This window comes from Biomphalaria glabrata, chromosome 10, assembly GCF_947242115.1.
Source record: "Biomphalaria glabrata chromosome 10, xgBioGlab47.1, whole genome shotgun sequence".
Taxonomy (NCBI): Eukaryota; Metazoa; Mollusca; class Gastropoda; family Planorbidae; genus Biomphalaria; species Biomphalaria glabrata.
The window spans coordinates 21,864,456-21,979,008 of NC_074720.1; the positions used below are offsets into that span (position 1 = coordinate 21,864,456).

The following is a 114,553-nucleotide window of genomic DNA, read 5'->3' on the forward strand; positions in this document are numbered from 1 at the left end:
ATAACTAAATTTAGAAAGTCTTCAGGACAGAAGACGCAAAAGAAAAGTAGCAATTATACATAAAACACTGAACCATAATCTTCAAATACAAAAATAAAATTTAATTAAATACTCAGAAAAACACAAAGATAAAGGCACATTCCTCATCCAATATGTTAGGACAAATTTGTACAAATACTCCTTCTTCCCTAGTGCTATTAGAGCATGGAATGAGTTGCCTGAGCTAGCCAGGAAAACCAGTGACTTGGCAGAATTTAAGTCATTGGTTAATATGCATGACTGAATGCATGACGCGTAGGACGTAATCATCTTCTTTTTTGAAGTAACGTTTGTATTATATAAGATAAGATAAGACTTTCTATTCTAATCGTCATGTATATTTACATTGAGAACTGACAGAACGAAAAAGCAACTATTCAGATTTCAGATTGATAGTCTTTGCCTGATCGTTCATTTTCGTAATTACAAAAATATTCCCAAAATGACTTCGGGAAGTTCGGGTATATAGCCTATCGGAAATATATCCTTCTTGAACAAATTATTCATCATGTTTTAATAGATCATAGTGAATAATTAACGTTCACTTATTTCGAGTGCGTATTTTAAAAACCAGAACATAATCTATTAAAGTAATGTATTTTTATGAAAAAACTGCTTGCATAAGTGATTTAAAAAATTTGACTTTTCGCTTTTAGAAAAGAAAAAAGTAACCGTTGCATCAACTTTGAATGGACTAAAATATTATGATGTCAGATTTTCACTATCCTTTCAAGTTTACGAGATCTAAATGGGACGGACAGACATTTCACACAAAACTAATAGCGTCTTTTCTCCTTTCGAGGGCTATAAAATAATAATGAAATAAAAATGAAAAGTAAACGTCAGTGTACTTTTGAATTAGAAATCAATAAAAAAATTTCGACCCCGACGAGATTCGAACTCGCAATCTTCTGATCCGAAGTCAGACGCCTTATCCATTAGGCCACGAGGCCGATATCTAAAGGGTTGATTAATTGCTTAAATACATATTTTCTTAAGCTAAAGTGTTCAATACATTAATGTAAATGTTTGTGTTCGTATAATTTACCATTTGTTTTTCACCCCTTTTAATTTTTTTTTATTTATTAAAAAATTATAAGCTTTTGTTATTTTTTTTTTACTTCCTACATACCAACTACGTTTTTTTAACTATTTGTTTCATCTCTTACGGTGGGTCTAGATCATGCTCATGATCATGCTCTAAAACTAGATCTATGTTTTTAAATTATAAAACCATTTTGCATCCAGGAGTTGTTGTAGTTGAAACCAAAGGAATGGGATGATTTCATAAAACGAAACAAAACTATTTTAGACTAGATCTGAAGTTAATCTGAAGCGATCTAGCTGTAAACAATGAACGAACGCGACCCTTCCTGTAATCCTCTGGATCCACTTAGATCAAGAGAATCTTTAGATGATTTAAAAGTCAGTAGTCTAGAACTAACACAAGAATTAGAATATCAATATCAATATGATATATAGTAGATTCTTATATTAGGCACACCGTATTCGGGAACTAGGTCAAATTTTTATTTTATTTTTTTATTTGGTGACGGTTTAACTTACAAAAAAACTGAAAGCAGATTCTTATTCTGCAACTAAAGGACTATAAAAATAGCTGTGTTTCTTTGAATTACCACTCATAGTCAAGATTTTATTTTAAAATAAATCAGGTCACTTCATGCTCCTATAATAAACGCAGTTTTTGTGCTTTCTCCTTCAGCACACATCGAGCACCGTTAAGAAACACCACTATGTTATTGCTAATAAATTATATCTGTGTTAATTAAAAATTATTTAGATTGTATTAAAAGAAGTAGATTCACTTCTGCAATATGTATTTATAGTATATTGCCTCTCTCTCTCTCTCTCTATCTCTCTCTCTATATATATATATATATATATATGCCTACCTATATAATCTATGTGTAGAAACAGAAATAAATCTATATAATTATAGATCTATAAATTAATTATTATAATCAAACAAACATGATATTTTCAACTAGGCTACATGCATTCTCTGTCTCTTTCTTTTAATTCCCATCCAAGGACCCTCTTCTTTTCATAATTTGGATGTTCGTTTTGTTACATCCCCTCCCTCCCATAGATGCTTATAATTCTTTTCATGACTCTCTCCCCCTTCCTTCCACTGCCTGTATGATAGGTTGTGACACTACACGCTTAGTGTATACCTCTCCTCACCACCAGCGCTCGCCTGGTGTGATCACCTGCAGTGGGCATGGTCTCTGGCTTCAAATTAGCAGCCCGCACTTTTTCTTTCATTCATAAATTATATATTCTAGATATCTCGATCTAGGTCACATTTATTTATTGAAAAAAATCATAGATTTATTAATTCCCAATAATATTTCTTATTACGATTTTGCCTTGTGCACTATAGGAGAATGTGTTTAATTCATTATTATTCATTGAAACACCTCCTTTTTAAATTTTATTTAACAGCTAACAGTATGAATGTGATTGGAATGTCTTTCTAAAGATGTTTAAAAGCTTATTTTGATAGATCCACCAGCCTACGATCAAACAGGCTCATAATATAGCCTTCATCCCTTATATGGGTATGAATTGCCGGGGGAGGTTTAAACAATAGCTTTACATACTTGGTTACCGAGAATCTAAAAAACTGCCATCTGCTTTGGAAAAGCGGAACAAAAATACAGGAACTTATCTTAAATTGGACATGCACTGTCCCGAAACATCGTTTTTAGCTCCAAACATAAAAACAAATTAATTATAAACAAAAAAAGCGACGTGTTTCTAAAAGGAGAATTTGATGAGCTGTGCCTAATATAAGAAGCTACTATATTTATAAGTATTATAATATTAAATAATAAAATTATCATATATCATAGATCTATATAATATATAGTATTATATAGATCTAGAATCTAGGTCCTAGGATCTATCAATTTCTATCTATATTCTAAGAATCTAGAGGATAGAGATCATTAAATTATTCATTATCATAGCCTACTACTAGTACTAGTCAGACTCATAGTACTTTAAAGGGAAACTCCGATGGTTTTGACAATTTTTGATATAATAATTAATTTAATATGTGTTTTGATTTACAGATAATGAATATATTCTTTTTTTTTATTTGCAATAATAACTTAGTAATTGATGTTTTTCCGACGTAATTTTCCTGCGCATCCAAAACAGTCAGACTTTCACCAGGTTTCTATGTGAAGTCACAAAGGTGTTTTAATCTACTGACTTATTGTATAACAGGAGACCATACAGCAAAGTTTACATTCTCGTAAAAGAAATATATCTTTGTCTATGCAGTTAGATCTAGGATCTTGTAAGCAAAGAAAAAATGCGTATTAAAAGTAGATTTACATGCTTGACTAATCACGGCAGTCTGTATTTTCACGCCAGACCACTCAACACACAACAAACACTATCGCTTGGTTGTCTTGTCATGACCGACTACACGTAGTCTCGACTAGCCTTACACTGACCAGCTTGTTCGAATCATTCAGACACACGATCTATTTACTTCTTGGGATAGGGAGAAGCTTAGATGAAAATGTTCCTTTTTTTTCTCGAGTTGGTTATCCTAATGCTTTTGGATCTATCTATCTATACATGTTTATATATATAACTGTATCATAGCTCTGGACTACTGTAAGAATGAAGCGATACGATTGATTAAATCAAGTTTCTCTTTCAGTATTGTTTAGGGAAGTGACGCATGAAATAACTTTTAAAAACAAAATCTCGCAGAACCCCGTTTTTTTTGGGGGCGTGAAGAATTTTCTGTCTAATTTATTAAATATAAAATTTTCTGAGTATTTAAATAAAAAAATGATATTTTACTATTACAACTTTTTACGCAGAATTTAAATAAGTCAATAACTAAAATTTGAAAAACTATCGGAGTTTCCCTTTAAGTTAACTTTTACTTAACAAAGTTAGTAGTCGTAAAGTGTAGACCTCACTCAGTCACTGTCCTCAGTAGGAATCTAGATCTAGAATAATCTAGATTCATAGAATAAAAGATGCTAGATCTAATTCTACTAGTTTCTAGATATCTAGCTAGAGTGCTAGAGCTTAAGTGAGTTAAGTCTGTAATAAAATAAAGATATAAGACTAGATTATTACAGGGATATATATATACCATTATATTATAATTATTTGCATTTATGATTTATAAGAAGTAGATCTAGAATCTAGACTAGATCTAGAGTAACTTACGTTTATCGAACAAGTAAAGCTCAGTTGCCGACATTTTTTATGTTTGAATTTGTGTATCTCTGTAAAAATTAGACCTAGACAAAAACTGATTGTATCTATGAACTTCTCATCCATTTTTCTTAAAAAGTAGACATGTTTTATTCTATTACTACTCATAGTTAAACTTATATTCAATGTTAAAGTGGGTCAGGCCGATGCTTTCAAAAGCTTAAATTATCGAACATCGTTTTACCGTTTTCTTATCTTATCGAACATATTGTAATAACTTAAGTGAGGCAACTCAATGAGGCACATATATCTTAATTTACACGACATCACAAGTTCATAAAACATCATCTTTCTTAGGCACAGTCTTTTCACTTCGGCTCTCAACTTGGGCGGAAATCGTTCTCCTCTTTAATGTTGACATCCTTTTAGGTCTAGTCTTTCACAGTGCGCACCTTCTAGCACTAGCCTGGATGGCGGTGCGCATGGCAGAGTTATAACATTGCCCCCTTCTTAGAGCTTTTCATCCCGAAAAGAAACAGTGCAGTGGAGGGTTGACAGTTTAGGTGGAGGTCGATTGGTGGGAACCACAGACGGTAGGGTGCCTGTTGCCCACAAAGCCATCTGCACAGTTTCCCATGGTCGTCGCTTCCTCTTCTTCCAGTTGGCCAGTCTACGCTTGAGGCGATATCATGGTCGCTGCTTCGACCTCATGACGATAGTCGCTGATGCCAGCCAGCTGACACATGGAGAGTTAGTGGAGGTCAGGGTTGCCAGCCACGTAACACAAATGGATGTTGTGGCGATCACCGTAGATTGCAGGGTTGTTGTTCTTAGACGCTGAGTCAGCGGACCTTTTCCATGGACGTGTCGTGACACAGTTGTAGGCCCACAGCTAGCCATGGTTTCAAGCACATAGTCTTTCTCAGTTTCATCTGTAAGGTATGCCCATGAAGCATCCTTGTAATGTTCATCCACCACTACATCAGGTTTCACTGGGATTAATTCACCACCGTTCAAGTCACTTTCACTGATGTGGGCAGAAGTACTCATTTCTGTCAAGTTCAGATCTTGTAGCTGGGTTTCTTGGCATGGGCACTGTCCCCACAGGACGCCGCATATACAGTTCATGTCAATCGCCTGGATGCAGTTGCCAAGCATCGAGTTCTCTCTTATGTCGCTGCCAAAGTCAAATTCGTTGTTTCTGTCACGGCCATTGTTGGGGCCCGTATTCACAGTTTCACTCAACGACATCAAAGGCAAGAAATCAGAAACGGTCTTGAGGCTTTCATGGCTTGAGTTCTCATCAAAGGTACTGACATATAAACAGAGGTCTTTAAGGTCCACAGCAGCAAGCTTGGACGCAGACCCAACGTTGTCTTGATCTGTCCGGCCGGTTGCAGGTATACCAGGAACAAAAGTTTCAGGCACATAACAGACTTCTCTTGTTTTTTCATTTGTCTCTTTCCTTTCAAATCGGCACATCCCATTGAGATCGTCGCAGCAATCGTTGTCACGTTTCTCGCCCTGAAAATCATCCCTGTCAGACTTGCCCACAACACAGTCACAGACAGCGCTCCAATCCCCAGCGCCTCCATCACCACTGTTTGTGCAGTCACAGTCCTGACCAGGTAACTGCTCCTTCCCTAACGAGTTTATTCCTCCTTTTGCTTGTGACACAATTTTATCACTTTGGTCTATTTGGCCTTCTACTTGCAATACACTTTCATCTACTTTACTCCCCATCCTATTAATTTGTTCACGCATTGCATCGATTTCTTCCTGTATCCTGCCAAAGAACTCAACAATCCCAAGTTCAATTTCAAATTTGTAGGTCTCCGGATCTTCTTCTTCATCGACCAAGGCTTGCCGCAGACGATCCGTGAGCGTTTCCCTGCTATCGAGGGATTTTAAATCTCGATCCCGAAGCTCTTGTTGTAGCTCTTTAATTGTCATTGTAATCAAAGCCTACCTCCTCTCGTTGAGTTGCCTATAATCCCACTTCTGACACCAATTGTAATAACTTAAGTGAGGCAACACACGAGAAGTATGGTGTTTTAAAAGTGTTATAATCTTAAAATTTTGTGAAAAGTATGGTGTTTCAAAAGTGTTATAATCTATATTTTTAAAAATTTATATCATTTTCTTTTTACGCCATGTCAAGACAGACAGATTTTAGTCATTTTCACATGCTCCACATCGAAGGAATCTATCACTGGTGAGCTCTGCTTAGAAACTGATGATGCTAAGCCCAGTAATGCATTACCGACACATTAACGTACCAGTACTTATTTAGGTCTAAGCTATTTTGAGATATAAGGCCATTAATAAATCCAGATATTATTTATTTGGGGGAGAGCCTAATAAGCTTTGGTAGCCAATAGATAATCCTGCCCTCCCCAAGTCATTGCAGGACACAACAGTTTACTTGGTTGACCTAAAAACAAAACATACGTGGCCCTACGTAACTAGCTGCCGATCTAGCACGCTCAGTGAATATAACAGCCCAAAAGTCAGTGCTAGATATTTTTCGATCGGGGCGGGGAAGGGGGGGGGGCTGAAAAGCTATTGTAGCTTGCAAGCTGTGTTACCTATAGATGTAGATAGATCTGCCCTCCCTAAACCACCTAGTTGACCAAAAAAACACAGTATTTTAGAGCACGCTTAGTATTTGTCACACACACACAAACAACATATATATATCTATCTATCTATCACGCCTAGTGTTTGTGACCTAATTAGCGGCTTGACCGTAGGTACTCGACTGATGGCTCCTCCCCCTTTCCCCTCAACATTGTTCTTACTACAACTTACTCTTACTGCAACTACTTACACCTGTGTGTTGGATTATCACTGACCATTTTTTTTTGTTGTGTGTTTGTCTGGTGGCTGTGTTTGGATCGATCCTTGAAATTTACGTTGTTACTTTGCACTGAAAAAGTGTGAATGTTGAGTAAGAAGAAAGTGCGGGTAAGGGGGTGTAGGCAGAATAAGAGAGTGGTTAAATGTGGTATTTTGTTATTATTTTGTGTATTTGTGATGTTTCAAAGGAGTGTCTTTGTAGCGCATTATGAGCTTTATCATACTTTATGGCAAAATATATATATATATATATATAATTTTATAGACCCTGCGCCACACGTCTAGATCGAGAAGCACAACTGACTATGTACAGTGTCTTGACTGTTTCTCTCCCCCCTCCCTTTTTTTTTACCTACCAAAGACATTTTTATTTCAAAATACCATATCTACATTCTATACCTCCCCCTTAGCCCTTTCGTTTTATTAATATCTCTTCACATCAAGCACATGCGCTAGGTATTTGTTTATAACACAAAATTCAGAAGTTAATAGAATGTGGCATCTGAGAAACTATGGAGATTGTGGCACCATCTACACAGACAGATCCAAAATGGATGGAAAGGTCGTGTTTGCCTGCTCCTTTCGTAACAAAACAATCTCCCGTAGACTCCCCGATGGCTGCTCCATTTTTACGTCCGAAATGCATGCAATATCGCTTGCATTTATGGCCATTAAAGCATCAGAAAGGAGGAAATTTATAATCTGCTCCGACTCCTAATCTGCATTGCAAGCTTTGGGGCGGATGAAGACTGACATCCCATTGGTACATAAGAGCCTGAAGCTGTTGGACCAAATAACAGCCGACCGTAGGGATGTCACCTTCATCTGGGTTCCCTCCCATGTTGGCATTGAGGGAAACGAAGCCGCAGACAGAGAAGCAAAGAGAGCCCTAAATCATGCGGTGTCAGGAACCCAGGTTCCCTGCTCAGACCTGAGACAAAGTATTGCCTCTGCCAACTATCGAGAGTGGCAGAACCGATGGGAGGCTGAGACTCACAGTAAACTCAGTCAGGTGGCGGCCCACATCTAAGGGTCTGACAAGGCGTGGTAGCACGACCATGTCCAGACTTAGGATTGGCCAGACCTACATCACGCACTCTTTTGTGCTGAAGAGAGACGAGCCCCCACTTTGTGAGTACTGTGACTCTCGCCTCACCATGGAACATATCCTTGTTGATTGCCCCACATACCAGGATGTCAGGGAGAGGTATTTTGGAGCCACTAGCTTAAAGACACTTTGATAGTGTCGACCCTGGGAAGGTACTGGGCTTTATCCGGGAAGTGGGGTTGTCTACGAAGATCTGATTTATGAATTTGTGAACATGTACTATTTACACTAGATTTTTACCAAATAATTAAATTTTTACTACCTTTACTATTTTAACTGTGAATAGACCTTGATTTTAATGATAGGACTGTATAGAATTTGGCCCTTGTTGTTTAGAGAGAGAGTGGTCCTTGAGGGACTGCGGGCACGACATGGCTTAAATTGTGCCGATGTGCCTAAAATCTAAATCAAATAAAATCAAAGCATCTGAGAAAAAAAAAACACAACTGGATATATTCTACATTTATTGTTCCTGTGCCATCACAACGATGATAATAGCATCAAACTATATGTATCATAAAATCTAGCTTTTAAAATGGGTACAATTAGTGCATATCGATGTAAATCTATTTACTTAGAAAAATTTAGCACATTTACGGTAAACCACAAATAGCTGATACAAATTGTAACACATGTGTAATTTATATATGTACTTTGCATTACATTATTTTAAAAAATAACAATAAAAAAATATATAATCTAAATATTTTGTCTTCTTTGGGTTATATGCCTTTGATGTTTATTTTTAACATTAAAATGGTGTTCGATATTTTATGAAGCTGAGATTGCTTATATAAAAACAGCTACTATCAAACACCCCCTATTTAAACCTCAATTTTCATGTTTGGGTAGCAAAGGACATTTAAACAAATAGTTGCAAATATTTCTCAGCCTAATTAGATGCATATTATATAGGTTTTGCTGAGCTGAAGCATCATTGGCATTAAAAAAATACCCTTAACCCGAGACTCACTTCACTCTTCCCAAGAGGTCAAAAAAAGTGAAATTTTTATACCAATATTACCAATGCACTTTGAATATAAGTAAAAAAATTATCCTCGGGTGAAAATGAAACTAAATATAACTTAACTATACAGAAATGAAGGATGCACAATATGAATGGACTAGTTTCTTCATAATCATCGAAATAAAGGAGAATTTTAAAAAATACAATGGGGTGTTTGATAAGTACCTTAAAATGAAGGTGTTCGATAGATGTAAGTTACTCTATATCATAGTATATTGTTATAACTAGATAATGTCTATTTAAAATTTTTAGATGATTGGCAAAAACAGGTCTATGACTGATAGTGATAGATCTAGATTCTAGATCTATATTGTATTGAATCAGTTCCCTCAGTCACAAGCAGAAAAGGGGAAAAAATCTGTTCTTTGAGAGATTGATTTGAACACTGCCAACCCTACACCTCTTTGATAACAGATTCACTATTAGGGAAAAATTGCAACATTTCTATTTTATTGTCATATGAATGAGGTTTCTATGATATTCTTTAATTTTTTTCCATTATTGAGTTGTGTAATGTGGTGCCTTACTCTAGATTTGTATTATATTTCCCCTTTTCCTTTTGTGGATGTTTTTAAACAAATAATGCACTATGCATACAAAATTTATGTTACGTTTTTACATTGTTTCACACTTTAACACATGAAAAGTTACGTAAACTAATACCCTAATACCATTTTTTTAAAATAAAAATTTACAGATAAATTGTTTTTGATTTTGATTTTCATTAGCGATTTTTTTTAATGTTCAGCTTTCAAAATATTAATTACACAGTTAAATGTGATGCTTTATTATAGGGTGTGAAAGAAATGGAGATAAAGGAAGAAAATGTTTTACAGCCAGCACCACATTATGGGACACAGGATGAATTTGATATTGTGCGAGCCACACAATATGGTGTCATACAGAAAGTACATGAACTTATTGAAACAGGTTATGACGTCAACCAAATGGATCATGAGAATGTCAGTTTGCTTCATTGGGCTGCAATAAACAATCGCACTGAAATTGTTAAGTAAGGTGCACTTTTTGTTGAGCTTCTTCTGGAATTACCCTTAGATGTTTTTAGTATCAATTATTAAAAGATCTGGAAACATAACACATTTTTTCTTTGCAGAGTGATCATTTGTTTTTCTCGTTTCCTATCCATTTCATTTTTCTTCTTTTCCTATCATTTTTTTTGGGGGGTGGAGGATCAGTCACAGACAATAATATTATATTAGACATAAAAAATATGACTTTTTTAATATTCTAATTTGTATAAAGTTCTTCTTTTGGAAGTTAAAATTTTTGAAATTGTTATTTGAGGACAGGGGGCGCGGTGGCTGAGTGGTTAAGCGCTTTGCTTCCAAATAAACAGGTGATCTTAACATCATCTGCCCTATAGATCACAAGATCTGAAAGGGGTACTTTTCTTAACTTACTTATCTGAGGATAGATGTTGCAGACAAATAAATCAGTATGCCTTCAAACATTTTAATTTGCATGTAAATTATGTCATTGCGGAATCATAGATATTATTAAAGCATAAATAAATTTTGTTTGATGAAAAAATACAAATCTCAGTCCTTGTAATAATAGAATGCTACTACCTTAAGACCAGGTCACTGGGGTGTAAATTTTTGAGTAGTTGGCCGACTTGTACTTAAATTAGGTGTTTTTTGCTTTAAATTTTAAATTAAAAGGTCAAATTGTAATGCTCTTAGGCTTTGGTTTAGTAATGTGTGTGTGTGTATTAATTTGGTTTATTGTTCAGCTTGATATATAACAATTACCTTGAAAACTAGTATACAATTTTTTAAAAATATATTTTCTTTATATTTTTTAGCTATTTTATATCAAAAGGTGCTATAGTGGACAGATTTGGTGGACACCTTGATTCTACACCACTACATTGGGCTACTAGGTATTTAATACGTAACTTGAATTTAGATGTTCATTTTATAACAATTTGTGTTGATAATAGATTACCAGCATAATGACATGTCATTTCTTATGCCAGGCAAGGTCATCTTTCTATGGTTGTACAGTTGATGTCTTATGGTGCTGATCCCTCTTTATTAGATGGAGAAGGTAAAGAATGATATAGAAAAAAAATGTGCTTTTATTGGGGGGGGGGGGGGGGGTGTTGAAAAATAAAATTATATTGTAAACTACAACATTATCATAATGAATGTCACTCAAAATTTCAAATTGTTATTTAGCTTTTTGGCCATTTTTGAGCTTATATAAATATCTACTGTTGTATTTTTCTCTGTTTCATTATTATCATTCACTTAAATCTTGCGAGGAAATTCAAATAAATTTTGTGACACTAAGTGTGGAAATATGTTTCATGTTTTCAGGCTGTGCTTGCATTCATCTGGCCTCACAATTTGGACACACTGCTATTGTAGCTTACTTGATAGCCAAGGGTCAAGATGTGGACTTGCTAGATAAAACAGGAATGACTCCTCTGATGTGGTCTGCAAACAGAGTTTTTGGGTATGTAGATGATGCTGATGAAAACTGGAATATGTATATTGTCAAATCCTCTTATCTGCTCAATTAGGACTAAATCCTAAAGTACAGAAACATATCTTATTATATTGTCAAACCCGTTAATTTGACCAGCTGCTTATTAGGATTTTAACAATCACATGATATGATTAATAGGATTTGAGCATATGGACATATTTTTCTGAATTTTTCTTTTTTTTTTAAGTTTTTCTACTAAGATTAAGGTTTCCAAGTAATTTAATGGATTTTATGTTTCTTTTTATTTATTTACCAAATTAAGCATGAATCGCGCATAAACCTTAAGATGCTAAAAGTCACAGGTTTGAGTCCTGGTCTGAAAATAAAGCCTCATCTTGAAGTGGATAGCTGGGAAAATGAATTGGTAGACCAACTGAGCACACAATATTTCATACACTTCAGAAAACTAGTGAATTAACTTTTACTAACTCAGTAGACCAAGTCTCAATAGCGAATTGTAGTTTTTGTTTAAATACTTAAGCAAATCTATGTGTTACTTGATACTTTTATGATTAACCATGCAAATAGTGACAATGTATAATAAAGAGTCCTTTAAGAGTGCATTAATAACGATGAACCTAGAAATTATTTTTTTTTTGTTAATGGCAGTTATGACCCAACAAGGTTATTGCTTACATTTGGGGCCTCTCTGACCAAGAAAGACAAGGCATTTGGACAAACTGCTCTACACTGGGCATGTGCCAGCGGCAATCATCTGGTGATAAAAATGTTACTGAACAAAGGGGCCAACATTCATGAACAAAATTTAAAGGTTAGACTTATTTGATCCTTAGTTCTTCTTCTTTATAGAAGTTTGCACAACTACAAGAAGATTTATTGCAATATATAATATAATGTAGGTGGTGTGGCTGAGTGCTAAAGCATTTATTTTCTGAGCTAAAGGTCCTGGGTTCAAATCCTGGTGAAGACTAGGATTTTTAATTTCGGGATCTTTAGGGTGCCTCTGAGTTCATTCATCTCTAATGGGTACCTGACATTAGTTGGGGAAAAGTATATGCATTTGGTTGTTGTGCTGGCCACATGACACCCTCATTAATCACTGGCCACAGAAACAGATGACCTTTACACCATCTGATCGCAGGGTATGAAAGGGGAACTTTACTTTATATAACATTTAGTTCTATACAATTTTAAAAAATTATGTATAAATTAAATGTTCGCCCAATTTTTTTGATTTGGTGGTAATTATACTTTTATATCTGTAGTATAAATATTTTAAAATAGTTTTCAGTCCTCAAATTTGTTCTTTTAAATTTAGTTTTTTCTAATATATATGTATATCTGTGTATATATACATTATTAGCATGTCTTAAAATGGAAATATATAAATGTTCAAACTCAGAATTAAAAATTTGTTTAGGCTGACATAATGTAATATTTTTTCTTAAAAAATTTTTTGAAAGCTTCATCATAAACTGTAGGTTGCAAGAAACTGAGATATTATTTTTTAAACTGCTTATTAGTTTAACGTCTTAAACAAGTCTGCCACATCAAATAGATTATGTTGATTGAATGAAAAGCTTATTTTATAATGGTGTGAAGTTGTCAGCATCAATTAGTTTATTGTAAAAATATTTTCATCAAATTCTGGTAAAAAAATGTGTACTGTATTTAGTAAAGTTTTTAAACATTTACTATTCTCTAATGTTTGAAATAAATCAAGAATTGATGCTATCTTTAGTATAATGTTGTTCAGTTTCTGCTTGCTCTTTTTCAATAAATTTTTGTGGGCATAAGTAGAGCAAATGTTCATATTGATACCTAAAAATCTATGGGGCTGGTTATGTAAAGTCCATTCACCCAACTACCACCTCATAGGGGGTGTTATATTGCATGTATGTGAAACAGAAGTCAGGTACTCCTTTAGAGCTTTTTACGCCAAGTACTTCATTAGAGCTGGATAATATTTGGCAAAAATCCTGGTTTTTACTAAGCTTAAAACATTTGACCTGTTGACAGTTTCAGCCCCTTTGTTAAGTTTCAAAGAATGGAAACTCATTTCATTTGAAGTCAGGTATTTAACAATAAAAACACTTTTATTTCTGTATTAAAAGGGACAGACGCCACTTGATATAGCTATTGGACAAAGTGATGCAGAACTAGTGAAAAAACTGAGACAAATTCAAACACTAGCAGAAGCTTCAAAAAAAAATATTTTTGGAAAATATGCATCAAATAAGGTTTGTTTGCATTAACCATATCATTTTGTTTTGACCACTTTGTTCTTTACAGTCTAGTGTTTTGCTGTATCAAATATGTATTAATCTCAGTTTAACCATGGCTGTTGTATAAATCTAGAATTCTAATTTGTCAAATGAGTCAAAAGTACAAAAACCAACCTCAGTAAACAATCTAAATTTAATGATTTGATTGCTAATTAAATTGTTTAAATAGTTGTACACTAACTAATAGCTGCACCTATTTATGTCCAATTTTTAAAAATTGTTTTTTATCTTTACAGCAATTCAGAAAGAAAGTTGCTTATGTGTTTCCATTTTTTGCACTCTTTATAATTGGTTTCATTCCTGAGCTATCTATTCACTGGGGTCTTAAAGTTGCTGCATCTATTCCATGCTTACTTCTTGCTAATATTATTTTTCGGTAAGTTTTGATTGGACATCAATAGCAATTGTAATTTAAAATAAAGAAAATAGACATTTTATGACTCTTCAGGAATAAATAATTAAAATTTTATGAATCAAGGCCAAGCATGTAAAATTTGAGGGTCACTTAAGTCACCTTTTTTTATTTAGTTTTCATGTTCCACCTACTTGGTAAAATGGATGCACTAAACTTTTTGTATGAAGGGCCAACAGTTAAATTTTCCATTCTCTAATATGAAATCTGCAACTTTTCCTTCAATTAAATCATTTACATGGGGGCTTCTTCAATCTGATAGATTTAAGACCAAAAAAAAACAACAAAACTTTACTAATTAATTCAACAAATTTGCTTATTATCATAATCTAATAGTATTTGGACAAAAAAAAAAGAGTTTTTTTTTTAAATGTTTGGTGCACATTGTAACATAAAATTATTCTGATACATTGAGAAAGACTAATGTGAAATGTCCATTCTGATATGATTATGTTTTATTACTCTGACTGTCTTACATCATGACAATTAATTGTTTCAGGTCTTTCTTTGATGACACAACAGCTCATATGCTGCCTATTGCTTTGTATCTAGCTACCAAATTCTGGATGTATTTTACTTGGTTCTTTTATTTATTACCTTGTATCCTTTACCACAAGTCATATTTTACCCCAAGACATGTCAAGCATCACTACATGGCAATCTACATTGCATCATAAGATAATTTACTTTACAAACAGCAAGTCACTCTTTACTACTAGATAATTTACATTTTACCACAAATCAGACCAATTCATTTGAGCACATTTACTGATTGTTGAAAATTGTACATTGTCATAAGGGTCAACAGTTTTATAAACTACTTGTATAAATAGGAATGATACTAGTCCATTGACTAATATTTTCAGTTTTAAAAAATTGTGTTAATATAAATATAACTAAATTTACATAATACAAAGAAAAAAACTCTTTAATAATTGCATACTTTTAATATCTATGAACTGTAGTGTTGGCACTTTCATTTTTCTTTTAAATTAAGAAAAAAATAAAATAAAAATGTTCATGAAGAAACAAGATACAATGAGCTCTTCTTATAAGAAAGTTAAACCCGTTGCCAGTAACGTTCAGTCACAATGTAGATCAGTAACACTGAATAGGTTAACTGATCTCCTCATTTTGTAACATATTGTGTCAGCTATTTTTTGATAACTTCAAAATTCAGATGTACAAGGGAGTATTTGGTTTCATGCAGCTTTTGCCATTATTTCTCTGCTTCTCACATACAATTTTTACAAAGCCTGGCGCACTGATCCAGGATACCTAAAAAGCAACAGAGAAGATAAAATCAAGGTATAATCTATTGATTTGTAACATTATATTATGGGATCATTATTCTATTAATTTCATCACTTTGTGCTGTAGTTGATAAAGTTAAGTAGGTATTTATATATACTACTAGTCGACCGGCGGTGTAGCATACGCAGCTATTTTGCAGGACCGACCTTAGGCCACTGAAACCTATGCGACCGCAGTGGGCCCTGCACGTTTATAGGACCAGCGCTAATTTTAGGTGTAATAAATTATTAAATTAAACCATTTTATAACTTATAACGGATTTCCCACAGCCTCCTGTCGATTTAACAGGAGGTCCTGGAAATCTCCTGAAATTGCAAAATATACGAAAAAGTCCTGGAAATATCCGGAAATTATTAAAATCTTTGGAAAACTCATACAAATCTCATGAACTATATAGACGAAAATTGTCATTTTGGGGTGTCATTCAATATGGAAAACGCCACTCCTACACGCGTTAAAAAAAGAACAAAAAACGGCATTATGCAATACCTGCAATTGTGGAATCTAGTGAAAGAAGCTTCTTGCGCCTCAAACTAATGAAGAATTACTTGAGATCAACAATTCTCGTAGATAGATTGAAACATTTGGTAATTTTTGCTATTGAGCGTGATCTATGTAGGAAATAGATGTACTGTATGACTTTGCTACATGCAAGGCTCGTAAAGTAATTCTGTACGTAGTAAAGGATGAATAAAATGCAAAGACGAATTTATTTTCTAATACAAACTCTTAATTTTCACTTATTATCCGTATCCGTACCCAAACTTGGCCCCGCGAAGTCCGTTTCGCATAGGGCTCTACAATGGTTAAGTCCGGTTCTGCTATTTAGTGACAGATGAATACTACTTGCTCCTCGTCCCTCTTTTTTTTTTTTTGCCTCTTAAATTACCTAGGCTAACTCCCTCCATCCGAGTTGCAAAAATAAAAGAGTAATCATTCCGCCATATGCCGGTCCCAAGCCCGGGTGAGAAAGGAGGAGGGTTTGGCGTGGGGCTAGCGACCCCACCCTGTAAAACCACTATTGCTTCAGAAACGGCAAACTCGACACATAATGAAAACTATACATGCGGCGAGGGCAGCCAAACCCTGATGACGGTGTTGGATCAAAGCCAACTGGAAGTCCAATACCCGATACATGGCAAGCCTTTCAACGCAAAGAAACCGACTCTTATAGGCACGTGGAATGTAAGAACGCTGAATCAATGCGGTAAACTGGCCCAACTTTTAAGAGAGTTTGACTCTTACCGGCTGGACATCCTTGGGATCTGCGAGATGCGGTGGACATCAAGTGGACAAATAATCAATGATGGCAAGACAATAATATATTCAGGACATGACAAGGAGCACATTGGTGGTGTAGGAATCATCATGTCTAAAATAGCAGCTTCAGCGCTAATTGCTTGGAAGCCGGTCAGTGATCGCATCATTACAGCTCGACTCCAAACAAAGCAAATTAAAGTCACTACCATCCAAGCTTATGCCCCTACAGAGGATGCAGAAGATACCATCAAAGATCATTTCTATAATCAACTACAAACCACTCTTGATGAAACACCTACTCACGACCTAATTCTACTGATGGGAGACTTTAACGCCAAAATCAATCCCAACCGAACTGGCTTTGAATATGTAATGGGACCATATGGCTCTGCAGAAAACATCAGTGATAATGGCGAGCGCTTGATTTCTCTCTGTGCATCCAACAGCCTTTCAATTGGAAACACATATTTTAAGCACAAACAAATACACAAAAAAACATGGCGATCACCAAATGGAGAAACCTTCAACGAGATAGATTACATTTGCATCTCCAAACGATGGAGGTCATCTCTGTTAGACGTGCGGACCCGCAGAGGAGCTGATATCGGCTCAGACCACTACCTTGTCAGTGGCAAATGTAAGCTCCGATTGAAACGCCAACCAAAACGAGCCACACGACCCCGCCCATTTAATGTAGAGAAGCTTAAAGACGGCAATACTGCAGCACAGTTCCAATTGAAACTAACGAACCGCTTTGAGGCTCTTGCAGATATATTGACCCTTGAAGAAGAGTGGGCCAACTTCAAAGATACCACTATTGGGTGCGCGGAAGAAGTTATCGGAAGGAGGCGAGGTTCATACAAGGAACGGTGGATACAAGACAGAACATGGAAATTGATAGATGAGAGGAAAGAGGCCAAACGTAGACGAGATCAGAAAAATGAAACACAGGATCGCAGCCTAGCGGAAGAAGCCTATAGGGAAGCAGATCTGAAAGTAAAGAGAAGCTGTCGGCAAGATAAACGGGACTGGATTGAGCAGAAGGGACAAGAGGCACAAGCAGCTGCAAGCAGAAATGACACAAAAACCCTCCATCGTATTGTCCGAGATCTCACTGGAGCAAAGAGTGGACATGGGGCACCAATAAAAGACAAGCAAGGCAAAACTTTGCTAACCAAAGAAGAACAGGATGCAAGATGGGTAGAGCACTTTAAAGAGACCCTTAACCAACTGTCGCCAGACCTAACTTACATATTCAAGGACCCCTCTCCAGACAATGATCTCAAGGTCAAGACAGACCCAATAACTGCTGAGGAGGTTACCATGGCCATAGCAGTGCTAAAGAATAACAAAGCACCAGGACTAGACATGATATCAGCAGAAATGCTAAAATATGGGGGACAGTGCATTGTTAACAGAATGACTGATCTCTTAAATCTCTGTTGGCGAGCTTCAAAAGTCCCAGAGGACTGGCAAAAGGGAGTGATTGTAAAGCTTCCAAAAAAGGGCAACTTGGCAGACTGCAACAACTGTAGGGGCATTACTCTCCTCTCTGTCCCAGGCAAAGTTTTCAGCACTGTTTTGTTGAGACGGCTTCAACAGTCTGTAGATGAAAGGCTCAGAGAAGAACAAGCAGGGTTCCGAAGAGGCAGATCATGTACAGAGCAGATTTTCGTTTTACGAAATATCATAGAACAAAGTCTTGAGTACCAACAACGGCTAACGATCAGTTTTGTGGACTTCAAAAAAGCGTTTGATAGTGTCCACCGAGAATCACTATGGAAAATAGTTAGAGAATACGGTATCCCAGAAAAATTCGTCCAGATCCTACGACACCTTTACAGTCAGTCTAGTTGCTGCATTAAAACAGAAGAGGGAACAACAGAGTTTTTTACAATCGAGACAGGTGTGAGACAGGGGTGCATCTTATCTCCCTTCCTTTTCCTCCTAGCCATTGACTACATAATGAGGAGAGCAATGAACCAGACTGCCTTTGGTATTCCATGGCATGAACAACTCCGATTGACGGACTTGGACTTTGCTGATGATGTTGCACTACTCGGGGCTACAAATAAATGCATTCAAGAAATGACGGAGAGCCTAGACAGAGAGGCACCCAAAATTGGCCTCCGCATAAACTTGGATAAGACTAAAATTATGCGAGTGGGATATAAGGCAAAGGGTGTCCCCATCAGACTTGGCGAGTCAAAGCTTGAAGAGCTGGACAAGTTCACGTACCTTGGCAGCATCATAACAAATGATGGAGATGCTTACCATGATGTAGCATGTCGAATAGGAAAGGCAGGGAGCATTTTCCAAAGGCTGCAGCCTATTTGGACTAGCCAAGCCATTGGACTCGAGACAAAAATACACCTTCTCAACACAATCGTCATTCCAACTGCTACATATGCATGTGAGACGTGGAAGTCATCTGTCAAAATTGAGAAAACACTAAATGTGGCCCAACAGAGATGGCTGAGACGGATTTTGGGAGTCAGTTACACAGACCGGATCTCAAACAAGGAAATCCTATGCCGAACTGGGAGTCGAACACTTAGTGAGGTTGTGACTGAGCGTCGCATGAGGTTTGCGGGACATGTTCTACGTCAAAATGAATTACGCACACCAAGAGTTGCGATAACATGGAAGCCAAAACGAGGAAAGCGCAAACAGGGACGTCCTCATATTACCTGGCGACACACCTTCATGGAGGACCTCAGAACAGTGGACACCAGATGGGAGGAGGCTTCAGACATTGCCAGTGACAGATCATTATGGAGACAGCTTGCCGCCCAATGCGCCGAACGGCGCGGGAGGACCTAAGTCTAAGTCTAATCATTCCATGGTGTCCAAACTCTTGAGCTTGCTCTGTCGCTTCGATAGTTACTACAGAGTAGATTCTCCCCCCCCCCCTCCCTTTCTTAACGTGAGGTAGAAATAAAAAAAAAAAGAGTGATGATAATTCTTGGTTACAACGGTCCGGCTCTGCTATTTTGTGACTATGTGTTCTCCCCCCCCCCCCCCCCCCCTCTTGGTTTTCTCATGGACTATCAGCAGAAATAATAGAGTGATCTTTCCTTTACTTCTTCTCGTTTAAACTGTTGAGGGATACGCCGCTATTTTGCATGGCCGGTCCTTAGGCCACTGCAACCTATGCGACTTCAGTGGGCCCCCACTTTCATAGGACCCGCTCTAATTCAAGGTGTATACATTTTTAATTAAACCATTTTATAATTTAAAACAGATTTCCTGCGCCCTCCTGTCGATTTACCAGTAACTCCTGGAATTCTCCCGAAATTGCAAAATATACAAAAAAGTCATTAAAATATACAGAAATATATAAAAAAAATTGTCATTTTGGGGTGTCAGGGTTAGGGTTAGGGTAGGAAACAATTATTATGATATACTGTATGACTTTGCTACACGCAAGGCTCGTAAAGTAATTCTGTACGTAGTAAAGAATGAATAAACTGCAAAGACGAATTTATTTTCTAATACAAACTCTTAAATTTCACTTATTATCCACTTCCCTACCCAAACTTGGCCCTGCGAAATCCGTTTCGCATAGGGTCCCACAATGGTTAAGTCTGGCCCTGCTATTTACATATAGAAGATTATTTAGATTAGTTCCTAGTCGGAACGTCCCGCGAGACAAAGGGGGATGGGAGCGGGCAGGGTTTGATACATTTAAATGACAGTCAAGCGCGCAGCCAGTCATCCGTATTGTGAATACTACTCTTGTTTTCTCGTGGACAGAAATACTTCTTACTACTCGACAAACTCTTGAGGGAAGAAGAGAATTATAAATATAGATTATTGGGTGATTTGTGTTTAATAAAATTAGATGTTTTAATGTTCCCTAAAATCTTTTATCATGTTTTTGAGGGTTTAAAATATAATTCTTTATATCTGAAATTTAGAGTTTTCTTCAAATCACATCTTCTCTGTTCTAACATTTACAGCACTAAAATCTTAATGTTTGTATCTGCATCCATCATCAGACTATTCTTGAGCTTGCAGAATTCCAAGTACTGAGGCTAGATCAGTTTTGTAGTACATGTCTGATAAGGAAGCCTTTGAGATCAAAGCATTGCTCTGTGTGCAATAAATGTGTTGCCAAGTTTGACCATCACTGTCCTTGGGTGGACAACTGTGTGGGTAAGTGCTGTAAGAAATAGCCTCAGTCAAGTGTAAGGCTTCAAGGTTGCTAGTTTCTGTTCTGCCTGGCCGCATTTTTTAAACTAAAAATAGATAACTTCTATTTTCATAAGCACTTCCCTGGTACAGTGGTTAGTATGTTGGCTTTAGGTGGCTTAAATAGGCTTGAGCCCTGGAGTTCGAATTCAGGTCATTCCAACTTTAATATATTTTTTTTTATAAATGCATTTAAAAAGCAATCATGGTAATATTCACCTAGATAGCCCTTTCTTTTTCCCTTCACTTCTTTCCCATCCGGTACAGACAAGTGATAGGATCATAGGATCTTAATGTAAGCTTTGTTTTTTGTTTTTTTATTTTAATATTTTTCTTGTTTATCTCTATAAAAACATCAATGGAAAAAATTGTAAACTAGATACAAGGCCATACTTTTAAATGAATACATCTACTGCTGTTTGTAACTGTTAACTGTTTTTAACAGCACTAAAAAAGATCTTATTAATCATTAATACCAGATGCTACATAAATATTGATGACCAAAAAATGGTCAAAAGCTGACATTTAAATAATTAGATTCAAATATCAATGCTACAGAATTGCTAAGAATGTATAATTTACGTAATTTACCAAACAGACAACAATCAAGTTTGTCATGTCCTAAACTTTATAGGGCAAATTGATTCATTTGCTAAGATTACCATTAAGGGTACAGAGGAGCAAAGACAGTATGGCTAGAGAAAAATGAATTTAATACACATGGAGATTGCTTCTGACATGAAGAAGTAAATTGGTTGTGCACACCACCATAGCATCCCCACTATGTAAACAAGAAAATATTTTTAAAAAATACTTTTTAAAAAACAAAGCTTACATTAAGCGTACTAATTCTGTATCAATTAGTTTGGATCAGTCATGTAATTAAATTGTTTAATAGATTTAGACCAGGCATGTCAAACACGGCGTTCGGGGGCCACATGCGGCCCGCTTGGCCACCTCAAAAATTATCAAAATAATGTTAAACTATTACGCTGGAAAATAAAAGATGACAAGCTACTTGAATTGAAAAATAGTATTTGTTAAACTGAACAACTGAGTCTGCAGTGAGAGCAAGCTACATTTGTTTCAAACATAATTGCAAGCCATAGCAAATCATTTAGTGAAAGGGATTTTATGAAGGAGTGTATTGTTAAAGCTGCCGAAGTAATTTGTCCAGAAATGATTGTAGTATTATAAAAAATAGCGTTAAATAGGAACACTGTTGCAGATATAATAAATGACATGTCAATCAGCTCGGGTGAACAATTTAAGAACAAAATAGATTTTGAATTATTTTTATTGGCTCTCAATGAATCAACTGATATAAAGGGTGTAGCACAGTTGGCTATATTCATAAGGGCCTGTGACAGGAATTTTGAGATACATGAGGAGCTACTTGTTCTATGCATAACGCCACAAGCGATGATGTTTTTGAGAAATAACAGGAGGTGATATTGCAGTACAATTTACTTTTGGTAAAGCTAACTAGTCTAACAACGGATGGCGCACTAACCATTATGAAATGGTTTCCATGCAAAGCTACTTGCAAAAATAAAAGAGACTAATGCTAATTTTAAATTTGCTCATTTTCAGTACATCATTCACCAAGAAACATAACGCACAAAGTAATTACAATTCCAACATGCCATAAGACTGGTTTCAGTCACAAATAATTTTATTCGTGCCAGTGGCTTAAATCATCGCCAATGTTCAATGTTTCTGGATGACATTGGACACGAAGTTTGCTGGCTCTCCTGTCATAAAGAATTGAATAGATCTGTTGTACTGCGTGAAGAAATTGTATTGTTTCTGAACAAGAAAGGTGAACTTGTTAAACATTTCCATACTGACGAAATGGTTCAGGATTTGGCATTTGCAATAGATCTCACTGGTCTTCTGCAAAACTTGAATTTGAAACTTCAAAGTAAAGACTAAATTGAAATTGTCACAACTGCGTGTGATCATGTAAAGTACTTTCAAGCAAAATTACGACTGTGGATAAACCAAATATAAAGAGAAAAACCTGGTTCACTTCTCAACGTGTCAGGAACTAAAAAGATTACAAACGGCTACAACATTTGGTAAATATGTCTTACACCTGGAATCGTTAGTAAATGCTTTCACTGGCCGTTTTCATTACTTCGTTTCATATGAGCAAGAATTTTCGTTGTTTTTATCTCCATTTTCATTTGCTTCTGAAAATGCTGCTGTTAATATGCAACAAGAGCTGATAGAATAGCAGTTAGATTCTTTGTTGAAAGCGAAGTATAAAGCAGTGGCTGCGTCAGAATTTAGTTATTTACGTTGAATTGCGGAAATTTGCTGCCTGAATTCTAGCTATTTTGGCAAGCACTGATCTTTGTGGGCAGTTCTTTTCTATAATGAAAGCTACAAATCACCTCACCGTTCGAGATTATCTGATCAAAATTTGTCATCAGTGATGATAGTGTCAGTGGCAAACAAACTTGCATTTGAAATTAATAAACTTGTATCCCAGAAAGATGTCAAGCATCAGGACGAAAGAAATGCGCAATCATAGTAATTATTAATTACCAAATTGTACTGCAAATTTAGCTAGTAAGCCATTAATTAATGTTTTCTATCGTATTGTTTCTAATTTACATAAAACGAGTAAGCTGATTTGCAACTGATTTTTGGCTGCGGCCCCTCAGGCCATAGTAAGTTTTCTTGCGGCCCATACACCTTAATGAGTTTGACATGCCTGATCTAGACTAACAATGAAAAATCATTTATAAAAATAATTTTTTAAAAGGGGGAACAACCTGAATTTGAACTCTTGGCTCAAGCCTTCTTAGGCTTCTCAAGACAACACTAACCACTCTGCTAGTGGAGAGCTTATGAACATGGAAGATTGTAGAGTTATCTCTTGTTTCTATAGTCTTGATGTATTTTTCAGGTGTGTGTTCACTAAGACTGAGACAACAACCTATAAATGGAATAATTTAGCTTATACCACTACTTCAGTCGATTACAGTTTCTTTCCCTTATTCAAGATACCAAAAAAAAAAATTTATTATCAATAGTTAATTAACTAATTGGTTCATTTTTTGTTATTGATTCTTGTGTTGTGAGGTAAAAAAAAAAAAAATAACGTGTACAAACTTTTTACCAGACATAGAGAGTGAGTTGATATAAGATTTTTAAAGATGATGTGGTGAAATCATTGTTTTTTAAATTAACTTTTTCAGTGTGAATTATTTTGGTAGAAAAAAATGGAGTTTTCCAGGATGAACACACATTTGGGGGAGGGGGGGGGGTAGAGTTACTAAAACTAACATAACTTTTTTATTTTATTAAATAATCTAACAGGAAAATGAATGGGCTACAAAATTATAATAAAATTGATTATTCAAGAAATTTTTTTTTCATTAATTTTAAACTTAATACGTAAAAGGAAAAATATTTTAAAAGTCATTTAAAATTGATATTCTGAAAGATTTAACCTTTTAATTAAACATTTAATCTATAAATATTAAAAAATCACAAAATTAAACACATTTAATCACTTCAAATTTTATAAAAGATGAACAAACGCTCTAAGAAATGTATTACTTAACATTTTTTGTGTCCCGGGAAATAAACTAAAAAAGAGGAACCATTAACACAATGTTGTCTATTTTTAAAAGAAACGTGTTGGTGCTACATCAAATTCACTACCAAAACAAAGAACAATTACTCCCACATCCGGAAAATAAAAAAGATGTAAAAAGTTTAACATAAAAAAGACAGTGAAATAAATGTTATAAACCAAGTTACTCAATGAGAGTAACACGCACTGACCAGCACTAGCAAAGTTACTTGCTGAGAGTAACGCTGCACTGACCAGCACTAGCAAAGTTACTTGCTGAGAGTAACGCTGCACTAAAAGAGTTAAATCCTCATGAATGTGCAGTCTGAGGAAAAAACAAAGGAAATAATAATATGATCTAGATATCGCTCACATTTGAGCTAGTCTTAGTCTTAATGTTCATTTGTGCTAGAAATGTCTAAACCTTCCAGTCATCTAAATAAAATATTTTTCTTTCTTGATCATTTATTTACAGGAGCCAATAATCACCGCTATTTTATAGGCTACCTATTTTTTCTGATGATAATGCTTGTATTTGCTCTTTATGGTAGCCTGATATGTAAGTGGTTTTTAAATTTTTTTTTACTCAAATGAAATTTTTTTTGACAGTCCAACATTGTTCTATCTATCCTGTTATAACTAGTTTTATATCTCTAGGATAATATATTTTTATAACCTCATGTTGTGTAGTTTTGGCTACTTTAGAGGCTTAACCTAATAGCTCCTATTTCTGGTTAGGAAAAACCCTTCCCAGGCCGTAGGCAAAGAGGGATAATCCCGAATTTAAAAAATCATAGAAAATAAATATTTTGAAAAAATAATCAAATTTAAGATCTAATACCAATAAATAAACAAACAACTTAAAAAAATTGAATGATATGTCTAGTTTAAAAAAATATATACTGTTGTAACCCTGCCATCTGTTTCTGTTCAATTATGGCAACTTTATTATAACAAGATTATGTACAATTGTAATACTTATTAATATGAGATGCGCTGTCACGCATTTTAATAATATCAGAACTTGATAATGAGCTGTTACACATTTAACTAAGTCATAGGGTGATTGGCATTCCATATCCTATTGCCACCATAGTATTTAGGTGACACCGCTGTGATTGAAGTCCAAGCGTTCAGCCTCTTGCCACTATGAAAGTGTTGGGTTACTAATTGAATTCTGGGAAGTATTATTCTAATATAATCCATGATATTCAACTATGTCAAAAATCGTACACACATTTTATTTTAAAATCGGTTTGTTGATATATAAAAACCTCTACCAGGTTTATTCTCAGGGCCATTGGGCTTAAATTAAATGAAATAAGAAAATTGCAGTTGATTGTACTAATCTTCTTTAAGCATTTTTATTACCATAATATATGGATTTGACAGTTGACTTTATTTCATCTAGAAGCTTCAAATAAATTTTCAAACACATTATTTTTTTGTTCACTTTATTCACTTGAAATCTGTCCCCAGTTTGGCAGACTGAATGCACCATACAATTCTATGAAGATGGTATCACTGGAGCTGTGTATAAAATATTTAAAGCATCTCCTTGGGTTGCATGGATTGCTGCTAACGTTATTTTTCATCTTGTCTGGGTTTCTACATTGTTTGTGTGCCAGATTTATCAGGTACTAAATGTACCCAATATGTCTTCTATTCTTACAATAATATTATTGTTTAAATCATTTTCTTTGTCAAATCTGTAATTAGAATGAATGAAAATTTTGCAGATATTCATCATCATTTGACTTTAAATTGAAATTAGTTTTGAATTTTACACAAATTGTGGCTCAATCTAGATTTGTTTAAAGGTTATATATATATACTTACAAGGTAGCTCATAAGTAGGTTTACAGTTATTAAACTACATTTTCTATGGTTGAAGTTACTTGCTTAGTAATACCAATATAAAGCGTTCCCTAGATATAACCTAATATAAACAGCTTTTTCCTTGCTGACTGTAATTTATTTGATTATGTAATGAAAACTTTTTATATGATATAATTTCCCACTGTTCTAGTGTTTAATTTTCAAATAAAAAGTCCAGGTGTTAATTGTCAACCAACTTTTGGCCAATAGTAGAATGTTTAATTTTTATCTGCACCAAATATTCTGATCAGGAGGTAGACATTAAACTTTATCACACCCTTATTTTAACCATAAAACTAGTTGAATTGCTGACAAAATAAAATTTAAGTTGGTACACAATCAAAATATTTTTTTCAAAATGTCTATAATTTGAAAGAGATTATTTGTATGTGCTTCCATACATTGGTGTTTCTGTAGCACTGTTCTTTTATCCTTCAGCATTTGGAAAGTGAATTGATCAGTTATTATAGAGGTCAGTTGCTTGCACAATCAGAGCTAGCACCCATGAAAGCAGAGAGCATTAGAGTAGCATAAAGTGACAGAGTCAAATGTGATATATTGACAGAAGTGGAAGAGTTCTTAGAAATCTTAAATAAAAATTACTTCAAAGAAAACTTTCATCTAAAAAACAATAGTGTAAATAATAGAGAATGTATTCATGAAATAGTGTTTTGATAAGCAAATAATGCATGAACAAACTTATTCTCTATGAAGATAATGTGGCTGGCAATGACAACCAATGAAAGAATGAATCAAATGAGATATTGGGGGATGCATAAAGCTGCAGAAGCCACTGATGAGAGCAGTGGACAAGATCATGGTCACAGCCATGGTAACACACAGAAAATTGTTAGCCCTTTTCAGTAAGTCTTAACTCTTTCATGTTTCAAAACAAGTATGCCAAAGTGGCCTTTTTATTTTTTTTTAGTGATTTTAAGTTTTTAACAGTTTGTACAGTTCTTATCAGAATGTGATCAATATTAACTCATTTCTCACATTACAATCATTTTAAAATAAAATTAGCTTGAGCGTTTTTCACTATTACATTATATTCTATGTATGAGGGAAATGCATTTTGTGTGGCATTGAATGAGCTTTCTAATGATCCATTTTAGTAATCATTCTACAGAAACAGATATAGACCTATAGACAGTATGGTCTGAAAGGGGAACTTTTTAATGATTTAATAAAAAACAGCCTCCCACCCAAAAAAAAAACCATGACAATGAATAAATATGCATTATTATTTTCTTGTATAGACTATTCATAAATTATTTTTAGCTTCACTCAGAACATCTAGACCAGTATTCATTATCATGTTTCATTTAATTTCTTATATATTGATATTATAAAGAGAACTTATTTATTTCCTTGAATTCAATCATTGTTGACTATTTTCCTTCAACATTGTAATCTCCCAGACATAATGTTATTATTTGTTTTTACAATGAAATGAAAAAGTCCCAATTTTTTCTCCTGAAGTAGTACTAAATATGTATATTGACAAAAGATTTCTCCAATCCTTTTATCCACCACATGTCAGTAGTTCAATACTTCAACAAGGTCAATTAAGCACTCTTGTAAACCATTGAAAAGAATACAAATGTCTGTAGTAAAGAAATCAAATGTTTGTTGTAGAGGATTGGGTACTAAACCCTAGAATCATTATTGATGTCATTAAGCATTAAGAAGTAATGAAGTCTGTTTCAAACTAGCATTAGAAGTATAAATTACATGAGACCGTCATGATTTCATAATGTTCTATCTGTCTCTATGGCCTCATTTAGTCTCGAAGCGACTTTGGATCATCTCATGGAAAAAAGATGAATGCCTGGGCATTAGCTCTGGTTGAAACGATTTTGCTCACACATCAGTTCCTCCCTCTCCACACAGCTGATGTATCCAAAGGAACGGCAGTGCGGATATAGTTTGGGGTCAGCAGCGTCGCAGCTTCTGCCAGGGTGTAGCACTGGATGCTGCAAACTGCTTTAGGGCCGCCAGCTCCTGATTTTGCCTCAGGGTTGACTCTGGAAGCCTTTCCCATGATTAGGTATAGCTGCAAGGCAACAGAGGTTTGAAGTTTTCTTTCTAGGTGGGTAGCCAGCCAGGGCTATTGAGCCCCACCTGCCCGAAGCTTAATGGTTTAGACTTAAACAAAAAGTCTGAGATATTGCTTGTAATGATTATGCTCAGAACTGTACTGAAAATATCCTATCACAAGTTTAAATAAGCTTCATTCATTAGATATATACAGCTATTATTTGTGTTATACCAATGGAATTATTCTTTTATTTACTACTCTAACAATGTATATGCAACCTCCATTTTGTTCCCCAGTCGTGGTGTTTGTAAAAACCTTGTGGATTTGATGAACTGGAAGTGCTGTGGATTATTACGCCCCTTACAAGTAGACTGGACCACCAAGTTTACTATGGAATCTCTTCCTAAAGGACATGACAGCTACCATTTTATTTAGCAATTTACCAAAATTTAGCTTTAAATTATGTTAGTGATTTTTTAAAAATTACATTTAATTTAATGTAGTTCTTATTTTGGTATATTTATATATATATATATAAATATATATAAATTTTATACTTTTCATTTTTTAAAAATTATTTTCTATTAATTGTTGACTTGCTTTGACATTGAATAAAAGTGTCAGCTTTTGAAGGGCTGCATTCTTTGAATAATTTACTTTGATTGATAGTTGTTTGGAATGGTGGCATCATATCTCATTGTAATAGCTATACGAATCCACAAATGACATTATTTTAATTCTGTACATAATTTAGACTACCTGTATTTTATGATTGTAATATCATTTTATTATTTATTAATTTTTGTTGACTTTATGTACATAAATATATATATATTTTATTTTTTAATTGTATACTTTGATTGGTGATAAAGAGCATCAGACCTATGTAAATAATGTAATAGTTAATTAAGAACAACAAACGTATCAGACATAATTTCATAGATCTTGATTTGTTACCTAAAGATTAAATACACCAGAGCTTTATGCTGGTCTATCTTCATCCTGGATCTCTGCTGACTTGCTTTATAAAGATTCATTTGCCATATTTATATCACTTCAATATTTATCTCCCTAAACAATGTAGGCTGATGTAATTTTCCCATAAAGTACACCTTATACACAGTAACATCACACCAAGTTAATAGTACAAGTTTTTACAAGATTCACACATTTTTTGAAATACAGTATTAACACACCAAGTTAATAGTATTAGTCTTTACAAGATTTGCACATTACTTTATTACTACAGTAACATCACACTAATTGTAATGGTACATCTTCACATTGTTTTTCTCTTTGTGTTTACTTTAAAATCTGCATGGTTTATTTTGCTAGGCTTCACTGAAGTCAAATTGATACTTGGCATTGTATTTCTCTACTAGTTTGACCACTTGGTGTCTTGACATTATTACCTTATTGCATGGTGTCTTTCTCTTAGTTTATTAGTGCTTACCACATTAAATTTAGTCATGTAAATGAACACTCATTTTAAAATCCTATACTAAGTAGGATGTATGAAAAACTGCCAACTAAAAAATGAAAATATATCCGTGAAGATGATTGAGCTATGACTGGCCTTATTCTCTTTTATAATTGTCATACATTGTTTTGATTTGTCACTGCATTCATCTCTCACTAATTGTAATCATTCCATTTATTTTAGCTTAATTCTATTGTGTTTAACATCCATTGACTGAGGTGTATGTCTGTCTTACAATTATAACTTTGTTTTGTATTGAGTAGTATAGAAAGTATATTAGTTTAGAGTAGAATAAAAATGGTTCAGTACAGTTCACTACATTCGCTTATATACTTGTATTAAGTTTGCAAACTACTTTTGAGCAATTGATATTTGTGTTCTAATGTTTATTTTATTGAGACATGTTCTGGTTTATGTTTCCATGTATTCAATTGTTGTTGACTACTTACTTTCAACATTTAAGTCCCCCATAGCTTAGTTATTGGGTCTTATTATAGGCCTTCAAGTAAAGATATTAGTACAATTCTTTTATGTTTCACTATTCAATGTAGTCTGTAAACACAAAACATCTTGTAACCTTAACAGAAGGATAATATTTTACAGAAATGTGTTTACTGATTGAAATGAAGTATACTGTCTGGTACTTAGTGTTAGATCTGTCAAACATGTTGGATATTTTTTTTTTTTTGTGCATACCAGATATGTGTATGCAGAAATTGTGTACAGTTAAAAACAAATTCACTAAAATTTTTAGAGCTTTGAATCATTTGAAAATTAATACTCCTACTGGAATGAAGTCTACTATAGTGTTTAAACCTTTCTCATGTGACTCCTCTCCAATGTCAACTATGTCAAGCTACTAATGTAGGCCAATTAAAATAGAACAAAGATGCTGGTGTTTGTTAATTTTTTATTTTATTAATTTAATATGACTGACTTTAATTTACACAGTGTAATCTTCAAGATAATCACTACTTTGTAAATTATACATAAATATTTTGTTTTTATTTGTAACTTAATATAATCAGAGGACACCCTCAGAATTCATTCATGTTTTGGAAAGTCAACTTTTGCTTTTGTTTTCCATGTGCAAAAACTTTGATAAATGTTGCCTTTTTAGTGTTTGTGGTTGCCTGTGTTGTGACTTGTGAAAAGATTACAACAGTTTAGTTGATATGGTAGGTGTTCAGTATATCATACTAATACATTATCATAATAATACATTAGGGACATTTTAAAAATATTAAAGATGGCAACCTTTTCAAGGATAGTAAAAGAATATTATGATGATAACATGAGCTGCTGACAGCACAGTTTGAAAAAGAATTTATAACAAGTGGTACCCTATCATTATGACTAGTGCAATGAAGTATATTTAGTTCAAAGCAGCTTGTTCCACAGGTGTGTTAAGCATAATAAGTGTTTTGTTTTCTCGTGTATGTTGTTTGGGTATTTGTTAAGATGATGGTTAGTGAGACTACATTATATAACTGTTTGACTTTTTAGTGTTGTATGTAGCTTTCACTTTTCTACATTAACATTACAATGTAAATAGAATAAGCAGCTCATAATACAAGCTCAGTGAGTGGTACCTATAACTTTTTAAAAGTCATTTAAATAGTCTCAACAAGCAAACTGTTGATTTTTTTTTTCTGAAATAGTTAGAGGTATTATTTAAGTATAACTTTTGTATAGTAGTTTTAAGGATTTTTAAATAGTCGATGACTATAACTATGACTACACAACACTTAGTTCTCATGTACCTGTGACTGTCAATTAGTTTGACACTTTTGATCACTACATGCTCTCACTACAGTCAACAGAATTGCCGCACTGTTTATTTTCCCAACCTTGTACTGAATAGCAATCAAACTTATTCTTTTTTCTTCCTATGTTTTTATGTTTTAGGAATGCTTCTGGTTGTTAGAGAATAAAATATCACAGGATGAGATCAACAGATTTGGCCACATCACAGAGATTCTCTGTCCATATATATAGGACTTCTTGAAAATAAGAAAGTTAACTATGCTTGTGAGTATTCACTCATCATTAGTTAGAGAATACTTTCTGTTAAGCTAGTAGCTATCTGGACTCTTCCCCTATACTTCTATCAGTATCATCAGTAGAGTTCTTTGCTAGAATATATTTTGTACAGCTGGGCTCTCACTTGTAGTAGTTAGTGAAGCTGATGGGTTAGGGTTAGAGATAAGACTCTGGATTTCATTTTGGAGTCAGTATCATAAAAATTATTAAGTACAGCATTTCAAGTCAGATTAGAATGGACTACATAGAAAGTTGTTACCTGGTGACAAATTGTCATATATTTTTTAAAACTTGTATCATTCTGTATTTACAGTGCTCATTAACATGATTTAGTTATAATTAGTTACAATTATTTCAATTCCAATGCAAAAAAGTTGATTCATAAATAAAAAAGGATAATTCTCCTTCTGTTGTCTTTTTTTTTCTCTTCTGTAATTCTTATTGGTTTAATACAAAGTTTCTAGTAAATAACTTGTCTGCCTTTCTCTGTGCATAGGTGAGACCCCCTAAAGTCTGTGTTGTCCAATGTCTATACACTATATTACACAGTCATTAGTCTTGTCAGACATCCTCCCCCTATGTAGTACATTTTCATTTATTTAGATCCACCAGCCATTGTAAATCACCATGAAACAGGGACAAAGAATGATAATAGTAGGCCTATTGTTACACATGTCAATATAATAGTCTTTGCTAGATTAGAAGAAAAAAATTCCCATAGTAATCAGTAGAGCTACAGATTTACACAAATTATACTGTCAAAAAAAATAAAATACTCATATTTCCCAAAGTCTTATTTTGAATGCTACAAAATATTCCTTGAATATAAAGCATATAAAGTTCGGACTAAATTAAGCACTTGAATTATAGAAGGTGTACAGAAGAGTTCCATCTATCCAAAGATCCCAACCTGTCCAGGCAATGGCAGCGCTAGCGTTGACTTCATTGTGAATCAGTTGACATTCGTTATCATGTGGCTTGTGATTGAATGCAACACACTGACTGGATTGGGCACAACCCACTGCACAAAACACAACGGATCTGCCTAGAGTTGGGGCGGGGCTAGCAACAACTGGAAAACGGAAATTGTTCAAGACTTTGATCCAGTTGGAACTAGTGCTGATGCCAGTACTGTTTGTGTCACCTATATCTATAACTTTGGAAAAAAAAAAAAAAGAAAATATTTTATAGTATAAATAGTTCTAATACTTATCTAGTCTAGTTGAATTTCATTGGATGGCTATCTGGTCGTGCGGTATGCGCGTTGGACGAGGAATTACACGATCATGACCACTGAAGGAACATCCGAAACATTCAAACATCTTTGCCAAATCTTAACCTGTGATCTCCATGGGCCAGATCAAACCCTCCAACATATGTTCTTTTTATTTGTTTTTGTTTTTAAATTTCTCAAGACAAGTAAATATAGAGATCAAATTTGGCTTCAGTCATCAAGCCTATTAATGTGGGTGAATATAATGTACCCTCTATTAATGTGGATGAATATAATGTACCCTCTATTAATGTGGATGAATATAATGTACGTTCTATTAATGTGGGTGAATATAATGTACCCTCTATTAATGTGGGTGAATATAATGTACGTTCTATTAATGTGGATGAATATAATGTACCCTCTATTAATGTGGATGAATATAATGTACGTTCTATTAATGTGGATGAATATAATGTACGTTCTATTAATGTGGGTTAATATAATGTACCCTCTATTAATGTGGATGAATATAATGTACCCTTTATTAATGTGGATGAATATAATGTACCCTCTATTAATGTGGATGAATATAATGTATGTTCTATTAATGTGGATGAATATAATGTACGTTCTATTAATGTGGGTGAATATAATGTACCCTCTATTAATGTGGATGAATATAATGTACCCTCTATTAATGTGGATGAATATAATGTACCCTCTATTAATGTGGATGAATATAATGTACCCTCTATTAATGTGGATGAATATAATGTACCCTCTATTAATGTGGATGAATATAATGTACGTTCTATTAATGTGGGTGAATATAATGTACGTTCTATTAATGTGGATGAATATAATGTACCCTCTATTAATGTGGATTAATATATAATGTACGTTCTATTAATGTGGATGAATATAATGTACGTTCTATTAATGTGGGTTAATATAATGTACCCTCTATTAATGTGGATGAATATAATGTACCCTCTATTAATGTGGATGAATATAATGTACGTTCTATTAATGTGGATGAATATAATGTACGTTCTATTAATGTGGGTGAATATAATGTACCCTCTATTAATGTGGATGAATATAATGTACGTTCTATTAATGTGGATGAATATAATGTACCCTCTATTAATGTGGATGAATATAATGTACGTTCTATTAATGTGGATGAATATAATGTACGTTCTATTAATGTGGGTGAATATAATGTACCCTCTATTAATGTGGATGAATATAATGTACGTTCTATTAATGTGGATGAATATAATGTACGTTCTATTAATGTGGATGAATATAATGTACCCTCTATTAATGTGGATGAATATAATGTACCCTCTATTAATGTGGATGAATATAATGTACCCTCTATTAATGTGGATGAATATAATGTACCCTCTATTAATGTGGATGAATATAATGTACCCTCTATTAATGTGGATGAATATAATGTACGTTCTATTAATGTGGGTGAATATAATGTACGTTCTATTAATGTGGATGAATATAATGTACCCTCTATTAATGTGGATGAATATAATGTACGTTCTATTAATGTGGATGAATATAATGTACGTTCTATTAATGTGGGTTAATATAATGTACCCTCTATTAATGTGGATGAATATAATGTACCCTCTATTAATGTGGATGAATATAATGTACGTTCTATTAATGTGGATGAATATAATGTACGTTCTATTAATGTGGGTGAATATAATGTACCCTCTATTAATGTGGATGAATATAATGTACGTTCTATTAATGTGGATGAATATAATGTACCCTCTATTAATGTGGATGAATATAATGTACGTTCTATTAATGTGGATGAATATAATGTACGTTCTATTAATGTGGGTGAATATAATGTACCCTCTATTAATGTGGATGAATATAATGTACGTTCTATTAATGTGGATGAATATAATGTACGTTCTATTAATGTGGATGAATATAATGTACCCTCTATTAATGTGGATGAATATAATGTACCCTCTATTAATGTGGGTGAATATAATGTACGTTCTATTAATGTGGATGAATATAATGTACCCTCTATTAATGTGGGTTAATATAATGTACCCTCTATTAATGTGGATAAATATAATGTACCCTCTATTAATGTGGATGAATATAATGTACGTTCTATTAATGTGGGTGAATATAATGTACGTTCTATTAATGTGGATGAATATAATGTACCCTCTATTAATGTGGATGAATATAATGTACCCTCTATTAATGTGGATGAATATAATGTACCCTCTATTAATGTGGGTTAATATAATGTACCCTCTATTAATGTGGATGAATATAATGTACCCTCTATTAATGTGGATGAATATAATGTACCCTCTATTAATGTGGATGAATATAATGTACGTTCTATTAATGTGGGTGAATATAATGTACGTTCTATTAATGTGGATGAATATAATGTACCCTCTATTAATGTGGATGAATATAATGTACGTTCTATTAATGTGGATGAATATAATGTACGTTCTATTAATGTGGGTGAATATAATGTACCCTCTATTAATGTGGATGAATATAATGTACGTTCTATTAATGTGGATGAATATAATGTACCCTCTATTAATGTGGATGAATATAATGTACGTTCTATTAATGTGGATGAATATAATGTACGTTCTATTAATGTGGGTGAATATAATGTACCCTCTATTAATGTGGATGAATATAATGTACGTTCTATTAATGTTGATGAATATAATGTACGTTCTATTAATGTGGATGAATATAATGTACCCTCTATTAATGTGGATGAATATAATGTACCCTCTATTAATGTGGGTGAATATAATGTACGTTCTATTAATGTGGATGAATATAATGTACCCTCTATTAATGTGGATGAATATAATGTACCCTCTATTAATGTGGATGAATATAATGTACGTTCTATTAATGTGGATGAATATAATGTACCCTCTATTAATGTGGGTGAATATAATGTACGTTCTATTAATGTGGATGAATATAATGTACCCTCTATTAATGTGGATGAATATAATGTACGTTCTATTAATGTGGGTGAATATAATGTACCCTCTATTAATGTGGATGAATATAATGTACCCTCTATTAATGTGGATGAATATAATGTACCCTCTATTAATGTGGGTGAATATAATGTACGTTCTATTAATGTGGATGAATATAATGTACCCTCTATTAATGTGGGTGAATATAATGTACCCTCTATTAATGTGGGTGAATATAATGTACCCTCTATTAATGTGGGTGAATATAATGTACCCTCTATTAATGTGGATGAATATAATGTACCCTCTATTAATGTGGATGAATATAATGTACCCTCTATTAATGTGGATGAATATAATGTACCCTCTATTAATGTGGGTGAATATAATGTACGTTCTATTAATGTGGATGAATATAATGTACCCTCTATTAATGTGGATGAATATAATGTACCTTCTATTAATGTGGGTGAAAATAATGTACCTTCTATTAAAGTGGGTGAATATAATGTACCCTCTATTAATGTGGGTGAATATAATGTACGTTCTATTAATGTGGATGAATATAATTTACGTTCTATTAATGTGGGTGAATATAATGTACCCTCTTTTAATGTGGATGAATATAATGTACCCTCTATTAATGTGGATGAATATAATGTACCCTCTATTAATGTGGCTGAATATAATGTACGTTCTATTAATGTGGATGAATATAATGTACGTTCTATTAATGTGGATGAATATAATGTACCCTCTATTAATGTGGATCAATATAATGTACCCTCTATTAATGTGGATGAATATAATGTACGTTCTATTAATGTGGATGAATATAATGTACCCTCTATTAATGTGGATGAATATAATGTACGTTCTATTAATGTGGATGAATATAATGTACGTTCTATTAATGTGGATGAATATAATGTACCCTCTATTAATGTGGATGAATATAATGTACCCTCTATTAATGTGGGTGAATATAATGTACGTTCTATTAATGTGGATGAATATAATGTACCCTCTATTAATGTGGATGAATATAATGTACCCTCTATTAATGTGGATGAATATAATGTACATTCTATTAATGTGGATGAATATAATGTACCCTCTATTAATGTGGGTGAATATAATGTACGTTCTATTAATGTGGATGAATATAATGTACCCTCTATTAATGTGGATGAATATAATGTACGTTCTATTAATGTGGGTGAATATAATGTACCCTCTATTAATGTGGATGAATATAATGTACCCTCTATTAATGTGGGTGAATATAATGTACGTTCTATTAATGTGGATGAATATAATGTACCCTCTATTAATGTGGATGAATATAATGTACCCTCTATTAATGTGGATGAATATAATGTACCTTCTATTAATGTGGGTGAAAATAATGTACCTTCTATTAATGTGGGTGAATATAATGTACCCTCTATTAATGTGGGTGAATATAATGTACGTTCTATTAATGTGGATGAATATAATGTACGTTCTATTAATGTGGATGAATATAATGTACGTTCTATTAATGTGGGTGAATATAATGTACGTTCTATTAATGTGGGTGAATATAATGTACGTTAACACCCAGCCTGTACTTTAAGCAGACATTTAAGCATCGCTAAGGCCAAGAGCACTTTTTGTCAATTTGATCAAGTTCCTACAAAAATCAATGTCTTTAAAGCAGTGGTTCTCACCTCTGAGATCTGGAGGTTATATAAGAGCATTTAAAGCTCCTTGAATGCTTCCATTAAAGATGCCTGCGCTTCTTGAGGAGTATAAGTTGGCATACCTACTCTGTTGGACTGTGTAGTGACACTACGCAATGGTCGACAACTGGTCTTAACACAAGCGCCCCCCCCACACACACACACACAGACACCGAAGCACCAATTCACTGGTGTGGATGAAATCAGCATGCAGCTAATGGAGTTTGAAAGAGACAGGCAGATAGAATAGCTGATACTTTCCTATTTAATTGCACCCCATTAGGAGTGAACTGTAAAGAGAGAATAAACCAGGCATGTCAAATACGGCGTTTGGAGGCCGCATGCGGCCCCGACCACTTTGCATGCGGCCCGCTTGGCCACCTCAAAAATAATGTTAGATTATTACGCTGGAAAATAAGAGATAACAAGCTACTTGAATTGAAAAAGTATTTGTCAAACTGAACAACGAGAGTGAGTCTGCAATGAAAGCCAGCTACATTTTGTCAAACTTAATTGCGAGCCATAGCAAATCATTTAGTGAATGTGATTTTATAATGGAGTGTGTCGTTAAAGCTGCCAAAGTAATTTGTCCAGAAAATGTGAAAGCATTCAAAGAAATAGCGTTAACTAGGAACACTGTGGCAGATAGAATAAATGACATGTTAGTAAGCTTGAGTGAACAATTAAAGATCAAAATAGTTGATTTTGAATTATTTCACTGGCTCTCGATGAGTTAACTGATGTAACGGGTGTAGCACAGTTGGCTATATTCATAAGGGCATGTGACAGGAATTTTGAGATACATGAGGAGCTACTTGAGTCCTGTTCTATGCGTTACACCACTACAAGCGAGGGTGTTTTTGAGAAATAACGGAAGGTGATATTGCAGTACAATTTATCTTTGGTAAAGCTAGCTACTCTGACAATGGATGGAGCACCAGCCATGGCTGCCTGGTCATGCGGTTTGCGCGCTGGACTTTCGTTCGGATGTATAGACGGTCGAGGGTTCAAACCCTGCCTGCTCCCATCCCCCGTCGTCCTGCGGGAGATTTGGACTAGGAAGTAAACTATCTTCATCTCTGAAGGAACATCCGAAACATGTAAAATATTTTACAACATTTTACAAATGAAATGGTTTTGATGCAAAGCTACTTGCAAAAATAAGATAGACTGATGCTAATTTTAAATTTGCTCATTTTCAGTGCATCATTCACCAAGAAACATTCTGCGCAAAGCAATTACAGTTCCACTTGTCATAAGACTTGTTTCAGTCGCTCTCAATTTTATTCGTGCCCGTGGTTTAAATCATCGCCAATTTTCAATGTTTCTGGATGACATTGGACACGAATTTGATTTTGTTCCCTACTACACAGAAGTTCACTGGCTCTCGTGTCATAAGTATTGAAGAGAATTTTTGCACTGCGTGAGGACAATTTATTGTTTCTGAACATGAAAGGTGAACCTATTGAATATTACCAAACTGACGAATGGATTCTGCATTTACAGTTGATCTCACTGGTCACCTGCAATACTTGAATTTGAAACTTCAAAGTAAAGACAAAATTGTAACAACTGCGTGTGATCATGTGAAGTGATTTCAAGCATAATTACAAATGTGAATAAACCAAATATGAATAGAAAATCTTGTTCACTTCTCATCGTGTCAGGAACTAAAAAGATTAAATACGGCTACAACATTTGGTAAATATGTCCTACACCTGGAATCATTATTAAATGCTTTCAATAACCGTTTTCGTGACTTCATTTCATACGAGCAAGAATTTTCGTTGTTTGTATCTCCATTTTCATTTGCTTCTGAAAATGCTGCTGGTAATGTGCAACTAGAGCTGATAGATAGAATAGCAGTCTGATTCTTTGTAGAAAGCTTAGTATATAAAAGTGGCTGTGCCAAAGTTTTAGTTATTTACCTGAACGGTATGTTGAATTGTGGAAATTTGCAGCCAGAATTCTTTGTGTGTTTGGAAGCACTGATCTCTGTGAGCAGTTCTTTTCCATAATGAAAGCTACAAATCACCTCACCGTTCGAGATTATCAGTGTTATCAGTGATGAAAGTGTCAGTGGCAAACAAGCTTCAACCAGACATTTATAAACTTGTATCCCAGAAAGGATGTCAAGCATCAGGACAAAGAAAATAATGCGTAATCGTAGTAATTTAGAATTAACAAATAGCACTACAAATTTAGCCAACGAAGAAACAGGTATACCATTAATTATTGTATTGTATAGTTACTAATTTACATAAATCTAGTATATATAGGCTGTTTTTGCAACTGATTTTTGGCTGCGGCTCCTCGGGTCATAGTAAGTTTTTTTAATGTGGTCCATACAGTTTGACATGCCTGGAATAAACCTTTTCTTTCAACACCCATTTGTACATGAGATGCTGATATTTCAAAACATTAAAACAACCTTTGGATCTCAGTTGTTCCCCCTGAGTCCCTTTTGTAAATCTGTTTTCATGCAAATATAGCTTTAAAAGAAAATGATAGGGAGTTATTAAGACTAAATATATTGTGATGTTTTCAAATGTGTTCTTAAAGCAAAAAAAAAATTGACAGCGTTCTTTGCATTGGTTTTACTTATTTTTAGTTCTAATTTTGTATTCAGATAGGTGAAAAGGCTTTTTTTTTGTAAATAAATAGGTACCGGTACTCAGTGGTTGATCGCCTAGCTTTTAACTACTAATTAATTAATAATAAAAGTTAAAAAACATAAATAGTAATAATTTTTCCCCCACATTGAAAAAGATGCATGTAAGCCGTACCGGTGCGTACTGTCACAAAAAGAGGACTGCATAGACCTATATATATATATAAATAGGTCTGTGGATGAAACTATGTGAGTCTAACTAAAACTTGTCTAATTACCTGGAGCAGATGTAGTGGTGACAACATTTGTTGGTCTGGCCTCACAAATGAAATAGAGAGACGTATTGCAATGGACAGGAGACCACACAAAATCCGAATTCTGAAACCATCCAATGATACAATCACCTGAAAAAACATTTGATGTTAAATATGCAGGTCAGTGTTGTTTGAAACAAAACCTTTACTTATTGAAAAGTTTCAATTATTATTTTTATCATAGATAAAAAGAAACTGCAGTGTAACCGTTTGATCCTGGTCAAACACCCGCAGGAGCTCTCAAGTCATTCACACTGAGGGAACTGGCAATTCTTAGTCAATTTGCAGTAGGCCTACACCCTATTTTAGACTGCGACGCCGCTGATACAAAACTGTATCGGCACTTGCCGTTCCTAGGGATATAACAGCTGCGTTGAGAGGGAGAACTGCTGTGTGTGTGACATCGTTACGACCATAGCTAATGCCCAGGCATTCATTTCATTTCTATGGAATAGTTCATAGTGGCTTCGCGACTGAAGGAAGAGACACACACACACGCACGCACACACACACACACAGACAGATAGAGAGAGACAGAGAGAGAGAGAAAGAGAGAGAGACAGAGAGAAAGAGACAGACAGAGACAGAGAGAGAGACACAGAGAGAGAGATAGAGAGAGAGACAGAGAGACACAGAGAGAGAGACATTGAGAGAGAGAAAGAGAGAGACAGGGAGAGAGAGAGACATAGAGAGAGACACAGAGAGAGAGAGTGACACAGAGAGACAGAGAGAAAGACATGGAGAGAGATACAGAGAGAGAGAGACAGAGAGAAAGACAGAGAGAGACAGACAGAGAGAGAGACAGAGAGAGAGAGACAGACAGAGATAGATAGATAGATAGATAGATAGAAACAAATGAGCTAAAATGCGAGAAAAATATATTTAACAAAACATTATACAATGTATAACATCAATTCAAGTTTTGTTCTTACACACATATTGTACAGAGTAATTGCACAAGGTCTAGATCCTAGGTGATGCCATTAGCTTTTATCATTCCAATACAGAAAGTAGTTTCAAAAAAACAAAATGCAATATAGATATCGTTTCTCTATAGACTTCATTTTATGTCTTATCTACAGACTTAGCAATTTGCTTCTTATGGGGTATCTATCATAGCTAATAGGCTCGGTAGTTCTACGTGCATTTACCACGATGGCCGATTTAAATAGTGGTCTTTTAGATTTACGATTATCTCTAATTTCTATAGTGCTCCTACCTATCATGTAATGAGAGAATAATGGTGGGCTGCTAGAATGATTAGGCACCATCATTCCTATCAATTAAACACCAAGAATTAAAGTCGTTAAATCATATCCTGTATTGAAATTAGTCCTGAAAATCAGAGGCGTAGTGAAGAGGGGGAGAAGGGGGGCACGATGCCAAGGGCGCCACCCTAGTGGGGTGGGGGACCGCCACACGCAGTTTATATTTCTATGTGATGTTCATGGAAAATGGGAAGAAGGTGCCACTAAAGTACCTTGCTCCGGGCGCACGTTTTGCTCACTACGCCTCTGCTGTAAATGTATCATCATGCAGCATTCATGCCACACGAGGACAGTGTCCTAAGGGACTTACCATCATGTCCTATGGGAATTGTACCATTGAGGAAGTTATGATAAACTGTTGATCCTCCTGTGTAGTCTGTCAAAAATTGCCATGTTCCACCACTAGTTGTGATATAGTGCACACCTAACCAGACTGGGTCACCAGTAATTGGTAGCGAATTCCTATTCAGACATATAGACAATATAATTACATTTTCTCTGCTGCACCAGCTACTTGCAATTTAATCAACAGGCCAACGTTTATTATTGTTTTAAAATAGAAAGAATATTGCATTTTATATGTATATAATAATCCCAACTAACAGCCTACAAAAAATCACTATCTAGGTCCCGCCAAGTCAATTTGACTGCCCAACAGCTATCAGCAGAAAAAAGAAGAACTATAAACTTTGAACACCCAAAGTCGTAAAAGCTTTAAAGTATATAACGATGTGGTTATTTTTCAATCTGTGAGAGAAAGGACTAACATAATTTACACAATATTTACAATAAATGTTAAGCAGGGTTTAGTTTTTAAATATTACTGTTGAGTTTAAGTCATTGGTTAATATGCTTGACTAAATGCATGACGCGTAGGACGTAATCATCTTCTTTTTTGAAGTAACGTCTGTATTATATAAGAAGATAAGATAAGATAACTCTATTACTACTAAAGGTGTTAACCAAAGAGAAGGCTTTCTTCCAGACGCCATAAATAAAAGATCGGCTATTCATCAACAAGTCATAGCAAGGCGAAGTAACGGGGGCGACCGCCGAAGGCCTCGCGGTTCAAGAGGCCTCGCGCCTTGAATGTTTAGTCTTTACTTAAAAGAATTGAATCTTGTAGTAACCATCTGAATCCACAACTTCAACTTCTGTTCAGAATAGTTGACCACACCACACAAAAGATTTGTTGAGTACAAGAGTCAAGCGGTCAAATGTTTTGTTTTCCAAATGCACTAGGGATTGTAGTAGGCCTAAACCTTAACAAATCTCAGTTTTCTTAATATATGTCTTACATCAAAATGAAAAGTAATGGAAAACTTCACCAGAGACAGAAAATATTTAATTAACAAAATACGGGAAGAGCTTGAAATTGATTAAATATTATTAACCGTTATGCCCGAGGATACGACAATGGTTCAAAATAGTAGGCGTTGATGGCTGAGTTAAAGCTGGTATATTATGGATTAATCCTAAGTTAAAAAAGCAGTAAATTTCATCCTTTCGAATCCTATGATTAATTACAAAACCTGATTTACCCAATGTCATTAAAGATGTAAAGCAGCTACACTGATACATAACTTACAAGTACATTGAAGAAATTTACAGTGTTGTGTTTATTATTTTATAGTAAACACATACACACATATGTATATGTATACCCCATAAGAAACAAATTGCTCGTAAATATACTTCGCCGGTGGCATTACTAGGGTGGGTGTCAAACATCAACATCCCTTGCAGTGGATCCCTGGACACATTGGCGTCATGGGAAATGAAAGGGCAGATAAGCTATCAAAGGCAGGATCATCTATGGAACAACCAGATAAACCTGTTAACTACCTCACCCTAGGGTCAATGTTAATCAACAACCACAAAGAGGAGTGGCTCAACCAATGGGCAACAGGAAACACAGGCAGAGCCATGCAACAGAGAAATGAACATGCCTAACAAACTGGACAGTATTAACTTCCTCCCCCGCAAAGAACAATCTATAATCTTCCAACTAAGGACAGGACACACACCTTTTGTTAAATTACCATCTCAATAAAATAAATCCCACACAACTCCCCCTATCTAGACACTGCGCCCACCCTTATGAAACCGTAAACCATATCCTTTTTGAATGCCCCTTCCCAATCCACCTTAGGCAGACCCTACTACAACTCCAGCCCAACATAACCAACACCCTGTATGGCAGTGCTGAACAACTGAAGGAAACTGCACGCTATTTTTCCTTGGCACAGTCTACCAAAGAGCTGACAGCTCAGCAGCAAAAAGCTGGCTAGAAAATGAAGAAGAATCTACATAACATCTCATGGAAATTCGTTATCAATAAAGACTCGTTGATAATATGGTCACAAAATGTCAAATATTCTGCTTTTATAGAAACAGTCTGTGCAATATATCCTTAATTGTTTTTCTTCTTTACATCAATCAAAGCAACGACTTCCTTGTTAATTCTATTTGTAGCTGGATGCCCTTGTTGTCCGATTTTCCAATCCAGATGAGTTCTTCATACATCTTTTAATATTCCAATATCGGACTTCATTTCAACCACACATTAAATTAAATTATACATTTCTATTTCTTTTCAATACAATTAGTTGAAAATAGTCGACAACAATACGACGATAAAACTTTTTTATATTAGACGATTAAATCGTCCCCATTAGGAATCATCAGAACCATTCTTGGCACTTGCCAAGAAGAAAAATTAATTAATTCCCTGCAATATTCAAGTATATCATTGGACTGACACATTGTAACATTTCCTTCATCTCGGCTAGAGCTTCTTTTACAGAAAAAATTAAATACAATCAAGATCTTGAGAAATCTCAAAGGCCACTTATTTACTTTCCAATTCTACACAATTTACATTAATTACACGTGAGATTTCAATAATATTTTATGTCTGAAGAATGTAGTCATTTGTTAAACAGTTGGCATCCTGATATTACGGTGCTAGCTACAAATTCACTAGATTCGATTAAAACATTTTTTAAATCAAAGCAGCAGTGAGTAAGGTTTCACGTTATATTAAGTATGATAGGGCCTATAACATTTTAAACCTTTTGATAGAATTTCATTAAAAAAATAAAATATGTTTAGCCGAAATGAAAAAAAAATAGATAGATCTATTTATTTATTTATTGCTAATAACATGTTCCAATAATTACCAACTGTCTTTTATTTTTGTATATTTGTCAGATATTCACAGATTGCATTTTTTTTTACTTGGGTGTCACTTCCTAACGGGTGTCACCCGGAGAGGACCACACCCCCTAGTGACGCCACTGTACTTCACCCACATAAAATTTACATCTCGTCGCTCTTCATCACCCCATTTTGGTCCGTAATTTAACCATCAGTTACATGTTCATTTAATCACAATGTAATAATCACAATAACAAAGCCAGCCGGCCAAACAATACAATCTAGTTGTTTATTTGGAATGGTGGGAGGGAGAGTTGTGGCTCTTGATATGTTTTACTTTAGGCCAGTGATGCCCAAAATACGGCCCGCGGGCCAGATACTGCCCGCGACTTGGTTCCATCCGGCCCGCAGAAACGTCGACAAAGTGTAGACAATCCCCCCTCTTTTTTTAAAGTTGAAAAAGTATCTTGAAGTACGTTAGGGCCTCTCTTTTTCTCTGATGGATTGGTACAATGGCCTTTTAAGATTTGTAGGCCTATTTGTACATTATGAAATCGAAGACCCGAAGAATATACCAGGAAAAGTGAATGGATCTTTAATTTTTTTTGAAACATGATAATAAGCCAACGTATTTGATTTATAAAGAAAGTTTGGCTGTTTTAGAAAAGAACAACATATACACGTCATTATAAAACAAATATGTCGTCCTTCTTGGTCTGATTGATTGTTAAACTACGCATAGAGATTGGAGGATAAACAAAAGAAGAAAATGATTGTTTGGTAAGCTAGCTACAATCTCGCTCGCATTTTAAGTAGAGGCGCGTAAAAAAAAAAAAGATAAATTTCAGATATCCCATTAATTAATGTAAGTAGGCTACTAGATCCAGAGGTGTGTAATAAAATTGTTTCAGTTCAATTTTATTTTATTTTTGTACCTTTTCGGCCATGTGGCCCGCGACACGAGTGTCGGAAAGTAAAATGGCCCACATGTCGAATCAAGTTGGGCATCACTGCTTTAGGCCTATATCTTCTGATATACTTGAGAAAAATATTGAAACGTGACTTTAAAAAACAAAACTTCATTGCTCACAAAACTGATGACCAATGAACAAACCCTTTGAGGTCGCTAAAGGAGTTTGTGTAAAAACACAAGCTATCGTTGTAATCTTGTTAATTATTGAATTCTGTATAGCATTACCGGTAGTTAGCATAAGCCGTATTTTCTTGAACAGATGATATCACAGCCATGCTGCCTCCATCTTGAGGACAAAAAAGAGTTGCATTAGCCCAGTCCAACTGTACTGACGGAAACTTGTAACAAAAGGCATCACTTTGTGTGTAATTGATTGGACAGGTGCAAACTACACAATCTGAAACGACAACACAAGTGATCAAGATGGAAAACAAAATGCCATTCTCCTTTTTTGTATTTGATTGTATAATTGTTTTACAATAAGACCAAGAACTCATACACCAGAGCCAAAGGATCGCAACAGCGATGAACTGAAACTGCTTAGCTTTTGACTATTGGGAAGATACAGACCTAGATGGCACTATTGGAAGGAACATGTGTAAAGACAAGCAATAAACAGAAAAGAAAAATTAAATGGCTGGCTCCTCCACAAGAGTGGATTCTTTGGTCGAACTTGTCCCTTGTTATGACCAAAAAGGAAAGATTTGACCAAGGAATACGAGATTGCTCTTCACCGAGAGGAGACATCATTTTTAGAAAAAAAGGGGGAGGGGGGTTCCAAAAATAATGAAGATTATTTCAGGGGAGGAAAGCGAGCAGAGTTCGAAATTGGGACCATCATGTGGACAGTCCGAAGTACTTTCCCCACGACCAGACGACATTCATTTACATTTCTATTGCGTAGTCACTACGTTGCAATTATTTACTTTTCTATTGCGTAGTCACTATGTTGTAATTATTTACTTTTCTATTGCATAGTCACTATGTTGTAATTATTTACTTTTCTATTGCGTAGTCACTATGTTGTAATTATTTACTTTTCTATTGCGTAGTCACTACGTTGTAATTATTTACTTTTCTATTGCGTAGTCACTACGTTGTAATTATTTACTTTTCTATTGCGTAGTCACTACGTTGTAATTATTTACTTTTCTATTGCGTAGTCACTACGTTGTAATTATTTACTTTTCTATTGCGTAGTCACTATGTTGTAATTATTTACTTTTTATTATTATAGCTTTTATATAGCGCTACTTTCATGCTTACAGCATGCTCAGAGCGCTTTTGGTCCAATCTCATTTGTGGACCAGTGGGGGGGGGGGGGGGGAAGGGGGTATCTAGGAGTTGGTTTACCGTGCTGCCTTTAGGCGCTCAGTAAACACAACTCTGCCCGAGTCGAGTGTCGAACCTCGAGCCCCCTTCTAGGTAGCCAAGCCAAGTTCAAGCGTACTTGGCCTCTCGACCACGCTATTGTGTAGTCACTACGTTGCAATTATTTACTTTCTATTGCGTAGTCACTATGTTGTAATTATTTACTCTTCTATTGTGTAGTCACTACGTTGTAATTATTTACTTTTCTATTGTGTAGTCACTATGTTGTAATTATTTACTTTTCTATTGTGTAGTCACTATGTTGTAATTATTTACGTTTCTATTGTGTAGTCACTATGTTGCAAACGAATGGCAGAGTATGGATAACACTATGAGCTACAAAAATTTCTCAATATTTTTCTTAGCATAAGCATTTTAAGTTCCTTTTCATTCCTAAACAATGTAAGAATGATCTTCTCTTTTGACTTTTGTTGGCTGGAAATCCTTGTTTTGCATCAAACTCATTAGAATGTGACAAGATAAAAACTAATTAAAACACTCGCTTTCACAACATTGAAAAACTAACGACTTTATTTTATTACTTCTTGTAATTCTAGTGGCAGTGCTTTCATTGATACTATTCTAGTGTCAGTGCTTTCATTGATAGGCCTACTATTCATGGAAGACTCAATATTGATGTTTTACTGACACAGTCTGTGTCAAACGTTAAATTCAGACCGACATCCTAGCATAGTTGAAACAAAATCTTTTCAATCAGAATAATGCAGAGTTTAATTTCAGTATTGTTTTATTTATTTTCATATGACGAAACCTAGGCATTTGAGTTTTTAGACTGAGTATTGGTTGACCATAAATAAGTGAAGATGAAGAAGGTAAGTTTTTCTTTTGTAAATCATCAATAATCTTTATTCTTCTTGCTACACAACTATAGACCTACATATGCTAATGCTCGTAAAAAAAAATCTATGTAAACTCTCTGACTATCAGCGGTCATATAAAGCTTTATGTAAACAATAACAATAGGCCTATATAAGCTTGAAAAATAGTTTCCCTTTCATGATTTTCTTTTAACTTAAAATACTTTATATTAATTATTATCGGGAATAGTACTAAGCTAAGATTAAATTGTAGGCTACTAAAGTGTATTGTGTCGTTGCTAAATAAATCATTAAAAAGTATTAAAATCATTAAATGGCGAATAATACTAACAACGTAGCCTAAGTTATCTAATATCATGACTCTTGCCATGTGATGCCTTACCCAATAGAAATGTAGGTAAAAACAAGATCCTAATGACTTTTGGAGACATTGGCGTTCAACAAGTCAGCACTTGCAAGATGACAGAACTAACGTAGTTCTCGGTTGCAGACGTCAAAATGAAATGATCTCCCTGCCCGCTCTCCTCACATTTTATTGTCCTCCCTCCATCCCCCCCCCCTCTGCGTCCTTGGAATACAAAGGAAATTAGTTTCATTTTTTTAAAGCAGTGACTTTACGAGCGATGATATAAAAGTTTATTAAATCGATCAACATTTTTGTTTTACTGCAATCCTTTCACTTTTAAACGCTCAAAATTGTTATTTAGATCTGATACTGTTAGAAAGTGGTGGTCAGTTTCAGAGTCAAAATGTCATGACAATCCATAGTCTTGAAAAGTGTGCGCATTGAAATACAGACCTCACAAAGCCCTTCTAATCATATTCCACTCAGTTGAAATGAGGAACAGGCTGTGTGTGTGTACGTGCTAACTAACTAGTTGTCAAGCGTGGGACATTTGTGTACACATTAAGTTTATATTAGGGCTGAATGGTCAGCGGACAATCCAGGGTCGCCTCTCATGGATGATCACTAGTAAAGTGAAATGAATAACATAAAGTCATTGTACTGATACCACTGTACTTTAGTAACTCAGCTTCCATTTTACTTCTGTCACCGTCAAACTGTAATAAATCTTTAGGACCTGAGGCCTAATTTACCACTTACATATTTAGACAGTGGGCCTAAAAAGTTTATTCTAAATTTATATGTCACAATTCTAGTGTAATTCAAATCACACGTTACTTAGAAGGGGTAATCTTTTTTTTTTTTTTTTTGCCTAGTCAGTGGCAGGTTTTGTATAAGCGATTTCGGTATGAGTTTATTTGTGCAGTTAATACTGCATTTTTCACTAATCTTCGGACTCGAAAACAAGCCTTATTATTATTTTTTAAAAAGTATTATTATTATTAATATTTGTGCGGTAATGCACAAGCTTTGATATTTCGTTTCATTTATATTTCATTTTACAAATGAATGTGAAATGTAAAAGTTGGCTGAAGTCAAAATAAACCAGACAACATTAGAACGGTATACATTTTGTATTGAAATGCAGAATTTGTTTAAAAGAGTTCTATGGAATCCATTTCTGAACTACATGACAAAATGTTTGATCAATTTTGGTGTTTGTGGGTACAATGGAAGTCTACCTAACACTAGTTCCAATAGTATTACCAATCATCAATGCACACCGAGGCCCTGAAAGTGATGCCGTCATTGCAATTTGGAAACCATGGCAAAATAAAAATAAATAAATTTAAAAAACGTGCATTCAATATCCGAATGTTCATTTTTCTAACACCTCGTTTTCTGTACACTCTTGTACGTGCTGGCGTGGCCAGAGAACTGTCATACAGCAGCGAACACTTGAATAAAACTAATGAATGCTCAATTTGGTTAGGGCTCACGCAATTTTGTCATCAACAAGTCCACTGCACGTCTCAACTGAAAGTCAATCTCGGGCACTGCTTTCGTCACGTACTTCATCAAATGCTAATTGAACTTAATAAATAAAAAATCAATCAAGAAGATCGATGGAACCTTAAAAGGAGTTAAAGAAATAAAACCATTCTTTGATACTCGTTGAGTCAAGTATCAGCTTGGTCAGCTGAATACTTGATTTATAAAACAATGGTTCATTTCGTACAAATTAATTAAAATTAAACATGATTTCTAAAATAATGCTTCAATTCTTTCATATTAACAAAACTAAATATTCATTGCAGCCGAACGGCTATTGGTGTTTTGTTGGGAAGCATTGACTTTAACTCTCAAACTTCAATGGTACTAATAATAATTTTTTTGATTGAAAACTAGAAACAACATCAATACTGACAAACTAACTTAAAAAACAAGCAATTTTTTAAAAAAATTCTTTAAAAAAAGATAACATAGCTTATTTAAAGGGGACAATTCCGACCTTAAAACTATATCTATCAATAATGTAAAAGCTATTTCTCTTATTCGATTTCAAACAAAATAATTAATAACTAATAATTAATTGACTAATTGGTTATATTTTTTTATTGATTCATGTTTTGTTACGTACATTAAATAATTTTTTAAATTATCAACTTGACCCTAGAATGCGTGAGGAAAAAATAGCGTTAACAATTTTTTAAGGGGACTAAACCCAACAGATTTAGACATCTGTAAATACTGAAGGATTAGTTTCCCTTCAAACAAATAATTAATCATTACCAGTAATTACTTAGCTGATTTATTAATTTTTGTATTGATTCATGTCTTTATGCTAGTGAGTAATTCTGTGTAGTTTCAACTTCATCCGAGAATGAGTGCGGGAGAAAAAACCTGTACACACTTTTTACCAGACAGACAGACGGACAGATAGACAGACAGAGTGAATTCATATAAGCTTTGTAAAATACCCAAATCTCAAGTACACATGCACAACCTATACCTACAACCCAGGTCTCTATACCACATGCACAACCTATACCTACAACCCAGGTCTCTATACCACATGCACAACCTATACCTATGACTGTTGCACATGCACAACCTATACCTACAACCCAGGTCTCTATACCAGATGCACAACCTATACCTATGACTGTTGCACATGCACAACCTATACCTACAACCCAGGTCTCTATACCACATGCACAACCTATACCTATGACTGTTGCACATGCACAACCTATACCTACAACCCAGGTCTCTATACCACATGCACAACCTATACCTATGACTGTTGCACATGCACAGCCTATACCTACAACCCAGGTCTCTATACCACATGCACAACCTATACCTATGACTGTTGCACATGCACAACCTATACCTACAACCCAGGTCTCTATACCACATGCACAACCTATACCTACAACCCAGGTCTCTATACCACATGCACAACCTATACCTATGACTGTTGCACATGCACAACCTATACCTACAACCCAGGTCTCTATACCACATGCACAACCTATACCTATGACTGTTGCACATGCACAACCTATACCTACAACCCAGGTCTCTATACCACATGCACAACCTATACCTACAACCCAGGTCTCTATACCACATGCACAACCTATACCTATGACTGTTGCACATGCACAACCTATACCTACAACCCAGGTCACTATACCACATGCACAACCTATACCTATGACTGTTGCACATGCACAACCTATACCTACAACCCAGGTCTCTATACCACATGCACAACCTATACCTATGTTTGTTGCACATGCACAACCTATACCTACAACCCAGGTCTCTATACCACATGCACAACCTATACCTATGACTGTTGCACATGCACAACCTATACCTACAACCCAGGTCTCTATACCATATGCACAACCTATACCTATGACTGTTGCACATGCACAACCTATACCTACAACCCAGGTCTCTATACCACATGCACAACCTATACCTATGACTGTTGCACATGCACAACCTATACCTACAACCCAGGTCTCTATACCACATGCACAACCTATACCTATGACTGTTGCACATGCACAACCTATACCTACAACCCAGGTCTCTATACCACATGTACAACCTATACCTATGACTGTTGCACATGCACAACCTATACCTATGACTGTTGCACATGCACAACCTATAACTACAACCTAACTCTCTAGTGCACATGCACAACCTATCCTTCTTTAAATTGCCTGTACACATGCACAACCTAATGTTTATGAGCTCTTTTACACAGAACCTACCCAATGCCGCAGTGAGACTTATTAAACTATGAAGCTTTTTTTTTTAATTGTTAGTACTGTCAAACACTACTTTGCTCCAGTCGGGATTTGCACTCGCGCTAGTTCTAAAAAATAATAAAGTTACGATCATAGACATATATATATATAGACTGGACGATAAAGTAAAAATTATTATGGGAAACATTTGGGAAAAGATAAGTTTGTATGAGTTATACAGCAATTATGAGCAGTGTAAAATTAAAAGTATTTATAGTTTGTTTGTTTTTCAGCCATAACCTATATAATTGATAGAACCCCTACTGTATTATTATATCTATAATCGTGCCTACCAAATCTATTAAATTTACATAATTAAAATAATTATAAATAGTTTTAAATACTAGATTTAGATCTAGTCTATATAAATACTAAAGTAAAAAAATACTAGTTACTACTATACTATAAACTATAATTGTAATCTGTATAGTCTAGTCTATAGACACTATAGTCTATAGTTAGTATATAAAATAAATAGTCTAGGACTAGATTGTCACTAGATCTATAATCTATACTTATATTAGATCTAGTCTATAGTCTGCATGCATAGATGATAGACTGACTAGTTTAATAGTTAGTAGTAAAAAGTATGAAAAGTATTAGACCTAGTTATTACAAATATTAGTCATATTTGTTAGATTTAGTGATCTATCAATATTAAATTAGTAACAGTCACAGTTATTCTGACTTACTGAAACTGAAAGTTAATGTGTATAATATTCAATTTTTTTTCAACCTTTAGAATTTATCCTTGGCCTATCGTACTACGAACATTAGAGCACGTTCAGCTCATTTTCTTTGACTTTTTTTTACTAAAAACTAATTCTAACAATTTGAATCGATAAGACGACCGCCATACATTAATAAAGAAGCCATGTCAACAAACATAGATCCACATCACAAACCTATATATATTTGCCTATGTCTATGATTAAGAAACAAAGGCAAAATACTGGGAATATGGCAGTTTTGTACTTTTCAAAACTAAAGATCATAATTATATATTGGCTGAAATGTTAGTCCTAGAATTTATGGCTCAATTGCCGCCATTTTTTTTTCACATAGATATAGTACATCAAACATATTTGACTTCCCCCAAATAAAAATAACTTCCTACTTCCAGTCTATATTTATTTATGTCTATGGTTACGATATATTTAAAATCAATCTTTTTTTTTTTATTACTGGCCTATGGGATAGTGATATTAAATGGTTTTTCACGTAACCTAATGATGTAAATAAAATTACAGTCAAGACGGCTTGGCCCAGTTCAGTGCTGTTCAGTGCAGAGTGGTTCCGAACGGCGCTTAACAATGGTTATGTAAACGGTAGTAGAGTCAAGACACCTGACAAAGTCACGACCTACGATCAAGTTCGGTAGAGCCAGCCCCCTGTGTGAAATCAATCCGAAACAGTAAGAGTCCGAGACAAGGCAAAGAAGTTAGTACAGTATTGCGTGTTGCCAATTGTCCAATATTGCGGTATTGGCTGTGATTTATTGGACATTAAAGTGTTACGTTACTTTGGAGGCCTGATTTGTTCACCTTTTTGAGTTTGCAGTGTGTCGTGTCATTTCTATTCATGAGTGAATCAATGATACGCATACAGTAGTTCAAAATACAATATACTTTAGAGACTTATAAACTACAATATTTTAGTATCTTTGAAAACTACCCAAAAAAATTATATTTAAATTTGTTTAAAGAAAAATATATGGGAGCAGTAATAATGACGAACATTTTGATTTAGCAGATAAATAGGACTCTTATTTGATTCATGCCGTTAACATTTTAGTTTCATTGTCACAGCACCCTTTGACTACACTCATGGAATTTGGTGACTGTCGTTTTTGTTGTTGTTGTTGTTGTTGTTTTTTTTGGAGAAGGGTCTAAAAACTCTATTGAGGTAATATTTTAAACTGTAAACCTTCTGGGGGGGGGGGATGTTTTAAATCCAAAATCCCCTCTTGGTTGTGCTCATGGAATTCGTTAACTGTAGTTTGCTTTAACTTTTAAGTGAAGAGGGGATTGTTTTTACCTCAAACCCACTTCGACATCACTGGGGCAAGTGATGGTTAGAAATTAAATCCTCCCCTCCAATAATAATAAAAAAAAACTGTCACAAAATTCCATCCCATTTCGGGGAGATGAGTTGAACGCTGAAACCCCCATGTAGCATACAATGTATAAATCATGTCGAAACTATAATGCAGTTTAATTTAGTAGAAAGACAGTGTTTTTTTAACTTTTTCTTTTTCTAAGTTTGTAATGATAGAATTAGGGTTTGAGAATAATAGCTCAGTGTCTTAGAATGAACTTTTAAATGTATAAATAGAGTGTACAATCTGAAACTACATCTATTTCCTGAGGGAAAAAGGACAAACAAAACAAACAAATCTCTCCTCTATTTCTAACAATTTGTTTTTTATCATACCTCCTCACTCTCACGAGCACACTCCCCACTCTCACATGCACCTGTGCACACTCCCACTCTCACGTGCACACTCCACACTTTCACGTGCATCCCCCTGTGCAAACTCCACTCTAACGTGCACACTGTGCATACCTCCCCACTCTCACGTGCACACTGTGCATACCTCCCCACTCTCACGTGCACACTGTGCATACCTCCCCACTCTCACGTGCACACTGTGCATACCTCCCCACTCTCACGTGCACACTGTGCATACCTCCCCACTCTCACGTGCACGCCCGGTGCAAACCTCCTTCTCACGTGCACTCTCCATTCTCACGTGCACCCCCTGTGCAAACCCCACTCTCACGTGCACACTCTCCACACTATCGTGCACGCCCGGTGCATACCCCCCACTTTCACGTGAACCCCCCTGTGCAAACCCCACTCTCACCTCTCAAATGCACCCTGTGCACACTCCCCACTCTCACGTACACACTGTGCATACCTCCCCACTCCTACGTGCACGCCCTGTGCAAAACCACTCTCACGTGCACTCTACTCTCACGTGCACGCCCTGTTCAAACCCCACTCTCACGTGCACACTCCCCACTCTCACGTGCACACTGTGCATACCTCCTCACTCCTACGTGCACGCCCTGTGCAAACCCCACTCTCACGTGCACACTCCCCACTCTCACGTGCACACTGTGCATACCTCCTCACTCCTACGTGCACGCCCTGTGCAAACCCCACTCTCACGTGCACACTCCCCACTCTCACGTGCACACTGTGCATACCTCCTCACTCCTACGTGCACGCCCTGTGCAAACCCCACTCTCACGTGCACACTCTCCACTCACGTGCACGCCCGGTGCATACCCCCACTCTCACGTGCACACTCTCCACTCACGTGCACGCCCGGTGCATACCCCCACTCTCACGTGCACACTCTCCACTCACGTGCACGCCCTGTGCAAACCCCACTCTCACGTGCACACTCTCCACTCACGTGCACGCCCTGTGCAAACCCCACTCTCACGTGCACACTCTCCACTCACGTGCACGCCCGGTGCATACCCCCACTCTCACGTGCACACTCCCCACGTTCACTCTTAATTGAAACTGATTGAGAGGCAAACGTCTAAACCACACATATCTGTGAAACAAGGTGACTTTGCACACTTTTCAACTTCAAACTTAATTTTCACATATTTAAAGTACACTTAAACTGCTGTAAACTTGTTTTCCTACAGAGCGGATGCCTGTACTTTAATGAAACCATTAAATTAAGTCTGTATATTATATGGAAAATACCTTTTTTAAGGCATGAATGACATTTTTTTGCCTGGGAGGTAGCCACTCATCATCTGAATCAGTAATGATTTCTTCGCTACTGGCATGTGATGAATCAATGCCAGTACCAGTACTGGTACTTTGAATTTCATCTACTGGTACCACTACTTGTGTTACTGGTTCAACTGATGGTGTAGATTGTTGCCTCCTGGTATCTGAACTTGCATCAAGTTCTTCCACACTGATAGATTTGCCTGGTGGAACATGTATCTTTTTTCTTGTGTTACTTCTCCCAGTGCCAGCTCTCTAGGCATTAGGAGAAAATTTACAGTTTTGTAAGTAAAGAACTACTTCTGAAACACTTTGTTCAGTCAGATTTTCTGAGACAGGGATTTTTTTAACACTTGATGTAGATCAAGTGGATGAATGCCACATGCTCTGAATCCAGATATTAAGTTTGCGCACACCTCATCCCCATTCCATCTATTAGAGAGCCAAGCATTGCAGGAAACATTTTCTTGTCAAGTGAAGTGGATGAAGGATGTTTCACTTCATGACATTCCAGCAATCTTCGCCATTCTCTTTTCAGAGGAGCGAAAAATGATACATCCAGGAACTGGCATTTGTCAGTCGAATTAGGGGGAATCAAGATGAAACCAATATTGTGTTCTTCACATTTCTTCAAGACTAAGTGACTGATATGTGAGCTGAGATTATCCCCTATCACTATTTTACGTCCCTGCTTTCTTCTGGCCCATGGTACAGCAATGGTCAAAAAACATTCTTCGAACTTGACACTGACCATCCAGCCGCTTTTGCTTCGGCCGTATCTTGTTCCGGGTGGACCGCCTTCACACAATAAATGCCACAGATGTTCAGATTTATTGATTACATATGGGGGTAGAAACTCTCCAGCTGCTGATCCTGCTGCCCTTAGAAAAATTTGTCTCTTTCTGGATGCTTGATCCCTCTTCTGAAGATGCACTTTTTCTGACCTGGGTTATCGGTCAAATTTGTTTTATCGTAGTTTAATATATTTTCAGCACTAACACCGTCTAGAGACTTCCTCAGGTGTTCAAAATAAACATTGATATCACCATGGCTTAATGCAGCTCTTTGACGCTTGATATTTTGGCAAGTTCCCTGAGTTATCAAGTCTTCGTGTCGCGATAAAAAACCCAATGCGCATTGTCCACCATGAGACTTACTATGCTGACCACCAACTTTATTTCTCAGAGTTCTTTGAGGGATTTTATATATCTTTACTACTTCAGCAATACTCATTTCTGGCTTTTTACAATCTTCTATAGCTTTTAGTAATGTTTCTTCCTCATAGTCCTTATATTTTCGTGAGCCCAGCTTCCTCTTATATATCCTTGGCATGATTATCTGAAGAACAAAAAAAAACAACCACATATCAGGGGGATATCCTCTGACACCTGCTGAATTTTATTTTTGCGCATCGCGGCAAAATGATGTTTCCATTTACAGTAACTTTACACGCTAGGCACCTTTTACCGCATGCAGGGCACTTTTTTTTCATGTATTCGTGTACCTTGCCACAAAACTTACAATTGCCTTTTCGAAATTTTCGTCCTTGATGATGTTGTTACTTTCTCAATGTTTAGATGGTCGGCTTGAATCTGTCTCAACTGTTTATTGGCTGTCTCGTAGGCTTTTCAAATGTCTCTGCAATTTTCCAGTGTTAAATTACTGTCGTGTAATAATTTCATTTTGAGGCATTCTTGCCTAACTCTTACTCTGTCTCTAACTTCAAGACGTTCAAATCTAATCGTTTTTGCTAGTCTTATCAGATTGTTTATGTTCTTTTCAATGTCCTCCTTTCTTGCTGTTTACAAGCATTGAAAGCATAGCGCTCATAAGTTGATTTATTCGTTTTTCCATTGCAAAACCTTCAATTTGTTCAATAGTTCTTCCATCTTTCTTTTTTCCTTTCTCAATTTCTCAATTTGTATTTGTCCCAATTATTGTTAGAAAAGTGGCAACTCTGACCTGTTACCTTTTTACCTCGAGTGGCTCGTGTACATGAGGAAAATTTCTAGCCATCATTGTAAAGCGTAGCACTGTGATTGATGTCGACTTATTATTGCAAATAATAACTCTTCACCAATCGATTGATGATTACCTCTGCTCACTGATACACCGCTTCCAGCAGGTTAAATAATATCTAATATATATAGGTCTGTGATCTAGGTTCACGGTCAACAAAAGCAAATAGTTACCATTTGAGTCAAAACAATACTTGATTATCTTGAGCGAGTGCACCTTTGCGCATCTTATCAAAATATCTATAGTCGATGTTCTTGAATAGCATTGGATAGGCCGTTTTGAAGTCCCTTTGTAAATACACTCTGATCAATGTCGCAGCTTTGAGTCTAATTTGTGCCAGGTGTTATGTAGCTTGAAAAGTTTCGGATTCGAGATGATCTAAAAGACACAAACTACATCGTCAAAATTGGACTAGATGATCTAAAAGACACAAACTACATCGTCAAAATTGGACTAGATGATCTAAAAGACACAAACTACATCGTCAAAATTGGGCTAGATGATCCAAAGGACACAAACTATATCGTCAAAATTGGACTAGATGATCCAAAAGACACAAACTACATCGTCAAAATTGGGCTAGATGATCTAAAAGACACAAACTACATCGTCAAAATTGGACTAGATGATCCAAAAGACACAAACTACATCGTCAAAATTGGACGAGATGATCTAAAAGACACAAACTACATCGTCAAAATTGGACTAGATGATCTAAAAGACACAAACTACATCGTCAAAATTGGACTAGATGACATGCGGCCCGCGGGCCGTAATTTGCCCACCCCTGGACTAGATGATCTAAAAGACACAAACTTCATCGTCAAAATTGGAGTAGATCTTTTAAAAGACACAAACTACATCGTCAAAATTGGACTAGATGATCTAAAAGACACAAACTACATCGTCAAAATTGAATTAGATGATCTAAAATACAAACTATATCGTCAAAATTGGAGTAGATCTTCTAAAAGACACAAACTACATCGTCAAAATTGGAGTAGATGATAAAAAGACACAAACTACATCGTCAAAATTGGACTAGATGATCTAAAAGACACAAACTACATCGTCAAAATTGGACGAGATGATCTAAAAGACACAAACTACATCGTCAAAATTGGACTAGATCTTCTAAAAGACACAAACTACATCGTCAAAATTGGACTAGAACTTCTAAAAGACACAAACTACATCGTCAAAATTGGACTTGATGATCTAGAAGACACAAACTGCATCGTCAAAATTGGATTAGATGATCTAAAAGACACAAACTACATCGTCAAAATTGGACTAGATCTTCTAAAAGACACAAACTACATCGTCAAAATTGGACTAGATGATCTAAAAGACACAAACTACATCGTCAAAATTGGACTAGATCTTCTAAAAGACACAAACTACATCGTCAAAATTGGACTAGATGATCTAAAAGACACAAACTACATAGTCAAAATTGGACTAGATCTTCTAAAAGACACAAACTACATCGTCAAAAATTGACTAGATGATCTAAAAGACACAAACTACATAGTCAAAATTGGACTAGATCTTCTAAAAGACACAAACTACATCGTCAAAATTGGACTAGATGATCTAAAAGACACAAACTGCATCATCAAAATTGGATTAGATGCTCTAAAAGACACAAACTATATCGTCAAAATTGGGCTTACCTTTACCTATCCCTTAGTCTATTGGACCGTTGGGGCACCAGGCAAGATTTGTCGATTGTCTTTCTCCATTCCTCCCTTTTTCTTGCCTTTGCAGAGGAGTGATTCGTGGAACCACGGGTTACACGGCGGCCCAGATGTTGTTTAGTCGAGAGTTTTGTTTGCCAGCCGACCTATTTATTTATCTGGAGGAAGATTAGAACTACAAGCGAATGCGTCACAGATTTTAGAAAGAGGCTTGAGGTGGTCCACGAAGTGACGTGGGGTCGGAGAATAATAAAATATAATATAAAAGATTTAATACTTAAAAGGATGCGCTTAGGACTGTCACTATGATCCCGAGTTCGAATCCAGCTCGCTTACATGAGAACTTTAATCCTCTGCTGTTTTGCATGAGGTTTGGGCAGGAAAAAAATCTTTTCTGGAAGAGCTTTTGAAACGTAAAAAAATACAAAAAAAAAAATAATAATAAGGTTATAAAGACAGTTTATGTGGAAACACAAACTGAAAATTGGCCCCCGAAGTGGTCCACCCAGGCAGGTAGAAAGGCAGGTTTCAATATTATCAGAATGAAATTCTATCAAAGACAAATGACAGAGAAGAATGGAGAAAAAAGGTTAACAGATCTTGTGTGGAGCCCCAGCGGTCCAGCAGACCAAAGGATAGGTGAAAGTAAATGTGAAGTTAGATGTGAACCTGGCCTAACTGATGACTTATAATGAATATTTAATTGATCTAATTGTTTTGTAAAGGGTCAATCTTTTACTCCTCAAGAAAAAAAAAACATTTCCGTAAAAAAAATTTTTTTTAGCGGCCCCCGAAAGGGGAAAAGACGCTATTAATTTTGTATGAAATGTCTGTCCGTCCCGTTTAGATCTCGTAAAATAGATAGTGAAAATCCGACATCATAATATTTTAGTCCATTCAAAGTTCTGATGCAACGGCTACTTTTTTCTTTTCTAAAAGCGAAAAATCTAATTTTTTAAATCACTTATGCAAGCAGTTTTGTTTTTTTTTCATAAAAATACACCACTTTTACAACTATTCACTATTAATAGTAACAAACAATTGAGGTTCTTTAGTAGGGACTATCCAAATTCACCATATTTTTAACAGATTTATGCAAATGGTTTTAGATTTTTTGTCAAAAATTTTTTTTTCTTTATTACATTTGTATTGCTAAGTTATGTAAATTCTGTCCTACCAACTACAACATTTACACAAAAATAATGTTTACTTTTTTTTAATTGAGAAAAAAATCTATAGGCCTACAGTATGCATATAAGTTGGACATAATTTTAAAAAACAATTAATAAGTAGTTTTTTTTTTTTTTGAGGATTTAATAAGAGATTGACCCTTTACAAAACAAAACAATTATAGCAGTGGTATCACATCAAGAAGTGAATCTGATGTGAACAGCATAAGTGCACTATTAGGCCTACTATACCCAGTAGTAGGCATACTAATCCTGATCATAATATTGATCTAGATCTAGCTCTAGTCTAGTAGATCTAGATCGAATATATTTCTCGTCCATTGGTGAATTTGATGGGGGCCGCCTCTGAGTAGGCCCGATGTCTAGCAATCATTTTTTTTTTTTGAAATAATAGCACAAAAAAAAAATTATAATGTATCATTCTCCTATATTTTCTTTTAATGTAGGCTAAACAAATTAAACACGCGATGACAATATAATATTAACAATATGTGAACGATTTGTCTGTGAACATTTTGGCGGTGAACAAATTGTCAGTGAACGATTTGTCGTGTGAACGATTTGTCTTGAACCAACTGTCGGTGAACAAGTTGTCTGTGAACCAGTTGTCGGTGAGCGATTTGTCGGGTGAACGAATAGTGTGAATACTGTGAACAAACAGTCGTGTGAACGAAATGTCGGGTGAACGAAATATCGGGTGAGTTCAAGAAGCGTTAGTTGTTTTCTGTATGCCTCAGATCCATATAGATCTAGAAGGGTTAAGAGAACCTACTGCTGCTGGTCGTGAACAATTTGTCGGTGAACGAATTGTCATGGAACCCTGAATACGTGTCCTGCCAGCGTAAATGTCGTAACAAGTCCTTCTATAGGCCTACTGTTAATACCGGCGTACGCAAGAACATCGCTGTTTGTAGTTCGGTCTTGCCACGGTATGTCCAAGATTGAGCACAAACATCTTTGGTGAAAGAGTTCAAGAAGCGTTAGTTGTTTTCTGTATGCCTCAGATCCATATAGATCTAGAAGGGTTAAGAGAACCTACTGCTGCTGGTTTTTGTAGGCATGCGCACGGAGGCGTCCAAAAGCACACAGGTCCTGGCCAGACGGTGTAGTCTCATCTACTTCCCTTGAAAGCGATATATGCGTCCTTCGATACTATGCTTCCTAGTTATGTGAAGTGTTCTACCACAGGGGATGTCCATTTACGGGGATCTCCGGGGCGGGGCTGAGTAGATTTTATTGGCTGAATGCATGATGCATAACTTTTTTTTTAAGGTAAACCAAAAGAGACGGCAACGTAAGTGCAAATTCGTTGATTTCTTTTTTTTGGTCCAAATATTGATTTCATGAAACCTTCTCTACAATATTGTAACGTAATAACGAGTCCGACTAAAGATATAATGTGTATACTTAGGTTAGGTCCTAATGCAATATTTTTTTTAAAGACTTTCCTACTAATCGCCATGTACAATGACATTTAGAACTGACAGAACACAAAAGTAATTCTTTGGATTTGTAGTCTTTACACGATCGCTCATTTTCGTCATTACAAACATGTTTCCAAAACGAGTTTGGGTAAATAGATCTGCTGTCTTTCTTTACCAAGGCTCGGTCATCACGTAGGTCTACTACTATTAGTAGGCCTATAATATATTAGAATCTATATAGGTCTAGAGAAGAAAAGCAAGGCCAATGACACTAGCTCCAGCTGGAATAACCTGCTAAGTGTGCAGCCGAACATTTCAGGCTCACATAGGTCTCACCAGCCACACGAGGAGGCACAAAACCTCAGTAGAAAGCCCTCAGCCCCCTGGATGACAAAAGTGGTCATCATCGAACCACGATGGACGAACCAGGCCTACATATAGAAATATAGATCTATAGGTCAGTGAACGAGCGGCCGGAATTGAACCTAAAATAAAAGCAAACATGGCTGATGTGTGGCATAAACAAACCAAGGTAAAGATTTATCTAGTCTATCTAGAATACTAGATTTGATCTATAGATCTAGATCTAAGTCTAAGTGTTATCCACTATAGTTGTGACTACAGTATAGTGTATAGTATAGATCTAACTCACTGAGATGACTCTGGACTCTCTCTAGAATCTAGATCTGTAGTTGACAAGTGACTGTCACTATATACTACTAATGAGTACTATATAGTATATTACTATATTATTATGAGTATATATTGTCTAGATCTATATCATATAATATATTATAATTATGATATATCATTATATGAGTATGATTCGTATGATACTCATACTGTGACTATGCGATGTCTATCATATTTATAGAATTATAGAAATATAGATATTTAAATTATCATATTTAATAGTTGATAGTAAACTATACTCTATAGTCTATATATAGATAGTATAGTTAAAACTTCAATTCAATTCAGTTTCAACAAGGGCCAATGAGCCTGCCCTATGAGTATGAGGCCAATGCAACAATTACAAATATTACTATTAAGTTACTATTAACTATTAGATCTAGATCTACATTAATTGATTAATTACAATTATTAATTAAATGAATTAATATTAATTAATATGAATAATAATAATAGTAATACTATAGTAATAGTTAATAGTCAAATAGATCTAATCATCTATATCTAATATATAGATCTATGGCATTATGATTATTATTATATTATTATTATTATAGCTCCTCCTTCGTGGTTGAAGATGAGCACATTTCTCATTTACTATGGACTCGAAGATGGCTGTGAAGTCTAATCCTCACTTTAAAAAGCCAGCTGCATATGTGGCATGGGTGGGTTAGGTCGTTAGGTCAGTTGCAGATAGGCCTGCTTCTTCCCTCAGCTTTTTGTTGGTTCAGCTCTCTTTCACCCTGGCCACTCTTCTTGCTTCAACGCTTGAGACTCCGAGACTCACAGCTTCACGACATGAAGAGCGATCAAGAGCTAGTGCTTTCCAGCCATGAATGTCGATATCGCATTCCTTGAAGGAGCTCTTGAGAGTGTCTTTGTAGTGCTTGTATTGGCCTTCTTAGGAGCGCTTTCCTGCACACAACTCCCCATACAGAAGTTGCTTGGGAAGGCGATTGTCTGGCATGAGGACTACATGTCCTGCCCATCGAAGTTGGGACCTTTTTACTGTCGCATTGATACTGTGCATGTTGGACAGCTTTAAGATTTCTGTGTCTGGTATGTGGTCGGACCAACACACCTTATGGCGGATACTCCTTAAACAGTGTAGATGGAAGGAGTTTAGCTTTTTGGTGTGGCGGAATTATAGGATCCAGGACTCTGATGCATTATATATATATATGAGTGATGGGAGTACTACAGCACTGTAGACTTTCAGTTTTGTGGATATGCTGAGTCCTCTCCGTGGACACACTTGTTCTTGAAGTCTGCCAAAAGCAGCACTGGCACGAGCAATATGAAAGTCAACCTCATCATCTAGATTGGCGTTTGCTATATATATATATATATATGGTGCTTCCCAGATAGATCAACTTTTTGACATTTGCTAATTTTTGGCCATCTATGAGAATGTCTGGTTCTGTGACAGCTTTATATTTGGAGGAGGTTGGTGCAGCACTTCTCTTTTTTACATTAACGGTGAGGCCAAAATTTTTGCAGGCACTAGCGAAGAGGGACAGGCTCTTTTGAAGGTCTTCTTCATTTGCAGCATTTAGGGCACAGTCATCTGCGAATAGCAGGTCTCTGATGCAGTCATAGTTTACCTTGGTCCTTGCCTTGAGTCTCTGGGCATTAAATAAACTTACATCGGTGCAATATCGTATGCCAACTCCAATACTTTCTGTGCAAAAGGCATATTTCAGCATGGCGGTGAACATTTGAGACAGGAAAAGGCTTGGAGTAGTCTCCTTTGTCTTGGACTCTTGCTTGTATGTTATCATGGAATTGGCGCACCACTGTTATGAATTGATCCGGGCAGCCAAATTTGGACATGATTTGCCAGAGGCCTTCACAACTGACATTATCAAAAGCTTTTGTCATATCTATGAATGCAGTATAGAGATTTGAATTTTGCTCTCTACTTTTCTCTTGGAGTTGGCGGACTGCAAAGATAACGTCAACCGTGCCTCTACCCTGCCTGAAGCTGCATTGACTTTCCAGAAGTTGGCCATTTTCTAGTTAGTGTTGTAGTCTGTTTAATAGCACCCTAGCCAGAATCTTGCCAGCAATGATCCAGTCCAGACTGACTGATATTTAATTGATAATTAAATTATAATTTATATGATTCAATGATTCATTATCGTCAACAACTGAACAAGCTTTAGTTAAAAAACTTTATTTTATTGATACTGTCTAAAAGTAAATATATATATATAGTATTTTGGAATGTTTTGTTTATCTTAGTTTATGTAATTGTAAAATTATAAAAGGTAAGATGTTGTGTTGCTTGTGCAAACACCACTTTCAGCAGACTCTAGTCTTTAGTTAACTTTAGTAAACTTTAGTTAGTCAGTCTGGTAATTACAAGTTGAAGTTATTAGCACTACCAGTTACCAGATTTGGAATAATCTAGATCTATACTTTATATTTTCCCTCACTTTTATATACACCTCTGTCTAAAATTTCATACTCTGAACTTTTTTTTTCATTCATAGTCTCTTATGAAACTAGGACCCTAGGTGAATTGGCAAGATATTTTATAATCTGAAAATGATATTTCACTGATGTTACACATAATGGACTGTATTTAACCCAGTGTAAAAATAAAAGTCATACTATATAGAATGGACTGGATCAAAAACTGATAATTGACTTCAGCACTAAAAAAATGCCCTCAATGTTTCATTCAAAAAATATGCAATTAACACCTTATTTACCAAGAAAAATGTTAGTTTCATTTTTAATAAAACTAAAACAAAAATAGACATACCCGAAATAATTAGCTTTTCAATGTGAAAATTATAGTTATCTTTATGAAAGAAGGAGCTTCATATACCCCTAATGTTAATATTGTGTATTTTGAAAAATTTTATGAAAACCTTTTAATTAATAGAAACAAAACAAGTTTTACTAAATTTAACTAAGTTTGTTCTACAGACTTAACTATGATAAACACTTTTTTTCCCCTTAAAAGGAATTTATTTGCAATATACAATTTTATTTCCATTTGAATCAGTCAACATCAGCTGGCTCAGCAGTATTAGACATGGACATGGAGGAGCTCAATGACAGACAAAGTGACTTGTCAGATTATGAAGGTGAATTCATCTTGTATAACTCATGGGGGATGTAACAGTCAAGTTTCACTCCTTTCTATGCCTTTTGAATTTAAAACCTTGTACTGTCAAGGCAAAGTTTGTGCTTTATAGAATTCTTACATTTTCAGTCAGCTGCTATGTGGTATTTCTAAGGAGGGGTAAGAAACTTAACAAGAAAGTTGGTGCCCTCAATAAGTTTTGGTCTCCAAACTAGGACAATTTTTCATCAGTCAGTTTTTAGCTATAAAAGATAATTTGTTACAAAGCTTATATAAACTCACTCTCTCTTGATGGAATTTTTTACACATATTTCTAACATTTCTTATTCTCAGATCAAGTGGAAACTTAGCACAATTATTCATTGCCCCTAACAAACAAAACATAAATCAATTGAAAAATGGAGCAATTATTCTATCACTTATGTTATAATTAATTAATTTTGTTTTATATTGAGATAATGTCTTCACGGAAACCTTCTCCCATATACCACCCGTGCCCCCCCCCCCCCCCCCCCCCCCCAGTCCCCACAAGTGATTGGACCATAGCTCATTTAGCATGCCAAAAGAATTAAATTGTTTTAAACAAAAATCAATTGGTAAAAATATTTCCAATCACACAGATCTATTATTGTAATCTAGATCTATTATTATTATTGAAAGATTGATTAACATGTTCAGAAGATGGCTTTGTTCTCCTTTTCGATGAAGCACTGAACAAAGAGCTGGGCAAGAAGCAGCTAGATGTCCATGTGAGATATTGGGACAATGGTAAAGTAAGTAATTTTTTTGTTCAAATCTACAACAGTCATTGTTTAATTTTATAATTGCTATATCTTTATAGTTATTCTGATAAGCCCTTTTTATGTTTTCTTCCGCTAAGCTCAGTCTTAAAATTGTTTTTATTAAATTTATGTAATAAATTCAATGTTACATAATTATCAAAACAAGTTTAGCAAACTATTAATGCAATTAATCTTTTTTTTTTTCTTCCATAGGTTGTAACAAGATACTTCAACTCAGCCTTTTTGGGGCATTCTTCAGCACAAAATTTGTTTGAGCAATTACAGCAGCAGCTGGATGTTAATGCCTCAAAGGTTGTACAAATTTCAATGGATGGACCAAATGTCAATTGGGCACTACATAGACTTTTAAGTGAGGACTTGCAAAAACAAGTCTCCTCTAATTACAAATATATTGACATTGGGAGCTGTGGTTTGCATACGATTCACAATGCCTTTCATGCAGGACACACTGCATCTTCATGGGATCTGGGCCACTTCTTTGATTCGTTATGGTGGCTGTTTAAAGATGCACCTTCCAGAAGAGATTTCATGACCATTACGGGAACAACAGATTTCCCTCTCAAACACTGTCCCCACCGTTGGGTTGAAAATATTGCTGTTGCTGAACGTGCTATTAAAGTTTGGCCTCAAATTAAAATCTACATTAATCATTTATTAACCAACAACAAAGCGTTGGAGACAAAATCTTTCCAACATCCTGCCTGGCTGACCAACTGCTGTTTGCTAAATTGGAGTGTTTTCTCTCTATTGCCAGAACATTGGAACCATTCCTAAAAAAATATCAATGTAATGGACCAATGCTACCATTCATGTCAGAGGATATTTTAAACATGTTAGTTTCACTATTATAGCGATTTGTATCAGAGGATGTCCTTGGTGCATGCAGAAGTGTTTTATCTGTTTCAACACTGGATCTTTCCAGTACTAAACTGTTGGCACCTGAAAAGGTGGACATTGGCTTCAAAGCTAAAAAGTCCTTAAGTGTTATTTCAAAAGCAAGTCCTAAAGACATTTTAGTATTCAGGATGCAGTGCAGAGACTTTCTCAAAACAACAGCATCCAAAGTGCTTGAAAAATCTCCTATCAAGTATAATTCAGGATGCAGTGCAGAGACTTTCTCAAAACAACAGCATCCAAAGTGCTTGAAAAATCTCTTATCAAGTATAAGCTAGTTAGGAGCATGAAATGGCTGCAACCAAAAGCCATTGTTACTGACCATGTCAGCTGCCTAAAGCAATTAGAAATCACATTAAATTGCTTGTCAACTTTGGGGCGAGTTGATGAAAATAAGTGTGATACCATCAAGGCGCAATATAGGCAGTGGTATAACCAAATTATATCAAACAGCTCAGTTGATTTTCAGTCTTTTGACTCATCTTTTCAAAGGCTAGATGTATTTTTTAAAGACCACTTAGGCAGACAATCTGAATTTAAAGATCTTTGGACAGTTGTTCGTTTTCTTTTAATGCTATCTCACGGCCAAGCTCAGGTTGAGCGAGGCTTCAGTGTGAACAAAGAAGTTATGAGCACAAACATGGCAGAAAAAACACTGGTAGCCAAAAGAACGATAAGTGACTTTATTGATTTTTCAGGTGGCATTGATAATATTATTGTCACTAAGCAGATGCTAATGGCTGCAAGAGCATCCAGAGAAAAATATAGACACCATCTAGATCAATTAGCAGAAGAGAAGAAGAAGGATGGTTTGAAAAGGAAGAGGGAAGAGGACTTTGGGGAGCTGGACAATTTAAAGCAAAAAAAAAATGCACTTAGATAAAGACATCCATTCTTTGATTGAATCTGCTGACAAGTTGGCAGAAAAAGCTGAGAACACTGCATGTCAGAAATATATTATTGAATCCAATGCATTGAGAAGAAGCGCAAGAGACAAAAAAGAAGAAGTTCAAAAAATATCTGTCCAAATAGATACTAAAGTTAAAGAAATAGGGGGACTATAAGTTTTGTTTTGTTTTAGATATTACTTTTTTACATTTCATTTATTTAGTTCATGCTATGTAAACAAGAATGATGGTTTTTTTTCAACTCCTCAACTCCTGAAATGTACATTTTTTGTTTTGTTTTTATGCACTTTTTAACTTAAACTGAGTTTGAAAATACAATTTGCTATTTGAAATGTTTGTTTTTTTCATGCTATGTAAACAAGAATGATGTTGTTTTTTTCAACTCCTGAAATGTACTTTTTTTTTGTGTTTTTGTTTTATGCACTTTTTAACTTAAACTGAGTTTGAAAATACTATTTGTTATTTGAAATGTTTTTTTTTTCAAGTTATGTAAACTCAACTCATGAAATGTAAATTTATTTATTTTATGTATAAATGCACTTTAGATAACTGACTTTGCTAATTAAATTATTAACTTGAAGTCGTTTTTTTTTTTTCATTGTTCAATTAATTTATATACCGGTATTATGTGTGCTATTCCTCCTGTAATTTCACATTTTCTCCTGAAAAACTCCTGGAAATCTCCTGAAATGGCATTATGACTTTTGTGGGGGAACCCTGCATAGTAATGGGGATTGATTCTAAAAGAGCACCCCACTCAATATAACAAAATTTTGATCAATTAATTTACCTATTAGCGGGTATAGCTAAAAATATTCAATTAGAATTATAGCTAGATTTAGATATTTTAGATCAACAGATCAGTGTTAAAAGTGTGCTGGCACGTTCGTCCAGAGGTGTACTGGTCCCTTCTTGTACTGCCTAGGTTATTAGGTATAACCTCCAGGTATACAATTAAACTAATGTATGCAACAAAAGACTTTACAAAGTCGCAGGTAAACATATATACAAAGTTTATTTACATAAGCAAAATAAATGTGTAAATAAATGGCCATTAACTCACAGGCCGACACAACAAAAAGTAAACAAAAGATACTCAAAAATAGTATGACACACAGCCCTAGTCATAGTTACATTATCGTCACATTCTGGAGATCACACATTTACATGAGTAAAATAAAGGTCACAGGCCTCAGGTCAACACATGACCACTTTTGACCATTCTGGGGTTACAGGCTTCAGGCTGACACTAGCCACTTTTAGCAAAAAAAAAACAACAAAAGGGTCATGATGAACTATGAGCCTACAAGCTTCATAGAATCCCACCTATAGACATCCGTTTGGTAAAGCCCATCTGATGATTCAATACACGTTGAATCCCTCAGAGAAAGGTTACAAAAATATGTAAAGCCCATCTGATTATTCAATACAGGTTGAATCCCTCAGAGAAAGGTGACAAAAATATGTCACGTTTGGGAGTACCCCAGGATGCAGAAAATCAGGGTAAAGATATACTGCCTGGGAATCATTTGAGGCTATATCTACTAATAAGTATACATTACACAAAATACAATAATACTAAAGATATACTTAGCCCAAAGATCTCCAGAGCAGGGCACACTTCTCCGAGTACCCCATGACACACGACCACTAACAGAAAAATACTATTCACAACACAGGTCAAGTGGTCAAGCTGGTAACTCGGAAGCAAGTGGCAACTAAGCACAGTTTGCAAGGCCTTTTATAAACTACATAAGGGGAATCACTCCTGTCTTTACAAGTAATCAAAAATAGTTATTTCCCCATTATGTCACACTAATAGAGTATTAGAATTGCTAGAAAGCTTGCAATTTTTCACAAGTTGCAGTGGTCAGGTTGCGAATCTGTCAAGACTAGTTCTTAGCAAGTGCCTAGGCCTAGGATGTAAAAGGGACCTGTGTATAAACTATTAATAGCTTCTACAGTTATCTTCACTTTGCCATAACATGGTCTATAATATCTTAATAGTTATCACAGTTATCCCCTCTTTCATCTATAGCATGTAAGTACTCAACTGTTATTAGCTTCACTTAATTCAGTGTCTCTGTCTAATATATACTCAAAACTGGTCAGATGTAATTACTGTAGCAATTTGATTGTAGTTAACAACTTTTTATCAATATCTGTAGCTGAGACAATTGTTGTTGTTGTTTTTTCAGATCAAAGAGAACCAAAAGAAAGAAAAAACTTAGCTGATGACTTAAAGGAAAGAATGAAAGAAAATGTCACACAAATGGTGAGCTGACTCTGTGTTGGTATGGAGTGTGTGTGCATGTTTTAGATGTAACCATAAGTAAAGGTGGCAAGATGGTTGGGCTGTGTAGGTTGAATAGTTTCTAATGAGGTGGTCTTGTTGTAGTTCAGTTAATAAATAGAGGTGTAAGAGTTGAAGAAGGGCAAAACAAGCATGAAAAGGTTGACAGACATATTTTTTCTAGTGAGCTTTATCATGTTTAAATTATGATTTCACTTGTGTTACCATGTATATTTACTTTGAAGTTGAAAGTTGTATCAATTTGTTTATCTGTCTTGTTTTAAAAAGAAGTTTATTCAATTTTTTATCAAGCTCTATTTAAGAATATTATATGCCTACACCGGTTTAGTTGTACTAGCTGTTTGGAGCTACAAGCTAACACTTGGGAATTACTTTCCCTGAATAGCAATGTATCTCTGAATAATTGTTCAAGTCCCTGAATTGCATTGTGGTATACTTATTGAAGCACTGGATGAAGTAGTAAAATTGATAGGTTCATTGTTTAATTGTCAATTGGACTGTTTATTAATATTATAGTATTTATAAAATCATCTCTGTTCAAGTGTGTCATAATGGTGTGTAGTAGATAATACTATATCTTTAGAATATAATAATTCTGTGTATATATAAATTGTTGATATAAAGATTTTTTTTTTGTTGTAATCTAAACCTGACACTGTAAATCAAGTTTAAAGACATTCAGCATTCTCTGAAGTTTTTACATTGTACTTTAGTGTATATAAACTTAACAACTTTTTTTTTTTGCAACTCAATTGAGAGATTATAAAATGTTGTAACCTTTCTATGTAGATGTAGACAGCTTAACTGACTTCTGCTAATGATTGACTATTTAGACAGCTGATTTTGTCCTACCAATTATTGTAGAAGTAGCTAAGTTGACTTTTCTAACATTTACTGAAAAAAAAACTACTAAAATAATTTTACTTTACCAATTATAGCAGATGAAAATGCTTAGTTTTATCAACTATAAAATGTTTTGTTGATTTCAGGTTTGGCAAGCTGGTACTCAGAGTGCAAAAAGAGCTTGGACACTTTATGGCAATATTGACATTCTACGACCATATTTTGATGTAGAACCTATGGAAGTTCAGAAAAGGTAAACAGTCTTTTTTTTCTTGTTATGAACAAAAAGAGATTACTGTAAATACAAATGGAAAGAAATGAAAACAATGTGACTTTAAAACAAGGATATTAAAACTGTCAACAACTATTTAGTTCATCTTATATTGAGCATTGATTAGCCTATTAGTCAAATATATCAACATAAATATATCAAAACTCCATTTATTTTTAAGTTTTTCCTATGTCCTAGCCAAAATTTTTTTTTAAGTTTCTCCTGTTTTGAATGCTTCATTGCTTTTATCAAAAATGAATCAATCAAAATCAAACCAAAATATGTCATCTATAGTGTATATCTACTTTAAAAAAAAAATATAATTCTCATGTAGCTATCCTGTGGAAGCCAGATGGTTTATTGATAAAAGTATATATCAACAGGCTAGTAGATTCTCATTTAATATACTGGTAAATGTCAGATTACTTAACAATATATGTTGTTTTTTTTATCAACAGGTTATTGTATTCTTTAATCCCCATCAAACCATCTGATCAACGCCAGCAAGTTCCCAAAGAGTTATATGGACCATCTATGGTTGTACTGACATTAATAGCCATTCTTCTTTATCAGATGAAAACTGCACAACACAAAGTGGTAAATTGGATTCTCTCGACACACCACTATAATTCATATTGCTTGAGAATTAATGGTCTAAATAGTGTAACATTAGTTATGTAGTATAATATCCTCCTTCCAGGGAAATTTATACTGGTTAAAATATATATTTCACTTAAGTTACTTTACTGGATTTCTAGATGCTTTTCTCCTCAATGTCTACAAAAGGCACACTTACATTAAATTAATCAAGAAATTTAAATACATCTTAATCAAATTCTTACACAAGCTGATGATAGCACCAGTAAATTTACAGTAAAATATTATAAATTTTTTTTTGTCATGGTACAAAATGTTGAACAGAAATAAAAATAATTTTGGAATAGTATATCAGAACAGATTAAAGGTCATTTATATTGTACATATTAATTTTCACTGTTCCAGAAAAGTATTTAAATAAAGTCGCCCTGATGCAGCTCTCTATACCACAATACAACTAGCTTTTCTCATCAACTGCTACACAGTTTTGTCACTTTCAGTTCCACTGACCTGGTTGTGATTCAGTAGATACCAGCCCATGTAGGGCTTTTAAGTATTCAATGGAAAGAGTCACAAGTGAAATATGACTTCATGATGCCTTTAGCCATAATGTATCAAAGAAAGAAGTAGTTTACCTATATCTAGGAATGAGATTTATTTGACTAAACTATCACTACACATTACTTTCCAGTCATTATGAGATTGTGTAAAAATTCAAACAAAAAGAGAAAGCAGTTAAATTTATCTATTCTCTTTTGTGATTTTTTGTTGTTGCCAGGAAGAAGGAACATTAATAGGCTCTGCAATAGGCGTGTGCTTCATGTACTGGTTTGGTGCTTCATGCATCATTTGGTTCCTTGCCTACACTTGTAATGTTCGTATTGCCATGTTACAAATCCTCTCCATGATGGTAAATGAATTTTTTAAAGATTCAGTTAACATACTTAATTTACAAAACTTACAAGTTTAAGTTGACTACTTAAAATACATGTTTTATGTAAACTTATTACATTTACTTGTAATGTTTTGGTTAATTACATATAATTGATCGTGTTTCATAAATCTAAACTTTTGCCTGAAAATATTCTTGATATGGCCTAGACTTACTACCTAACATGTTTGAAACATATTACAGTGATTCTTCTTAATGCCAATACAGTCTTAAAGTTGGAAACATAAATGACCATTTTGACCATTATTCTTGAAAGAATACTTAATTTAGGCATAAAACACTATGCAATCACCAGTTGATTGTCTTTAGAAAATGATATGTTAGACATAAAACTTTCAAATTATATATCAGACTAATGCTGTTCATAATGTGATCTAATGTTTTCTTGTTGTTGTGTTTATTATTTTATTTTCCCTCTTTTCAGGGCTATGCTTTATTTGGGCACTGCATCGTTTTATTCCTTGCCACAGTTATTCATGTTGGACATGACCATTTATTTTTCTACAGCATGTGGGCCATTATAGGAGGACTTTCCACACTTAAAATGGTAAAAACAAGACATAGTTTTAGAATGTGATTATCTTTGATAAGTTATTGTCTAATGACTATAATATACATTTTTATTAGAGACTTGACATTTTTAAATTAAAATTTTTATTGGCAAAGTATTTCCAAGAGTTTATCATCCTCTTGTCAAATTCTATTATTGTTCATAATGTTGTCAACAAAATTGTACATTAAGCTTGAAAAAAAAAAGACTATCACTTTAACAACACTGCATCTCTCCATCCCATATATCTCTCACTATTCAACTAACATATATACCTTACCTTTACCTATCCCTTAGTCTGTTGGACCGTTGGGGCACCAGGCAAGATTTGTCGACCGTCTTTCTCCATTCCTCCCTTTTTTTTGCCTTGATCAGAACCTCTCTCAATGGCAGGCCTGTCCATTCTTTAATGTTGTCCTCCCATCGCTTTTTCTGTCTGCCTCTTCTTCTTTTTCCTGGCACTGTTCCCTGAAGAAAGGTCTTTGCGAGCCCCGTAGATCTTGTAATGTGGCCAAAGGTTTTAAGCTTTCGTTTTTTCACAATAGTAAGCAGGTCGTCATGAGCTCCGATCGCTACAGTAACCCTGTCTCTGATTTCTTGGTTTGTGATGCGGTCTTTGAATGTGATGCCTAGGATCCTTCTGTAGCATCTCAATTCCATTGCTAGGATCCTCCTCTCAAGCTCTGCATTCAACGTCCACGACTCGCAAGCATATAAAAATGTGGCCATGACCAGAGAGCGCATCAGTCTAATTTTGGTGCCGAGGGCTAAGCCCTTATCTTTCCATACTATTTTAAGTTTTGAAAGGGCTGCTGTGGACTGTGCTATTCGAGCCAATAATTCGGGTTTTGTTCCCTCATCTGAGACAATAGCTCCGAGGTATTTGAAGCTGTTAACACTAGTTAGCTTTTCACCTCCAATACTGATGCCTCTTTTAAAGCCCTGATGGCTATTGGTCATAATTTGAGTTTTTTCGGCATTTATTTGCATGCCATATGCTGCAGAAGTCTTGTCAATGCGCATCACCAGGTCAGCTAGTTCTTCTTCTGTCCCTGCTAGGCCGTCAATGTCATCTGCGAAGCGCAAGTTAGTAATTCTTCTTCCTCCAATGCTAACAGTACCTTCATAGCCCTCGAGGGCATCTTCCATTATCCTTTCAAGGAAGATATTGAAGAGTGTTGGTGACAGTAGGCAGCCTTGTCTTACTCCAACTGTGGTTTTGAACCAGTCCCCAATATTATTGTTGAAGTACACCGCACTGGTGGCCTCCTTGTAGAGGTTCTGGATAACTTTGAAACATATATAGTTTGTCTAAATATTCAAGAAATAGTTAGAAATAGTTCAGTTGATTCAAGACTTGAACCAGAACAGTGGCATTAGATCATTGTTACATGACTAATATATAGTTACACATTTAAAGATGCTTAAATTGACAACCAATACTTACAAGATTTCTTCCATTGCAATGGTGACCCTTTGATTTCTTTGTTGATCAATGAAGATTTTACACAAACCACAGTCATTTTGTTGTGCTATAAGTTTATAAAGACATTAATCTAAAAGTTTTTGGTTCAACTTTTATAAAATTGCTTTTCTTGAGTAGAGTTCCTTTACAAAAACAAAGTTGATTTTATTATTAAATGTTCGCTCAACAGACACACTTGTTTCCAATCAAATAAAATGTATTAGTTTTGTGGCTCATGCATTTCTTATTTTGACCTCACCATTAAATCTAATTCATTTTAGACCTGGGTGCCAGTTCATTTGTATTTATACAGTTAATTGACCCCAATCTTAAAATAGTTTTTTTTTAATTATTTGATTGTTTGATTTAAGTATTATTATGAATGAATACTTGATAGTAATACTCTATTTTGCTTCATAATAAATTAATTTAATCACCCTTTTTAGAGTTGCCTACAAGTATGCATCTTGCGTATTTTGTACACAAATGGACACGAAAATATGCGAGTATGGTTTAACATCTGAAAATACGCATTTCCACCTAAAAAAAAAAAGGAAATAAAAAACAACAACATGTAATTCTTGCTAATCATATATATAGATCAGTGCTTCAATCCTTGACTATTCTTATTAGATCTACCACGAGATAGTATCGCTGTTTTTTTTTTTGTTTTTTTTTTTCGCGTGCGCTGACGCGCGATGATTTAAATGTTTACTAGACCTTACTAATCTAAATAAAGTGGAGTTCCTTTCAATGTGTCAGTTATTATGAAGTCTTCAAACTGATTGGAAATTAGTTGATTGATTAGTTCTAGACTGGATCTAGAACTAGAGATATTTTACGATGTCAGGCACCTATAATTTATAATAGAATTTACGTAAATCTACATTTAGAATAATGATCTAGATTCTAAATCTAGATGTGACCAGGTCTATACTAGACTTAGATTTATAACTAATCTAGATTCTAGATCAAAGTACATCTAATTATAGATTTAGACCACTGACCATATCTAGTAACTCGGCTATGGATAGATTTGATAAATCTATCTGTAACTAGATCTAGATCTACTCAAAAGCAGCAATTTCTGCCTTCTTATCAAGAGATTTTATTGATGTCCTTTCTCATCCTTTATGGAATCTAAAATAAAAAAGGGTGCAAAATTGGGCTGTTCTGACTGTATAAGTCTACATCTAGGCGTAGCATTTCACATTCACGTTAGAGCCTTCAATTCCGTGGCATTGTTAAAATATCTTTAAATGGCCCTATGCACATTAAAAAACCAATCAACTGTTAATTAAGCTGACAACAAATTTTTTTGTAAACCACCAAATTCAGGAAAGAGTTCTTTTGAGATGAAAGTGAGAAGGGCAGAGGTTTTAACAGAAGAAACATTAGTTGAGGTTAATCTCTCTCTTAGCAAGATAAAGGGAATCAAACTGATGTTCCCTGACTTGCAGAACGTATCTTCTGTAGCAGATTGAAAGCTATTGTTATAGTCACAAGTGACTAGCTAGGTTTCATTACTTATGAAGACCCAAATTCAAAGAATGAAATCAGGGGCATTGAAGGCTCTGTTTGCAAAAGAAAAGCTTTAATTATGCTGACAAAATTATTAAATTATTGATTTCTTGCACCCTACTTCAAAGCATCTATTTGTTTAAAAAAAATAATTTTAAGCATTACAAACCAGAATTCATAGCTATTCAGCAGACTCAATAGCCCAGCTTTTATATTATAGAAGCAAGTTCAATGACTAATTAGGAGTTTCTGTATCTGTAAAGAAATTGCCTATAAACTACTTTTATAGAATGATATGTCACAGATCCAGCTAAGCAAACCGTTACATCTGGTTTAAGTCTAATTTCACTTATAACAAAAATGTCCATTCTTTTGAATGAATTTTCTGTTGCCGCTATTATGGAATGTGGAATACACTAATTTCTAAAGGTATTATGATTATACAATCATTGCAAACTGACAAGAAAGGCGTCATTCTAACATATTCTAAAAAAGTCTATGACAAAGACTAAAAGTGTAAATATTTTGACAAAGGTAAAAATGTCTTATAGAACTGTATGTAACTTTAGGATTGCTGCATTACATGTATGTTACGTGGTTGAATGATTTTTTTAGTCTTTCCTGAGTATATTTCTTAATATTTAAGAAAATACACATTTGTCCCCCAAATTAAACATTTCCAGGTCTGGGAATACACATTTCCACTTTGGCATGTAGGCTACTCTGCCTTTAGCAAAATTTTTACCTCCAACTTTCATTTAATAAATTTAGCTTCTTCCACACAACATGGGGAAATATATTTTCATAAAGACTGTCAGGAGTCAGAATGTAATCAAGTCAAATGAAAAGTACCCAGGTCAAACATATATTTGCATATTTATATTTTTGCTTCAGTTATTACCAGGACTCTATATTATATTAAATTGAATGGGATTTTGAAAATGTGTTTGACTCTTTCACTATGTTATGGCTCTATATTTTAGGCCACTATCATAATGTCAAGATCAAGAGGCAAGACTGAACGCCTGATTGTCATTGGAACTATTGCAGCACTACACCTGTTATTTTTGTTGTACCTACACTTTGCTTATCACACAATTGTTGAGGGTAAGGCTTGGTCCTGTAATAGAATAGAAAAGGTGATAAGATAAAATAAAGACAATAAATGTATATGTATAGTTTGGAAAAAGGGCAGAGGTAACCAGGTTCTTAAAATTTGGTTTCAATTCTTTTTATTTTTTTTTTATTCTATAAATTGTATAACATTAAAAACTAATTCTGAATTAAAATTCTAAATTTTTGTTTTTAAAGTTGCAATTCACAGTTTATTCTTAATAGTCTGACATTGAATTACCAAAGGTTAGCTGTACTTCAAAACATTTAATGTATATGTCAAGAAAATTCTATTGATGATTAATAAGATATTCTCTTAGACTTTCATCTGTATTCAATAAGTTAACTTTAGACTTACCCTCCCATGTCATTTGGCACATTGGGCGGCAAGCTGTCTCCATAGATATCAGTCACTGGCAACATTTGCAGCATCTTCACAGCAGGGATCCACTGCTCTGAGGTGCAGTGACAAGGACATTTCTATTTGCACATTCCTCATATTGGCCTCCATGCCATCGCAACTCTTGGCATGAGTGATTCATTCTGTTGGAGAACATGTCCTGCAAACCTCATGTGACGCTCAGTCACAGTAGACAGAAAAAAAACATTTATTGATCTAAAAAAAATAGAAAACATGATTTCAGCTTTTACACATGGTACTACATTGCATTTAAAACCTACTTTCATTATACAAATAACATAGTATAGTATATATTTTTTATATCAATTTATGTCTGCGCTGCGTCAGATTACTGATTTTATGAAGTGTCTGATTATTAAGAATCAACTGTTGGTACATTTCATTAATTTATTCAATATCTTCAATTAATATTGTATAAAAGGTCTAAATTTAATACATATATTTGCATCATAAGAAAAGTGGAGTCCTGTATAAATAATAATTTGAAACATGTTTAAAAAAATTATTTGTATGATAATTTTTATGCTGAGAAACCCATTATTAGTTTGAAATAAAGCATTCATCTAATCCCATAAAGCCACCACAAATGGAGGAGCTGGAATACTTATCAAATGGCCAGATGGAGGAAAACTAGAAAAATCCTTTGCAACTGGAGAGCTCTCTGACAGTCACAGAGCAGAAAGGGAAGCACTAGCACTAGCTGCTACCATGCTAGCGAATCATCCAAGTTCCCCTCACAGTCAGATTGTCTTTCTAACAGACGCAAAAACAACCCTCCAAAGCTTGCAAAACTCTGATTCCCCTTATATTAAAAACCTGAGAACAGCACTTACAAAGCTCAACCACAACAGCAAAAAAACTGTTATTCAATGGATACCAGCTCACATACAACTAGCAGGAAATGAGAAGGCTGACACACTCGCCAAGAGTGGGAGAACAAACTCACAAGTAAACTCTGCACTCTATCCAGAAGAAATGAAGAAATTAATTGTAGATAAAATAAATGAGAAATGGACGAGCTCCCATCCAAATCACAAGAAAGATGATGCTTACTATAAGCTATCCCGACAAGACCAACGTCTAATCTTTCGACTCAGGACCGGACACAACAGAATGCGACAACACATGTTCTGGAAGCTCAAAATTGGAACCAGTGAAATCTGCCCATGTGGAGTATCACCAGAAAATGCTGACCACGTCCTCCAAAACTGCTCTCTCTACCAAGAGGCCCGTATAAGACATTGGCCCCAAATCACCCCAATAGAAAGAAAACTATATGGAGAGCTCCCTGATTTGGAAACCACTGCGCAGTTCATCTCATGTATTGGTCTAGTCATATGAACACTCCAACATAACAATGAGAACGATGAAGAAGAAGAAGAATCTAATCCTAATTAGCCAAAGATTTTATTGTATCTACAGAAGATCAGTTTCTTAATATGTAAGCTATTTGTGTTTTCTTATCAGCTAATTTTTTTTTTATTCATATTGTAACTTTGCAGAAATTTCTGATGCTTTAAATGAAAGATTGGTTCCAGTCCCTGTTCAACAAGAACAAGTCACAGAAAAGGTTGCACAGGAAATACATGAAAGTGGTAAGAGAAATTGAAAGTTTTCTTACAAGCATTCTTGGTAAAAAGTTTTTGAAATACAAATTTGGAAAGGAAAACTCCATATCTTACAATGCATGTCTAAACAGTTTATTTTCCAAGTTGTTGTTTTTTTAGTATTATTTTGTAATTATTTAAGTTTAATCATGTAAATGAAAAAGGCATGCAAATATTTTAACTGTCAGTCTCTAAAACTGAAAAACTTATTATGTATTTCTATTCTTTTAAATTTATGATGAATGTAGCTTTTTGTAAATGTAATTACAACATTCAGTCAACTGACCAGTTCTATCCTTAAAATTCAGAAATCTCTGCAATAATAAAAATGTATTATTAAAAGGCCTTAAAATTCAGAAATCTCTGCAATAATAATGAATTATTAAAAGGCCTTAAAATTCAGAAATCTCAGCAATAATAAAAATGTATTATTAAAACGGATATTTCTTTTAGTGGATCATATTTGCTGGTCTCTCCAAAAACTAAAAGTGCAAGATAATCCAAATGAAGTTTTCACATGTGTAAAAGAAAGCAAATAGAGCTGTAGCTTTCCTTTCAGATATTTCAATAATAACACATCTCAACTGTTAAATAGAAACTACATCAACATTTTGATTTATAATAACTAAACCTTTGTATCATTGGTCAATACATTTGTCCACAAGCTATTCAATTTGAAAGCTATATTTCAAGAGATATTTAACGTTTCTAAATAATAATCTTAGCGTTTCAGTTTGATATTTAACGTTTCTAAATAATAATCTTAGCGTTTCAGTTTGTTTTTTTTGCATTAAAAAATTCTTGTATAGCTTTAAAATTGCATTACAATTACTTTTTAATACGCAGTTTTAATGTATTTAATATTAACATAACCATATTTAAATAGCTTTAGGCAGTTTGGGGCAAGGAGGGAGGGGATATTGTTTTTGTTTTTTTCTAACAAAATTTGTTCCAATAAATTTGTTCCTCCCAACCAGTTCAAGCTGATTAGTAGCGCACATCTTTGGAAGAGGTTGTATATGTCAAGAGTAGGTAGCTAACTTCAAACTTAATGTAGACGAGTGCAAAAGTATATTAACATTATATACTAACATAATCAATATATACATGTACAGATTCTGTTATATTATCTGGTTATAACTTTATTATCTGGTTATAACTTTATTTCACAATGAGTATGTCTTCATTCACTTATATCAACCTCAGCATATATCACTAATTTAATTTGAATATTTTACAAGCCAGCATGCTAGAATGACCAGACTTAGTGAACAGTAATGACTTCTCATATGTATTACATATACGGGGTGGCACATGTTGATGATTTCAGATAAGACATTAGACATTAGATGGAATCAAATCATTGAATGATACAAAGAATCTCTATCACTGTTTCACACATTTCAAGGGATTGCTTCAGCTAGTTGAGTAAAAAATATTTACATTGATTTTAAAATAACTATGTGTCTTAAACTGAATCTTACCTGTATATGTGATCTGCCATGCTTATAGAGAAGTTCTTTAAAAAGCTCATTATGTCTACTTTGCATGTTTAAGTACAAGTTATTACTTGCTTACACTTTATGTGATTAACTTGTTTTAATACAACTAACTCGGACTTGTTTAAGTTAAGTACAAGTTATTACTTGCTGACACTTTATGTGATTAACTTGTTTTAATACAACTAACTCGGACTTGTTTAAGTTAAGTACAAGTTATTACTTGCTGACACTTTATGTGATTAACTTGTTTTTAATACAACTAAATCAGACTTGTTTAAGTACAAGTTATTACTTGCTGACTCTTTATGTGATTAACTTGTTTTAATACAGCTAAATCAGACTTGTTTAAGTACAAGTTATTACTTGCTTACTCTTTATGTGATTAACAGCTAAATCAGAATTGTTTATTGCTTGCTGACTTTGTATATGTACTATGTTTTGTTGACACGATATATTAAAAATGTATTAGATAAAAAGTTAGATAAACAGTTATATGTGTTTTTGACCTGACAAATGATTGATTCATAAGTTACATCCTTTATTACACGAATTATGGTGAGCATACATACTACTGTTACTAATAAACTTTATTTTTAAAAATTAATAATTTTAAAGTAATCTACAATAATAGTTGATGGATGCTTGATCTCATCCAGAAATAAATTTATTTATGCTGACATCTATTCTCGCTGTAACATTTAGGCAGTCCATAGGGAATCAAGACATGCAGTGTTTACTGACTTCAAAGTTTAGATAAAACTTCATGTTTTGGGGTGACTGTATCATAAATGAGACAAAAATGGCTGCCTATTCAAAATTTGGTGTTTAAAAACATCCAATAGAGATCAAATTTGACTTTCTGTTGGACCATTGGGGCACCATGCAAGATTTGTCTTTTTCCTTTCCTCTTTGTCTTTTGCTTTAGTTAGAATGATAACTTTCTTGTTTAAACCTTAATGGGAATTGATAGCAGGGATTTCCTTGCAAAAATGCCTTTATTTCACCAAAAAAAGAGATACATGCAGATGGATCCTATACTCATACAGCTGGCTACTAAGTGGGGGAATGGAGTCCTATATGCTTTCACATAACATTGCTCTGATAAAACATAATTACATTTATGTAATAGGATTTGTTTTGCTACTTTGGGATTTAGTTCCAAAAAGTGGCTTATTTGATTAATCAGTGGTCCTCCCAAATTGGAATGTCCTTTTCTGAAAGCCAATTAAATTTGAGAATTTTTATAAACTGTTTAATTTGAAGCCTGATTGATAGTATTTTATTTCACTTCTCTTGTTTGTTTTTGCACTTTGTTATGGCGTGTGTGTGCATGTTTCTGATGTAACCATGAGGAAAATAGGGCAAATGTTTTTGGTTGTATAGGCTGAAGAGTTTCTGATGATGTGGTCTGGTATAATTAAAGTGAATAAATAGGACTGATGGGATAGTTGACACAAGACAAGCGAGAGACATGAGGCAGGACATGTATTTTTTATTGAGTTATAATTTGTTGAAACTATCATTTCATTTGTAACTCTACATACATCTATGTTGAAGTTGTGTATATTTATAAATAAAAGTTATATTAAGTTTGTTTTAAAATAAGTCTATTCAAGTTTGTTTCATTAAGAATTTAATACGCTTACATAGGATAGTTGTACAAGCTGTTTGGAACTACAAGCCAATCAACAACACTCTTAAAATTAACTTTCTAGTTTCTTACCAAGATGTAAAATTTAATGGTGTAGCAAACAAGTTATTTTATAACATCAAAGGTAGAAACAATTTAGTTTTACAAATAGCCTAGTAGTAGCTTATGTGATATAGTAAAATACATGTCTAGTTCTGTGGCATTTGATGTCTTGAGAGCCTATCTTTTCCTTTTGCAACTTCTCATATGACTAAAGAGGCCAATCCTTTGATACACAATGCAGTTACAGGTTGGGCATCTGTAATCAGCCAACACAGAAGCACTGTCACCCTTCTTTCTATCCAGTGCCTCTTTTTCCAAACTGTTGGTGTTGATTTTAAATAGCTTCATAGCATGTTGGCAAACACAACTGTATCTGTCCAATATTTCCCACAGATAGACTTTTGAAGCGCTATTTATCTCACCTTAAGTCTGGCGAAGATTGAGCTCAGCCTGTGGTGCATAGAGAAAAACTTCAGTAAAAAAAAAAAGAAATTTGATTCCATCAAATAGAATGTGTAGACCAAACAAAAATAGTTCTAAAAGGCAGAGAAATTAAAATTATATCATAAAAATAGATTGTCAAATGCAAGGTTGTGAGAGTTATGCCAATTATTAAGTATAACAAAAAAAAACTAAAACAAATAAAAACTACTTATCTTGTTCATGGTAAACAAGGATTAATATTCAAAATATCTAGTTGTTGTAATAAATGGAAAGTTTTCATGGAATCCCCAAAGTGACACAAATATTTTTACAAATCAAACAAAGCATTAGGGTTTATTAAAAGAAATTTTTATAAATCAAACGAGAACATAATACTAAATTGTTGTTTTACCTTGATTAGGCCAATATTAGAAAATGTGTCCTCTGTTTGGGACCCCTTAACCAAGAAACTAGAACAGAGGCAATGAGAGCCATGAGATTGATAACAAATAAATATTCACATCACTTAATTTAGAGACTCTTAAGGACATAAGACAAGTAAAATATCAAAATACATAAAATACTGAACTATAATTTATTTATTTATTAATTTATTTATTTATTGATTAACATGCGTGACTAGATTGACACATGGATATGCATGTGACATAATTATCTTCTCTTTTAAAGTGTAATTTATAAGATAAGTTATTATCATCTTTAGCTGTAATGCTTTGAAATGTTTTAATTACTGCATCAGTTGTCTTCTCAATGAAATATGAGCATTTTTCAATGATTATAAATTTATTGACCTTTTCTTATTATTTAGAAAAACATTTGATCTCATTTGATCAAGTCTTAACTTTAATGCATTATTTCTTTAACATTGAGAGTTTTCTTACACGTATTCCTAATGAAGAAATGAAAGATATACAAACAATTGTAGTTCCTGTCAAAATAAACCCTAAACAGTTGAATAGTGGTAAATTACACAGGCTCTCTCCTCCCTAATCTTTGTGTTCATATATATATATATAAGATTCTGCTCATCTAGGACTACAAAGCCTTAAGTAGTCTCACAGAATAAAGAATTTTATGCTTTTTAAGATTTATAAAAATAAACAGTTTAATAGATTCTAATTGGTAATTATTCCAAACACAAGATCAGCAAATACATTTTCTTCAGCTACTTTTCAAAGCTTATATCAACTCACTCTGTCTTTCTGTTTGTCAGTCCATCTGGTAAAAAGTTTGAACATGTTATTTCTCCCACACCCATTCTCTGATCAAATTGAAACTTTTCAAAATTATTCATTGGCAAAGACAATACATGAATAAATAATAAAAAAAATAATTAACCTATTAGTCCATTAATTATTGTAATTAATTTTTTTTTTTATACCAACGAAGGAAATTAAGTCTTCAGTTTTCAGAGATATGGCTAAATATTTACGATTTTGTCCCCTATAGATAATTGTACATGTTATTTCTCACACGCCCATTCTTGGATCAAGCTCAAACTTCAAACATTCATTTTTTATTTACCTAACATAAGATGAATCAATAAAAAATTAATCTATTACTCAATTAATTATAGGTTATTAATTATTTTGTTTGATACTGGATAAAGGAAATAACTTCTACATTATTGAGATATATAGTTGTAAGTGTGGAGTTCTTCCCTTAAATAAGTTTTCCTTTTTTTTTTTTAAGGATTTTAATATATATATATATATATATATATATATATTTTTTTTTTTTTCATTATTTCAAATTTACTTATAAGTGTTATGTTATAACTCAGTGATGCTCAACCTAATTCGACCCGCGGGCCACTTTAATTTCCGACACTTTTGTCACGGGCCACATGACCGAAAATGTACAAAACTAAATGAAATTGACCTAAAACAAGTTTAATAGAAACTTTTACATCTTACATTAATTAATGGGATATTGGAAGTCTATCATTTTGGAATGTCTGTAAATGGCTTCATTTCTCTACGTAAAATGTGAGCAACATTGTAGATAGCTTTACCAAACGACTCATATTCTTGTCTCTTCTTAGTAAATATCCCCATCGATCCTTCAGTCTTAGTCTTAATTCGAAGTCAAACTAAGAATGTTTTATAATCTGTTTATATGTTGTACTTTATATCAGCCACACTTTACAAAATAAATATGCTGGTTTATTATCATGTTCCACAAAAAATACGTAAAGATCCATCCACTTTTCCTGGTAGATTCTAAATTAAGAGTCCACTTTTAGTTTCTTCGGCTTTCCCATTGCATAAATCTACAAGTTTTAAATGTCTTGGACCAATCCATGAGAGAAAAATTTAGAGCCCTAACGTAGGTAAAGGAGGCGCGGTGGCTGAGCGGTAAAGCGCTTGGCTTCCGAACCGAGTTCAAATCCTGGTGAAGACTGGGATTTTTTAATTCCGGGATCTTTGGGCGCCTCTGAGTCCACCCAGCTCTAATGGGTACCTGAAATTAGTTGGGGAAAAGTAATGGCGGTTGGTCGATGTGCTGGCAACATGATACCCTTACATTGCGAACCGTAGGCCATAGAAAGAGATGACCTTTACATCACCAGCCCTATAGACCACAAGGTCTGGAAGGTCCACTTTACTTTTTTTTAACAGTTTACATTTTTCAAGCTATTTTTTTTTTTTCTTTGAAAAAATGAAGGGGGGGATTTTCAACAACTTGTATCGACATTTCGGCGGGCCGGTTGAAGCCACGTCGATATGGCCTGTGGGCCGTATTTTGGGCATCACTGTTATAACTGAATGAAGTTAATAAATGAACTTCAATGTTTGTAATAACCCTCATGTTTTAATTTGTGGGGAAGTCTACTTTCTTTTTTTTTAATTCATAGATCCAAAATAAGAGAATGCATGTAGGCAAATTTTTCTAATCAAGATTATATAGCAATTTAGTATTTTATAAACTTTTAAATAAGAAATAGTTTGATTTCATTATAACTTCCTCATTATTCAGAGATCTAATTGTAAATGTGAATTATTTTTTAATATTTTAAAAGGCTTTTTAACTCAGAAAAAGAAAGGTACTATTGTTAGCTTTTTTTTTTTCAAAGAATTATTTTACAAATTATTATAAAATAAAATTTTAAAACATCTTTCTTTTCCCCAGTTTTTCCCAAAATTTTACCAACTTTAAAGAACTTGGATGATATTGTTCCAGTGACTGTCAAAGTGCTGTTAAATGAAACAAAGAATGATGTAGATATCATGAATAGAGCTTCTCAGTAATATCTGTTGGAAAATTAGTTTGTATTTCATGAAGAATAACTAGCTCTGGTCCATCTGCTAAGAAGTCAGATGTTGGGGTCATTTTTGTTTTGGGGAATACATTTAAGGTTTTATTTTAAAATTTAAACTTAATGCTCACAAGTTATAATTTTGAATTATTTGTTGTATAATTTTTTTATTTAAATAAATCAAGTTTCTATTCAAAACGAGGTGTGCTATGTCTCATTAACTTGAAAAAGGCTTAAAACTTAACATGCCCAAAGTGAATCATTGATTCTTATCATTGGTCTAAACAGAATGAAAGCATTCAATCAGCCAAACCTGCTTGAATTATGGAATGAACTGAAATGAACATAAGCGTTTCCCAAAGTTAGGTGTCAGCAGTATGATTTGATTAAAATGAGGTTTATTTAGTGATGTTTGAAAGTGCCTTTAGAGGTTGCACATAAATATTTATATTTTTTTTTATGCTTGTTGTCTCCAGTCTTTTAAAAAAATTGCTTTTAAAAATGCAACATGATTTAATTTTGAACATACACCTTTAAAATAGTAGTACAATTGAAAGAATTCATTTTTTGAAAATCTTTTCTCAGTTGCGTGAATCTCACATGAAATATTTCAAAATACTTAATTTTTTTCCCATGGCAACACCATCATGTTTATAAAATAGATTTACTGTAGTTACAAGACTTAATGGAGACTGTATAATTATATGCAAATCCTATACTTATAATAATTGATTTTTTTTGGTCTGTCACTAGATCAATCCATTCTAATAACCAACTGTTGTTAGAATGTGTGTAATTTTTGTTCGTCATAATTTTTAATCTTAAAAGGGTTAATATAATATTATTAGTTGGCCTTTTTATTTCTCCCAAACCATTCACAGTACTTTCTCACATCCTAAATGTCTTTAAAAATTTGGTATTGTTTATTGAATAGCTCCACCTGTCTGGTCTTGTCTTACAAAGCCCCTCAAAAAATAGATGTTTACATCCTTTGCACAACCAGGTATATTAACAAGAAAATGAAGATGTACCAATTCAAGACTGGTGCTTCCCATTTCATGCATTATTGGCACTTATTTTCTTACAATTGCTTGATAATGTTTTGGATTTTGTTAGAATCCATTTTTCTAGTATTTATCTAAAATTAAATAGCATATGAATATTGTTATTTATGAGATTTTTTACAATTCTGTAGTAAAACTTGACTCATTGTTTGATTGTTGTCTAGTTATTTAATCATTATGACTATTATTTATAATAAAAGTATTTTGAGTTTTTAATCTGAGTTATGGATTATTTTAATTGCTTTGTCATTGTTGGGCCATTACCTGATCACTTTAGCATGTAAGGGGTAATAGTCCAATGTTCATTCCTCTAATCAAAGCTGCAGGATAAGTCTGTTGGATTTTGAAATTTAAAAAAAAAAAAAACTTGTTCATGGAAGGGGTGATAGAGAGAATAGTTTCATAAGATGAACAGTAAGGTAGATTAAGTGGCTACTTTTTTTTTTCATGTCTACTAAATGCACTGATTTTGAATTCATAATAATCCACTGGGAGTATTATTTTAAGCCAAACAGTTTCCATGATTAGAATAACTGATTTCAGCATTATCCAAGCATTTTATTAGTTTGTATCCAAGCTCATCATCTAATTATTTTGTATAGCCTCAATGGAGATACTAGGTCTTTTTAAATGTAATTGGAAAGTAGAAACTATATTTTTCTTTCACTGTTCCCCAACTTGTTTAAAAGATAATATTCTATTTAAAACAACTCAAAAAAGTGTCTGTTAAACCAACACTCCCTAAAGCATTAAGATTTTTTCATGTTATTTTTCCTTTCAACTGCTCTTGCAATAAGTTGGTGCCCAGCAAATCGTAGCTTCCCTTAAGATGATGCTAGGAAGGTCAAGAACTGGACTAAGATGCATGTATAACCCATGATCCATCTTTTATTCAGGAAGGTTGTGTTTAAGGTAGCTGCTACAACTTTTGAAGGTTGTGTCTAAGGTAGCTGCTGTAACTTTTTTTGCCTTGATTAAAACTATATAGATCAAAATTATCTTTGATTAACCAGACTGGACTATTGATTCATCAGGATCGAGTGAATAAGTAGAAAAAAAAATCAGTATTTAGTGTAAAAATATAAAAAAATCCATAAACTGATGGTTCAGATTATTCAAGTGTTGCAAATGTCATTCCAAATAGTTTCCTCTTCATATCATATCCAGACCCTTCATTATAGAAGGCCTCAGCACTGATGATTGGTCTTGATCATATCATGCCAAATACTGTCCTCAAATGAATCAGTTGTGATGTGTAGTCTTTAAATCACTTCAAAGCTGAAGCTTCTGACATTAAGCTGTTTTAATGGTCAAAACATGTAATTTTCTTTGTGTGTTTATTTTTCAAGCTATATCTGCTTACGTATCTCCTACTATTTAAAAAAAAAATTGGAGATAGACATTAACTGGTTTCAAAATGATTCCCTCATCTTTACACCTTTTTGATTGAAAAAAAATCTTGGACACTGTCTTAACAATATAGATCAAATGGCACCATCTGAACAGATTTCAACAGTATCTCACAACCAAAGTTTATCTAACACTAATAATAAGGTCAAAGTATTCACTGAAATATAAATTTTTCCTCATAATGGTGATTATAAGGGCATTTTCACACATGATAAGTTCTGTCTTGCTTGTGAAGGAAATGATATCTGTTGAAGGCAAAAGCTGTAATTTTACTTCATTCACACATAAAAAGCAAACAAAAATAAATTTTAAATTTTTATTAAGAAAGATTATTATAATGAAAATATGATTACATATACACGGAATGGTTGATGCAATATAAATTACATTTGGCACACAGAGTTTGTTAAAATGTTTAACAGCATCACAAAATTTATTGAACATATTTAAAACTGTCTTATTAATAGAGGAGTATCAATATGTGCTGAACTATTTCTGAAATGTGATATTAATATGTTAAATGTAGATTTTTTATATTCTTTATGTTTTGTGGGTTATTTTTAAATCTGGGATGACATGTATATTAAAGTTTATTTTCATTTTACAAATTTTAAAATGTCATCTTTAGGGGGTTGTTAGTTTCACAATAACTATGGAATGTGCATACATTTGGTGTCCTTGGAATTGTATGTTATTTGGGGTTTTTAGTAAAATAAAAAGGGATAGATTATTTTAAAAAATTGCTTTTTGAGGTCTTGAATTATGTTACCTGTTGAGACTGAGTCATGAAGCAACTGGCATATGCTAGTTGACATATGTGAATTAAATTAGATGATTTGTTTGATGTAAAAACTATATTACATGATTTGATTGATGTAAATAAAATTAACAAACTTACAGTACCTAGTATTAACAATTGAGAAATACATATTAACCCAAATATCTAAACAATTTTTACAGAAACATTTGACAAGAAAAAATGATATGTTGTGAGGATAAACCCATTTGATTAAAACAAGACATATAAAATGTGTTCTACCTATTTTAATTCCTACTCTATCTTCTACATAAGTAAATTAAAACTCATCATTTTCTTCTGGCAAGTCCTCATCAATTTCAGTAGTCTCAGAAGATTCTGAATTGAGCTCAGTGTCAGAAGATTCAAAGACAACTGGATTTTCTTGAAAAGAGACATGCTTTTCAGAGCTCTTGGAATTTGGCACATCCTCAAGATGTGTTAAGAAATCCTCTTCTGACTTATTTTCTGTAGGTTCATCTTTAATAAGATTTGATTTACTGACAACATAATCTGCTGGAATTTCTGAATCTTCTTCAAACTCCACTACAGAGGCATTATCCAAAGCTTCTTTAACTTTCAATGTGTCTGTTTGCCCTTGAACAATTATATTCTTATCATTAGAGCTGTCTGAATGTATGATTTGCTCTAGAATGTGTAGTTGTGTTTCTTGTTTTGTTTCCATTGCAGAGTTTGAATGAATGTTTTCAATGTCTATTTCTGATTCTTGTTCAGCAGTAGACATGTCTTCTATAAAATTGGATTTCTGATTATTACTTTCTATTGGTGTTTGATCATCTTCCCTCTCAACCATGTGTTCTTCTCTAGTTCTTGTTATGAACAAGTCATGGTCATCTTTCCTCTCAACCATGTGTTCTTCTCTACTTCTTGTTATGAACAAGTCATGGTCATCTTCCCTCTCAACCATGTGTTCTTCTCTACTTCTTGTTATGAACAAGTCATGGTCATCAAGATTAGAAGGTTGTTTTTGCCTATGAACTGATTCACCTAGTTTTCCTCCAATGAGGCTAGCATCAGAGCTACTATGTGTATCACTGGTGTCCCTCAACTTGTCATGCATATCAACAACAGGATGAGCCTTGTTATTTGTATCAATGATAGGAATTACATTGTCATGTAAATCATTGCTTGTGCTCAATTTGTCAGAACTGGTAGAAGCTACTTTGCTGTTATTGTCAACATCACTGACTGAACTCTTAGTCAAATGATGAGAAAACAGTTTTCTTTGTTTATCTAGCACATATTTAGGGGCCCCATTCTCTGGTGGGTATGGTATTTTAAAATTTATCTTCTCAGCGTTTTCTTTTTCTGAAGTTTTGGTTGATGGATTAGCTGACAGAGGTCTGTGAAAAGATCGGGATATTCTTGGACTTAAAGAAGGCCTGGCACTGGAGGGGCGAGCATTTAAGTTTTTTTTAGACCCCAACACTTTAATCTGTTTATTTTTGTATTCTTCTGCAGAGCTTGAATCATTGATTTCTAACTCAATATCTTTTGTGTTTATTTTTTGTTGCCTCATAAAGTTATTTATTCTTTTCTGTGCATCTTTTACACCAATATGATGAAGTTCAGAATCAGACTTGGCTAATGCTCTTATTCTAGCAGCCTCTTGTCGCTTGGAATAATCATCTTCTCTTTTTTTCAACAGCCATTGATCATAAGAGACTCTCATTTTTTTAGCTTTCTCTATTTCCAGCTGCTTCTTGAGAAACTGCTTCTCCAAATCTTTTTTCTTTGCATTCTCTTTATTTTCTTGCTGCAATTTAATTAGACGTACTCTTCCAGACACTGGCCTTGCATAGACAAAACTTGTTGGAGTTGGCTGCCTACTTTGTTTTGTAAGTGAAATATTTACATTGGTAATGCCTTGTGTATCAGTTCCTTTAAGCCAAGTAGAAGCTGCATCTGTTCCATCATTAGCATTCTTGGCAGTATCACAATTGCTATCTTCTTTTTCTGTCCCATTATTTTGTTTAGTTCTGTAAACAGCTTCCTTTCTTTTCTGTAACATCCATTCTCTTACTTTCTGTTCAGAATCTTTAAATTTTTCTTGCTTTAGTATTTCCTGCTCTTGCTTTTTCAATCTTTCTTCTTTTATCTGTTTTCTTTCTTCCCGCTTCTTTTTTCTGAGTTCTCTTTCTTTTCTTTTAAGCCATTGTTTGATAGATGGATTGGCAGTGTTTCTAAGGAAAGTGTCTGATGGTTGAAAGATATGTTTTTTAACCTGATTTTGTTTGTCTATTGCTTGCTCTGCAGTTGTAGAATTATTTTGTTTAGTTTTATTTCTTCGAACCCATTGACTGTATCCTTCTTCGTTGGAGGACTCCATAGACGTTTGGGCTCTTTGTAAAGGTTTATGACTCCTATTCAATACTTTAAATCTCTTCATTTGTTTGGATGCATCATGAAAATCTTCATTATCATTAGCTGTTAATAGAAATATTAAAATATTGCATTAATGTTTATAAATATTATGAAATTCAATCAGGGAAACTAAGTGCCAAATAAATTATGAAACAAATATTTATCATAGCTTTCAAGAAAAAAGGAATTCAGAAGAAAGAAGTACATGTGCACAGATACACTTGGCAAAGTTTGAACCCACCACATCGAACCAAGTTGGTCAAATGCAATTTACATATAAACAATTCATCTCTTCACTAAAAGAATACTTTCTATGTGTGATCTATATTTATCATAATTTTATAAAGGGTATGTTCCTTAATGATTTTTAAATGTCAAAATCTTAAAGAATTCATTTTTCAATTATTTTCTTTAAAAAAATATATATTTTAATACTATTGGATGAAGGATAAAGGCTAACTGGGGTTCTGTAGAGTCAATCCTAATAAATCTATATTATTCATATTAAAAGCATTCATACATTTTGACAGCTTGGTAAGATGAATGAGAAAATTAGTTAAGTTACTTGATGAATTTAATTATGTAAGTAAGAAAATATACCTTCAATAGTTTCAATTGTATGGTCAGAAGAAACTTCATTATCAGGAACCTGGGTCAGTGACTGAAGCTGAAGCAGCTGACCTATTTTCAATACATTTTTATTCAATGGTTGAACAAGAGGTAACACTAGTAACTGGTGAAGCTCCTAGGAATAGAATTGCACACAAAATTAAGTGAAATTTAACTTTTTAAGGTACATTTCATGATAAAATGCAAATAAAAAAAAAAAAATAAGCTAGAATAGGAATGGAAAATGCAACAAGCATCTTTTTTTTAAGTCTTAATGGCATTATCATTTATTGTTCTAGCAAAGCAACAGTACGTAAGAATAAAATGAGCTGATTTCATAGAGTTGGACTTGAATAAAGAATAAATACTTTTTTAAAGTCTCATAACATTAACAAACCTGATATTTCTGCTCAAGTATATCTTTTTGGAGTGAAATAATTTGCTTTCCAGATATTTTTCTTCTTGATTCTTTCTCTTCTTTTGAATCATCAGCATTGTTCATTGACAGCTGTGCTGAAGCAAGCTTTTTTCTCTTCAGTTTGGAGGTTTTGGGTCTGCTAGAATCAAGATGATGCTCAGTAACAGAGTTTTGATTATCTCTGTTCTCCTCATTAATAGTCTTCATGGAGTTAACAATATTGCCATTATCAGTTTGTTTGTTTGTGTCGTTTTCAATGTGCTCATTGCTCTCTTGAACAATATCTACATGTATTTTCCTTGATGCAGACATTTCACTTTGTTTTATTCATCTATTTAAAAATAAGTAAAAGTTATTTTTTAAAGATATTAAGAATTTACTCTTTCCTTTCAGTGGAAATGGTCATTGCACTTATAATTATCCCTCAACATTGTGATTAATAAAAATGGAGATATTAATGATATAGGATGAATTAGATTGATAGAAAGGCATATGGAGCACCTAATGTCAACTTTAAAAGATTAAGGATGAATGCAGTATTTCACATGACCATGCAACAGTTGTCATATTTTGCAACACTTGATGCAAACAAAGCTGTTTTTGTCGTCTGCCCACACTGACAAAGGCTTTTCTTTGGGTTTCAGAACTGAGGGTTACCGAGTTCAAATCCTGGTGAAGACAGGAATTTTAAATTTCGGGATCATTAGGGCACTTCTGAGTCCATCCTGCTCTAATGGGTACCTGAATTTAGTTGGGGAAAAGTAAATGCGGTTGGTTGTTCTGCTGGCCACATGAAACCCTAGTTAACTTAACTTAAAGCCCAAATGAAAAAATGTCACATGACGTAGATATCGTAAGGGAACTGCTGTTTATTATTAATAATTAATCTATCAATAGATTACATAGACATCTAGGATCTAGATAGATAGGCCTAGATGTCCTACTTTTAGTTTTAATTACAGTTACAGCATTATCTTATCTTATTTTATATAATACAGACGTTACTTCAAAATAGAAGATGATTAAGTCCTACGCGTCATGCAAATTAACCAATGACTTAAATTCTGCCAAGTCACTGGTTTTCCTGGCTAGCTCAGGCAACCTATTCCATGCTCTAATAGCACTAGGGAAGAAGGAGTATTTGTACAAATTTGTCCTAGCATATGGGACGAGGAATGTGCCTTTATCTTTGTGTCTTTCAGAGTATTTTATTAAATTTTGTTTCTGTATTTGAAGATTATGGTTCAGTGTTTTATGTATAATTGCTACTTTACTTTTGAGTCTTCTGTCCTGAAGGCTTTCTAAATTTAGTGATTTTACTAAGGGTGTTACTCTAGTCAAATGTGAATATTCATTTGTTATGAATCTCACTGCATTTTGTGTATGTTCCAGTTTCTTAATGTTTTCTTGAGTTGAGGGGTCCCAAAAAGAGGATGCATATTCTATTATTCAAAATTATTGGCCTAACCAAGGTTAAATAACATTTTAGCTTTATGTTCTTATTTGATTTATAGAAATTTCTTTTAATTAGATATTATTTATATAGATTACTCATTACTACTCACTCTGGTCAATACTGTAAATCATAGATCTAAGAGTGTTCTAGATCTAGAGACTAAGCCCTAAGCCGCTTGCCTATCCACTATCCATCATCTGTCAGAACTAAAACTAAAGACAGCTTCAACTTGAACTTGTTATAAAATAATAATAATTGTCTTAAGACTTAAGTGCATTTTTAAACTCGTATTCTACATTTATATGTATAACTACTCCGTCTAGACCTATGCCTGTAGATCTAAGTAGTTTAATTATATAATATATAATTAAGCTCCCATTGCATGTGAGGTATTAGAATTTAGACTTAAGACTTAAGATGTAGATCTAGTATATATAATAGGCCTTTGATCTATTCTATATAGATTCTGTTGTTTCCATAGTAAGAAAAACAAACAAAAAATCTGGCCAGTAACGAAAATTTACTAAAGTTGTATGGGAAAGGACCAATGGCGAACGCTTTTGTGCCAGTTTTTAGTTTAGAATTTATAACTCCGCAATGGTTAAACTTATTTAAAAAATGAAAACATCTGCGGACTCCTCAGCTATTGGGCGATAAAACTAAATTTGACTCCTTTTTCCATATCAGCTATTAAATTTATAATTCAAGTCAACTTACGGTCGGACCTAATCAGCGAACGCAATTTTCGCGGGAGTCATAATGAGCGAAAGGCCGTAAAAAAATAGCGAAATGTTAAAATATAGGAAATTATGCTTCAATTAGTTCTATCATCTAACTTCTTCCATGAAACATTATAACTATTGTCCTCCTTGTGGCATTAGGCCTAATTTTTTTTTCACTTTTCTTGTGCTCCACATCTTCTTTCTCTGCTTGGAACTGATCATGTCTATATAGCCTACGAAACTTGCGATCAAATATTTTTTTTAAAGAAAGAAACTACAAAATTCTATCTCGCCTCCTCCCTATAGGCTAGTCCACGTCGTTTTACTCTCCATTTCATAAACTCTCGTTACTGCGACTATTTTTTTTTAAGAACACATGTTCAGTGCACTTAATCACCATCAACTCGATCTCCCCCCCCCACACACACACACACACATACACACACGCGCGCTGATTGACCCAAAGGCAGATCCCAAATGCGATGGATTGATGATGTATGGGAGGCAGATCTACAACAGCTTGGGTTTGGGGCATGGAGACGAAAGGCTCAGGAGAGATCTTGTAACTTGATACAATTATATTATTTGATCATTCTTATATTTATTACTAAATATATAGTTCGCCTTTTTTCCGCTCCTGAAATCGAATATTTTCTCCTGGAAAACTCTTGGAAATCTCCTGAAATCCTAATCTCAGAATGGTGGGGGAAGCCTGTGAAAATGAATTCTGCACTTCTTTTAAACATTTATACACATATTAATATCATTAATTAGTAACAAGAGGTTAACAAGCCAGTTAAAAAAAGGAGGACGGAAAAACAGAGGTCCCCCCATACCCCCACCCCCCGTATAAACTGTATAGGCCTATATCAAGCGCTGTTAAGATCAACTGAAGCGTCATTTCACCCTCACTGGCATAGAGGAAAGTAACTGCCAGCTTATGACCTCTGAGAGACTGTTGGAAAGCTGCGAGTCAAACATTTTAGACGGAAAGAAAATGCGGGAAAATATGCTGGTCGCAACTGGGCGTAGTCATGTGAAACACGTACTGCGCACTCATCCTTATAAGATTATAATCTTCGAAATCGAAGACATTGGGTTAAGGTTAAAAATATTGTAATATTTCAGTTTACAAACAATAAAACAATAGATAAACAAAAAGAAAAGCAGATTAAATCAGTCACTAAATTATCATTAAATGGCTTTTTAAGCTTATTATAGGGACTTTCGATGAATATGTTTTCAGTTAAAAAGGTCATTTTGAGCGAACACCCCATAATATATTTTTTTCAACGGAATAAATAGCCTTAGCTATTCTAGCTAACTATTTCCACATCTATTTAAAAGTACAATATGCAATTATTTTTTTTCGGCCGATGTCCATTGGTGCTTTAAAATCGCATTAAGTTCGGACCTATTCTCGTTTATCCGGAAACGTTTTGAGAATGAAATTCCCATGCATGTCAACTTTGACCTTCAGCTATGCTTTATTGTATGAGGGAAAAAGAAAGTGAATATGTGGGAAATGTAGAAAAATATAGTCTTTGTAATACCATTTTATTAGTTCTGCAGTTACTTTTGAAATAAATAAGAATGGATAAAAATTATGGGGAGGTGTTCGCTTTATATGCCATTTCGCTGATGGGCCTTTCCTATATATGGATTCTAGATCTAGCAGGATAATCAAACCGAACTTCTTAATGTAGAATAGAATTTAGTAAAAGGAAAATATGAATCTAGTCTACATCTTGATAAATTTTAATTAGATCTATTTTAATTTTACTAGATCAAATACATTTAATTTTCGTTTTAATCATACTATTTTTTTTATGATTGGCTTATCGATCTAGATTAAGATTAATTCTAAGTGCCAGGGCAGAGTACCATGGGACTGGAAAGAAGCTAATGTCACCCCCCCCCCCCCTTTTCCCCCCATTTAAAAAAGAAGAAAAATCTGACCCAGGAAACTAAAATATTTTGGCATTGATGGTCCATTACATCAGTGGATTAAAGATTTTCTGATAGGGAGAAAACAAACTGTTATAATAAATGGCTCTAAATCAACACCAATAACAGTAAACTCAGGTGTTCCTCAAGGAATTAACTGTCTTATGTCCACTACTATTTTTAATTTACATAAATGATTTACCAAATTGCATTAGTTCAGGCGGCACCTTCGACGTAGAGGTCACGGTTCAGGAACAAAAGTCAGATTATTTGCAGACGATTGCATAATATAGATAGAACAATAAAAACAACACAAGATACAGAAATTTTACAAAGAGAATTAGATCTAGATGAATTACAGAAATGGGAATCAAATTGGAGCATGTCTTTCCACCCAGAAAAATGTCAGTTATTAAGAGTAACAAAAAAAAAACAAAAAAACAAAAAACTAAAACAAATTAATTGCACTTATCATCACAGTCATGGTAAACCAGTAACACATGGGCGTAGCCAGGGGGGGGGGGGGGTTGGGGTTCAAACCCCCCCCCCCCCGAAATGAAATCCCCCCCCCGAAGGGGGGAGGGGGGAGTCGGAATTTATAGTGACTGATTTTTTGCTTTGATTTTGTTTATTTTAGGTGACATTTTAATACTAAACCATCACTTGCCCCAGCACAACCAAAGGGGTTTTGAGTTTAAAACCCCCTACCAGGGGGGTTCGAGTTTAAAAACCCCTACCAGGGGGGTTCGAGTTTAAAACCCCTACCAGAGGGGTTCGAGTTTAAAAAACCCCTACCAGGGGGTTTGAGTTTTAAACCCCCTACCTGGGGTTTCTTTAGTTAACTCCCCCTCTTCTATAAAACAAAACAAAAAAAAAATGCAAACGAAAATCCCCTAATTTCAAGAGCACAGTTAATAAGGAAGATTTTGATTTTATAACCCCCTCTAAAATTTACGATAAACCCGCTCTTCAACATAAAAAAAAGCTAATTACGCACTCAAACTGTTATGAGCGTAGCTAAATGGGTTTTGACTCAGTTTTGAGTTTAAACCCCACTTCAGCGGGGGTTTGAAGGTAAAAAATACCTCTTTAATAATAAAAACAAAGCAAATTATACATTAAAAATGTTATGAGTGTAGTCTAAGGGGTTTTAAGTTTAAACTCCCCTCCAGTGAAGTTTGAAGCTAAAAAGTACCTCTTCAATATATATAAAAGAAAATTACTCACTCTAAAGTCTGTGAGCGTAGTCAAAGGGGTTTTGAGTTTAAACCCCCCGCCAGGGGGGTTTGAGGATAAAAAATACATCTTCAGTGTAAGAAAAAAGCAAATTACACACTAAAATTATTTGAGCGTAGCCAAGCCAATCGGGGGTTTTGAGTTTAAACCCTTCTTCTACAGATGGCTTTTTTTTTAAGTTTAAAAATCCTTCAAGTGGGTTTTGAGTCTAAGATTCCCCTACAGAGCATTTTGAGGTGGAAAATCCCCAACAGAAGATTTTGACGATAAAACTTCTCTTTTCGATATAAAATCTAAAGCAAACTACAGTCACTTAATTCCAAGAGCGTATTCAAGAGAGGTTACACATTTTTACCAGTGGCAGGGCTCCATTAAAAAACTGCAGTGAATAGTCATCTACCGAAATCGAAAAACACTAAATGTAGCTCAACAAAGATGGCTAAGACAGATTTTAGGAGTCAGTTATAGAGATCGGGTCTAAATCAAGGAAATCCTATGCCGAACTGGGAGTCGACTTCTTAGTAAGATTGTGAGAGAACGACGCATGAGGTTTGCGGGACATGTTCTCCGACAAAATGAATTACGCATAAGAAGAGTTGCAATGATATCCTAGTACAACTTGACGCCACTCATTCAGGGAGGTCGTCATGGTAGGTGGGAAGAGGCTTCAGACATTACCAGTGACAGATTTTTATGGAAACAGCTTGACGTCAAATGCTCCGAACGGCGTGGGAGGGTCTAAGTCACTTAAGTCAGTAAGAATAGCACATTAGGTTTTTGAAATAAAACTTTTTAATAGCAGGAAATTGAAGTGTAGATACCTCAGAATATGCATTTTGTTGGCTTTCAATACCAGAAATAGTGCTTGGCGGCGGGGCTTCGCCCCGCGCTGGGGAGCTCCTAGCGCTCCCCCAGACCACCTTGCTAGTAATGGCGGGGAGTCTACAATTTTATGGAAACAGCTTGATGGCAAATGCGCCGAACGACGAGGGAGGGTCTAAGTCAGTAAGAATAGCACATTAGGTTTTTGAAATAGAACTTTTTAATAGCAGGAAAATGCACTGTAGATACATCAGAATATGCATTTTGTTGGTTTTCAATATCACAAATAGTGCTTGGCGGCGGGGCTTCGCCCCGCGCTTGGGAGCTCCTAGCGCTCCCACAGACCCCTTTGCTAGTAATGTCGGGGAATCTACAATTTTTCCACTAACTCATGGAAGAACCTATTCTAGGGCACAATAAACGTCTTCCGAAAGAATGAAGGGTCAGAATGTAATAAAGATTATGTACACACACACACAATACATATAATTTTTTTTTCGCGGTTGGGGGGGGGGGGAAGAAAAAAATTCACCCCCCCCCAAACCCCCCCCCCCCCCCGAAAAAAATCCTGGCTACGCCCATGCAGTAACATAGACTAAAAATGCAAAATACCAAGGTGTTAGAATAAATGAAAAACTGCCATGGAAACCCCATATTGATAAAACTATCAAAAAATCAAACAAAGCATTTTAGGGTTTATTAAAAGAAATTTCTATAAATCAAATAAGAACATAAAACTAAAATGTTAGTTAACCTTGGGACCCCTCATAATTCATTCATAACAATTTTTAAACGAATAAGGCCTATTCACATTTGACTAGAGTAACTGTAGAATATTTGTGTTACACAAATAACAAACTAGTGTTTAAGAGGGTTTGTTAACTATTCTACCAGAGCGTGTTACATAAGGTTCATGTGGTCTAGTTGCATTCTGACTGCCGTTCCGTCTTGTAGTGGATTGTGACTCTTAACTCCTTTCCTCTTATCATAATAATGTTTCTGAGGCTGTTTCTCGGAGTCAAAGTGTTTCTTCACCATCTTGAGATCTGGTGTCAGGTGTATTTCCTCGCTCGACGAAGGTAACAAATTTATGGGTCGGCGCTCATTCACCAATCGTAAACAAACAACATTTAGTCACGTGATCATATTGATAAAACAACGAAAAAAAACTGTCACGTGACAACCATCATGAATTAAACATGAGATTGTAAATTATATAGAAGAGATAGAGCACCACGTGGCTAAATGTTGTATGTTTACGATTGGTAAATGAGGTCCATTGAGCTGGCGACAAATTAATATTAGTAAGTGGAGTAGTTCTGTAGTCTAATAGCGACAGAAATTTGTCTTCGCTTTTCTTCCACAGTTTCTTCACTGTCTGAATAGCTCTTTCAACCTCGCCATTTGAACTCTGAAAATGAGGACTCGACATTTCATGCTCTATGCCGTATGATTTACAGAAGTTCAAGAATTCCCTTGAAGATAACTGTGGCCCGCTATCTGACCTTAGTCGTTTAGGTATTCCATGGCATGCGATTATACTCTTCATTGCTTCGATGATATCTGATGTAGTTTCCTGTGACAGTTCTTTGACATCAATAAACTTTGAGAAGTAGTCAAATAGCAGCAAATACTTTTTACCCACAAAGTTAAACATATCACACCCAACCATGCTGTATGGAAGGTCTGGTGTCTTGGTAGGCATTAGCGGTTCTGAAACATTTTGATTCTGATGTTCAGCACGCCTGCTACAATCCCTGACTGTCACTTCAATGTCTGCATTCATGCCTGGCCAAAACATGACTTCTCTGGCTCTCTGCTTACACTTCACTATTCTTAAGTGAGACTTGTGAATCAGATTTAGCTTTTATTTACGCAAGCTTGATGACATAACTATCCTCAGACCTTTGTATATAATACCACCCGAAGTTGATAACTGGTCTCATGAATCCCAATATGGCCTGACTTCAATTGGAGTCTCGCTTCTTGTGTCTGGCCAACCAGTCATAATTACTTCCCGAAGCTTTGATAGTTTCTTGCTTGTACAGTATTGAATTTCACTGTATTTTGCATCACTTACAGAGATCATAAGCACTGAATCATCTGTAAATTTACATGTCTGCGTATCAGTATTAGGTAGATGTGCACGAGAAAGTGTATCGGAGATAAACATTTCTTTGCCTTTTCTGTAACAGACTTTCAGATAATACCATTGTAGTCTTATTAGCATCTTCTGTATTCTCATTGGTGCTGACAATAAGGTTTCTTGAAGATTTGCTCCAGAGGTTTGTGATCATTATAAACTGTTACTTCTTTACCAAATATGTAGCAGTGAAATTTGCTTGTACTATACACAATTGAAAGCATTTCCTTCTCAATTTGAGCATATCTTGTTTCTGTATGTTTACACTGAATTAAACCTAGAAATCTTCTGATTCCCTCTTTATCTTGAGGAGCTGACATGTCAATAATTGCCTTTATCTTTGCTGGATCTGGTTCTAAATCTTTCTCTGACAAGATATGGCCCATATAAGGTACTCTGTTTTGACTTATCTTGCACTTGTCATAGTTCAGCTTTAGATTGTACTCCGTTGCTCTTTGCATGACTTGTTTCAATATGTGATCATGATGCTCAACATCTTTACCAGCTACTAGAATGTCGTCTATGATGACATATGCTTTTTCAATACTTTGAAGCATTTCATCCACAATTCTCTGGTAAATTTCTGGCGCTGATTTGATTCCAAAAGATAATCGTAACCATCTATATCTTCCCAGAGGTGTGTTGAAAGTTGTGAGAAATGAAGATTCTCTTTCAAGCTTTATTTGCATAAACCCTGACTTGGCATCGAGAACTGAGAATATCTTCGACTTTGGAATATTAGTGATCACATATTCAATAGTTTTCATCGGGTGAAGTTCCCGTCTTATTTCTTTATTGACATCTTTTGGATCAAAACATATTCTAACTTTGTCATTCCTAAACGAAACAACCATGGAGCTAACCCATTCAGTAGGTTCATGTACTGGAGTAATAAATCCATCTGCTTGCAAAGTTTTTCTTCAACTTTATTGCGTAGCGATGCTACCAAGCGACGTGGTTTATGGATAACTCCTTTAGCATTTTCCTGTAACTGAATCTTGTATTCTCCTGGCAGTGTTCCAGTTGTTTTCAGCATTTCAGGAAATTCTCTTTGTAACTTGTCTTCTGCCTTGGATTCTATGCTGTTTGTCCGTTGTAGTAGTTCTTAGCATTCTGCTGTGTCACCACTCAAAATGATCTCTTGATTAAGGTCTACAACCTCAAACCTTGACTAAATTTAGACAGCCTTCAGGATAGAAGACTTAAAAGTAAAGTAGCAATTATACATAAAACACTGAACCATAATCTTCAAATACAAATTTTAATATAAAATACTCAGACACAAAGATAAAGACACAGTCCTCGTTCCATATGCTAGGACAAATTTGTACAAATGCTCCTTCTTCCCTAGCGCTATTAGAGCATGGAATGGGTTGCCTGAGCTAGCCAGGAAGAATTTAAGTCATTGGTTAATATGCATGACTAAATGCATAACGCGTAGGACGTACTCATCTTCTTTTTTTAAGTAACGTCTATATTAAATAAGATAGGAAGATAAGATAGTAGGCTAAGTAGACTATAAATAGCAAAACGTCTTAAAATTATTTCCACGGTTCCTGGAAAGTTTCACCGGGGTTGAAATGCATGGGATTTTCTCTCAAGCAAAACAAGCTTCTCGTCTTGCTGAGGCGGTTAATTATTTGTCTAGTTGTCACGATTTTAGAAAACCTCAAGATATAGATCTAGACTCTACTATTAGTTATATGTGTTAATGTAGCGTCAGACATGAAATAACGAATGAATTTCATAGATATATAGCACGAGCCTACCATATATATAGATCTAGATTCTAGAATAAGGTGACCAGACGTCCCGATTTAGGCGGGACAGTCCCGATTTGGACTGTCTGTCATGCTTTCCATAAAATGTCCGCGCGGTACAGTCAACGTCCCGCTTTCGTCCAAAAAGTCGATCAATGTTATGCTTTTGATTTAAAATCGTTCTTAATCTAATTGGACTAAAAACTTAAAAATACCACCTTGCATCGTAACGTTTTTTTCTTGATCAATATTTCATGTTCACTGCTTCATAGGCTCATGTATTAGAAGCATATGGGTAGTGCTTTTATTTTGCAGCATCCTGCCTTTTCTCAGTAACTGATGCCATCACGTTTTCTTTCCACTTCTGTTGTGTTGTCATGCTGCATTTTTCTCGCTGATTCTGTTACTCAATTCCAGTATACAGTACAGAATATTATCCTTCGCTTGGCTTTACAAGTCGATGACATGGTAAAAAATCGTAATTTTTAATTGCAAGGTCCTAGTAAGCCTCCATTAAGGTACTTCTAGAATATTTAAATATTTGATTAATAGTGCTTTCGCAGACGCTAAAGTTACTTTTGCCTATAGCATAGTTTTCAATCAATGTACTTCACTTTGATATTGCTACGATATGTAGGCCTATGACCCAAAATACACATTTGCAAGAACCAAATGTGAAGCAATCGTTACTATAGTAAAGGTTTGGACCATATACAATTAACAAAGTAAAGAAGCAAGCCAGTGATGCCCAGTTTTTGACAGTGTTCACGGACCCACAACAAAATTGTTTTCCTAACAATACAATTCTTTGCACCTTTGCGGGAAGTCGTAAAAAAACAAAAAACAAATTCGTCAATTTAGAATGTAGCAGAATTTTGGGCTATGGAAAAACCAACTGGTTAGCTCTGAAGCCTTCGGTGGAAGGACTATTAAAATTATATCCTTCTTTGAAATCGTGTTTCTCTTCTTAAAAGACGCCTCCCACCATGGCTGCCTGGTCGTGCGGTTTGTGCGCTGGTCTGTCGTTCGGATTTATCGACGGTCGAGGGCTCAAACCCTGCCCGCTCCCATCCCCCGTCGTCCAGCGGGAGGTTTGGACTAGGAAGTAAACTATCTTCAACTCTGAAGGAACATCCGAAACATGTAAAACATTTTACAAACAAACATTTTAATCAAAAGCATTTTTGAAAACCCTTAGGCTGAATTGTGATTGCATTTTGTACACAACATTGCAACAATATTTAATGAAGCTCTGTTTGATGAGAGGCGCGGTGACTGAGCGATATTTTTTAATTTCAGGATCATTTCGAGATTGGACCAAAAGCGCTCTGAGCATGCTATAAGCATGAAAGTAGCTCTATATAAAAGCTATAATAATAATTATTGCAGTTGCTGAGATCACCCTTTTATTTTTGGAGGGTGGGGGGGGGGAACTTTATTAGTTACCCTTCTTTCCAGTCTGCTGGTATGTTCTCCTTTCAAAAAGTGGATAAGAGTATTTCTACTGAACTTTACAGGTCTGCTTTCAAGGCTTATTTTAGAATGTCATCAGGCTCTGCTGCCTTTCCATTTTTCATTTTTGTAATAGCCCTCTTCCAGATGTCACCCGGTGAGGTCAGATTATGATGTCACCCCTCCCCCCTTTTCAAACAATTTCCCGTTGGTTTGCTATTTTGTTGAGCTAATTACCTACATTAATTGATAGTTAAAACAACTGTAAAATGATTGTTCATTTTATTTTTTAAGTTTGTTGTTTATAACAATTTATCTATAGTTATTACATTATTAATTTAAAAAATGTAAGACTAAAATTTAGAAAAGTATTAACATCAACATGGGCTCTTTATTGGACGTTAAAAAACTTCTAACAAAAACGGCTCTATACTGTCATGTTTGTAACGACGAATGAAACAAACTTACTTAAAATGCATTTTATAGGTGCAAAAACTATTTTAAAAAATTGTTTTTTAAATTAACATCTTGCAACGTACAAGAACTGATAAAATGCTCTTACAATTTTCCTTTACTGATTATCAAACGTGCAATCTTATTAATAGCTTCATCAAAGTCGATATCTTTTCGATTTTGCTCTCAATTGACAGCATTGCTAGATACGAAAATCGTCTACAATTTTAAAAAGTATTTTCCACATGACGCCAAAGACACGCAGATTGTAAGGAAGATATTTGGTTCTCCAATATACCTATACATTCCCCCCATGCTTCCCAACTGGTCCACACTAGAGATGGGAAACGAACCGAACCCGAACCGAACGAACCGAACCTCACTTACGACCGAACCGAACCCGAACTTTAAAACTGATCAGTAAGAACTAAACCGAACGGTCCTGACCATAACTGAACTGAACCAAAGATTTTGTAATATTCTTGTATAAAAAACAAACGAACAAACAAAAACAACCTTATTCGTTTTCAATGAGAAGATTTGACATTTTGTATTCTTGGAAAATTCTCCTGCTGTCTTGAGCCGTGTCCTTGACATTTTGTGAGTGTATTTTTTCCTCAAATCAGTGAACATCAATACTGACAATTGGGAAGACATAGCTCTAGACCGCACCAGATGGAGAGAGACCGTGTCCAAGAAATCTATGGACAGTGAAAGTACATGGGTCTCAGCTCAGGAAGAAAAGCGTACAATCCGAAAAACAGCCAACTCCTCTACCACCGAAGCAAAAGCCACCTTAACCTGCGCTATCTGTTGACGGGAGTGTCTCTCCAAAATAGGGCTCCACAGCCACATGAGGAAGTGTGCACTGAAATGAACCATAGTCGCTCTACGACTGAAGGAAGCCAAATTATTTTAGCCAATGATGATTATTTTTCCTGTATCTTTTTGGGTCGTCATTCTTTTGGTATCAACGCGAAGGGTGTCGTATCATTTCATATTTTGGGGTTAATGAAATGGGAGATTCGAAGAAACGAAAAGTAAACTGAATGTAGAAACTACCAGGACAAGTGAACAGATTTTTACCTTTTTTAATTCCTACATTCCATGACTTTTTGTAAGTAAGTCTACTATATCCACGGGTTTGTAATAAAAGTGTATTATTGTTTTTTTGTTTTTTTTTAAATATCTTTTCTTGATACTGCAAATACTGATTATATCAGCAAAAAAAAAAAGGGCAGCAAAGATTACGATTACTAAGAAAACTGTCCTCGTTTAATGTTAGCGAAAAGGCCTTGGCTATGTTTTATCACGCTCACATCTGCAATATTTTAAGTTTCAATATCACTGCCTGGTATGGCAATCTGAGCATTAAAAATAAAAATAAACTTTATAGAATCCTAAATGCTGCTGATAAAATCATTGGCAAAAAAAAAAAAAAACCATTTGGGCAGTTGCTTGAGACAAACATCTATAAAAAAGCTAACAAGATCCTCGAAATAAAGAATCACCTTTGTGTCAGAATTTTGTGATTTTACCATCACAAAAGAAATACAAGACACCGATAGCAAAGACAAACAGACACAACACTCTTTCATTATCCTGGCAATCAAATCATTAAATAATCTGATATAAACTTTGGCACATGTAAATTATGAGTGAGTCTGGTATGAATGTACACTTTGGTTTCTTATAGTTATAATGTTTTTTGTTTGGTGTAATGCACAAATTGTAAGACAAACTTCCATACGGACAATAAAGATTATTATCATTATTATAAAAAAGCAAGTATTCATTCTCTGACGAAGCCAGGGTCGAGTTTCGTTAAAGGGAAACAAAATTCATCGTAGTCCCTTTATCAGTTTCCAACGAGGAGTTTTCTGGTGATGTGGCAGGTCTGCAGAAGTACCGCCCTCTGACAGGCAACGAGAATGTTCCTAGGAATGACAAGGGCCTTGAAGGTATCTGTGAGGTCAGTTGTTATTATTCCCTCGGTTGATATGACAATGGGGTATATTGTTATTTTAGATAATTTCCATAAACGCTTAATCTCCAAGCCAAGGTTCCCATATTTCCGTTGTTTTTCCAGCTCAGTTTTTTTTAAATTATGAGATAGTGGTACGGCGATGTCAATAATGGTAGCGGCCTTTTCTTTTTTATCGATGAGCAGCAAATCAGGGCGATTAAAATCTACCGTTTTGTCAGTCAAAATAGGCCTATCCCAGTACAGTAGATAATCCGTAGACTCGAGAACCTCTTGAGGTGAGTATTTGTAGTATGGAGGAGTATCCTTACCGATCAAATTGTGTGTCAAAGCCAGGTGTTGGTGTATTAGCTTTGCGACTTGGTTATGGCGACCTAGGTAGGCAGATTCCGATAGGGCTGAACATCCCGACATTATGTGTTCAATTGACTCACCCACATTTCCACATTTTCGGCATTTGTCAACAATATTGAATTTTAGGATATGTTTCTCGTATTTTTTTGTTCTAATTACTCTGTCCTGTATTGCTGTGACAAAGCCTTCCGTTTCAGGGTAGAGATGACCTGCTTTTAGTCATGCTAAGGAAGCAGCCTTGTCAATGTTGTCCCCATGTAATAAAGCCGGGAATTTTCCGTGGAGTGTTTTTTCTTCCCATTGGTGAATCTCATGCCCGACGTCGTCCAAACCGACATTAACATCATCCTTGTTTAGGTTCAGAGGGGTTGCATCATAGTCATATTTGCGTAGGAAGGAAACTAGTTCATTGCTGGAGGCGTGCAGTTTTGATTGTATTTTGGAAACTTGCGTCTTACACAGTTTGAAGATGTTCTGCAATCCACGGCCTCCGTCCTTCCGGGGCAGGTATAGCCTTATGGTGGAGGACTTGGGGTGTAAACATCGGAATTTGGTTAATAATTTCCTCGTGAGTCTGTCAATGTCATGTAGGTCGGTAGGCCTATCTGTCCATTTGATGATACCAAATGTGTAGAGGAGCACTGGGACGGCCCAGCTATTTATTGCCGTGATGAGGTTACTGCCAGAAAGTTTTGTGTTGATAATTTTATTTACTCTCTGCTTGTATTTGCCAATAAAGTCCTCTTTTAATTTTTTATGGTTTATCTTGGCATTCTGGTTTATTCCAAGATATTTATAAAGGGAGGCAGAGTTCAGTTCTTCGATGCCTTCAAATGCAATGTTGGTGTTGGCTGCCTTGCCCTTTTTTATGCTTATGATACCACACTTATCCAAGCCAAAAGACATGCAGATATTATTATTATTATTAATTGAACATTACTACATGTACATAGTTTTTGCTATTACCTAATTTCATTACATTGAACCGAACCGCACCCGAACTTAGATTTGACCGAACCGAACTACACTCGTCACCGAACCGAAATTAGATCTGACCGAACCGAACCCGCACTTCAAAAGTTGGGTTCGATTCCCATCTCTAGTCCACACAAGTGATAGGACCCTAGCACATTGTTGTTGGCCTCCTTCAGTCGTAGAACGACTAGGATTCATCTCGTGGAACTATATCCAGATGAAACCCTGGGGGATAGTGTTTGGGATCAGTAGTGCCGCAGGTTTTGCCTGGCTGTGTGCCACTATCATCCTAGGAGTCACCAGCTCCTGATTTGTTCTTAGGGTTGTCTTCTGAAGCCTTTCCCGTGTTTGGGTATAGCTGCAAGGCAGCGGAGGTTTGGTTTTTCCTTCTCCTAGATGGGTAGCCAACCAAGGCTAACGAGCCCCTCCTGCCCGAAGCTTACTGGTTTAGGCGGCAGTTGCTCACCTTTGCTCTTCTCCTGTCGAATCAGTGGTAACGGTTCCGCCGGGTTCAATATCTGAACCACATGTGAAGGCTTGGAGTTGGACCATAGCGCATAAAGCATGCTAAAAATATGAAATTTCGCTAAACAAAAACAATTGAAAAAAATATTTCCAATCGCACCAATTTATTATTGTTAGTCTATATAATACCCGCGCGTAACACATTTGCCGCGAAAATAACCCGCTGGTAACACACGTTTTTACTAGCGAATGACAGCTGTGCGGGGTATAGGTAGGCCTACTATATGCATTAAAGGTGCGGGGTTTACTCATAAACATAGAGCATAAAGGAAACTATGGATATACCGGTGGGTCTTTACCTCCTATAGTTCGCTTTGTGGTTGTGAAATGTAGGCCTACATGGGAAATTTAAAGCTTATGATCGTCTTATCATAAACCTCAAGAAAACAAATAGACTGTTGCGGCAGAGAATTTTTAATCTGCTAGTAATCAATTGTGACATGCAAGTAATTAACTAAACTATAACTTGCGAAATCAAATTGCCAGTCTCACGAATGTCACTGTCCTCTCTAAAGTTATAGTGAAACCATCGAAACTTGTATCATATCCATTATTTTCTTCCTATATATACGAAGCATATCGGCAACAGCAATTGGGTCATACATCGACTCTTCACATGCGGTTTATTAGTATTATTATAGCTTTTATATTGCGCTACTTTCATGCTTATAGCATATTATATTTTGGTCCAATCTCATTTGTGGACCAGTGGTGCTGCCTTTAGGCGCTCAGTAAATACTCTGCCCAAGTCGGATGTCGAACCTCGAGCCCCCTTCTAGGTAGCCAAGCGCACTTGGCCTCTCGACCACGCTTCCCACGTATGTAAGGGTGCGGATAGTAAGACTTTGTTATTAGGCCTACTTATATTTTGCCATTTGTGCGTGTTATACGCGTATGCGGGGTATGCGGTAGGCCTATATATATAATGTTAAATTTAAAATATGGTTTATACAATCAGACTAAAAAAATAATCCGTATAACGTGTTCTTCTAAATTCTAAGAATGTGCAAAGTATTCCGACAAAATGTATGGGAAACACTGTTTTAGATCAATGTATATGTATCCATAATGGGGACACGACAATTCGTTCACTGACATTTCGTTCACCGACAAATCGTTCACGACATTTCGTTCACGCGACTATTCGTTCACCAGACATTTCGTTCACCCGACAATTCGTTCACGCGACATATCGCTCACGGACTATTCGCTCACAGACAACTTGTTCACCGACAACTTGTTCACCGACAGTTGGTTCACGACAAATTGTTCACGCGACAAATCGTTCACTAACAATTCGTTCACAGACAAATTGTTCACAGACAAATCGTTCACTGGATATTTCCAAAAACAAAAAATTGCTAGAGATCGGGCCTGATCCGAAATTCTTTGTCAATTTTTGTTTGTTTGTTGTTAATATTTTGTTAACGAGGACAGTATGTGATAAAACATTATACTTAAAAGAAAAAAGAGATCTTACAGCAAGCTGAAACATTTAAATGGGACCTCACTTTACTATAGGTAACATTTTTACTTTCAACATGTAGGCCTTCTTTTACACTCATGTCCATCATGTGGTCTTGTTCGACCTACCCATATTTGCGTATCTTCTTAATAGCGGTCCATGTTTAATTAACATACCCATTTTATTGATATCTTATTAAAAAAAAAACAAATCTTATCTTATATAATACAGACGTTTCTTCAAAAAAGATGATTACGTCCTACGCGTCATGCATTCTGCCAAGTCACTGGTTTTCCTGGCTAGCTCAGACACACTAGTATTTTTTCCACAACCCTTTTAGTGTTTTTACGAGAGATAATTTAGATTTTTAACAATGGTACTAGATTTGTTACAATACATGGTTTCATTGTTCAACTCTGAACGTCACATACTAGATACAGATCTAAGGTTAATACTTATCAATCAAGACATCTAAGAAAAAAAAAACTAATTACATGTACAACACTAGGAAATATTTTGGTTCCCTATCAAAAAATTATAATTTATCGCAATACAACAAAATAAAATTGTTGAATAAATTTGTTATTGAAGTCCAAGCAATCAAATTAGTCTACCAATGGGTGGTCACATATAGAAACAAGTTAACTAAAATAAAAATAAAATAAAACTTTACTGCAGGAGGGGGGGGGGACGGAATTTAGTGACTGATTTTTGCTTTCATTTTGTTTATTTTAGGTGAGATTTTAATACTAAATCATCACTTACCACAGCACAGCCGAGGGGGTTTTGAGTTAAAAACCCTCTACCAGGGGGTTCTGAGTTTAAATTTAAAAAAAACCTATCAGGGGGTTTTGAGATACAAATCCCTCTACCAGGGGGTTTTGAGTTTCAAACCCCCTACCAGGGGCTTTGAGTTTAAAACAGTTAAATCCCCCTCTTCTATAAAACAAAACAAAAAAATGCAAACAACAATCCCCAAATTCCAACAGCACAGTAAAGGAAGATTTTGATTTTAAAACCCCCTCCAAAATTTACGATAAACCCCCTCTTCAATATAAAAAAAGCAAATTACACATTCAAAAATCTATGAGCGTAGCCAAAGGGGTTTTGAGTTTAACCCCCCACCCCCTTCCAGTTTTTAATAGCAAAATAATGCACTGTAGATACCTCAGAATATGCATTTTGTTGGCTTTCAATACCAGAAATAGTGCTCGGCGGCGGGGCTTCGTCCCGCGCTGGGGGAGCGCTGCGAGCTCCCCCCAGACCCCCTTGCTGGCAAGGGCGGGGAGTCTACAATAAACAATAAACGTCTTCCGAAAGGGTCAGAATGTAATAAAGATTAATTATGTACACACACACATATATATAATTTTTTCCGTGGGGAGGGGAGGGGGAAGGGGGAGAAGGGGGGGGGGGAAATCCTCCCCAAAACCCCCTCTGAAAAAAAATCCAGGCTACGCCCATGTTACCTATAGTAAAGTGAGGGCCCGTTTACATTTTTCAGCAAGCTTGTAAGATCTCTTTTTTTTTTTTTTTATTTTAAGTATAATTTTTATCACATACTGTCCTCATTAACAAAATATTAACAACAACAACAACGAAATTAAATAAACTCGGATTTGACATGATCTCTAGAAATTTTTTGCATTTGGAAATAATAGCTACAAAAGTTTTAATGTAAATAAATTAAACACGCAACGAAAATATATAATATTGTTATAAACCTGGTGGTGGCACAGATGGGGGTAGTGGTGTGTGTGTGTAGTCAGCCGACGCAAATCGCCCCAGGCCAGCGCTAGACGAGCGGTCAAGCGTGACGAGTTACGACTGTCAGCCGAGTCGAGGGTCAACAGGACAGTTCGGGAAGGATCGCCGACGTGAACAGAGCTCAGGAGCGTCACGAGAGTTATAGTCATCTGACCACCTAGAAACGTCGAGGGGCGTTCTGTCCGGTTCGAGAAGGCCAGTAGGGACCCTATATAAGAGCGGAGGTGTCGCAGTCAAGACGGTCGAGAAAAGGGGCTCAATACAGCAAGGTTCAGAAAGCGGGTTCACGACAGGAGTTCAGAACACGGTCGACTACAGCACAGTTCAACGGTGTGGTTCTGCACGGAGCATTACGACGGTTCAGTGCGGAGTACTGTCAAGTACAGTTGAGACGAACGGCGTCTTGATCTTGGTCTGTGATCGAGTCCGACACAACGAGCCCAAGTGTGTGAAGTCAGTCCCGAACTGTTGAACCCAGTGCAAGCCCGGAACGAGACGGAGAGGCCAGTGCAAGACTTGATACGGCGGAACGGTGTTATCGGAGAGATATTTGTTATCGCAGAGCTATTTGTACAGTCTTGTGTTACGTGCTGCCAATTGTACAGTATTGGCTGTTATTTATGGACATTAAACCTTTACATTATTTTGGAGCCCAGAGTTGTCAAGTTCTTTAGGTTGGTGGTGTATGGTGCAGTTTGCAGAGAGCCTGGATAGTGAGATTCGTAACAACTGGTGTCAGAAGTGGGATAGGTTCGGAATCGGATTGGATCGGATCTACTATGGCTCGTCTGAAACTGCTGTACGAACTTGAATTTAGAGAACTGAAGGAAGAACTCCGTGGACGAAGGCTGAAGGTATATGGTAACAAGGAAACT

The 114,553-nt window shown here is 34.9% G+C and overlaps 6 protein-coding genes and 1 non-coding gene across 10 annotated transcripts; 4 read left to right on the forward strand and 3 right to left on the reverse strand.

Annotated features, from left to right (window-relative positions):
• Positions 1 to 919: 919 nt before the first annotated feature.
• Trnar-ucg (transfer RNA arginine (anticodon UCG)) lies at positions 920 to 992 on the reverse strand. The gene has a single exon. It is a non-coding gene; the product is annotated as a tRNA-Arg (tRNA).
• A 289-nt stretch (positions 993 to 1,281) lies between these two features.
• LOC106075081 (palmitoyltransferase ZDHHC17-like) lies at positions 1,282 to 31,063 on the forward strand. Of its 2 annotated transcripts, none has more exons than XM_056043743.1 (15): positions 1,282 to 1,464; positions 10,040 to 10,257; positions 11,071 to 11,148; positions 11,245 to 11,315; positions 11,588 to 11,726; positions 12,369 to 12,531; positions 13,835 to 13,960; positions 14,242 to 14,381; positions 14,917 to 15,017; positions 15,598 to 15,725; positions 20,993 to 21,149; positions 25,250 to 25,333; positions 26,254 to 26,411; positions 27,367 to 27,515; positions 28,990 to 31,063. In XM_056043743.1, exons 1-15 carry the CDS (start codon positions 1,393 to 1,395, stop codon positions 29,126 to 29,128), a joined length of 1,923 nt encoding a protein of 640 aa, XP_055899718.1. In that variant the 5' UTR covers positions 1,282 to 1,392; the 3' UTR covers positions 29,129 to 31,063. The 2 variants fall into 2 exon arrangements, with proteins under 2 accessions (XP_055899718.1, XP_055899719.1); XM_056043744.1 differs by having other exon boundaries at positions 1,296 to 1,464; positions 10,017 to 10,257.
• Positions 30,835 to 49,236, reverse strand: LOC129928647 (uncharacterized). Its single transcript, XM_056043745.1, has 5 exons — positions 49,100 to 49,236; positions 46,733 to 46,904; positions 42,686 to 42,837; positions 41,072 to 41,197; positions 30,835 to 33,372 (listed from the first exon to the last, which is right to left on the reverse strand). Exons 1-5 carry the CDS (start codon positions 49,146 to 49,148, stop codon positions 33,068 to 33,070), a joined length of 804 nt encoding a protein of 267 aa, XP_055899720.1. The 5' UTR covers positions 49,149 to 49,236; the 3' UTR covers positions 30,835 to 33,067.
• A 2,286-nt stretch (positions 49,237 to 51,522) lies between these two features.
• On the forward strand, positions 51,523 to 52,856 carry LOC129928500 (G surface protein, allelic form 156-like; the record flags this gene model as incomplete). Its single annotated transcript, XM_056042982.1, has 1 exon — positions 51,523 to 52,856. A coding segment is annotated over one exon (1,254 nt), but the record flags the coding sequence as incomplete, so codon positions are not given.
• A 10,516-nt stretch (positions 52,857 to 63,372) lies between these two features.
• LOC106075080 (protein YIPF3-like) lies at positions 63,373 to 89,215 on the forward strand. Of its 3 annotated transcripts, none has more exons than XM_056043647.1 (11): positions 63,373 to 63,520; positions 66,698 to 66,779; positions 71,582 to 71,658; positions 72,687 to 72,793; positions 73,270 to 73,408; positions 74,187 to 74,318; positions 74,785 to 74,907; positions 78,880 to 79,003; positions 80,933 to 81,025; positions 82,015 to 82,069; positions 87,809 to 88,038. In XM_056043647.1, the coding sequence occupies exons 1-10, from the start codon at positions 63,491 to 63,493 to the stop codon at positions 82,026 to 82,028; spliced, it is 921 nt and encodes a 306-aa protein (XP_055899622.1). In that variant the 5' UTR covers positions 63,373 to 63,490; the 3' UTR covers positions 82,029 to 82,069; positions 87,809 to 88,038. The 3 variants fall into 3 exon arrangements, with proteins under 3 accessions (XP_055899622.1, XP_055899621.1, XP_013091453.2); XM_056043646.1 differs by having other exon boundaries at positions 82,015 to 82,065; XM_013235999.2 differs by lacking the exon at positions 82,015 to 82,069 and having other exon boundaries at positions 87,809 to 89,215.
• Positions 67,325 to 69,963, forward strand: LOC129928640 (uncharacterized). Its single transcript, XM_056043648.1, has 2 exons — positions 67,325 to 67,551; positions 67,774 to 69,963. The coding sequence occupies exon 2, from the start codon at positions 68,681 to 68,683 to the stop codon at positions 69,356 to 69,358; it is 678 nt and encodes a 225-aa protein (XP_055899623.1). The 5' UTR covers positions 67,325 to 67,551; positions 67,774 to 68,680; the 3' UTR covers positions 69,359 to 69,963.
• A 1,496-nt stretch (positions 89,216 to 90,711) lies between the features above and the next one.
• LOC106075079 (triadin-like) lies at positions 90,712 to 96,560 on the reverse strand. The gene is made up of 4 exons (XM_013235996.2): positions 96,183 to 96,560; positions 94,597 to 94,948; positions 94,191 to 94,335; positions 90,712 to 93,653 (listed from the first exon to the last, which is right to left on the reverse strand). Exons 2-4 carry the CDS (start codon positions 94,927 to 94,929, stop codon positions 91,486 to 91,488), a joined length of 2,646 nt encoding a protein of 881 aa, XP_013091450.2. The 5' UTR covers positions 94,930 to 94,948; positions 96,183 to 96,560; the 3' UTR covers positions 90,712 to 91,485.
• Positions 96,561 to 114,553: the final 17,993 nt, after the last annotated feature.

Bases quoted from the DNA above. Each gene is read 5' to 3' on its own strand.
- LOC106075081 (XM_056043743.1), top strand. From the start codon at position 1,393: ATGAACGAACGCGACCCTTCCTGTAATCCTCTGGATCCACTTAGATCA. The intron at 12,532-13,834 runs GTTAGACTTATT...CTGTATTAAAAG, and splicing joins TTCATGAACAAAATTTAAAG to GGACAGACGCCACTTGATAT. The intron at 26,412-27,366 runs GTACTAAATGTA...TTCTCTATGAAG, and splicing joins TTGTGTGCCAGATTTATCAG to ATAATGTGGCTGGCAATGAC.
- LOC129928647 (XM_056043745.1), bottom strand. From the start codon at position 49,148: ATGTCTCCAAAAGTCATTAGGATCTTGTTTTTACCTACATTTCTATTG. The intron at 42,838-46,732 runs GTAATGCTATAC...ATGTCTGAATAG, and splicing joins ACGGCTTATGCTAACTACCG to GAATTCGCTACCAATTACTG. The intron at 41,198-42,685 runs GTAAGTCCCTTA...ATGTTTTTTCAG, and splicing joins AATTCCCATAGGACATGATG to GTGATTGTATCATTGGATGG.
- LOC106075080 (XM_013235999.2), top strand. From the start codon at position 63,491: ATGGCTGATGTGTGGCATAAACAAACCAAG. The intron at 74,908-78,879 runs GTAAAAACAAGA...TCTATATTTTAG, and splicing joins GACTTTCCACACTTAAAATG to GCCACTATCATAATGTCAAG. The intron at 81,026-87,808 runs GTAAGAGAAATT...TCTTTTCCCCAG, and splicing joins ACAGGAAATACATGAAAGTG to TTTTTCCCAAAATTTTACCA.
- LOC129928640 (XM_056043648.1), top strand. From the start codon at position 68,681: ATGCAGTGCAGAGACTTTCTCAAAACAACAGCATCCAAAGTGCTTGAA.
- LOC106075079 (XM_013235996.2), bottom strand. From the start codon at position 94,929: ATGTCTGCATCAAGGAAAATACATGTAGATATTGTTCAAGAGAGCAAT. The intron at 94,336-94,596 runs GTTTGTTAATGT...TTCTATTCCTAG, and splicing joins TACTTGAGCAGAAATATCAG to GAGCTTCACCAGTTACTAGT. The intron at 93,654-94,190 runs GTATATTTTCTT...TTCTATTAACAG, and splicing joins TACAATTGAAACTATTGAAG to CTAATGATAATGAAGATTTT.